General features: G+C 42.1%; 2 protein-coding genes and 2 long non-coding RNA genes across 17 annotated transcripts in view; 2 read left to right on the top strand and 2 right to left on the bottom strand.

The window, feature by feature from the left end:
- DLC1 (DLC1 Rho GTPase activating protein) overlaps positions 1-5,266 on the top strand; it is a 479,654-nt gene extending 474,388 nt beyond the window's left edge. For all 7 annotated transcript variants that reach the window (XM_070598490.1, XM_070598489.1, XM_070598488.1 and 4 more), the window contains 3 exons: positions 780-997; positions 1,767-1,940; positions 2,530-5,266. In XM_070598490.1, coding sequence (XP_070454591.1) covers positions 780-997; positions 1,767-1,940; positions 2,530-2,650 — 513 coding nt within the window. In that variant the 3' untranslated portion in view covers positions 2,651-5,266. The remainder of the gene's footprint in view (positions 1-779; positions 998-1,766; positions 1,941-2,529) is intronic.
- Positions 5,267-14,138: 8,872 nt separating this feature from the next.
- On the bottom strand, positions 14,139-20,974 carry LOC139080059 (uncharacterized). Its single transcript, XR_011534187.1, has 4 exons — positions 20,874-20,974; positions 20,594-20,736; positions 15,688-15,717; positions 14,139-14,372 (listed from the first exon to the last, which is right to left on the bottom strand). It is a non-coding gene; the product is annotated as an uncharacterized lncRNA (long non-coding RNA).
- A 30,027-nt stretch (positions 20,975-51,001) lies between these two features.
- Positions 51,002-106,035, bottom strand: TRMT9B (tRNA methyltransferase 9B (putative)). 8 transcript variants are annotated; one of them, XM_070599089.1, is made up of 7 exons: positions 105,541-105,679; positions 76,471-76,665; positions 74,615-74,714; positions 74,000-74,051; positions 70,136-70,290; positions 63,901-64,074; positions 51,002-58,438 (listed from the first exon to the last, which is right to left on the bottom strand). In XM_070599089.1, the coding sequence occupies exons 5-7, from the start codon at positions 70,287-70,289 to the stop codon at positions 57,408-57,410; spliced, it is 1,359 nt and encodes a 452-aa protein (XP_070455190.1). In that variant the 5' UTR covers position 70,290; positions 74,000-74,051; positions 74,615-74,714; positions 76,471-76,665; positions 105,541-105,679; the 3' UTR covers positions 51,002-57,407. The 8 variants fall into 8 exon arrangements, with proteins under 8 accessions (XP_070455190.1, XP_070455191.1, XP_070455189.1 ...); XM_070599090.1 differs by having other exon boundaries at positions 74,000-74,046; XM_070599088.1 differs by lacking the exons at positions 74,000-74,051; positions 74,615-74,714; positions 105,541-105,679 and adding exons at positions 105,364-105,509; positions 105,847-106,035.
- On the top strand, positions 105,603-121,090 carry LOC139080150 (uncharacterized). Its single transcript, XR_011534414.1, has 3 exons — positions 105,603-105,725; positions 114,558-114,735; positions 117,145-121,090. It is a non-coding gene; the product is annotated as an uncharacterized lncRNA (long non-coding RNA).
- Positions 121,091-144,179: the final 23,089 nt, after the last annotated feature.

Raw genomic sequence — 144,179 nt, 5'->3', positions numbered from 1 at the left:
GGTTCATCAGAGACGAGAGCCTTTTGCCAGCGCAGCTCTCCATGGGGATCTGTCATCCATGTCCTTCCTTGCAGAGCTGGGCAGCCAGGTGATTCGTCCCCCAGCTAAGAGTGGAAACCAGTCCAGCGAGGAATAACACTCATCTAACACTTGTCAGAGGACTCACACCGTCTAAGGAAATCCTTTGGTTCCACAGAGTCACACTGGAGTTCCCTGGAATGTAGTGGTCTTGGGCTTTAGGGCATTTTATGACAGGCTTAGATTTTTCCATACTTTGGTCAGGATCCCCTTGCACTCTCCTCTGTTCTCAGTCACTCTACTCCTGGCCCTGTAATGAGCAGGGAGCCCTTCTGAAGAAATTAACTTCTTAGGACCAAAAGCCCCTGGAGGGCAGAGTCATCTTTAATGGCTTTCTTAGCATGACAGGCTCGTGGGAAGTATTTGTTGATACTGTCTCTACCACCTTGAAAAGAAATGAACAATGAGAGCAGTCTGGATGGCCATGCAGGCTTTGGGGTGCAAATAAATAATCTTGCTTTGTTGCTTTGACCCTAGAATGGGTCCCAGGAAAACAGATCTAATGGTTTTAACCAGAGGTGACATCACTGGTTCTGTTTGCTTTCTGGCCTGCTCTTGAATCCACTCGGGACAACAGCCTGTGAAAGCCATAGATAATTATTAGCCTCTAAACAGATGATCATGCACCCAGCTAGCAATTTGCCTTCCAAGTCTAGGTGTGTGTGAATTGTCTTAGTGCTGAAAACGCGTCCTTTCTGCAGGTGAGTGAAGGACCCCCTCTGAGGCTTTGGAGGGCCACCATTGAAGTCCCTGCCGTGCCTGAGGACATCTTAAAGCGCCTCCTTAAAGAGCAGCACCTTTGGGATGTGGACATGTTGGATTCAAAAGTGATTGAAATCCTGGACAGCCAAACTGAAATCTACCAGTATGTCCAAAACAGCATGGCCCCCCATCCCGCTCGGGACTACGTGGTTTTGAGGTGAGAGCCGCCAAATTGATGACTGTGGCAAGGATGAGCCTGTATGTCACTGGATGTTACCGGGTGGTAAAATTATTTAAAATAGAACGTTTACCTCCAGAAAAGGGTCGAACCCTTTCGAATATGGAAAATATATCTGCACTTATTCCAACAGTGTTTGCATTCCCGAGAATAGTTTGAACTCTTCTGGAATGGAGCTCAGAAAGAGGGGCACATTCATTTGGATCTGCTCGTTGGTAGCAGACTCTTGTCCCTTTTAGGATAGATTTGCTTGTTCGAAATAGCTAGTGAGTTCATAAGCCAGGAAATAACATTTGGGTCCCCAGTGAGCTGTGGTTAAAGCTGACTTATGTGTAATTCGTAAATTCTCTGGAGACATTATTCAAAGAGGAATTCCAAAAATCCTTGAGGAAATGTCACATCGTTAGTCCAGAACTTCTCCAGCAAAGCAGCGTTCATTCGGATGCTCATGTTCTGATACATTTGTGAAATACAGAAGTGGTTGTCAGTCACACTTCAGATTGGTTTTCTTTCGAAGAAGTGACTGTGTGAGCATCTGTAGTCACTGTAGAAGTGGCACTGTACAGAGTTACTCATTTACGAGTCCTCGCACAGTCGTTCAGAGGATGGCGTCCACCCAGGGCTGGGTCACACACAGCGTGACCACCAATCCTGCCCTCAACTGTCTCCTCTAAGAATGAGGCTCCGTTTTCAACTTGGCTTCCAGGAGAGTCCATTTTTTTTTTTCCCTCTGGTTTTGTCTCTCTAGGACATGGAGGACCAATTTACCCAAGGGAGCGTGTGCCCTTTTACTCACGTCTGTGGATCATGACCGGGCGCCTGTGGTGGGAGTGAGGGTCAATGTGCTCCTGTCCAGGTATCTGATCGAACCCTGCGGGTCCGGGAAATCCAAACTTACCTACATGTGCAGAGCTGACTTAAGGTACATTCTGATTATGATTTTTTGACATGGCGAGGGTTGTAAAAAAGATTGAGACATTTTGTCTGATGTAAAGTATGACTTAAATAAATACAGTGTTGTATCTTGCATAGTCCATGAGGAGCGGAGTTTATAAAGAAACACCTTCCTATTTCTCAGTGGTTTGGGTACCACTTCCTAATTTCAATCCTTTAGAAAGTGTGGTACTAAAAGCAACGTGGATATGGTGGTTCCGCCATGAATTTAAAGCCACAGGAAATGAGAGTTAGAACTAGCAAGCAGATGTTTCTCATTTTATATTCAAAGGTGTTTCAATAATGTGACATGCCCTTTTAGTAACTAATCTGATCTCTTTTTGTTATATATGCCAAAGCTTTCCCTGAATAGCTTCACTCAATATCTGTACTCGATGTCTTGTTCCTTGAGAAAGTTCTGGTTCCAAGTGTGCCAGGAGCTTACCTTGGAATAATAAGAGTGTTCTTTACTTACACATTTTGCTGATCAAGAAATGGAAGTGTGTTCAGAACTCTCTTCAGCTTATTTCAGGGCTTTCCAATTTGAATAATTCACTTTCTTTTCCTTCCTGTGGTAGGGGCCACATGCCAGAGTGGTATACGAAATCTTTTGGACATTTGTGTGCAGCTGAAGTTGTGAAGATCCGAGACTCTTTCTGTAATCAGAACACTGAAACCAAAGACACCAAATCCAGGTGATTACTGAGACAAAGCAACCGTGTCCATCATCTGGGCGTTTGGTTCCAGAACCCTCGCCAATCCTTGGAAGATTGGGTTTCGCGTCTAATCCTGAAAACTACAAGTTGGAGTGTAGACATGGACTGTAGCGATATGATACATTTTAAAAGCTGCTTCCTGTTTGTTTAAGGTCTATATTATAGACCTTGACTGGAATATATAAGACTGTGCAAAAAAAATGTATTCTTATTCCAATTGCTTCTGAGAAGCAAAACTCTCTATATATACTTACGGAAGATAATGAAGATACTTCATTCTCTTGTGATTTTGGTGTATGTGTACCTGCATCGTTTTATCTGCAGTGTGATGAGGGACTGGTGTACCCACTGGAATAGTTGGTTCTCTTTGATATGTTTTCTCACTGAGATGAGCAAAGAAAGGTTTGCACAGAGGAGTGTGTGTATGTGTGTTTGTTGCTGGTTGAATGGCACAGATGTATAAGTTGGAAAGCAGTGTCTGGCACACTGAGATGCCTCCAGAAGGTAATTGATGCATCGAGTTCAGTTTAACCTGGAATATCTAACTTCCCATGGATCCATCCAGAAAGGGAACCCAACCCCCTTGTCCATTTATTTTTTTTTTTCTGAGTTAGGAGACACATTCTCCACCAACCTCTTCTTTACCTTATAAGTAACTGTAAATTTACTCTGATATCCCATTTCAAACACAGCTGGTCTCTCAACCTGATCGCAAATGGTGATATAATTTTTAACCAGCAGAGGTTAGTTCAGGGATGAAAACCCACCCTGACCAGCTCCAAAGCACTGTTTCGTTTTGTGCAGTTTTTTATTTTATTTTATTTTATTTGCTGAGGAAGATTCACCCTGAGCTAACATCTGTGCCGGTCTTCCTCTGTTTTGTATGTGGGTCACCGCCACAGCATGGCTGCCAACAAGTGATGTAGGGCCATGCCCAGGATCTGAACCCAGGCCACCAAAGCAGGGTGCACTGAATTTAACCACTAGGCCAGGGGGTCAGCCCCTTATTTTTTCTTTAAAGTTGAGATGTAAAAAATGAACACTAACATTTACCCCTGAATCAAGCATCAAAACTTTGACCTGTCCAAATTCTTTGCATTTTCATGTTTATAACAGATACTCTTTAAGACACTATGTACAGGAACGTAGGAAGCTATGTATGTCCAAGGAAATCCATGTCAATTTAACCCAGCCACAGAAGTTGTTGTTATTGTTATTAACAGCATTTCTGAAAGCTGCACATGTTTATGAATTGGGTTTGTCCTTATCAGCAAATAGGTTTTCTGGTTTATTTTTTTTTTGCTTCTTTTTTCCTCCATTTTTCTTTTTTTTTTTTTTATGATGCCCTTGGGATATATTTTAGTGGCAATGGAAAACAGTAATCATAGTAAAAGAAAAAAAGGAAAACACCAGTGCAGATTTTTGGAAGGGGGTGGTCTTTTTATACAGGTTTTACTGTGATGGTGAAGATTGACTTAAGAGACAGTATTAGTGAATTGTATGGATCAAAAGTGAATAATGTATGAATGAAAGCTGTAAGAAGGATTTTTATTTTGTTATAATTTAGTTACCATTGTCAGTGTTATTTCAAAGGTTCTTTGAAGAATTGGGGGGGGCAGATTAGAGTTTTAAAATTTGAGTATTTTGGATATCAGTGTTCCTCATGAAGATATACTTGTATATTCAATTTTAATGGCTTTCAGATTTGTAAGATTGTATGTTGTATATACCATTCTATTAAGAAAAAGAAACATGTACACATGTCCAGTGTGCTTTCAAACATAGATAAAGCATGATAAAGATTATTATTTAAAATATACTTGTATTTATACCTCAGATATTCTTTTGGGTTTTGTACCTCAAGACTTTTGTTTTTTTCCTAAATGTAAATACACTTTACATGAATACAGTCTAAGTGAAAAGAAAATAAAAGAAGAGGTTTATAACTTGCTCTATATCTGTACAGAATATAATCAATAAGTGCACTATTAAATGTTTAAAGTGAGGGAAAAGTCTGGCCTGCTTTTCTTTGTATTGCATCTTACTCCCACTCTTAAAACCCCGGATGGCAAGGCATATCATTCTAGCATCAACGACAATGAAAAGATGGATTTGCTGAAGGAAAAATTGGACTGGAAGTCATTCCAAGGCCAAACTGCATCTGAGCCACTCACTGACAAACAGGAAACGCTGGTGAAGGTTCAGGAAGCATGGAGATTCCCTCCAGACAAAGGTCGTTAGGAAACGACGCTGAGAAAATTACAAGAATAAGCAACAGCAACAGCAAGATGCTCGTAAGCAAAGCCAAGGTCACTGATTAATGCCACCGAAGGTCTCTTTCCCACTGTTTGGCTTTCCTGTTGAAAGGATTCCTTACATATTTGACAAGAGGAGAATTCAAAGGATGTGAACATTTTCAAGAACTCTGTAAGTCACCTACAGTGATATTGCTGCAACTTACTCATTATGACTCATTGCCTAGATTGTAAGCTCTTCGAGGGCAGGGCTCTTCTCCTCCATATCTTTATAATCCCCTACAGCAGCTTTCAATGTTTTGTACTTGTAGGCACCTAATAAATTTATTATTTGCTACGTGGAATTGATCGAGTTAGCTTCTGTTATTTGAAAAGAAGAGCATCTGGGATGCTGTCTGTCTTAAGCCCTCCCTTTGGGGCATCACCGCCCATTCTGAGATTGCAGAGGCTGGAAATCGTTCGACTGGGTGGAATCTTAAAGTTTAAACTGGCAGAGATGCATAGATATTCCATATAGATGCTATGGATACTGATTCTAAAGTAAAGAGTTCCTTGTGATGGAATTGTACCAATCTCATTTCTCGGGTACAATATGATACGGCCCGTAGAAGAGGTTTTATTTATTTTGACAAATATTCACTCCAGGCATGGAAAAACCCAACCTCATTATAATTTTTAAAAAGACACACACAGACCAAAGGCTTTTTTTATTTGCTCTGTCTCCAGACCTGGTCTCCTCAGAGCTGTATAAAATAAAGATAAAAATGTCTTAGGCCTGAAATACCTCCTACTTTTGTTGTTTGAACCGTTTCCATGTCATGAGTTACTAACGGGCTACATGGGTCACCAGGATGGAGGAGACACTCTCACAGACACTCCTGGAGATTCAGATCACTTTTGTCACACCACCCACTTATTCAGCTCATTTAGTCAGTTATTCAACACCTGCTACTTACATCACACCGTGCTCAGTGCTGAAGACACAGCCGCGAGCCAGGCTGACATACTCTGCCCTCACAGAATTAAAATCTGCTCTCACAGATATTAAAACAGAAATGACAATGCCGTGTCGTGACTATTAGGAGAGGTGCCTATGCAGTCAGGAACGGGTAGCTAAGATCTTCACAAAATTCAAGGTAATTGTTAAACTCAAAGCATCCTGCCTACCAATTTGTAGGTGGAATAGCTTGGAAAATGCTAACAAAAGGAAATGGTTCCTTAAGAGATTTTCTCTTCTGGGTTAATGGAGACGAGTGAGATTTTTGAAAAGTAAAATCTAAAGAAAAACTAAGGAAGATAATCCAGATTGGTACTTTCCAACATCACTAGTCAGGGGTGTTTGTGTGTGTGTGTGTGTGTGTGTGTGTGTGTGTGTGTGTGTAGACAAAGACTATAGAGGCGTGTAGAATTTTATAGCTGCATTCGTGGGTCTTTATTCTACTTTTGTCACTTTTCACACACTTATTGAAGCCTCATACACGCCCCACAAAGCACAGGTATTCTCATCATTCTAAGGTGGGGATATAGCTTAGGGAGGAGGTGGCAAATGAATCTACCCAGCACCCAAAGAACAAGCTGAGGTTTTCTTTGCTGATTTTTCCCCATCTTCCATTTACTGATCTTTCCCTGGAGGCAAAGTTCTCATAGTAAGAGCCAATCCACACGGCCTCAGCATCCGAACTGGGAAGAACTCCAGGAAAATGAAGGCCTATAGCAAAGTAACCACATTAGTCAAAGTCTCAAAAAAAATTAGATTATCCTCTCACCCCATTACTGAGGTGCTTATGGAGAAATTAAGTAGGTCAAGATAAATATGAGGCGAAAGTTTTGTTTCAGGTTAACAATGGAAAGAATTTATAGTTCTGTTTGCAAACTGAATATGTGATGTGAAATGTACAAAGACTCCACTGATGCCTCCCTGTGAAAATAGAAGGACGTGATTTTCCTCTTTTGCAAGCACAGAACAATTACACGTGTGGTCTGATTGCCACCTGCCCAATCCTTCTGATCTTGCATTGCTTCATGGTAGAAGGGGAACATCGGCTTACAGACTTCCTAACTTGCAGCCCGGGACCAGAACCCCGGGCCTGTGTCTTCCTGTAATACATTATGCCCTTCCCTCCACACAAGAATATCATGACAGTGCAAGTGAGATATTCATGAAGGTGCTTTGAAAAGCAGTGGCTACTGAAAGGTAGAGGAGCATTCATGAAAGCAGAGTGGGATTCAGCCCGAACGCTTTCCCTCACCTGCCTGTTGAAGCAGACATTAATGATTATAAAGCAGAAATCCTAAACGATGAGATCATGGCATGCGTGTCATCTAGGTGTTCCATCAGGATGAAATTTGCCTAAGGAATTTAAATTCCATTTGCCCAAGGAATGCAAATTACAAAAGACCTCAAAGAGCTCGTGGCAGGGGAAGCTCAGGTAGGTCTGTGCCGTTGTAATGACTCTGGGCCCATTCTCCGGGGATGTATCAGTCCTCTGCAGGCAGGGAGTTTGCTAAATCATGTCTGCAGCTGCAGCCCAAAGTAATTACCCTCGCTGTGTATACACAGCTCCCATTAGAGCAGCCCATTTGCCTGTCTGGGCCGAGGGCTGTGTTGACACCTATAGTATAAACACCTCTTTGCAGAGATTTTTCATCTCGTTGGACTTCTAAAAAAAAAAATGAGTTCAAGGCTAGAAATGTTCCTCATAGGGGATTTTCATGTCTTTCTTTCTCTTTCCTATTTAGATACAAAGCATTGTGGAAAGCCAAAGACTTCTCCCCCTTATGACTCTGAGCATGGCTCTCGAATCAACCACGATGAGTGACTTGTTCCCGTAAAAATAGTCTGATCCTCAAAGAAATTGTTTCAAAAAGCTTTGTAGGTTACAGGTGCTTTTAAAATACAAACGAGTTTGGGGCCTGGCCCCGTGGCCGAGTGGTTAAGTTCATGCGCTCCACTGCAGGTTGCCCAGTATTTTGTTGGTTCGAATCCTGGGCGCGGACATGGCACTGCTCATCAAACCACGCTGAGGTAGCGTCCCACATGCCACAACTAGAAGGACCCACAACGAAGAATATACAACTATGTACCGGGGGGCTTTGGGGAGAAAAAGGAAAAAATAAAATCTTTAAAAAAAATACAAATGTGTTTGGCTCAAGTCTGCATGGACTCATTGAGCTACCATTTATTAAGCATTACAATGTGCTAGGTACTGGGATGTATGCTTTACATTAATTAATATCACATTTAAATTTCATAGCAGTCCTTTGAAGGAAACCTTATTATCCTCACTTTATAAATGAAGAAGTTTGAAGAGGTAAGGAGGCTTAAAGAAATAAAGTAGCTGTATAATATTTGCAAAGGGGCCCAAGAAATTCTAGAGAACTGTACACAGAAAATTCTGCCAGGATGGAAATGTCCCATCTCTGCACTAACAGAATAGCCACTAGCATGTGTAGCTGCTGAGCACTTGAAATGTGGCTAAGGTACTGAGGAGCTGACTGCTTAATTTTATTTAACTTTTATTAGGTTAAATTTAAATACCTTCAGGTAGCTGGTGGCTACTGGATCGAACGGGACACATTTATTTTTTTTTTTGAGGAAGATTAGCCCTGAGCTAATTACTGCCAATCCTCCTCTTTTTGCTGAGGAAGACTGGCCCTGAGCTAACATCTATGCCCATCTTCCTCTACTTTATACTTGGGACGCCTACCACAGCATGTCATGTTGCGCATGTTTGGCATGTTTGCCAAGCGGTGTCATGTCCACACCCAGGATCCGACCCGGCGAACCCCAGGCCGCCAAGAAGCCGAACGTGTGAACTTAACCGCTGCACCACAGGGCCGGCCCCCGAACAGGACACGTTTTATTTCAAAGATCCAAGAATATTTCCAAGCAACCCAATTCCTCTCTCTCTTCCTCCTATAATAATCCTTTAAAGAAAAAAGGAAGAAAAGGAATATTGTAAATATTTGTAAAAATCTAACTGGTCCCATTTCAGGTTAGATAACACCCACTCAACATTCCGCCAGCCACAAGACCAAGACGGCATCTTGTTGGCCTGTGGCCTGCTTCTGCGTTTCTCAAGCTTAAGATGGATAACGTCTTTTCTTTGCTGCTAGAGTAATTGTACATCTCCAAACCAGAGATAAAACTGTAGCTGATCTGAAAGGATGCTTCCTAATTCAGGGTATTCCTGGCTTGATCCAAGCAATGGGATCCTCACAGATGTTGCTGTTCCAACCATCACAGATGTCCCTTCGTGGTCTGTGCCTGTCTCTTCAGTTTCCTTGTCTCTGGTGTCAAGGTTTCCTTTCCTGTTGGTAGACTGGCCACTCGGCAGCAGCTGTCAGAGCCCAGGGTACCTTCCATCATAGGACTTCTTGATCTAGCTTTGATAACAGTGAGATCTCTGAACCCAAAAGTCAGTGGTAACAACCCAAAGACAAATATTTATCTTCAACAGTGGGTCCTAGTTTCCTGCCTCTGAAGGACTCTTTCTTATATTTCTTAACAGGCTCCACTCTTTCTCAAGGTTGTCAAAGATTAATCGTATTAAACAGTATAACTTACTAAGAAGTCATGCCTTTCTTTTCTCATTTTCAGTATAGATACATATCATTTATAACCGCTAATCAAGGGTAGAAGCCTCATAGAAAGAAGTGTGAAAGAACTTTTACTGGCACATGATTTGAGAGTGTTCTCAGTGAAAAGCAGCTTACAAAGGCCTTCCACGTCTCCTGTGGAAGTTCAGGAAGACTCTCCAGGCAGGAGCTCAGCGAGGGTTCCCCACCCGCTCGAGCACTGAGCACAGGAGATAATCAAGTAACCAGGCGGTTTAATGTCATGCTCCAGAGAAACCAGTTTTCCTGACTTCTAGGGCTGGTGGACAAGATGTATTTTTTCCAGTAACGAAGATAAGCCAAGCTCTATTTTGTTGCAATATTTCAAAATGTTAAAATATGAGCAGATCACTAAACTCATTCCAAGAAAGCAGGAAATTAAAAGTTCACACAGTCTGTAAAGATTATTAGAAGAAGAGATTTGAACCCCTGGGGACCATGCGAAATGTTGTAATATCTCAAAGAGTGAGAGGATCTTTCACCCCAAGACCCAGAATACTGAAAATGGAGGATGTTTTCTGCTGCCCTATAGAAAGGAAAGAAGCAGCTAAATTTCCAGAAGCAAAGCAACCTGGCTGGTAAGGCAAAATAAGAGTATAGCTGTTTGTTTGTTTTTAACCAACCTAATGTCACACACGCTCTGGGGTCAGGTTAATCTTTGCCACAGTGTCACCTGTGGACATCTCCAGGTGGCCTTCTACCCAGAGAGATCCAAGAGGACTCTCCATGAACTCCCCTTTTCAAGGACTTCAGTACATAGTTCAGCCTGACATCAAAGCACCAGTGGCCATTTAAATTTCAGGATTGCATTTTTGCTGATTTTTGCCATTTCATGACAAAGCAGACCTAACAGAAGCAGAAAGCAGTTTCAAAGACTGGTAACTCCATTTATTTGCTTTGAACAACTTTCTAGTTTTCTCTGATCCTAAACCCATTTAATCCCAAGATAAGTACAAACAGAGAGGAAGTCAAGAAATATAAGGGATGATGCCTCCAAATAAAATAATACTCTCATTTCAGCAAAAGAAGAAAGAAGCAGAACAGGAAAACAAAAGAAGGACCACGGCACAGTTTCTAATTATTAGACTATACTCCACTAAATTCTCAAGTCTGTCACCCCTCCTGCAAACACCTCTGTGTTTGGAGACACCCAAAGAGCCAGACGTGCTTTCTGATGTTGCCCTATGAAATGCTATTTCTTATTTCAATTTTCACACTAATTCTTGGCCTCTTGCTCTTCTCATCCTCTTGACATCTTGATATCCAGGTTCTCCTCACTCTGGCCACTGTTCCTGCACACACATGCCTCCCGTCTCCTGTGACTTTTCTCTCCTGACTTCTTCAAACCAGCGTTATTCCAGGCCCTCCCCTGGCTTCCCCTGTTGACTGCTCCCTCTGTCTTCCCCCAGTCCCTTCCTTCTTCATCTCTTTTCATTTCTCACACCTCTTTATATCTCCTCTTCCCACCGCACATCCTTCCAAAAAAAAAACCAACATAAAAACAAAAGATTTTTAAAATAGTTGCTTGGGTTCCCTTTAATTGGCAAAGCAGAAAGATCACTTTGTGTCTTTCTCGCTTCTGTTATTGACAGGTGTTCAGCCTATCTCTGCTAGATAGGCTAAGGCAGTCTTTAACCTTTGTACCCTTTGGGCCAGGAGAGCTATCTAAAGTTGTTCCAGAGGGACTATTATAGGAGGTGGTAAGGCACTGAGGACAGAGCTAATGGTCACTCAGTAAGCTCAGACAGGTAAAGGACACAGCCAGAGAAAGTAGATTTGGGCAAAATTTTCTGCGGTTCAAGGGCGTGTATGCATAGGTTTGAAGTAACTAAGGGACATGAATACATTGGTTTAATGACAAAGGAAATTTGCCAACAGAGAGGGAGGGGATACATGGAGCATCAAAATTCCTCCACGATGAGGAAAGAATGGGTTCACAGGAGAAAGAGTGGCTTTAAATAAGGAGGAAATGTGCCTCCCTCTGTGACAGCAAGGAAGGACAGTATCTTGGACAGGCTAATAAAGCTAGTGCCTCAGGGTGGGGGAGTCAGAGAATGATGAACTGGATGGGGCTTTCAAGGTGGCCGATCCAAGCATCTAATTTTCCAGAAGAGGAAGCAGGGGCAGAGAGGCTGTGACTGCTCTGAGGTTTTAAACAACAGCAACAAATGGGCTAGAACCCACATCTGGATGACAGCCGTCACCCTGGGGAGGCTTCAGTTTTTCTCCCAGTAAAACAGTAGAGAAGCATTTTGGTGTTAGCCATTCTCTCTGAGTTCACCTCCATCAAGGGGTTCTGGTGTGACTTTCATTCACACCTCTGACTCTCCTAGGGCTGGAGCCCTTGTCACTGCCAGCCAGTGGCATCCTTTCCACTTTCCCCGTCATCATTCCCAAAACTGAGAGTGGCACTGGTTTGCATGGGTGCTTGTTCACTTAAGCAGTAGGCCTGCACAATTCTAGTTTTTCCATGTATTATCTTATTTGATCCTCACTGCAAATATATGAGTTTGGAGGCATTATTACCCTATTAACCTAGCATTGCTAGGTTAAGTTGTCAGGGTTCCCACCAGATAAATCACAGAAAGCATTTAGACCAGGACCTGGCACATGGTAGCCCTCAGAGTCTGTTAGCTCTTGTTATTTTTGTTATTACAGTAGACGTCATATTACATGACAGCCTCTGGACAGATTCTCAGAGGTCCAGCCACCATTTACACTAACAGTGTGATCTCAGGGAAATTGTTAACCTCAGTTTTCATATCTGTAAAATACAGAATAATAATAAAGAAATTAGAACCACACCTGACACATACTAAGCACTATGTAAGTATTATTACTTCTAATGTTTGTTTCTTATTCTTTCCTAATTTAAACATGTGCCTTAAATAAACTATATACACGCATAAGATTAATATTAATTAATATGAGTACCATCCAAGCTTGGGTGGCCAGACCCCATGAGCAAGGTGGCAAAGGCCCGACAACTTCATCTCCTTATGGAGTCTCTAGAATTTAGGAGCATTGGCCCTAGCTTTTTCCTTGGTTAATCATTCAAAACACATTTGTTGAGTACTCACTATGTACCAATACGAAAGGCACAGAAGTAGAACCCACACCTCTTGACTTAGAGGTATATATAGTCTTTGCAAAGAGACAAATAGAGAAATAATTGCAATAAAAGGTGCTGCAGTGGAGGCTCCACCCAGAGGCCCAGAGAGGGAGATGACGTCTGAGCTGGGTGTGAAGGATGATAGACAGGAGAGGGTGGAAATGCATTCCAGGCAGAGGCAACCTTGGGCAGCCTGGAGGAGTCTGGCTTGGGGACAAAGCAGGGAGGACTCTGCATGGCTGGAGGAGGGTGTTCTGGAAGGTGTGGCAGGAGAAGGGGCAGGAGAAGCAGGCACCTGCAGATTGAGAAGGGCCTTGCATACCATTCTAAGGCATTTGAATATTGCCCTACAGGCAATGGGAATGGAAAGCTTCTGAGGAGGGGAGCAATACAATCAGATCTGGCTTTTTTAAAGAAAAGTCTACAGCTGGTGTGGAGGGTGGATTCAGTAGGAAACCTTGAGGAGGGAAAGCAGTGCTCAGTCCATCTCAGTAATACCCACAAGAGATCACGAGCACCAGAACCAAGAGAGTGCCATGGGGACTAAGGGGGAGGAGGCACTGGAAACAGAGGGAATTAGGATGTAGAATCAACAGGACTTGGTGAGTCTTTGTGGAATGAGAAAGATTGGAGATAAGGACTCCACTCCAAATCATAGCTCCATAGCCTGGATGGAGGGCGATGCTGCTGAGAGCAGCAGTTCAGGAGCAGAAACAGATTTGAGAAGAAGATGGGAAAGTACGGGGAGTTAAATTGCGAGTGCACTGAGGCTTCTGCAGGGTGTGTAAGTGGAGCTGTCCCACAGGCGACGGAAATGTGGGACAAAATGGTAGCTGAAACCATGAAGATGTACTGGCCAGGGGAAGACCAGAGGCAGCCCCGCCCATGCCGTCCCAGCCCCAGAGTGTCGACCACGTGCCTGGAGGATACCTTATAAATGATTCCAGGGCCATGGAATAAGGAGATGTGGTCTTTGATAATTATCAGGAACCTAAGGGTTGTTTTTCTTAACTTGACGTTTTAGGTTCCTGAATTCCCCAGCTTATTGGAGACGATGAATTTTGCTTATGAACCCCTTCCATAAGTGGCTGGAGGCTTCACAGAGAAGTGGAATGGAAAACAGAGTGACTGGTGCCAACCACATACTTAATTAAATGAAATGTGTGCACATCAATAAAAAAGTCAGAAATTGCCCTAACTATCTAATCTTCAGACACAGCCCCTGATTCACAAAGTGAGTGTTTACCAGAGTAAAGAACTGGTTGCTACTTCAATATCTTTAAAAAAGAAAAAGAAGAAAAGGAGAATGCAAATCATATCTTAGCACAGTAAATCTGTACAAACTAATTAAGACACTTCGTTGATTTGATAAAGAATTACATCCTCCCCAGTGTAGTGGCATTTGCTGTCCTGTTAAATCAGAAGATTCAATTGATGGTTATCTGTTTTGATTAATTACAACGAGAAAACTAATTAGGTTTGCTTAATCAATGTACTTTAATTGACAGATACCAGTTTTCAAAACGTGAAGTCTCTGAGGACTGAAAAACAAACAGAACAAAATAAAATGATATCCTGGGTGGTGAAGAGTTTGGGAAGCCACAGTGAGTGCTCTGCTCTTAGTCACTGTCCTTGTTAGTGAGTTGGGTGTCCCCCAGCAGTGCCACAGGCATCTCCTGAGGTGACCCCAAGGTCCTGGCCGGTCATATTTCCCAACACTCCTGTGAAAGGGATGAGTGGAACATTGTCAATCCTGCCCAGGGAACTCCAAGTCATCCTTGGAGAGACTCTAAGAAGCACCCCAGGGTGGGCGAAGTGTTCTTCCTCTGGGTTCTATTTGGTCACACTATTTTGTCGTTGTCTGGGTTGCTAGTAGACAGTAACCCCTTTAGGGGAAAACATTACCGTCCTCCCTCTCTGTCCTCAAGGCAGTGCCTGGCCCATTTCCAGAGCTCAAAAAAATATGGAGCAGAACACAGACAATCTGCTTTACAACAAGGCTTGCCTTTGAAGACAGAGGAGGAAGAACATGCATTTCCTACCACGAGAGCTCCAGCTCCAGCTCCAGCTCCGGGCTCAGGAAATGGGGAGAAGGAGGGCCACCCCGTGGTCTGGGTCTGCTGGATAAAGGAACCTCTCCCTCCAGACCATGCCTGCAGCACCTCAGCAAACATTTCCAAACACCTACCCTAAGCGAGGCTCTCGGGTGACACAAAGAATACCAGATGTGGTTCTTGCTGACTCAGAGCCTCCATCTCATCCGGGAAACAGAAATCTAACAATCCATGAGAGCGTATATATATTGAGGGCCCTATGAATGCCCCCTCAGCAAGAGATGCAGGCAGTGGAAAGGGAACTAACTGGACTGCAGATATCTTTCTTGTCCTCATTAGCCCTTTGGACTCTGTGAGACAATCAATCTAAATAAGCATTTATCCTCAGTCAGGGCTGGTGGAGCCTGGAGGAAATTTTAATTAGGCCCAGGATGGACAAAAGCATTTGCATCGGACACTAGCTCTCCCCTTTTTTTCTTTCTAGCAAATGGCAAGAGTAAAGATTCAACTCCAAATAGTCACAAGGTACCTCTCCACCTTTGTAATTAGGATCTCAGTTGTCTAAGGCTTTACCGGAGCTGAATGTAATTGCATTCCTGGTCTTCACTTCAAATTACTCTGATAATTTTCTCAGGGACTCTGTTCTATGTGTGTCCTGGTTGGTTGGAGTGTATGTTAACTGACTTCCTGAGTCATTTACCTTCCCACTTACCCAAACACCTCTTCTTTAAAACATAACAAGTGACAAAGTCTTAAGACATTTATTTCACTCAGCACAAACAGTTCACAAATAGAAATCTAGGCTTAAAAAGTTTTGGGGAAAGCTACCTTTAAAATCTTTGAACTGTCAGACATCAGTCTGTAATGGACAGGAAACATATTGTATGTAATTTAATCACCACCCTCTGTTTTCCATCCTACATTTCTCTTCCCAGATAAAGCGCCTCTCCTCGCACCCCCTTATCTTTGTCGAATGCCTCACCTCTGGGAGAAGCAATTTGGTCGCAAGAACCTGGGGAGAAAAAAATAAAAATATGTAAATGAGGGTGAAGGGCTGAGGTTTTACTTTAGACTTGAGTTGCTACTCACACTTCCCCAGCGCCTTTTAAGTGCTTCCAAATGTAAACTGCCGGGACCATGGGAGGGGGTTGCATCCTGGTTCAAAGATGTGGTTTCAGACTGGGGTTCTCCAGCCTCATCCACAAGGGGTGTCTGTGATTCCAACAAGCCAGGAGGAGACCTCTGGACTTGACAAATCCCTTCAAATTAATCCTCAACATGAAAAGGGCTTACAACCTACTCGTCTGCTCATTTTTTCAGCATTATCTTTAGCACCTGGTTGGTCTCAGGTATACAGAGCTGCTTAGAAACCTGCAGAGGCTCCAGATAGAGTATAGGAGTGGGGGAGGGAACGGGGAGGAGTGGATTTCAATAAAGAGATGCCTGGTTCAATGACTCACCGTATGATACTCCTCAAGTGAAACCCACTTCAGCAGATCAAATGCTAAGGTGGATTGCTAGCTCTTCCGGTGGCTAGGATGAATTCTGACCTCCTGCCAGGATGTTCAAGCCCACACCGCAGTGCTTAAGAACTCTATCAGTTTGTGTCCAGGCTGAGCTGCCAGTGCAGCTGCCAGTGTGTGTGGGGGGTGGAGGGCGAGCAAGATTCCACTGCTGTTATCCACCACATGGCCTGTTCCTTAATATTCTACACATGGCTCTACTTTTGATATCACTAAGTTCTGGTGCCTGGGAGTAATAGGACATGATTAATGGAAAAATTAAGCGGGATCAGAAGTCTAGCCTCTAGTTCTTAATCTGTCTGAGCCTCTGTCTCCATGTCAAGAAATAGAAAGAAGAAATATGTCACCTAGACTTAAGGATCAGGGTTAGCACAGAGGGACTTCAGGTACACCAGTCCCCACGAGGGGCTTAGGAGAAACACGAGTTTTCTGTCCCTACAAATGTAAGCATTGCTGGGATTTTTTCATGGGGTGGTGGACTCTGAAAATCTTCCAGGATGAAATCACCTGCAGCCTTCCCTGGAGAAGAAAGCTGCGACTTGCACATGGCGAGGGTGGACCCCCATCTGTTTCCTGAAAGAAGTTTCTGCCTTTGCCTGCCCATCCTTCACTTGCCAAAGCAGTCTAATATTTCAAGAGTCTATGGATTGCCCCGCACTTAATAATACAAAATATCGTCTCTCTGAGCGCTTGAACTGATGATTTCCAACTCATCCGAAGGCAGAGTGAGAAAGGGTTCTGTGTGAAAGGCTATTTCAAAATTCTTCAGTCCATCACTCTTCTTGGTGCTTTAGGTTCTTTCTTTGGGTACAGCCAGACATCAGAAAAGTAAATACTTTGACATTTATTATTTAGGGTCCAAAGAAAATACAGAGTTGCATTTTCACCAGTGAAGCCCCAACAGCCAGGGCAGGAAGCTGCTGAGCCTTTGGTCTGGATCTGTTTCTGCTGTGGAGCTGGGGCCTCTCCCCCTCCTGGGTCCGCTCTAAGAAACCTCTCATCAGAAAACTCTTCACCCCCTAAAGGCAGCAGAAAGCCTTTTCTCCTGAGTTTGCTCTCAGGACAAACTTTATTTCCCCTGCTCCTAGTTTTTTGAGATGGGAACCTCAGAATCCAATCTGAAACGCAACATAACAATCCCATGGCCCCCACAGGCTGCCAGCTAGCATGGCGTTCCTTCTCAGACGTCCTCCCCTAGCCTGCTCTTCTCCTTCCTCCTGAGTTTACCATGTGCTTTAGTTTTGCACTGTCTCAAATGCTTTCTGGAAATTGGAGAGTCATAACAAGCAAACAAAGTGTTTAATCTGTTTCAGAGACTGGTTATCCAAGCTATAAATTGGCCAGACCTTTTGTTTCAAGTCTTCCCTCCTTCTAAGTATCCTTCACTACTTCTGTTCTCAATACACCGACCAAAGAAGGGTGTTAGTAATTAAACTAGTAACTCTGAATGGCTCACAACACTCAGCATAGACCCAGGCAAATTAGAAGGTACTGGATAAGTACCTTCTTATGAATGAATGAAAACCAGAAGCTCTGCGACGGGAAGACATTACAGCTTTGATCTAGAGTTTGGAAATTCTCTCCACGTTCGATTACAGGAGCTCCCAGTTTCCTGACCTCATAATTGACGTAGTTTTGCTCTCCTGTACGAGCTGCCTCCAGCCTGGACACTGGTATGGAGGAGTCAGTCTCTTTGTGCCTGTTTGAAGCTCCTTGGGGGCAGGCAGAGAATACTACTTAGCAACAGTAAATATCTTAGATTTTTGCTGCCTAAATGGTCTCTGTTGCAAGCACTGTCGATCTTCATTACTCTTGGGTTCTGTTTTTATGACTTCACCTACTCACTAAAATTTGCAACCCCCAAGTCAATACTTGTGTTGCCTGTATGGTCATCCATGGGCAGGTGCAGAGCAGGGAAAAACGTGAGTCGTCTGACGCCTGTGTTCCCAGCTGTGAGGTTGAGCGAGGCGACATTCTGCCTTCTTGTCTCTGCTCTCATACTGTCCGGGTGTCTTTTTTGAGAACTATTTAGTATCATGATTTTTGCCTTTTGAGTGATTTTGCTGTTTAAAATGACCCCCAGGCATAGTGCTGAAGTGCTGTCTAGTGTTCCAATATGCAAGAAGGCTGTGATGGGCCTTAAAAGGGGAAAATTCGTGTGTTAGCTAAGTTTTGTCCAAGTATGAGTTATTGTGCAATCACCAATGTGTTCAATGTTAATGAATAAGCAATACACATTAAAATAAAGTTTCTTTAAACAGAAACACACATAAAATAAGGTTATGAATTGATCTGTGGACAGAGGCTTGCAGGAATGTAACCTGTATTTCTCTTAGGAGCAATGGTTCAGTATTTGCTAATTCAGTATTCCCAGTGACTTTATAGGACATAATTACCGCGAGTAACAGTAAGTGTATTCAACTCTGCATTCGAATGTGAAAGCAGCCAGAGACAGTATACAAACAATGAACATGGCTGTGTGCCAGTGAAACTTTAGTTATAGATACGGAAACTTGAATTACATAAATTCTTACGTCATAAATCTTTTTTTGGTTTTTTTTCCCCCAACCATTAAAAAATATAAAAACCAGTCTTAACTGGCTGGTCTTACACAGGCTGGATTTGGCTCATGGGCAATAGTTTGCCAACTCTTGTTGTGTGGCCTTGTCTCCAATAATCCCACTGCTCTGGAGCCAGATGATGGTAGATTAGAGACACCCATAATCTCATTCCCCTGGAAGTCTCTGCCAGCCCAGGAGCATCCCTCTGATAGGGCCTGAGAACATTCGCGATGTCTGGATCTTTGGAATAGAAGGAGACAGTGCTGACGCTAGAGTTCAGATGGCTGGGTTTGAAAACTAGAGGTATCACTTGCCAGCTGTGTTAACTGAGCTAGATTTTCGGAGCCTTACACGGTATAGAAGACAGAATCACGGCATCTCCCAGCTGAAGTCCAGGTTAAACTGCACAGTAAGAAGGGGCTCTGCAGATGGGCTTCCTGTGCCACCCTCACCACTTGCCCCCCCACCCCCACCAGCAACTTGACCTCTAGCCCTGGGGCTCCTTGGACACCACCCAAGCCTCAAAGAGGGGCAAGCAGAGGCCACCCAATCTCATTTCTTTCTACCCTCCTCACCATTTTCAGGGGTTACCATGTAACACAACCAATAAATGAGCAGGAAGATATTTCCCTAAACACTGTAGCCCCCATTTACTTCTGTCACCTCACAACACACTGTTTAGCGCACAGGAGGTGCCCCCAGATCGCCCACACCCTTCTTTAGGCTCCAGTCAGTCAGGTAATGTTCAGGCACCGGCAGAAACCTGCTTTTGAGAAACCTCTCAAATGTCACTGCTTACAAAAGAAGGGAAAAAATAGAAAATTGTTTATTTTCCTGACCTAAAAGATAACATCACTTTGCCCTTTCCTTTTGTGTAAGGTCGGATCAGGAGCATTCCTCAAAAATGGCTCCAGCAGGGGTTTCTCAGATATCTATATAGATACAGATGTAGATGCAGATGAAGACATAGATATAGACACACAGATAGATTAGCAATCTATGTTTTTCATTAAAAATGTACTACTTTCAGTAATAATGATTAATATTATAAGAAACAATGTTAATTTCCTCATCCGTAAAATTGAAGTAATGATTCGGATCCCACCCTGACGTTTAAAGTGATTAGTAAGCCCTACAGAAATGTTGTTATGGTTATTACATCTAAATGAACATTGATTTTAAAATGCCATTTTAGTAGATTTTGTAAGCAACAGGTGACAAAATTCAGTCCGCACTTTTATCCCAAGGAACTCATGGCGCTTTCCAGACACGGTCTTATCAACTTTTGCAGAACAGAAAAGCAACGTTCGCGAAACCACAGCCTCAGACCTTAGAGCTGGAAGAAGGACCCTCCGCGGGCCTCACCAAGTCCTCAGTCTAAGAATGAGGAAGCCCAGGCTCCCAGGGCGCGGAGACCTTGCACGTCTGGGATGGAGAAAGGAGGCGGAATTCTGCACCGGGACGTGCTGCGCTCTGCGCGCGGCGCTTCCCTTTGGCGCGGGGAGGGCGCCTGCGGCGGGAGGAGGGAGGGGGAGGAGAGGGAGGTTAAGGGGAGGAGGAGAGGGCGGAGGGAGAGGGGGAGGGGGAGAGAGGAGAGGGGTGACCCGCCCTGCCCAGGTGGCCAGGCAGCCGAGCCAGGGGCGGGGGCCCACCAGGCCCGCGAGGGGCGCGGCGAGCGCGCAGTCACGTAGCCGGGAGCCGGGCCGGCTCGCTCTGCGCCACCTGAGGCCCGCGCGGAGTCCTGAAGGTCAGCACGTTAAGATGTAGGTATGATACAGTGAAGCAAAGATCCTCCTTTCCTTACCTTAGTCACATCCTCCTAGAAATTGACAGAAAATGGGGATCTGGCACATTTGTACATGTTATACTTTTCGAAAACAAGTGGTCCAGAAGGAGAGGTAGCAGGGGCTCAGAGCACGAGTTTCTCTTCTTTTGCAGATAAGGAACCTGATTTGGCCAAAATCCAGGGAGCATGGATCCTCCCCGCCCCCGCCCCTCCTCCCCCTCCCTGGCCGCCTTCTCCCCTCTACCCCGCTCCTTTCTTGCTTCTACCCGCACCCCTCCGCCCGGTTCTGTGCCCGTACCTCACACAGTCCTGCCCTTCCACTGTTTTTATCTGCTGGTTTAGGACTTTAAAGAATGCACTGAAATCGCCAGAGTCGGGAGAGCTAACCCCACGTCTGCCGCTAAGTGAGGGCGTGTCCTGAGCGACTTGCTTTATCTCTTGGGAAGGAGGGATTGCAACAGGAGCTAATCACAGGTGTGCCACGAGGAAGCGTGCCTTGCTATCTCGGTGCAGCGCAGGCCTGCTGTACCGCTGTCCTTTGCTGGGCCTTGATAAGGTTTGAGCCCTACCCAAAGCCCAGCGTTGGTTTCTGCCCCTCATTGCTCCTGAAGCTGAGCCAGAAAACCTGCACGTTTTTGCAGTTGGCTCCCAGGGCCTCGCCTGCCTTCGTGTGTAGTGAGAGGAAATCATTGGTTCTATGTGGACTTGGGGATTCTTCAAGGCCACAGCTTCCGTTGGCAACAGAGATGGTTTTCAAAATTCTGGCCATGGAACAGCCTTCAAAAGAAGGACTAATCAGAGCACAGTGTATAAAATAGCTAAGGCTGGCCTGCTGTGTTTGAAACGGGGATGTGGGAGGGTAGAGACTGGAACAGACTTTGCTCCATCGCCAAGTGGCCTGGCAGGAGTGAAGCCCTTAGGGTCTTCAGAGGACAGTTTGAAAATCGCTGCCCTACTTGTTGCAGTTAAGGCTGTTTAGTATGCTCTCCTCAAAACTTTTTTCAGTCTGGCTGCAGCCATTCCTCCCTCCACCTGTATCTCCCCGTCCAGACGCGTCAGGACATGATGTCCCTGTCACTTGTCCGCTTTTCCTGCTCCTGGGTTCTCTGCTCAAGTGCACCTCCTCTGTCATTCCTTCCTTGGTGCTTTCTCTAACGTTTTGTGCACACCTCAGATGTCGCACCTGTCACACTGTCGTTGGAGGTCAGTTTCCTACACTGACACGTGGGTCCCTTGAAAACAGGAGTGTGTCTTGTTTTTGCAATGCTTAACTGATATTTTAGGAACACTTGAATGCTAGGTTCTGGGGATAGAGTTGAGAGAAGAAGCACTACCCTCATGAAGCTGACATTGTAGAGAAGGGGAGACAGACAATAAGCAAGATAAGCAAGGAAAAGATGTGGCCTATCGAGTGATCAACACTAGGGAGAAGGACAGCGCAGAGAAGGCGCTAGAGAGTATGTGTTGGGTGAGGGTGGGAGCATTCCAACTGGAGGATGGTGAGGGAAGGCCACGCAGAAGACGACATGGGCATCAGCCTGAAGATGGTGAAAGAGGGAACAGTGTGGACCTTTGTTGGGACACTGGTCCAAGCACAGAGAAGCAAGATGGCAAAGACACGTGAGGTGACAGCAAGGAAGAGGCCACTGTGGCTAAAGGAAGTTTAGCTAAAGGACTCTTTAGGAAGTGGGAGGGGAGAAGGAGGCGAGATTAGAGAGGATATGGAGTGTTAGAAGGCTGGGGGCCTGGTGGGCCGCTGTAAGGACTCTGGGTATTATAAAGTGAGAGGTTCTCCCATAATCTTTTGAAGTTCCCACAATTTCAACAAAGCTGCTTCCACAAAGGACACAAGTGGCTGCCACCATGACAACTCTCGTGCCCAGTTCTCAGGCCTTGCTTGATTTCTTGGTTGCCTTTGACGCCATTGGCCACTTCCTCTTTTGTGAAACTCTTCCTTTAGCTTTTGTAATCGCACTTTCTCCTTTTTCTTCCCACTTGAGTGGCTACTCTTTCTTGGGCTTCTGTGATTTTCTTCCTCTGCTCACCCTTTGAGGGTTTTCTCCTAGCCAAGGCTTTCCCCTCAGCCTGCTCCTCTTCTTAAGATGCACGTCCTCCCTGTGTGACCTCATCCAAATGGCCACCTCAGACGTGAACAAGATTGGTCCCCTTGGCAAGGAAGAAGGTGAGAGGGGCGGTGTGTACCACGGCTGCGTGTTATCTGGGCCCTGCTTTCCTCTCCAGCCCCAGCGCCTGCTGTTCCCCTACCTGTAACCTTCTCTGGGGTCTCTCCAAATATCTCCCACTTTTAGAAATTTTCAACGATACAGTCACACATGCTTAAGATGTAGTGTGTTACATTAACTAGAACTGAGAAACAAATCACCCCAAACTTGTTAGTGGCTTTTAAAAATTGCAATCACATGTATTGTGTCTCTGGGTTCTGGGTTGGGTTCCCTCATGAGACCGCAGTGAAGATGTTGGCCAGGGCTGCAGTCACTCACTGGGGCTGGAGGGTTCACTTTGAAGATGGCTTGTTCACATGGCTGGTGAGTCAGTGCTGGCTCTCAGTTCCTCTTCATGTGGGCCTCTTCACAGGGCTGCTGGAGTGTCCTCATGGCCCAGCAACTGGCATCCTCCAGAGCAAGCAATCTAAGAGAGCAAGAAGGAAGCTGCAATGGTTTTTATAGTCTAGCCTTGGAGTTCACACACTGTTACCTCTGCCGTTCTCTCTAGGTCCCTCAGAACAGCCGTCCTCCAATGCGGAAGGAGACTATGCAAAGGTGTGAGTACCAGGAGGTGAGCATTATTGGGGCTATCTTGGGGATGGGCTACCCCATGTAGTTATCCACTTTCGAAGTCTAAATAACTCTGACTTGTCCCTCAAAACTCAAAAACTCAGCTCACTGACACACAGCCATGTCCTTTAGGAAGTCTGCCCTGATTGGTGAACTTCTGCTCCCATCAGCCCTCGGGCATTCCTCCATTCCCTCCTGTACTAAGCTGCACTGAAGTTCATTTACTTGCTTTCCTTTTCCCTAGTCTTTAAGCTCCTTGAGGGATGAGAGAATGTCTAATAAGACAGTTGGATATCACAGTGTCTAAGACAATGGTGCATAGCAGAGTCGTGGTACAATTTATGTAAGGAATCAATGAATGGATAAATAACATTCCCTTTCACTAACCAGAAATATTTTGTAGAGCACTTAATTTATATCATACCCCACTTCAGTTCTCTGCTGATTGTTTTTTTTTTCTTTTTCTTTTTTTTGGAGGAAGATTAACCCTAAGCTAACATCTGCCACCAATCCTCCTCTTTTTGCTGAGGAAGACTGGCCCGGAGTTAACATCCACGCCCATCTTCCTCCACTTTATATGTGGGATGCCTGCCACAGCATGGTTTGATAAGTGGTACGTAGGTCCGCACCCAGAATCTGAACCAGCGAACCCCAGGCTGCCAAAGCAGAGTGCATGAACTTAACCACTGTGCCACCAGGCTGGCCCCTGCTGATTTGTTTTTATATTTCAGCTTTCATTTTGCATTTCCCACCCTACCTCACTCCTGACACAGCTCCCCACTCCTTTGACCCAGCAATTCCATTCTAGGAATTTATTCTAAGGAAATAATTGTACACTTGGCCAAGATGTAGCTACAATGATGTTTATTGCAGTTTGTTTATGATGTTTAGCTTTATAGAAAACCTAAATTTCCAAAAATAGTGATTTGGTTAAATAATTTATGTGATAATAAAATACTCTTGTGTAACCCCTAAAATAATAATAATACAAAGAAAGTTCATTGATATGAAAAGATGTTCACTTGATATTATTAAATGAAATAAAACAAATTATAAAACATTTTAATTCTTTGTGTGTGTATGAGGAGGAATGGCCCTGAGCTAACATCTGTGCCAGTCTCCCTCTATTTTTACATGGGGCACGACCACAGCACGGCTTGATGAGTGATGCTAGGTCCGTGCCCAGGATCTGAACCTGCAAACCCCTGGCTGCCAAAGCAGAACACGCAAACTTAGCCATTGTGCCACTTGGCTGGCCCCTAATTTTTAATTTTAGTTTTTAATTATAGTAAAATACATGTAATATAAAATTTGTGATCTTAACCATTTTTTAAGTGTGCAGTTCAGTAGCATTAAATATGTTTACATGGTTGTGTGACCAATCTCCAGAACTCTTCATCTTGCAAAACTAGAACTCTATACTGTGAAGCAACATCCCTCCCTCCGTTCCTTCCTCCCCTCAACCTCTGGCAACAACCGTTCTACTGTCTCTATGAATTGACTATTCTAGGTACCTCATATAAGTGGAATCATACAGTATTTGTATTTTTGTGACTACTTATTGCACTTAGCATAATAACCTCAAGGTTCATCCATGTTATAGCATGTATTAGAATTTCCTTCCTTTTTAAGGCTAAATAATATTCCATTGTATGTATATATCACATTTTGTTTATCCATTTATCCATTGATGGGCACTTGGGTTGCTGCTACCTTTTGGCTATTGTGAATAATGCTGCTATGAAGATAGGCATACAAATATCTCTTCAAGACCCTGTGTTCAATTCTTTTAGATGTATACCCGGAAATAGAATTGTTGGGTTATACGGTAGTTCTGTTTTTAATTTTTTTTTTTTAAAGATTGACACCTGAGCTAACATCTGTTGCCAATCTTCTTTTTCTTTTTTTTTCCCTTCTTCTTCTCCCCAAAGCCCCCCCCCCCCCCAGAACATAGTTGTATATTCTAGTTGTAGGTCCTTCTGGTTGTGCTGTATGGGATGCCACCTCAGTATGGCTTGATGAGTGGTTCCATGTCTGCGCCCAGGATCTGAACCAGGGAAACCCCAGGTCACCGAAGCAGGAGTGCACAAACTTAACTACTTGGCCGTGGGGCTGGCCCCCTGTTTTTAATTTTTGAGGAACTGTCAAACTGTTCTCCATAGAGGCTGCACCATTTTACATTCCCGTCAACAGTGCACAAGGGTTCCAATTTCTCCACATCCTTGCCAATACTTTTTCTTTTCTGGTTTTTTGATGGTAGCCGTCCTAATGAGTGTGAGGTGGCAACTCACTGTGGTTTTGATTTGCACTTCACTAATGATTAGTGATCTTTTCAAGTGCTTGTTGGCCATTTGTAAATCTCTTTGGAGAAATGTCTATTCAAGTCCTTTGCCCATTTTTTAATTGGATCCCTTTTTTTGGTGGTTGTTGTTGAGCAGTTGTAGAAGTTCTTTATATATTCTGGATATTAACCTGTTATCAGATAAATGATTTGTGAATATTTTATCCTGTTCTGAGGTTTTCATTCTGTTGACTGTGTATAAAACATTTTTTAAAGAGAAATGTTTATACAAACAGGCATGCACTCAGGGAAAAACTGGAAAAACACACTGGAAAGTTAGGGGTGTGGATTATGTGTGATTTTAATTTTCTTCTCTATCTTATATTTATTGTTAAGAATTTCTGGCATTAATATATCACTTTCACAGAAAAATTTTAAATAAATAACGCTTTCATTCTAATAAAGCATAGGTTGTAGGTTTATCCTCTGAAGGTCTGATCAAGAAGTCCTGAAATCAGAGTATTCAGATTGTCAGTATCCTTCCAATGGGGTACTGAGTCAAGGAGTGCCAAGTTGTTTTACTTTTCTGAGTTTCATTTTCTTCTTCTTTAAAGTGCCAGATTTTTCCAGTACTAGCCCTCCTTATTCTGAAGAATTTATACACCATGTATAGAATTGATTGTTCTTAGGAAACTTCTCCCAGGACCGTCTCTGCTCTCAAAAGGCACTTGTTCCTATTTCTATCAGAGCAGTCATCCCACAACATGGGATCCAGTTCCCTGTCTAGATTGGGAGGTCCTCAAAATCAAGGGCTTACTCATCTTTGCAACCCGCAAGCACAGTGCTTGGCATACTTGTTGAATAAGCTTGCCAAATTCGAAAGGCACGTTTCTGTTACTTAACTTCTCAGGAGCATTTGACTCAAGAGTATCAAATAACCACTTCTTCCTGTTGAAACCATGTCTTATTTTTGATTTTGTGACACCACGCTATCTTGTTTTTTCTCCTACGTGTCTGTCTACTCCTTTTCAATCTCCTTTGTAAAGTGCTCTCTGTTCTCTAGCTAAGCTCTAATGTTGGAGTTTAGTGCTCAGTCCCTTCTCCTCATTCTCCCTCCCTCCATGACCTCATCTATTTCCAAAGCTTTAGTTCCCACCTATATACCAATCATTTCCAACATCTCTCAACACCTCTCGAGCTCCAGACTTGTACATCCAACTGCCTTCTGCTGTGTATTTTCTGTTTGTCCTTCTGGATCGACTCTCAACTCCTGTCGACCCTCCTCTCTGCCCTGATACTTTGACCTTTGTGGGCTACATCAGAAGACTCTCTGACTTCCAGCTGGGTTTGGCCAATAGAAGCTTCCAGCAGAAGACTGAAAAGCACGAGGAGAGTGAGGTCAGTAAAGTTATTATCCCAGCTCCCTCTTCTTGGCTCATCTCAGGTTGGCTGTGTCTCTACTGAAGGCCACAGGTCCTGTCAGAAGGCCCTCTCCATCTAACTCCGACTTGAACTCTGACTCTCTCTCTCTCTCTCTCTCTCTCATCTAGTCACTGCCTCTTTCCCTTGCTCCTCTGGCCTAGGCATGAGAATGCCTCTCCACTGTCACCAGCTTCAGGGTACTGCACCATCTCTGTTCTTCCTAAACTCTGCTCATACCTTTGTAAATAGTCCTCTTATTAACCTCCGCTCACATTACGCTGGTTTGCTGCTGGGACCCTGACTCATACCTACCTATTTCACATCTCTCCTTGGAATTCTCATAGTCATCACAAACATGACATGTCCAAAACATGACTTCTGATTTTCCTGCATACCTCTCCTTCTCCCCACTTTCTGCTGACTCTGTGAATGTAAGCATCACCAGGCCAAGTGCACAAGGCAGACGCTTGGGAGTCCCACAAGATTTCTCCATCTCCCTCATCCCACTCTCCTTCGCCTTATTTATCGCTAAGTGTAAATTCAGCTTCACAAAGCTGACTTCTTCTTAGTCTTTAGATCCCAGCTTAAGTGTTACTGTCTTCAAAAATCTTCCTCTATGCAACTGAGAAAGGGCCTTCCGTCCCTTTATTCTTTTTCCTCATACCAGTTTGTTTACTTCTTAGGAAGCAATATCACTTAGGAAGTGATTATCTATTTTACTTGAGAGTTATGTCCCTTTGGTAGAGAAGGATGACTCTGAACTATGAAGGACAATGAATATGACTCTTAAGGTCACCCAGCTTGGAGGCCAGTTTTTCCTGGGCTTCATCCAACATGACAGAGTTAATCTTTGAAGTTCTAGGTCTGTATCCGCATAAACCTCTTCACGGTACAGTACCCCTCCGAGCCTCATGGGAAACAAGCTACTGGCTTTATGCGTCTACTGTACATTGGTAGAAATAAATTACATGACACCTAGGATTTCATAAGAACTCAATTCTATTCACTGCAAGTCTAAAGATTTGTCTTTGGCTGGACCTTTGTTTCAAATACACTCCACATATAAAGGCAACTTTAAAAAGATACATTCTAGATGTTTAAAATGCCAGATTCATGATTTAATTATTTGGCTCAGCCAGTGAACTACAAGTTCAGAAAGCAAAAGAAACAAACAAAAACTTAAGTGAAAGAAAACATTTCTAAGACAAATTGCCTTCCTTGTGTTGAAAGTCCTCATATACAGGGAGTCAGACAGAAAACAGAAATAGATCTGCGTGTTATCAGAACTGAACTAAAACATTTACCCTTTTCCTCCCTGTGGAACATTGCCTGAAAGAAACACCCATCATATTGGATGTATGGATTCAGGGCTGAGGAATCATCATGGTCTTTAGTGTCTCACATGTATTGATTTTATCTCCTTGAAGCCTTGGGATTGAACCAAGCAAAGGGAATCAATACTTTGTATGCATTCCTCTGGATGTTCAGGGAAATATACAGAGAGGGGAAAAGGATAAAATGAGAGAATAACTAGTCCATTCCGTGAACATTTATCAAGTGTTATGGTTAAGGCACTGCTCTAGGGTCTGACTATCCAAAGATAAATAAGATGGAGTCCATTCTATCCAAGAAATTGTCATCTGGATCTGAAACTTCCTTCAAAATATAAAGCACTATAGAAATGCCAGTTTTCTATAATATTGGTTTATTGCATATGCGGTGAAGGAAAAATAACAGCCATATATGCAGAGAATAAGTATGATGCGTTGAACTGTGTCTCCTAAATTCGTATGTTGAGGTCCTAACCCCAGTACCTCAGAATGTGACTGTATTTGGAAATAGGATCTTTACAGAGGTAATGAAGCTACAATGCAGTCATTAGGGTCGGCCCCTAATCCAATAGGACTGTCCTTCTGTCCTTATAAGAAGAGGAAATTTGAGACAGACATCCATTAAGGGAAGACCATGTGGATGTGAAGATGGCCGTCTTCAGGCCCAGGGGAGAGACCTGGAATAGATCAACCCTCCCAGCATCTTGATTTCCGACTTCCAGCCTCTAGAACTGTGAAACAGTAGATTTCTGTTGTTTATGACACCCAGTTTGTGGTAGTTTGTCCAAGCAAAGTAATACAACAAACCAGGGTAAAAAGAATCCAGTAGCAAATTGGGGCACCAAGTTTAGGGAAAGATGTGAATGTGGTTTGACTCTCATTCCTCCTCAATGACCCTCTTCTGATACTCTGCCGAAGACGCTGGACATCATTTCCTTCCTGGACCAGTTCTTAAAAAACAACAAAGAACAGGGGCTGGCCCCGTGGCCAAGTGGTTAAGTTCGCGCGCTCCACTGCAGGCGGCCCAGTGTTTCATTGGTTCGAATCCTGGGCGTGGACATGGCACTGCTCATCAAACCACGCTGAGGCAGCATCCCACATGCCACAACTAGAAGGACCCACAACGAAGAATATACAACTATGTACCGGGGGGCTTTGGGGATAAAAAGGAAAAATAAATTTAAAAATCTTTGAAAAAACAACAACAACAGAACAAAGAGTGAAGGATGGCACTAGAGCCTATTTTTCTGGAAGCCTCTCTGTGAGCTCCCAGCAATTTCAGAAGCGTTTCCTTTACTCCTTGGTTCTAAATTCCTAAGCAGCCCGTTCACTGTTAGAGCAGGAGCCCTTCTCTGTGGAAATGTGCTGATTTGGATACCATAAGCTACTTGAGGCCTGTCTCTCCATGTGACTAGGCTAGAGGTAATCAGAACATCAGGGAGATGGCTCATACAGCTGATTGCTTCTCTTTCTCAGGAGAACCCTGACAAATACCCTATGCACCGGCACAGTGGGGATGGACAGTTGATTAACACTGAGTTTCAGGTACCTTGACTCTGGTTTGGTGCCCGCTTTCCAGACTATAAACCAGAGCAGTTGTTCTGTTCACTGCCACGTTATTCATAACATTTTGGGGGAGTAAGTTCTTTTCCTTACACATTCAACTTTTCGAGTGACAGTTTTAAAGTGCCATGAGCCAAGAGCAAAGTTCAGTCTATCAAAATACCTTTGAATGTACTGTTCTTTCCACTGTGCTGCTCTGTTCCTCTTATATAGGAAATATCCTCATCCAACCTAGGAAGTTTACTGCTGAAGCCATGTATCTGTTGTCCCCCCAGTGTGAATGTCATGTGTTTATCAAGTCCACTTGATTCCTCCCACGCACTCAAATTCTATATTCTGGGAATTAAGCTGAGGACAGTTTCCTCTTCCTTAAACCCCCAGAGTGTGCGTGCTGGCTTCAGTAAACAATTTAAATGCAAACTGGTCTTCTCAGGGAAGCTGTGTGAATGCTTCATGCTTTGGCTATACAGAGCCAAAGAAAAATACCCACAATGTGACATCTCAGCTTTTCCCTATCTGACATTATGAATGCTTACTACCTTCCATGGAGGCCCTGGGTGGAAGGTTACAAAACAGGATAAATTTTCATCTACAAAGAAATGAGCTGCTATTACAGAATAGAAATTATACATTGGTTAGGATTTCAGCTCCTTTTATTTCTCTTTGTGAGCTTAATTATACTAAAAAAACTGAATGGAAAACTTAAAGGAAAGTATTTGAGAAATTAAGATTTGGGCTACAAAGACAACTTTCAGTGTATTCACTTAATATTGATTTTAAGCAACAACATGGTTTTGATCAGATCTTTCTTTTTTTTGAGGAGGAGGATTAGCCCTGAGCTAACTGCTGCCAGTCCTCCTCTTTTTTTTTGCTGAGGAAGACTGGCCCTGAGCTAACATCCATGCCCATCTTCCTCTACTTTATATATGGGATGCCTACCACAGCATGGCTTTTGCCAAGCGGTGTCATGTCTGCACCCGGGATCCGAACCGGCAAACCTGGGACCACCGAGAAGTGGAACGTGCAAACCTAACGGCTGTGCCACCGAGCCAGCCCCTGACAAGATCTTTCTGATTGCAGTCTTCGCTCCTTCTCCCATGCCCACCACTGGCTACTGGTTCAGCAAGGAGTGACAGAGCCACTGTTTAATGGGGTTCTCAAAGGATAAAGAAACACTCAAAGCAAGGGATCAAGCAGACCCAGCAAGACAGAAAGCAAGCCCCATTTCAAGAAACCAAAGATCTGGAGGTAAGGATTGAAGCTGATATAATGCTAAGAATCTGTGAAGAATAGAAATAAAGTGACCAGCAAGAATGCACCCTGGTCTTCCTAGCTTCACTTTGCAGTGTGTGAATTTACTCTAAGTATAAGGCTTTCAGAGAATGGCAAAGGAAACCTGGACAGCTCTTCTTCAGCTTTCCTGATCTTCTCTATGATTTCCTGTTAGCTTTCCCACCCTTGGCTGCCACCCACCCCCATACTATTCCAGGCAGTAGGCAGCCAAGGCTGGTTACTCACACATTGCTTAGAGCATGCTGGTGGTGTAAAACTGAGTCAGGCAGCTGTGAAAACCTACTGCTCCCTGTGACTCTGACTTGCCTTTTCCTTATTAAAATGTGTTGTTCCCCCTCAAGTGTTCCCCACAGCCCCAGGCTTGCTATGATTCACGCGATTTTCGAATGTGAAAAATGTCCCTGTGATAGAAATGCAGGACCAACTTGTTAAAGTTTATATGGGGGTCTATTTTCAGGAGACAAAATGTAGCCAAGACACCAGGTGAGAGTTCAGAAAGGAAGATGGCACAACAATGATGGAGATGTGGTAGTCAGGCCAAAAAGATGTGGAAGCCGGGAAATGTAAGATGAAGCTTCGTGTATCTAATGCTTAAGATGCTTGAGATGAGATCCTGGAGAGTTGCTAAATGTGACATATACATTTGGCTTTAAACATTTTAGAGCCAACCCAAAAGGGAACCATATAATAAGTTACATGACTGGGGAAGGGGTGCTTCCAGAGGGGCTGTTGCTCTTGGAATAGAGATTAGAGAAAAACCCATCCTCCCACCACCCTTATCGCCCCCCACCCCCCGACTGCCTCTGAGAACACACAAAGAAGGCTGTGTAGTAGAGGGACCATATTTTCTAACGTCCTGACAGTAACAGCATCAGCAGTCAGCAAGGGCTGGGACCACAGGGATATACTAATAATCAATGGTATCTGCCCTCAGAATTTTTATGATTTAATAAGAAGGGGGAATAGCATATGATTTAGTGGGTAGAGGGAATTAAATGGATGGCCTTGGATGAGCATTTCTAGAGCAGGGGGATTTTTTTAGATTTAAAGTTTGAATATTTACCATCTATATAAAGTGAAGTGTTCTGCATCGTGACCTGCGGCCTCTCCAGTAGGTTCCTTCTGAAAAACATCAAGTGGCTAAAAGAGAAATGACCTGAGAAAGAGAGAAAATGTATCTTTGCTGGGATTACAATAATTCATACTTTCGGGAAAAGCATGAAACCCATGAGACAGAATCGTGCCTCTTCAGTGAAGCATGTAGGAAGGAGCATGAACTCAAAGGAAACAGATCACAGGGGGAGAAGTGAAAGGCTGAACTCGAGGCGAGGAAGACCATTCCCAGCACTGAGCAGAGCAGCTCATCAGAGGAAAACACCGGAAACTTGCCTGGGCGATGCAGCCCCCACTGCAGAGGACACATTCCTTCCACATGAACAACAGCAACATCGTGCTAGGGTAAAGGGGAGGAGAAAACAAGGCCAGAATTCATTCCAGAGAAACTTTCTCCAGTGAGTGGCATATTTCCTCCACAGCAAGGTGATTTTCTCAGTGGGTCCTCCAAGCCGTTCTTTCAAGTTATGTATGATTTCTTTGTGTTTTATTTTTACTTGTGGGTTTTTTTTTTTCCCCTAGCTACCTGTTTTAGGTGAATACTGATATAGATGAAAAATGTTAGTGTGCTCTAGAGGTGGGTCTGGAATACTCCAAAGCAGAAGCGACAGCCAGCTTCTGGATGTCGATGTAAATTGGGTATTGCAGCCAGGGTAATAGAAGTGTCAGATTACAGATAACCTCAGTTCCATCCTTGCCCCCTTCTCCCACCAGCCTCTAGGCAGAACAAGCAGCAGCTAGTAACATCAGCTCTCCCACGTTGGCCCTCATGGGGCAGAGTGGCTTCCTCTCTCCTCCCTAGCTGCTCTTAGGTCATTTCCCCCAGTGCCTTGCTATTCCTCTTGGAAGACTAGTGAGGTACCATCCTCCCTGGAAAGGGTAAGGTAGCAGTCCTTTCAGATACAAAGAACCGTGCCTTCTCCTCTCTTCTCTTCCCAGCTTTCCAGAGGTATTCCAATTCTACCTTAGCCAGATTCTCACTGGAAACTTCAACCATCCCCATTTCTCCCCATGAATTACCAATACTCGCATTGGGTGTACAAACTTGACATCTCCCAATTTGGGGTCATCTCACTACTGGCTCACTTCATCACTCTTGCTCACATCAGTCTGTTTTTTATGGTTACCACAGGGCTTAAAATTGTTCGAAATTATCTTGTACCTTAATTAAAAGTTGATTATCTATTCTTCACCCTCTAGAATATAAGGGCCAGGAGGGCAAGGACTTTGCTTGTCTTGTTAACTACTGTGTTTTCAGTGTTTAGAATGGTGTTAGGCATATAATTGGTACACAATTTTTTTTTTAATAGTTGAAATTAGAGGGTAGAGTTGATTGTCAATCAGAGAACTTGGGAAAATAGGACATTCTATTGAGTGCTTCCAGAGAGGAAGTTAGAGTAGCCAGAGGTCACCAGGGGGCTGGAGAGCTGAGGAAAGTGGAACATTAAGGTGTGGAAAGGAGCCCAGAGTAGAGGTTCTCAAAGTGTGGTCTAGGGGGAGGTGGGGGGTTGTCCCCGAGACCCTTTCAGGGGGTCTGTAAGGTTAAAACTATTTTCATAATAATATTAAGATGTTGACTTTTTCACTGTGTTGACATTTCCACTGATGGTGCAAAAGCAATGGAGGGTAAAACTGCTGTCTCCTTGGCATGTACCAAGGCAGTGCCACCCAATTGTCACCACACACTCCCAGTAAAACAGATTCCAGTTTCATTTAAGAATGTCCTTGATAAATCAGTAAAACTTATTAGTAAATTTTATTAAATCTCGACCTTTGAGTACATGTCACTGTGTGGTGAAATGGGAAATACACAGAAAGCATTTCTACTGAATAGTAAAATTGGTTTTCATGAGAAAAAGCACTTGGCAATTGAATTGTGAGCTGAACTATCCTTTTTTTTTTTCCCATAGAGCACATTTTTATTTTAAAGAATGAAAGACAAACTATAGTTGTTTAGACTTGGATATTTGACAGATATTTTCTCGAAAAGAATAAAGTGAGCTTGTTACCTCAAGTAGAACAAAACAACTGACAGTGGCCATTGCCAATGACAACATTTTAACTTTCAAGAGAAAATGAGGATGGCAAACTTGTGTCCATCACAGTAAGCTTGACAGCTTCCTTATAGAGACTACTCTGATGAGATTGGTGTGCCATATTAATAATGTGATTTTTTGATGTTGTGTAGTAGAATATGTCAACATTTGGAACATCTATATAACTCAGTGAACCAAAATTTTCCAAATGTTACAAAATCATGCCTGGGTAAATGATCCGTTCAAAGTACAAAATAGATCCATAGATTTCATATAAGAGAGTTTAAAAAGTTCATTGATAATGTTGCAGATTACACATTGAAATTACCTTTTAAGAAGCTAGTACTTAATTGAGTTTGGGTGTGGTATCAAAGAATATGCAAAATGATCTTAAGCAACTGTTAAAATACTCCTCCCCCACACAGAGGCTGATTTTTCTTCATAAACTTCAAGCAAAACAAGATATTACAACAGACTGAAGGTAGAAGCAGAGTAGATATGAAAATCCAGCCCTTTTTCATTGACCTCGACATTAAAAAGATTTGTAGAACGTAAATGACATCGCTCTCCTCACGAAACTATTTTTGTTTTGGAAAATACTTATTTGTCATAATTTATGTTAACATGTAGTGCATCATTATTGTGACTTTTAAATAAGTCAATATTTAAAAATTTTTTCACTGTTAATTTCTAAGACGATAAACATTGATAACCCATATTAAAAAAAAAAAAAGGCTATGCGGACGCTTCAATTTTTAAGAGTGTGAGTGGGTTCTGAGACCAAATGTTTGGAGAACCTCTGACCTAGATTAGGCTTAAGAGAACTCAGCAGTGGCTCCCAAGAAAATGAAGCATTTTCTTTCCACTTTTTTCTTTCTTTGAGGCCAGGTCCACACCAATGAAGTGAATTAGAAAAACTCAAGGAAGAGCATCAACCTTTCCAGAGGCTCCTTTGTGCGATTGGACCTCTACTCTCACTTTTTCCTCAGAACCACCCTGTGAGATAGTAGTTATTCAACCCCATTTTGCCAGAAGAAGAAAGAGGCTCAGAAGAGTCACGTATCTAGCCCAAGATCACACAGCTAATAAGTGGGTGGCATAACCACAGATCTGCCCAGCACTTCCCATCCAACCAAAATACATCTCATAGTTATTGGAAATGTTCGGGTCCAAAATACTTTCACCTAAAATATCAGTTTAACCGAGGTAAACTGTGGCTTTGATGTATTTGAATAATCCCAATGACTGCCTTGGCATGCACTTCCCTGGGCTGGCAAAAACAATGGTGTCACAGAATAGTCACCAAATTTCCTGCAAAACTCTATACACTAGCTGGGCCTCTCTTTAAACTTCTTGGAATAATTCTTCTTCCTAAGGAAAAAGGGTGTGGGTGTGTGTGTGTTCTCCCTTCTGTTTTTGTTCTGGCATTCTTTTGTGAGCATGGAACTGATTACTAAATAGGGTCAAACAGCTTGAGTTGGGCTTCCTGTGGCCATGTGAACAGCGCCGATTTCCAGGCTTTCGTTTGATATGTTATCTATGGCGGCGGTGCCCGCCGCTGAAGTTTCAGATGGCTTCCTTCAATTTCCTGCATTGTTAGACTGGTGGATGTGTGTGCACATGTGCACGTGGAGAGAAAAAGAAGGATGTTTCTCGGTGGATTTCCTTGGGTTTTTTGCAGCTTTTCAGTCAGACATTAAGAGGGCCACATGTTTTTGTGGAAAGAGCACTGGTTAGCACCAATGTGGGTTTAGTGCTCTGTCTGCCGCTAATTATCTACATAGTTTGCAGCAAATCATTTGCTTCTCAGGCCCAGTTCTGCCTCCCTATAAGGCTCCTTCCAGCTCTGAAATTTTGTAACTCTGAGTTCTCCTCACTGTCTCATTTCCAGACTCACAACATTTCGTTGTTCTGAAACATTTGTTTTTCTTTCTGATTTTACTTTCCATGTGTTCTTCGTCCTCTTCCATTTCCCTTTTTATCCCTCATTATAGCCTCTTATATTTAAGTTCTAGAAATGGTCATCTTTGACCAGCTCATCCTATTCAGCGCCTGTTATCTCTAAATAATATTACGAATGGTCGACTTTTTCTTAGAAAGAAGATCCAGAATATGTTCACTTCCTGTTCTGATAGGGGGGCGTCTAGAGTCGGGAGACTGGATTCTGTCAGGATCCTCCCTCAGTCCATAATAGAGCCCCAAGATGCTGGGCTGGCGGCCACTTCTCCAGCTGCTCTGCTTTTATTAAATTCAGTTAGATTTAAGGTCGCGGGATAATGGCATATTTAATTCAGCTGCTTTGATGTACCAGTATGAACATTTAAAATGGAAGCAGAACGTCAAACTTCTGTGTTCCACAACCTTCTGTTGTCCCACACGCTGCCGGCTTCCCAGATCCTCCACCAATGGGTTTAGCGCCACCTAGTGATGTGACGGGCTGATGCTTTGCTGCCCGCTTCCTTCGATGCTTGACCAAGAAAACCTGTTGACTGTGAAATTCGCGCAAACAAGGATTTAAACAAAATACTGGGAACATTTGCAGAGATTTTACATAGTCTATCAGAAGCTCAAATTTATTAACCACGCAAATGTGTGTAAGTTACAGCATCCCTGAGACCATGCAAAGCGAAGATTTATGGATGTGTTCACTTTAGAAAGGAGTCACGTTCAGTTTTTAACTTTTCAGCGCGTTCTTAGTGTGGGATCCAAATGTTGTATGCTGGTAATTTATGCTCTTGTGGAAAACATGAGCAAGTTGCGTAATTTTTCTCCGCCTCAGTTTCTCTTTTTCTCATCTGTAGAAGACAATTTGTAAGAACTCTTCCAGCCCTTTAAAAACTTTCAACTAACCACAAACACTGCAAGGCTGTGATTTACTCTAGTGATTGTCAGTCTTAGGATTCACGAGTCTCTCCATCCTCCAAGAGTTTAATGTTAACCAGAGGTGCAGAAATAATGTCAAAAGTTGTCATTTATTAGATACTGCTACATCTCACATATTGTTTTAGGAATGGTACACACCTTCCCTTTTTTATTTAATCTTTAAAAAATTCTGGCTGAGGAAACTCTGCAAGAGAAATACTATTAGGCTCATTTTCCAGATAAGGGATCGAAGGCTACCACACCCTACTCTCCCTGTTTGCAAACTAGTAAGAAAAATAAGAGAGAAGCAAGTGAAAAATATGCTCTTCTCATTATAACTCATCATAGCGCATTTACAGAGTAGAGCGCAGTGCAATTTGCTGTATTCCAACAATGCCAAATGTAAAGGATTCAAGCCACGTTAGGAGAGATATTTCTCTATCTTTCACAGACTCCTAAAGCTGCTGTCATAAGGCAACTGTTAGAGAAGTAGTTAAAAAATATATGTTTTCCAAGGATTCAGGGAGAAACTCACATTTTTAAAGCTCTAGCATGTTGCCCGGACCTCAGGCAGATGACAGAGTTCCATCAGTACCATTACAGGAACACCTCTGGGGTACCCAAGGCATGGCATCATAACAGAATTCTATTTATTTTTGTTGATTGGTTTGTTTGGGCCTTCCTTTTATCTTTTTTTTTTTTTTTTTGAGGAAGATTAGCCCTAAGTTAACATCTGCTGCGAATCCTCCTCTTTTTGCTGAGGAAGACTGAGGAAGTAACATCCATGCCCATCTTCCTCTACTTTTTTATATGTGAGATGCCTACCACAGCATGGTGTGCCAAGCCGTGCCATGTCCACACCTGGGATCCGAACCAGCCAACCCCAGGCTGCTGAAGCAGAACGTGAGAACTCAACCGCTGTGCCACCAGGCCGGCCCCTGGGTCTTCCCTTTTAAAAGCTGGGCAGCCTTTCCCAAAGTGTGTTCTGTAGAATACATTTTATGTGGAAAACAAAGCTTCCAGATCTAATGGGATGGGAACCACCGGGTTGAGTAAAATTAAATGGGTTTCTTGGCTCCAGTGTAGGACTTCTTGAAACAATTTGAATGTCAATGTGTACTTTTTATTTAATTTATAAATTAACCATATTTTAAGATTTACATCAAATAACTTCCCAGTAGCTGGGGATAAAGCAGAAAGTCTAACTCTGCTCCCTATCACAGGGCTAGGAGCCCTGTGAGCGAACCACTGTTGATTTTCGTGTGTGTCAATGTCCAAAAACATCCTAGTAGCATCACCTTACTTGTGTGGGATAGCGCATTAATTCTGAGGATTGTTGAAAAAATTCTCTCTGGCTATCATCTGGCAACCCTGGTCTACACTTTCGCAGAGCAACCCCGAGTCCAGTAGCTGCCGCCCCCTGGAGGTGGGGTTGCGCTCTCCAGGTTGCATGCGCCTCCCTGCAGCCTGTCCTTAGGTTCCCCACTTCATTCCTGTAGGCATTGGGGTTTGTTACCAATGGTTTGGATGAATGATCAACCCACGCTGAGCTGATGTCCAAATGGACTTTCCTATATTACAGAAATTAGTTATGAAATTTTAGGGCATAAATTGTATGTTTAAGAAGTCCGTTAAGAATTCTTCTAGGCTGCTAAATACTTTTTGGGACATCCTACATGCTGACTCATTGACTCTTACCGTTGTAGTAATAACATCTTTACTATGTGCTGGGCACTTTACATATACTAATTTGACTAATTGTCCCAGCAACCCTATAAAGGTAGGTGCATGTAACATCTATGATTTATAGAAGAGAAATTGAGCCAAAGATTGGTTAAGAACCTTTTATGCCTAGACCACAACTTCCAGGATCTCTTAACCCCCACTGCTGTCTCCCCTCATTGGCCTTTGGTACTCTCCAGGACCTCAGCTTCTCAGAACTTCAGCTGATGCTGACACAGCCTTGCTGCTCATTCACTGACCAGTGGTACCTCCCCTCCCTCCCCCAGCTCCCACCTCCCACTCCCACCCTCAGCTCACTGGCCTGAGCATGACACACTTTGAACAAGCTTCAGCTCAAACTCTATAAGAAGTTTCTATATTAAGATACAAAGTGAAAGAAACAAAAAGCAAACTTTTCTCTACCCTCTGACTTCAGTTATGGGAGAAGTGCATGGAAAGAGGACTGGAAGGAGAGATGGTGATGAGATTGTGTTAGAGTTGTAGGGTAATGGATGATTTTTTTCTTTTTTATTGATTTTCTGAAATATGGCTATATGAGTTATTATATGGCAGAGATTCACCTTTTTTATGAATTTAAAAATTTCTTTCTAAAAACTGAAAGACATCAACTCAGATGGTGACCATACAATATCATGAAATATGAAGTAATCTTTACAATAGTTACAATTTGTCAATTGATCAATAGTTGCTATTTACCTTACATATATAATCTTGAATCCCATAAAAACTCACTAAAGTAGCTCTCACGTGCTCTTTTTGAAGTTGAAGAAACCAAGGCATAGACAAAGCCAATGATTTTTCCAAGACCACATAGCTGGAAGTGGGATTTACAATCGCCAGGTTCACGTGACTTCAAAGTGCCCTCTCAGGTAAGCACATGCCCACAGTGCCTGGATTTCTATGGGTTGTTTTCACACAGATCTTCTCAGTCGCTCATCATCATTCAATCATGATCATTAATCTGGTAGAAACAGTTATTATGATCCCCATTTTCCTGTCACCCACAAATTTTGTTACTGTATCAAGATGCTATGAAGAGTGGCAGAAACGTTACAAGAATCTACAGCCTCTGACAGTGCTCCTGGGTCCAGCTTCTAACATTAATTCATTAGCAGGTGTGCTGACCTGTCCGAGATGGCCCCCAATCAACCCTGCCTCCTGGATTCATGCTCTTGTGTAGTTTTCTTCCATATCTTACCAAGGTGGTTCTGTTCAACCTACGGACAGGTCCACATGGTGAGGAACTGGGGCCACCAGCCAACAACCATGTCGTTGAGTCATCTTAGAAGTAGTTCCTCCATCCTCATCAAGCCATCCAAGTGACACAGTGCCAGCTGATATCTTGACTACAGCCCCATGAGAGACACTGAGTCATACCCATCCACCCACTTCTGAATTCCTGACCCACAGAAACTGAGATGATAAATTGCTTTCAACCAATAAGTTTTGGAGTAATTTGTTACATAGCAATGAATAACATAAACATTTCAGATAATGTCTTTAGTTCACAGGACTTCAGACAGAGAGGAACTCTACTTGGAGATCTGCGCTTAAAGACTACACCTAAGGAGATTCGCCTGCACTGGGACCTGATTTAAAGGATGACGTCCTGGACTCCAGAGCTGATGCTGTATAGGCTTGAGACTTTTGGGAGGTATTGAGAAGGATGACAGTATTTTGCAAGTGGGAGGAATATGATGGTTAAAGTATGTCCACAAAGTATTTAACATTATTTTCAAAAAGTAGAGTGTAATTCCCCTCCCCTTGAGAGTGGGCTGGACTTAGTGACTCACTTCTAATGGATAGAATTGAGGAGAAGTGACAGTGTGTGACTTCAGAGGCCAGGTCATAAAAGTCACTGTGTCTTTCTGCTTGCTCTTCCTTGTGGATGCTGAACTCTGGGGGGACGTTGTGAGCAGTCTTATGGAGAGGCCCACATGAAACCCAGGCCTTCTGCCAACAACCATTTGAGTGAATCCTTTGGCAAGTGGATCCTCCAGCCCCAGTCAAGCCTTCAGATGACTCCAGGCCCAGTCAGCATCTTAACTGCAACCTCATGAGAGAACCAGAAACCCAGTTCAGAACTACCCACCCAAGTCACTGCCAGATTCCTAATCCTCAGAAACTGACTGAGAAAATAAATGTTCGTTGTCTTAAGTTACTAAATTTCAGGGTAATCTGTTTGGTAGAGACAGATAATTAACACATCGGTGGTGAAAAATTACCTGATAATATTTTTATGTTTGGATTAGAAAGAAAGTTTTAGATAAATCCAAGAAAATTCTTTTCATACTACAGTCATGGAAACTTCGAGTCATTTGCCATGATTCTTGCTCCTGTCCTTTCAGTATGAGCCCAAAAGTTCCTGTTGTCTTTATTATTTAATTTTCCCCCTACATTTTCTCTGTTTGGTAGCTGTCAAGGAGCTACACACATACAGAGAGAGAGAGAGCACAGAAACATTGGAGAGATAGAAACAATATTACACAAAGGTAGCCACACTGGTATGTATATACCATATTAACATTATATATTTATTGATATATATCTGTATATACCTATATTTTTATATATACATATGTATCTATATATCTGTGTGCATGTATATATACACAAATATATATACAATTGAGTGATCAAGTACAAAAAATAAATCTCTAAGAATGTACACACGATACAAAAGAGTCTTTAATTTTGGGTTCAGGTTGAATATTCCATCCACAAAGTTCCATGAGGCCATCTGGGTTTGGAACTGGCTCCTCTACCCTATTCGATTCCATTGTCCTCAGCTCCTCCAGGGGGCGGGGCCCGGAGGAGGGGCCTGAGGAGCATGAGGGATGAGTAGGAGTCTGGCCTTCAGCAAGGACTGTTTCTCTCCTGACTGATGGGAAACTTCTCCTCTTGGGCCCCTCCTCTCTTTCTCCCACTCCCTGCCCCTTCCACCCCTTCCTTTCTATTTCTCTCTTTTCTGGCCTCCAGTTCAGGGTTTCAGTCATTTTGATTCTCTGTGTGTGAGTGTACGGCGTGTGTGTGTGTGTGTGTGTGTGTGTTTGGAGGGGGTCATTGGGCAGTGTTGAGCGCTGCAGGAGGAGGCGGTATGAAAAGAGGCCCCTTCTTGGTTTGGCCTTAGGGTGGAGTAGCTCCAACAATTAGACTTTTCTTCCTGCCAATATTTATTGCTCCTTTGTGATACCAGGCTAAAAGATGTCTCTTTCTTCGTTTAGATTGCTTCCCAAGGCTCTCTTTTGTTACCCTTACTTTGATTTAGGCAAGGCCCCCCAGGGTGGGTGCAGGGTGTGTGTGTGTATGTGTATATGTGTGTGTGTGTGTGTATCCAGGAAGGGGGGCAGTGGCCTGGTAGTGGGGAGCTATTTGCCATGCAAATAAATAACTGCAATGTTCTGTGATAGGGGTGTTGCCTGTCCACTGTCTGAAAGGCCACCAGAAAAACTTGTTGATTCCACAAAGCTGTTTGTTAGATCTACTGCCGTGGTGGAGAACATCACCTTGACAGTCTTAGTAGTGGCTCAGAAAAGGAAATTAGGGCAGGGTACTTATTTCAGGGCCTGGGCTGGGTGATTTTAAGGTGAGTCTTGCAAGGTGGGATCAACACTGGGCAGAGGTTTGCCTTCCTAGCTTTCTCTGGATTGGTGGGCACAGTGACGTAAGGGCCTCGAGGCCACTCTTGATGCTCAAGCTGTGAGTCTGGCTAAGTAAATTATTTACTTGGTTCACAGTCTTTTCTTCTAGGAACATGTATTTCCTAAAGTGAGCAGCTGGCTCATTTCTGTGTGGTCTTTGTCGTATTTAATGAGGCACAGGGAATGACGTTGGTTTCAGTTCCTGGGTTCTACAAAAGTGGTGGCATAAAGGAAGGAGGAATCAGTTCCGGGGAGGAGAGGGTCAGGGGTGAAGAGGGTGGGGCCGGGAAAGACTTCACAGAAGAGGAGGCACCTGAGCTGGGGACGGAAGCGTGAATGTGAATTCTCCAGAGATGCAAGCTGGGAAAGCATCTAGAGCGTTTCTCAAACTTGAATGTTCATACAGATCAGGCGGGGATGTTGCTGAAATGCAGATTCCGATTCTGCAGCTCTGGGTTCCCTGGGGAGGGCGATGCTACTGGTCTGTGGACCACACTTTGAGTAGTTAGATTCTAGATCAACAGAGAGATGTACAAAGCCATGGGGGCGTGAACCAATCAGGTGTCTTCAGGGAACACCATCAGTGTGCCATGCAGGTAGTATTGAGAAAGTGCAGTGAGGGATGAGATGGGAAGGGTGCGCCCCGACTGAGGAAGCCTTGTATGCCGCTTGAGGAGTCGGGGCTCCGTCAGCCGGAGTTCCCAACCACCGCTGCACATTAGAGTCGGCTCAGAAGCCGAAAATCTGAACTGGTGGGTTCTGCATGGATCCCGTTCACTGGTATGTACTAAAATCTCCAGGGCTGTTTCTCATCTGCGGTGAGGCTGAGGACCACTTCTGGAAGTGAAGGAGAGCCCTGGAAAGGTTTGTAAAGCTGGTTTGCGTTTTAAGTGACTGACAGCCACGTGGAGCTGCGGTGGATGAAACGGCACGGGAGGAGGCCTGAGTCAACTGAGGGGGAGCTCTGGGGAATTCGTTTAGCTGTTGAATTAACTTGGATTAGAAAACTGGGCCTGAGGGAATGAGAGCGCCTGGTTCAGGGAGGAGAGAGCCAAGTTCTGGAAATTTACTGCTCTGGGCTTGAGATGTTTCCCAAGGATGTGTGGCCTGTAGCACACTTCGTCCCTGGGCTTCCGGTAATGGCATGGCACCATCATCACCTGATGAGGACACCAGAACCACAGTGGGCACAGTATCCGGGTCGAGGGGGTGAGGACATGAAAATCAGTGGAGACACGTCCCAAGTTTGCCTCGGCCTGGCCCTGACCTGACCTAAAACCTTTGGGCAATTCTCAGTTGGATATGTTATTGGAAAAATGTCTTCATATAAATTAGAAATTCAGAATTTGACCTGCTGATGCTATAAATGCTAGCTTCCTATATTTCTTTCAATTTTAAGTGTTTTTTTTTTTTTCCTAGCCAATATGGAACTCTGATGGTTTTACAGTTAGAAAGGAAAAGAACAAATGTCTTAACTTCATTACTCACCAGTTGTTCTTGTTGTCCTGTGTGTCCTTTAAAACAGGATGTCTGCGGGCCGGCCTCATGGCCTAGTGGTTAAGTTCAGCACACTCTGCTTTGGTAGCTCGGGTTCAGCTCCCAGACACGGACCTACACCACTCATCAGTGGCCATGCTGTGGTGGCGCCCCACATACAAAATAGAAGAAGACTGGCACAGATGTTAGCTCAGGGCATATCTTCCTCAGAAAAAAACAAGCAAACAAACAAACAAACAGAAAACCCCCCAAGATGTCTGTGCTACACGTTTGGATAGTATATTACATTTTACCCTGTGCTAGGGGCCCTCCTGGACAGCTGTTTCCTTTCCTGATGCTTGAAATTCAAATACAGGCTATATCTTATTTGAATCGCCTGGAACTGTTATCATTAAGAGGCAAGTAATTTGCTTAAGCCAGTAACTCTTAGCAGCAAGAGGTGGAACATAGGAGTGGGAGGGATAACACTCAAAGAAAGGAAGCCTTTGCTCTCTTGATCTCCTCCTGGTCCAAGCTCGCCAGGCCCTCTCTAGTTTTCCTTTGGGCCCTGAGGGCTTTCTCATTGGGCAGACAGCAAAGGGGAATCCCCCTCAGCTGTTGAAGGAGGGGGTCCGTTCAAAACCTGAAGACCAAGGCAGTCAATTCTTGGTTTTCCAACTCTAAAACTCCTGTGTAGGTGAAAGGGAAAGTGTATTCTCTTAAAATTATTTTATTGAGGTTATGTTGGCTTTTAACACTGTGTAATTTCAGCTGTACATTATTATTTATTAGTTTCAGTAGAGACTGCATCATGTTCATCACCCACAGACTAGTTTTTATCCGTCACCATACATATATGCCCCTTTACCCCTTTCGCCTTTCCCCCACCCCCTTTCCCTCTGGTAACCACCAATCTGTTCTCTGTTTCTATGTGTTTGTTTGTTTATCTTCCACATATGAGTGAAATCATATGGTATTTGTCTTTCTCTGTCTGACTTATTTTGCTTAACATAATACCGTCAAGGTCCATCCATATTGTCGAAAATGGCACGATTTTATCTTTTTTATGGCTGACTAGTATGCCATTGTGTATATACATACCATATCCTCTTTACATTCATTGATGGGCACTTGGGTTGCTTCCATGTCTTGGCTATTGTGAATAATGCTGTGATGAACACAGGGGTGTGTAAGTCTCTTTGAATTGTTGATTTCATGTACTTTGGATAAAAGTGTATTTTTTTCTCACCCCCATACTAGACCCCCCCAGGCTGGGAGGAAAGCAAGACCTATCAGGTGTAGGCAATTAAAGGCTGCAGGGCCCCCCCACCCTGGGCTCACCTCCCAGCCCCATGAGCCCAAGGCTGACTGCATTGTCTCTGTGCTGGTGAACACTGGGTACTGCAGAGCCAAGAACCAACTGTAGCCCATCAAATATTTATTGAGTGATTGTCGTATGCCAAATGCTGTTCTTTGTGTGGGAGATAAAGCAGTGGACCAAAAAACAAAATGACAAAACAAAATCCCTGTGCTCTGGGAGCCCTACATCTTGAGGAAGGGAAGCAGATAACACTAACAAGTGAAATGTCATATTTAAAGATGATAAGGGCTATGGAGTAAAACAAGGCACCGAGGGGAAATAGGGAGTGTGTGTGTGTGTCTGTGTGTGTGGTGGGGAGGATGTGGTGTGCACTTTTAAATGGGTTGATCTCGGGAGACTACTTTGAGACCATGATATCTCAGCCAAGGCTGGAAGGAAGTGAGGGGACATTGCTTATACTTCAGGGAACGGCATCCCAGTTGAAGGAACAGCAAATGCAAAGTCCCTGAGTCCTGAAATGTCTGAGGAATAGCAAGGAGGCAGTAAGGCTGGAGCTGAGGAACCAGAGAAGCTGAGTGAGAGATGAGATTAGAGGGTATTGAGGCCAGTGCTGAAGGTTCTGGAAGACCACTGTCAGTTTTCTTCTCATAACTCTCCAGCCAGAGCAGCCGTGCTGTCCAGCATACTGAGGCTATTGGGCCACCATTTGGCTCGTCCCATGTGGACAGCCCCTTTCAATGGCCCAGGACTGTACATGCTACCAGAACGGATGTTCAAATTAGGGGTTGGGTGAGGAAGTGGACACCAAGCTGGGTGGTGGGACATAGGTAGCAAGGAAAGCTCTGGAGACCTCCCACTGCCTCCCATGGTTCAGAGCAGTTTTCTTGTCCTACTGTTATCTAGCCAAATTGCACCTGTAATATCTTTCAGTTGCTCGAACCCTCCACATGTCGACAGCTGATAGCCTTAGGTATTCCAGTGTAGCATTAGCAGCTGAAGATCACGATTCAGTCCTTTACCACCTCCAAACATATTTAATAGTCCCAAAAGATCTGCCTTCATTTTTTCCACCACAGATTATATGATCTACGTTCACTCAAGTAGAATTCCCTTTTGTTATCACTAAACTACTTCTCAATCTGAAATGGTATGCGTTAGAACATGTAACCACTTGCTTTGACAGCCTCTTGTTTCTGCACAACCAGATTGGTCTGAATTACTACCTGGTTACCAGCTTGTTAGTTGCCAGGTGTTTCAAAGACCGTTCAGTATCCAGTCGGCATCAGTAGGTTCTGTGAGGACGTGGAAGTGGACTTGGGCTGGCGCTGCCGTCACGGTTCAGCTGCTGGCTTTTATTCTCCAGAAGGGGGCGACCTCGTTCCACTTCACTGTGTGCGCCTCCGTGGCACAGGTCCTCTGCCGGTCTGGCTTGCTGTGTGGGTTAAAGGCTTCACAGCCTCCCAGGCAGCCGAGGGGTGGGGGGAACGTGGGAGCCTTTTTTTTTTTTTCTTTTTTACTCCCTGGCTCTCTGATTGTATTCTAGTTCATTCTATCTTAGCTCTGCATGCATCTTATTTGCACTTGGGAACCTGTTCTGGCTCCTCACTGTGTCTCCCGGCCCCTGCTGTAGACCCCTTCATATCTCAGTCCGCCTCCCCACCCACACCTTCACTGGCTCCAGAGTAATCTTTCTGAAGCATCTCCTCCAAAATCTTCGAAGGCTCGCTAGCATTATACGTGAAAGTTTAAATTCCTTAGGGTGGTATTCAAGGCCCCTGAGAGTCAAACTGCAACCTGTTTCTCCAGTTTCCTCTGCCTTTTTTTTTTTTTCCAAAGATTTTATTTTTTCCTTTTTCTCCCCAAAGCCCCCCCCGGTACATAGTTGTGTATTCTTCGCCCCTTGTGGGTTCTTCGTTGTGGGTTCTTCTAGTTGTGGCATGTGGGACGCTGCCTCAGCATGGTCTGATGAGCAGTGCCATGTCCGCGCCCAGGATTCGAACTAACGAAACACTGGGCTGCCTGCAGCGGAGCGCGCAAACTTAACCACTCGGCCACGGGGCCAGCCCCCAGTTTCCTCTGCCTTTTACTCCCTCACAAAGCTACCTTCCCACCGAGGGGTAGAACAACGAGGTTTGCATGGACAAACCTGGGCGCAAAGCCCAGCGCCTTCACTGTCCAGCTGTGTGACTTTGGCAAGTAGCCTGACCTCTCTAGGCCCAGTTCCCACATCTGTAAATTGGGCTCAGTTCTTCGTGCCCCTCAGGTTGGTGTAACAGACAAATGAGACTGTGAACGTGCAGGTTCCTTGCACCGCAGTGCTCACATGGTAAGTGGCACCATCATTGTTATCATCATCGTCAGTTCCCTCTGAGCTTCTCTCCCTCTTTCCCATTATCCCAATTCCCTGCTCTCCTCACCTGTCGACATTCTACCCTCTAAGATCGAGCCTTGTGTCACCTGCTTTAGGATAACCCTCCTCTCCCTCTGGGGCCCCATGGCTCTCTGTAACTTCCTCTGTGTGCACCTCATGCTCTGAGCCAGGCAACAGTGAACTATTTTCCTGAGCACTCCAGACTGGGCCAGTGCACTGCTAGGCACTGTAGGGTTCTGCAAAGAAAGGGGCAGATGAGGTCCCTGCCCCTAGGACATGTATGCTCTGGTAGAGAAAGGATATGCTAAGAAAATACGTACGTGCGGTAGATTTCAAAAGGAAGACTGTAGCCGGCTCTGGGACGGTAGAGAAGGAACGTAACTTAGTATCTGGTCTGGGTTAGGGTGGGGGCACCAAAGCCCTATCTGAGAGAGGTACATTTAAGCTGAGACGGAAGCACGATGAAGTCAGGCCAAGCAGGGAAAGGAAGAATATTCCAGAAAGAGAGAACTATGCACATCTTTTCTCTCTTGCTAGTTTTTAATTCTCCAGGACCAAAGACTAGTTTCTTGCCATGAAATCTCCAACATTGCCTAGAAAGCCCCTTGCCCAGAGGAATTGTTCAACACAAAATACCAAGATATTTACTTTTAAAATTGCCATCTTTACAATGATAGAGAAACAAGCTCTTTCATTTCTTGGGGTGGTTACTTTACAAATTTTGAATCAATTACCAACATATCGTTGTAGTGAAAAAGAGACCAATTCTTCAGAGACCATGCCCCTTTGAGGCCTGAGGCCTCACAAGATGGTACTTCAGGAGGGCTGTGCGTTACCCCCTGGAGCACGAGGGCTCTACCTGTGTGGGAATGTGCAAGTCACTTCAACCCGCACACTGAAGATCGCCCCGTGATAAAACAGAGGAGTGTGGGATTGTATTAGGATGCCCTGACAATCTTCTTGTTTCCTGGAACTTTGGGGGTCCAACTGCATTTCTTTTGATGAGAAACTTCCAGTTGCCCCTGACGAGGATGACCACAGGCAGCCTACCGCCTTGCTCGTGTCCGGATGGGCACAGTGGCCTGGCATTACAGCACAGGAACTAAGCCTGTCAAAGTGGCCCCGCTGTGCTGTTGAAGGTGGCAGCTCCACCCACCTCATGCCAAGCTTGGCCACAGGAAGCTTTGCTGAGTTTCCCAAGTGTGGGGCTAGTGCTCAGGCCTGTGGGACACATGGGGTCATCCCCAGTCAGGATCCTTCCACTCCTGGGGCAGTGTCAGGGGCCAGCTCAGTGCCCCAACTGGCTCCCTGCTAGTGGGGCTGCTCCAGCCTTCCTCTCCATACAGCATCTCCATTGATAACCCGTTGGGGGCCCTGGCCTCTTTAGGGCGTGCATGGGGTTAGCTTCATGGTCTTGTTCTCCTCCAGAGCAAAAGAGCTCTGAACATGGAGGCCTGGCTGCCCTGATTTTTGAGGGGTGGTATGTGGGAAGGATGGAATTTCTCTTTGTATCTCAAACTATCATGCCCTTTGTTTTATACTTAGCCAAATACCATGGCCTCCTTCTTTGAAAGAGAAAGAAAAAGCTGGTAACTGATGGTTAGTTATTGGTCACTGGTAGTTTTCATTTTTACCCTTGATCAGTGAATGTCCAAGGACCAGGCACACAGCATCAGTTTCATCAGTACTCAAATCAAAATCTCCCAAACAGATGAACACTTGTTCTTCACGCCTGGGAGTCATGGAGAAAGACGAGAGAGGAGACAGACCTATGAGATCTAAGAGGAGAGCTTATCTTGGGAGGAGACTCAAGACACAGGAAGTCAATGAAGCTGAGACATGGTCCTCTGTGGCCAGCTGATCCCCAGAACTGAATTCCATCAGCAGAGCTGGGACTCTCCCCCAGGAAGGCAGAAGGCGGGCTGGGAGTCAGTGGCTGGGAGAGCTCCTTTATCGCCGTTACAGTGAGTAATTACATTAGGCCCTTAAAAATGGCAAATACAGGTTTATTCTTGGAGGGCAGGGCAGAGGGTGAAATGAAGGAGAAAGATACTAGGGAGAGAAGTGACTGGAACTGGAAAGGCTTTAGTCAACTCTCTCTTTTTTATTTTAATTGGAGAGATAGAAGGGAAAAATTGTGGATGATGCAGGAAGGTTTCTAATTGCCAAAGGTGAATATGGCAGGTCGTGCTGTAAAATAGCCTAAATGCAAAGGGCTGCAGGATGGCGAAGAAGAAAATCAACGTGGAGCAGTGGGATTGGGGCGATTTCCCTGAAGATGAGACCTGAGCTGGGGGCTGCAGTGTGACAGAGCTGGATGGATGCGAAAGGTCGCAGTTTCCCGAAGGAAGACAAACAACGTGCTGCGGGGAAACGCAGGTCTGCTTCTCAGCTTGGGCAAGTCCCTCCTTCATGGAGTCAGCGGCAGCTGACGTCTCTGGCAGCTCAAGCCTCTGATGGTTTTCCGCCCACTGGGGCTGCTCACGGGCGCACCTTTGTGGGGACTGTCTTCTGTGCCTGGCCCCCAGGGACAGGGTGGAGAGTGATGTGTACAGGAAAAAGCAGGTACTGAAGTTGACGGTTTCCTTCTGATTTCAACTATCAAGAAAACTCTGAAAACTTCTAAAAACATCTGTTAAGCATATAGTTTTAAGCTGAACTTATGGCTTAGATATTTCAAAAATGGAAGATGAACACAAAGATGGAAGAAGCGATGGTTTCTAAAGACAAGAAGTAGCAATGGTCTTACCGAGAGATTTATGCCACATGGTGCACAGCGCACGACTGAGGTTTCATTGATTCTTGGCAAAAGATTGGCATAGAGTGTTTTTCATTTGTTATCAATACTTTTCATTTTTGTCCCCCAGGCAGCCACTGTAAGGGGCAAACTGATGCTCAGGGAGAGGCTGGAGCTTCTTTCATCACAGGGAACGGAGTGGGAGGTGGGCAAGGTTGCGCCAGGCCAGGGCACCATCTGCTGTTAGAAGGCATCCCTCGGAGCTGCGTTAGGGCCACAGCAGGAACGGGCACAGCTCCCCTTCCTTTGAACACCCTGCTCCGATAATGAGCTGACAGCCTGCAGATGGAGCAGGTCAGTAAAAACCAATGGGATTGCATTCCACAAACATAAAAAATGATGTCCTTTCGATATTAGTACCATATTTTCACACATACCCACTTTCAGATAGTCTAATAAATCTTTATTCATCTTAAGAGATGTCTTTTTTTAGCCAATAATATTCTTTTATTAACCCATGAAAGACAATCTATTATGAAATGGTTAGCTTAGTTTCCTTTAGACAAAGATAATAGAATTCAAATAGGAATTTGCCTGGTTCTTTTGAAATATAAGGAGAGCTGGCTGGCTGAATTGATAAAGGAAAAGAACAATATGAGTCCTGTCACATTCACAGTGGAGGTGAAAGGCAAACTTTTGTTCATCAGGTAACATTTGTAAAATGTACACTTAACTTAAATCAACTAACATTTCACAAGCATACAAATTATACCATTTTAAATAATACTTATTATAAAAAGATCCTACACATCATTGGTTAATGCAAATAAAATATCTTCAAATTATTACAGCAGTCAAGACATTTTACATCCATTTGTGCTTTTAAAACTATTGCTAGCTGCTTCTGGAAAAAGCTACAGTAACTGTATATTGTGGAAAAAAAGTGTTTTGGGATACAAATGCACACGTCAACACCAGAAGAGGCACAACAACATTGAACAATTCTCTCTCAATTTCCCTGAAACAAAAGATCTATTCAATGAAGTACATTTCCATGCTAATTGCTAAGTTAATGTTTTGACAAGCACAGAAGAGGGCCACTTTTTCTTGGTCACTAATGACAGCGAACACCAGACGTCTAGGAAAATATATATTTACATAATATATATTTAAGAGAATATCTAAGGAAAATGGGACAGTTTTCACATACATATTCAAAGAGTCTCAGAAATTCCACTGAGGTCCACAGTGGGACGCCTTAAGTGTCCCCAGTGTTCTCTGGAACCAAACAGAGAAGGGCAGACCTTTACTAATGGAGTCCGTCCACCTATGTTAATAGACAATCTAATGGAAGTGGAATGATGCACTCATTAGAGAAATGCCTGTCACTTACCCAAACTCCCAGTGGGTGGGCATAAACGTAAGTAACGTTTTCAGGGAATTCAACATTCAGGTGCACTGGCTACAGGTTAATGACCTTTACTATGTGGAGGTAACATACAGAGAAAAAGATGTTCCATATGGAGAAAATGTATTGTCTCATGTGGATTAATGAAAAATTAATTGGGTTGAGGTAAACGTTCTTTTTCCCAGCTCTCGTCAAAGAAAAGACAAAATAGATATTTATTTGTCAAACGGGGCGTCCAATTTGACAACCAGCTCTCACAAGCGGTCCACGATATTGGTCACATAGATTATATTGTAGCTCTATAACTCCCAGATACAGTGTTACTTGTGTGTAATCAATTGGGGGAGACCCACATCTGGAGGGAGGCAGAGTGGGTGTTACAACTGAAATGATGTCCATTCCTACGACTGCGTCCCATCCCACGGGGCCCGTGGAAAATCAGAAATAGGACAATTCACAGTCAGTGTTTTCTCTTTGATGAGCTCTCTTAGGTTTCTGTGTTTGTGTTTCCCATGCCCTGCCGAAGGCTATTTGCATTATAATGTCAACCCTTGGTTGATGAGAGTTCTTTTGAAATATTCCCACTCCGGTTTTGTAGATAATTGAGGTTGCAAATATCGAGTCTATAACGTCAAGCCAATAATCATAATTCTGAGTTAAGATTGGGATGAGCGGAGTGGAGCATTCTGGTTTGGAGTCTGTCAATGCGTCTGTACTTCCTTTCCACTCCCATGGCTTTTCCATCTGTTGGATGGGTGTGTGATAACACTTATCTCATTTGCCCTTTGAATTGACGGCATGAAGCCCGTTTCACGCATTTTTCTCTGGAAAAGGATTACAATGATGGCATTTGGAATCCAAGTTTATATCTAGGGGATGTGATAATTACTTGTCATTATGTAATTTCTAATGAAGGCATTGTGTAACAGAGCAGATTGCAGAACAGAAAAACTTGGGTGTGGTGGCAGGAGATGAGCAGGCTGAAAAATACTTGAGAGTGAATTTATGAAGGTCTGAAGGCCCTGAAGAAGTCTGCATTTTATTCTCTGGGCCACATTATTTTCTGAAATGTGTGCCACAGACTGCTCGTGCTAGGGGAAGTTAATATGTCCGGCGCAGCTCAGTTAAATTAAGCCCAACTTTACTTTAGGGTCGGCCTTAAATATGCTAATACGCATGTGGGTCTCTGAGGGTTTTGTATATTGCTTTTCTCACGCTAAACAATATAACTTGGTAGCAGTACACAAACGAATATGAAAAATGTGCCAGCTAGGCACTTTCGAGTCAGTTGATTCTAATATTCTGTGTACACTCAACACACCTTATATTCATAGGTACCTGGCACATAGCAGGGCTGAATAAACGAATGAAATGAATGAAGTATCTGAATAGCCCTCAACTTTCTCACCTATAAAATGGGAAACCGGTAATACAATTTTTAAAGAGTTGAAAAGTTGGAGAAAAGTGATCACAGAGCATTTTGTGACCACAGCGTCTTTTAATTAAAATCAAATTGAAACAGACTTACAAATGAAAAAAGTAAATATAAAAGAATGGGGAAAATATCTAAGGGATTACTCTCCAATTATTGTCTGACTGTGAAATCTTTGCTTAACCTTCCTAAAGTTTATTTGTAAAGGGGACGATCATACTTTGCAAGGCTCTTAGGCTCTGCCTAGCACCGTTACTGGGTGGGGTGTATATGGTATTGTGGATGACAGCACAGGCTGGGAACAAAACTGCCTGCGTTTGAATCTCAGCCCTGCCCTTTTCTAGATGTGTGATACTTACTACGTGTGTGACGTTGGCAGTTTAATTAATTTCTTTCTGCCTCAGTTTTCCTCATCTGCAAAATGGGAACAATAAGTATACTTATCTCAGAGGGCTGCAGTGAGGAATACAGATAAAATAATCAATGTTAGATATTAAGAAAAGTTAACTTCTCTTACTATTATTATTCCCAATTTCCTAGATAATAGGAGAGAAAAGCTCAGGCCTGCCCTAATTTGTTCTTCCTAGACTGGAGCTGCTCAGCCAGTGGCTGGACCCCATTTCCCCCTCTCTCCCAAACTCAGTGCTCACAGCTCATTTTTAAGGAATACTCTCCCCCACCAACTTCAACAACTATTGGGTTAGACCCTCTGTCCTCCTCCAAACCCATTTATATTAATAAAAAATCCACCAGTGCTTATTCTTTTTGTGGCCATGAATATATAATTACATTCACGTCCCTGGCTGATTTATATTTGGATTATTTTCTCTCTGGATTACCTCCAGTTTTGGCCCATTCAATTGATGCTCAGTTAAAATACAGAGGAATTCTTGATATCTAGAATTTGGAAGGACATACAAAGGCAAACAAGAATTATACACCATCTTGCCTAGGGATGTGTGATGAGAAGGGACCAACGTGATACTGCAAGATTTGTTAGATGGTTTGTTCGTTACCAGGACATGCTGGTGTCATTTCATCGCTATGGCGACAATTTAAAGAATAATAATGTAAATAGGCCACTTGCATGGTTCCCACTATAATATTATTTTGATTGCACCCTTTCTCTATGTTACTGCATTTTCCCCTAGATCATTTGACTGTTTATCTGGAATTCCCCAAATAGGCCAGCGAGGCATCAATAAGCCAGCGAAGGTTTTGAAGGACCTTCCAGCAATCCCCAAAATGCCCCCTCTACTTCGGAGAGTGGGCTCTGCAGTACCGCCAGCACGTAAAGGAGAAGGAACAGGACGGACACGGTGTGACCGAGTATCAATAATGGAGGCTAAGTTTTCCAATTCCTTCCATAGATCAGTAAAGTCTATCATCGAGCAAGTTAAGGCAGACCACACTCACGAGTAACCTGTTTACATTTAAACTCACTTATGACTTGTATTTCCTTTTGAGGACAACCTTAAGGGTGAACAAGAGTTTTAAATGATCAAGATATTTACATTAGTTTTGACTCTTCAATGGCTTATATATATGTATTGGAGATATATCTATATATAGGATATTATACATATCTAAAGTTCGCTTTAAGAGTGCTTTTCACATGAATATACCCAAGAAAGATTATCAACAAGGGAGTTAAATATTTGCATACAAAATAATGTCTGGCTGCATAGAATTCTTGCGCTCAATAGATGAAGAGCAACAGATTGCTATTATTAGTGGTTTTTTATTTATAGCTCTGTCAAAAGTATGTGAAAATATTTCTCTCTCACGAACCACTCTAGAGAATCATTTTATACAAAGTGGGGTTTGTGTGTGTGTGTGTGTGTCTTGGAGGTTGCTCATACAGGTTAGCTCAAAGCTTTTCTGGCACAGTCTAATAAACTGAGTTCCATGTAAGTGGCCGGCCACCACCAGAAAGAGATGACTTCAAATAGATTTCCAGCAGCAAGGCCGGGACTAAAGATACACGTGACAACAGGCTTCAAGGAGAGGAAAAATCCAGTCATAATAAAAGGCCAACGAGCTTTAATTGTAAGAACTTCTCCGACTCTGAGAATCTTTTATTTCCACCAATGAAACCACTTATACTCCTGGTTTGATGTTCTAATTTAAGAAATGGAAGACACTGAATTAATTTTTAATTTCTATTCCACTGCTATGTCTGTTTTCATTGTCCCTCTAATGCAAACTGCACTGAACAATACAGATCGTATGTCTCATTGCCACCAGACAACCTCATCAGCCAAAAAGGTGATGGGCAATCTTATTTTGAAGCCAAAAGAGAGTTAAAAACATCAATAATTTTCAGATAAACATTAAAAATAATCCTTCAGATTTCTTTGAAAATAACATCATTTTAAGTTGGAGCACAATCACTGAAGGGAAAAAGAACCCAAAACAAGTGAAATCTTTTATTATTTTAGTGGAAAATAAAATAAGAATTGGATTTTCATCTAGGATTATAATGGTTCATGAAGTAAAAAGGCTTTCGTCAAATGTCTGTTCTCTCCTCATTAAGGAACTATCTGAGGCCATGTTCCTGAGTCAACTTATATCTGCTTTTCTAAGCTCTCTAGTCCTGTCCTAATTATGTCTACATCTCAAGATCCATGACATGGATTCAAACAGACCCATGGCTAAATGTAAACAGCTATAGTGACCATACAACACCCAATCTATTCGTTTGTCTATAACGTGGCAGAAGTTCAACCTTTAATGAATAGGACTTGATTCTGCCTAAATCCCTAATATAACTAATAAAATGTGGTCACTTTCAATAAGATAAATGCTTAGATATTATTTTATTTTTTTGGTGAGGAAGATTGACCCTGAGCTAACATCTGTTGCCAACCTTCCTCTTATTGTTTGAGGAAGACTGTCACTGAGCTAACATCTGTGCCAATCTTCCTCTGTCTTGTAGGTGGGACCCCGCCACAGTATGGCTTGATGAGCGGTGTGTAGCTCCACACCTGGGATCCGAACCTGCGAACCCTGGGCCGCTGAAGTGGAGTGTTTGAACTTAACCACTACACCACCGGGCTGGTCCCCCAGGATATTATTTTTAAAAATCCAACAACAAATCCTTTGCCAAGGCTAAATATCTTGCACCTTAACAATCTATTTGTCCTCAGACCCAAAATAAAACAGTGCTTCAGCCAGATTCTCATTTCCTAAATATCCCTTCAATTCATAAGAAAAGCATCCTTCTAGAGGAAAACTCCCCATTAGTCAATCTTGGTCTTATCATAACTGATATTTCTGCTTCTAATAAGGTTAGAAAAATACCTGGGTACTTGCAGTAACTTCTAGAACCCACATCTACATGCTAACAGCGCCTCTAAAAACCTTCTGAGCAACACTGAAACCTTATTATTTACTTATCTTGAAGCAAGTTTTCTTATCATTTAGAAAAGTCTGTGTAACATTTCTTGTCTCTCTCCACTGTCTCTCACTTTCTGCAGCTTTTAAGTAACAGCAAGGCCTTGGCAACAAAATAATGTATCATATGGTTCAATTTACATCTATGCATTGAAACAGGCTTACCTGTCATCTTGCACACAGATCTAAATTATAACCCAAGAAGCAGAAATTGCCCCTTTACTGTATAAAAATTCTGTTTTTAGAAGGAATACTTAAAATCAGAATCTTTTAAAATCAATGTATAATACTGAAAAACAATCTACATCTATTTTTATAATAATTTCACCTTTCAGGGGAAAAAATTCCAAACTATATTGAAGTTTGTTTTATATTGCTTCTTCAGGTCTCTTATATTGACATTTAACCACAAATACCCTTTGGCAATTGCTTTAGATGCCATGGTCTGTGTGTACCCAAACATTAAAAAGATGATCAATTCATAGTCTCTACAGACCAAAGCATAAATGGATTAAGAAATAATAAAATTGGATGCAAATTCGGGTAACTATACCAAACCTGGTGAAAAGAACGTGGTTCACCTTTTAGAAGAGTTGTCTAAAATGTTCCGGTCAATCACAATTTTCCTTTTTCTCTGCAATGATACACCAGTTGCCATGGTCGTTCCCAGAGCTCAGAATGTGGAGCTCTGACACATTCTCCTTCAGCAGGGCATAGAGCTCACCTTCTCGAAACACGTGGTAGTAACGCATAAAGGCTCTGGAATCCAAAACGTCGGGCTGTTCTTCGACAGAAATTGCGTCATCTGGGTTGGAATCTGTGGAACCGACTGCAGAAATCCTTCTCAATATCTTCCTAGCAGAAGGGTTACCTTCTTCTAAGTTACCTGCACACACCCAATTCTCATTTGTATTGGTGCTCTCCGGAAAATTCCCCTCTCCGTTTCTCCTCATTTCACCGTGATGGTCTCCATTTAGGTGTTTCCTGGCGGCTGGTGCTTTCAGCCCTTCCGAACGTTTCTGAGAACTTTCCACAAACACTTCTTCATCTAAATTTTGCTCTGTTGTTGAAAATGGCTCTTGGTGATCTAAGTCTAAGCTAGAGCGTCTGGAGGGCTGGACCAACACAGTGCTGTTGGTCCATCCTTCTGTGCTTTTCAAGGGTCTCACTCTTTCAATTTGCTTCCTCAGAGTTGATTCATCCAAAGATCTGGAGAAAAACCAGGAACGAAAAGATTTTCCTAACGTGTTATAGAATCCATTTTCTTCCTCTCCTTCCCTAGAAACCTTTGCACAACAGGTTCCAGCCGTCACTGGTTCATAGTCTATGCTGTGGGACCGTCTTGAACCACACTGCTCTTTAAAACAACCAGAACAGCTACACACAGAGCAAGGAGGACGACAGGGATGGCTTCTTTCCGGATGTCCACACTGCTTCTTTCTCCCAGGCTGGCTGGGTTCTGAGAAGAGCTGGGAGCATAAAGCCCTGTTCCAGGGAACAAGCACATCTTGCTTCTCAAAGCGCCTGTTCTTTTGTTCCATAGCCCAGACATAAATCATCAGCTGGCCTCCAGGAACTAAGACCCTGGCCATTTCTTTTATTGCTCTGATTCTTCTTTGTTTTGTAGAAAAATGGTGGATGACTGGAAAAGAAGAAACTAGGTCTCAATGTGTATGCGCATACATAAACCGACATATTTATACACTACTATTTTCCATATAACAATGATGCCATTTTGACATGTAGGAAAACCTTATTTCCTACAGGGTAGGGCAGGTGGTAGAAACAGCCCCAGACCTGACTTTAGGGGAGACATCATTCTTAGCTTCGGCTCATGTACTTATTGGACAACAGATCCAGGGCAATTATTTAACTTCTATGGATTTTCAGTTTCTTCATCTACAATAAGATGTCCACAATCTGTAAGGTCTCTTCCAGTTCCAAAATCTTGTAAATTTTATTAACCAGAAGGATGACCATTGTGAATAAGTAAAATTTGCAAAGGAGCATGAGGTTAGGTAAGTGTTCTCTAATAGGATTCTATGAAATAACTCATTGTTTTAATGAGTGATTGGTGCTTCTAAAGCACCAAAAGATGAACACCACTAATCAGGGTTAATACAATTAATAAAGCCAACAGAAGTGGAGAAAAATGTTAAAGGTTGTTTTTCTGTTTAGATAATGCAAAGATAAGCCAGCCAAGCACAGGTCCAAATGATTGCTTAGAATTTTTAAAATATGAATATAATATAAAATGGTTGTGTATGTTTTTTAAAAAAATCAACTTAGAGGTCATCATTTTACTTCCAACCCCTGCAAAATTAACGTGAGATTCAAGCAGAACTGCCTTTTTCTGGTCTTCAATTCGTTATTAGGCATAGTTTTCATCAAACCACATGTAGAAAGTGCTAGTCTGTTAGCTCCTAGGGGAGTATAATCACAGCACTGTGTCAAGAGAAAACATCAGATTATTTTTCCACCCTCAGGCCTACCACATACATGTGTCAGGCAGGAAGTCAACCCCAAGGGAAGTCTGGACATTACTGCTCAGATATGGGCAGTGGGGGAAGAGAGCAGGGGGAACAGCTCCTGTAACCCTCACCGTAATCCAGCTGTTAGTAGTGGTTTCAGGCAGATAAATCTCTGTAGTTTACCTGCCGCAGAGAGACAGTAAATGTCTAAATGAGATTACTATATATAGAGAAAGCTATCAAAGGACGCTCATTCAGCAGGCACTCTGTGTTGTTTCCAGTGAGGTTTTCCTTGTTGTCAGCAGCACACAAAGCCTGGGTCTCTTTCTCTACAGTGCAGCGGTGTAAGAAGCTGGAGGTATGAGGTCAAAATGGGGTTGAAGAACAGGACTTGAGTGTATTTTGTCCTACATCTATCAATAACCAGCCCTATGATCTTTGACCAATCACCTTACTTCACTAAGCATCAGACTGACCCCCTTACCCTGTCCCCAAAGAGAGAGCCCTTTATAATGTCAATTTGAAAGCATACGCTTCCAGAAGTAGTGTCTTGGTCGTTGGGCTAAAAGGAGGCATAGGGGTCAGGAATGAGTAAGACAGGACAACGCTAATGTTCCTATCTATGACTACTCATGGCCATTAATATCTCCCATAACTTGCACCCAATTCACTTGAATTTCTATAAGTGTATTTTCTAAATATGGTCGATCTTTGCTATCTTTGGATTCTGTATTTGCTTATTTGCCTACTCGCTAAAATTTACTTGCAACCCCCCGAATCAGCACTCTCAGCGTGTTCGTGGTCATTCACTGACATGCACAGAGTGGTAAAAACACTTGAGCCTCCAAGATGCATGTTACCAGCTGGCATCGGACAAGGCTACCCTCCACCTTCTTGTTTCAGCTCTCATACTGTCAACAAATGTCCTTTTCTTGGTCTATTTAGTGCCACATTCTTTGCATTTTTGTGCTTTTTGTTGGTGATGTCGCTATTCAAAATGGCCCGCAAGCATAGGGCTGAAGTCCTGTCTAGGATTCCAGAGCACAACAAGGCTGTGACGTGTCTTCCAGAGAAAATACACATGTTATGTAAGCTTCGTTCAAGCACGAGTTATAGTGCTGTTGGCATGAGTTCAAAATTAAATAAGGCGTCTTTAAACAGAAACAAACATCAAACAAGGGAGTGTATTGATCAGATCACAAAAATGTTATGAGCAGAGGCTCACAGGAACCTAATCCTGGTTTTCCCCTGAAAGCAGTGTTTCAGTACTGGATACGTCAGCATTTACAGAGACTTAATCGGACACGATTACTGTGAATAAAGACAGTTGACCGAATTCCTTTTGGGGGGCCATAAGAGGAAAAAACCCCCAGCATTAAAACAGGACTATTTTAATACAGTAACCTCTTTTTAGAAGACTCATAGGTCTTCAACATTTCAGGATTCTGGGTTTCAAAAGAAGTTTTCTTTTTTATGGAAGAAAAGTCTGTATTTTTTCATTTCTTAAATATTTGCTATGTGATAATTCATTTTAATACTATAATTTCACCCAGGAAATATCTAAATCTTTTATATTATGTTTTGTATTTATATTTAACATGTAATACTAAGTAACTTTTAATCCAGATGTTTTTGAAAAAGAAAAAGTTTACAAATGAAGATTTTTTTCATTACATCTAAAATGTATTATGCATATACATACATGCTCTATTAAGAAACACTGTAAATGTAATCCAAATGGGACATAAAGATATATTTATATGAATTATTAATTTCAGGAAACTATGTTGAATTTTTAAAGGATAAAAAAATCCTCTTTTGTTTAAAAATCATAATCACAACTTAAAGGCAAAAATAGTACTCAATATATGTATCCTAAAGCATTGTGTTCCTGCTGAGAGCCCAGAAAATAGGTAGGCGGAATTCAGTTACTGGATTCGAGAATCACATGAGAAGTTACACAAGATCATCTTTAAAGTCCTATAATATTTTGCTGTTTTATGATGTAACATTACTTAACTTTTCAAGTGTGCATGTCTTGTCTCTAACTATAAGCATTCAGAATCCACAGGTTTAGCATAAAACAGGATTTTTCAACCTCAGCACTATTGACATTTGTGGCTAGATAATTCTTTGTTGTGGGGGGCCCACTCATTAGATGACAGTAGGGAGCACAAGCACACACCAAGTTGTGATAACCAAAAATGTCTCCAGACATTGACAAATGTCCCCTGAGGGTGGGAGGGGGTGCAACATAACCCCAAGTTGAGGACACTGGTGTAAAGTAAATCGTTGATTAATGCTATTTTGATATATTGCCAAATTTTCATAGAATTTTTGTCAGACTATTCTCAAACTAAGTAGAAAGTGTTTCTTTATCCAATCTGTCAGTAAAACATAAGGAATATATAATTAGGTATGATGCTTACGTCTCACATTATTATTAAGAGACACGGAAAAGCAAAAATGTATTTCTTCATGATATGATAAGCAAGAAGTGCCAACATTCAGAATTCTAAATAGGGAAGTAAATATACATGGACATAGGAGAGACGGTCTGTTGAAATTTCTCATTATACGGCTCTAAATGTGAAACCTAACTGGAAAATGATGACGTCACCTTAATTTACAGTTACAGTTCATAAAAACACAAGCTGTTTCCACTTAAAGAAGCATTTGTTTTTTAAAGATTGGCACCTGCGCTAACATCTGTTGACAATCTTCTTCTTCTTCTTTTTTTTTCTTCTTCTCCCCAAAGCCCCCAGTACATAGTTGTATATTCTAGTTGTGAGTGCCTCTGGTTGTGCTATGTGGGACGCCGCCTCAGCATGGCTTGATGAGTGGTGCCCCATTCGCGCCCAGGATCTGAACTGGCAAAACCCTGGGCCGAAGAAGCAGAGTCCGAGAACTTAACCACTTGGCCACGGGCCGGCTCATAAAGAAGCATTTTTAGAGGCTGGCTCACTGGCGCAGTGGTTAAGTGCACACGTTCCACTTCTCAACGGCCAGGGGTTTGCTGGTTCGGATCCCAGGTGTGGACATGGCACTGCTTGGCAAAAGCCATGCTGTGGCAGGCGTCCCACATATAAAGTAGAGGAGGATGGGCAGCAGATGTTAGCTCAGGGCTAATCTTCCAAAAAAAAAAAAAAAGAAGCATTTTTAATGAGAAGATGGCAACAAGGGTGCTCCATTTCCTCTGCAGGTAAGGTCTGAGATTTAAATGGGAAACAGAGAAGGACTTAACCGTGGACACGTGCAGCATTTCCTAAAGGTAGGAGAGCTGGTCAGTACCCTAATGCCTATGACAGTGGCTCCACAGCACAGCCTGGATGAGGTAGCCTTGTGGACCCTAAAACTAATGGAAACAAAGGAAGAGCAAAGAATACACTCCTCTGAGCCCTCTCTGATGTCTAGCTCTTTCAGTGGAATGACTAAACCAAAAATTTTCTCTCCACTAAAGATTCAAAGCATTGTATGGTGCTGCTTGGCTCAAGAAGAATCCTTTCTCTTAATGTTTACGACCAAAATGGACTTAGTTTCAACTGCAAAGAAGTAGGGCCGTCATAGAGCAGGTTTCCATGGCAACCATCTCCTGCCAGTCCTAACTAGTTCCAAGGTTATGGCATCCAGGCCTGTGTCCCCTCACTATGCAAAGATATCGTCCCCATCTAATGTTGAATAAATCAAATTTCTCATCTATTTCAAGAGGGCAAACAGTCTTATTCTGAATTTTTATCTAGCAATCAGTTTTTATCTGCTCAGTCTTATATAGGTTTACCTTGCTTTGATAAAGCTCATTATATTCAAATAGATTAATTTTTTAAAAAGTGTACTGGGAAAAATAATTTGCTTTGCGAAAGAACTTGCTGTAAGATTCCCTTAAATAGCAAGTTTTCCTGGCATATTAAAATATGAGTAACATACCAGGTTTCAGGAATACATATATTGAGTAAAATGAGCCTTATCTGTATATGTTTCAGGCATGGATTTTGTGGTTTCTTTTCATTTTTGCTACGTGTATTTTATGGGCACACCTGTTGGGGAAATATGAGGAACAGATTCCCTAACTTAGGAACAGTCTCTGGCAGTAAGAGAGAAGAGTGGCATTATGAAAACAATGCAATCTGGGACCAGGTGGGACCATCTTCCCCAGTGACCTGAGTACCAGTGAGTGGCAGATTGGATGACACATCTTTCCAGGTGACATTCAGTGCTTTAGTCCTACAATATTCTGCTAATTAAGGGCACACTTGTGGCCTAAAAAAGGTGGTATGACTTCTAAAGATCTCCTTTACATTGGAAGAATCTGGCTTCATTTCAGGATCACGAAGTACTGTTTCCAAGAGGCAAAACTCCTCTAATACTCTCTTACTCATAAGTAAAAGAAATTGAGATGAGTCATCAAAAAGAATGCAATTAACCCTTTGAAGGTTAACCAGTTAAACAATCATATGTACCCTCCTAAGTATATTTGAAATTAGTCAAATCAATCAGTTGAAGTATTTTTAAAGATTAGATAAACTGAATTACATAGCCCTTTCTACAAAGAATGGATGTTGGGTTGTGAGAGTGGCCTCAACCGCGTGACATTATTCTCACGGCGAAGAGTGAACGTGTGACCGGGCTGCCTTACCTCCTATGGAGATGATGGCATCGAAGCCCTGGTCCCTAAAGGGGAGATTAAGGTTGTCACATACCATGACTTCACATCCTCTACTCCGGGCAATCTCGACCAATGGCCCACAGTAGTCACAGCCCAGGGTATGTACCTGGCTGTTCACTTTAAGATACTTTCCAGTCCCACAACCTATAAGAGAAAAACCTGTGTTACAAGCTATCCTTAAGGGAAAGTGGAAAATTGTCAGTTTGTCTCATCACAAGGCATAGAAATGACTTTACATTAACTCACCGAGACAGACTACAACGTGGCATGAAGGTATTCACAAAAGCAAAAGAAAAGCCTGCACTGCAGGGAACGCTTACATATTTTCCTTTAGAATAGAAGAGGGAAAGGGAATGAGGAAAAAGAAAGAGTATTTGTTGAATATTTAATGAGGTAATGTCCAGAGGGCTTAGCATGCTGGCGCAACCGAAAAATGTTGGCTGGCCCACGGCAGGGAATGACAGTTTCCCAGGGACAGTGTCCAGGCTCTTTACAAAAGTTACCTTCACGTACGTATTTCATTATCTACAGCTCTACAGGCGATGGGCTTTTATTCTCCTGTTCTGTCTCCAGTCTTACCACTTGCTGGCTGTGTAAAACAAACGACTGCCAACCACTTTTCAATGGATATAAATAAAATAATTCGTACAATAAAACATGCTTTTCAAAAATTTTTAATTTGAATGAAAAAAGGATTTCAACATCTTTTTATCCAATCTATTGTCAGAGCTAGGTTTTAAATGATTTCTGCTGACTCAGCATACAACTCTGACACAGAACTATTTTTTTTTTTTCCTTAAAAAGACCGTTTTTGACTTTACTTTCTGGTGGCAGAGACCCAAATAATTCAAGATTTACACAACCCGAAGATTTGGATCAATCAGAGCTCACTGATACTACAGTGAAGAAAGTGGTAACATGAATGAATGACCATTTTGAACCTACAACCTAGTACCTAGTTTTATGTTCTAACACAGACATATCATCTAATTCCTTTTCCGAAATGTTTAAAGATACCGTTAGAGCTGATATCTGTACCTACTTGGCATTAACTCTAGATTTTTCTGCCTGAAAAAATATCTACTGCTATCCAAAGATCTGAAACACATCACAACACTCTTTAATAATTCCTCCTTAATAGGTGCTATTCAAAATTATATGAGACACTAAAAGCATAATTAAGGTTCATTGATGCCAGCTGAGACAGTGGAGAGCCTATGAATAAAAAAACAAGATTTCCAATGTTATTGTCCCAATGGAAATGATTGGGGTCTTAGAATTATTTTAGATTTCACAGCCACTGTTCCTGAGAATTCTTATGAGAAAAAGTATCCAATATTTAAGGGCAATCATGGGGAAAATATAATTCACAAAATTTTAAAATTGAAATCCTGAATATTTCAAAGATGATGGTCATATTTTAGGAAAAATACTCTTGAAAATTTGTTTGCTCATTCTTTTATTGGCTCAGAGCATACATTTAGAGAACTGAGGGAGAATTACTTCAAAGATACTAATAAAAATAAATTCAGGCCAGCCCACTGGCATAGTGGTTAAGTACGTGAAGATTGGCAACAGATGTTAGCTCAGGGCCAATCTTCCTCACCAAAAAGCATACTTTAAAAACAAAAACAGATTCAAGGGCCAGTCTGCTGGTGTAGTGGTTAAGTTCACATGCTCCGCTTTGGCAACCTGGAGTTTGCTGGTTCAGGTCCTGGGCGTGGACCTACACACCGCTCATTAGGCCACACTGTGGCCACATCCCATGTAGAAGAATTAGAAGGACTTACAACTAGGATATACAACTATGTATATGCTTTGGGGAGGGAAAAAAAGAGGAAGATTGGCAACAGATGTTAGCTCAGGGCCAATCTTCCTCACCAAAAGAAAGCATTAAAAAAACCAGGTTCATAGACCATTAGAGCTACAGGGAAGTATTCAGAGAGCATATGGTAATGAGGAAACTGAGGTCTTTTCAAACGTCAGCATCTCCTGAAACGTTTCCAGTGCCCCAGCCCCTTTGATTTAGCCCATATTTTCCAATGGCATTCATTTTTAAGAATAGTAGGGGAACCCCCAAATATGATGCATTATCCATTTCTAAGTGCATACACTGAGATGCTAGATGGGAAGATTTTATCCTAATAAGGAAATCAAGAATATCTGCCAAGCCTAGTCACCCTATTGTCTTAAATGTGCAAGAAATAAATCAGAACACTTTGGATACTGCGGCAAGCTCCAGAACACGACAATCCTCATGCTCCTTTACGAAATCTCATTAAATGATAACCTTTCACAGTACTGAGGAGAGATTACAGGAAGTGTCTGCATGCTTCCCCTCCCCTCTGTTCTGTATTCTGCACCACACTATAACGAAAGAAGAAAGGAGATAATTGCCTCACTTCAACAAAAATATTTTGGCCCATGGTGGGCAAGTCTTTGCTGGAAATAACTAAATTAATCTGAATGTTCCCTCTGAAGTTTGCAGAAACAACCGCATTTTCGAAACTAAGAGCTTTTTGCTAAGACCTTATCTGAAAGAGAACTCTCTTTTCCTATGGGAAAAAGAAGAACATGGCCTATTTATTTCCCATTTGATATACATTTCTGGGGGCCAGAGATGAGGAAATATGTTTTATTGTGCAGGCATGGTGCCTGCCACATAGTAGGAGCTTTAAATTTTTATTGACTCAATGAAGGGATGATAATTGGAGAATGACTCAGCAAATTAAATATGACCACAGAGACTGGGAATAAATACACTGAGAATTAAGAGGCAAAGGGAATCTGAATTATTGAAAAGTTAATTTTTATTATGTGCACAAAAATAAAAATTTCAATATTATTAGGGCAATTGGCTCTGATGTCAGGTTAAAAGGTGACTTTGCTCAAAAAGACTCTAGCTCTGGTGTTTCTCCTGCTTTCTAAACTAGTCCAAGATCTCGAACCACCGACCACCCTCCATGCACCATCTAATGGACTTGTTGCTAGCCCATTTCAGGTAACAGTAGTACCGTAAGTGCAGAGGTCACAGTATTTCCTCAGAGTACTTCGCATTTCTGCTGTCTTTGAATCACTCAGGTTCTTTTCATTTAGGCTCTAGTTCCTGCTCACTTAATTCCTGACATTTGCCCTGAAGACTTAGTTTCCATCAGGAGCCATTATCAACACACCTCAGCAAATCAGCTTGACTGGGGAATGGGGTGAGGTGGGTAGTCAAATTTTAGTCAACTCAAAGTTGCACCCCCAAAATAGTGAAGCAGCCTAGAGAATTTCTGCCTGGGCAACTGGAACCTGATTGCCTCTGGATGTTTATTACCTATGCAAAGTTTTATTACTAATTAATTATAAATTGCTAATCTAATAACCAGACATTCGCCAATATAAACAGTTGATGATTTTAGCTAAGTGGAAAACACATACAGAAAAAATTTTTCCTTTTGGAGATAGTCATCTTATTCTGCCTTCTCTTCTTCTGCTAATCCCTTTGGGATTCTTTTTTTCCTTTTCATTTATTTCTTCTTTAATTTCAATTTTATTTTAAAACATATCTTTCATTGTGTAATCAAAATATTACTATTCATTTTTTGAATAGTAAAAAAATGTAAATAGTACAAAATTCAAAAGATACAAATGGGTCAAAAAATCTGCTATAGATATAATTATTGATTTGCACAGAGGTATCTGAAGAATATTATTAGTACCATAATTTGTAGTAGCAAAATATAACAAACATATATCTGTTAATATAGTGCTATTAGCATTGAATGTTATGCAGCTTTTAATAAAGGCAGCTCTGTAAGAACAGACATGGAATGATCTCCACAATATATTAAAAGAAACAAAAGCTAAGGGTGTAATTGTTTGTGTAACATACTACCATCTGTGTAACTGAAAAAGGGAAATCCACCCATATACACATCCATGGGCATAAATATGCTTACATAAACGTGAAATATCTCAAAGATTATACAGGCCGCTAAGAGCACTGGTTGCCTCTGGTGTGGGTTAGGTGGTGCTGGGGGACTCAGGTGGGATGATATTTTTCACGGTACATCCTTCTGTACCTTTGTTACTGAACCATTTAAGTGGATTACTTAGTTTTTGGTTTTTTGACTTCATTTATATATTTATCGAGATTTTGGCCTTGTAGAAGTTTTAAAATCTTATGTGGTCTAAGATATCAATACAGTGAATCCTTCGTTACTCACAGATTCTGTATTTGCATGTTCACGTACTTGCTAAACTTTATTTGTAACCCCAAAGTCAATACTGCAGCCCTGTACGCTTGTTCCCTGACACGCACACCCATAGAGTAGTCAAGAATATGAGTGGCCTGGGGCACCTGTTCCCCACCTTTTTTTTTGGGTAAGGAAGATAGGCCCTGAGCTAACATCAGTTGCCAATCCTCCTCCATTTTACGGGATGCTGCCACAGCATGGCTTGATGCGCAGTGTGTAGGTCCATGCCTGGGATCTGAACCTGTGAACTCTGGGCCACTGAAGCAGAGCACGCAAAACTTAACCACTATGCCACCGGGCTGGCCCTGTTCCCCACCTTCTTGATTCAGCTCTCAGGCTGTCAACAAGTGTCCTTTACATGGTCTATGTAATGCCACGTTTTGTGCATGTCTGTGCTTTTTTCTTGGTGATTTCACTGTTTAAAATGGCCCCCAAGCACAGTGCTGATGTGCTGTCTAGGGCTCCTCAGGGCAAAAAGGCTGTGGTGAGGCTTGTGGTCAAAATAGACGTTAAATAAACTTTGTTCAGGCATCAGTTATAATGTGTTGCCCATGAGTTCAAAGTTAATAAATCAACAGTATATACTTAATCAGTGTATTTACACAGAAACACACATGAAACAAGGTTAGGAATTGATCAGTTAACAAAAATGTTGTGATCAGAGGCTCACGGAACCTAATCCTATATTTCCCCCGGGGGCAATAATTCAGTATTCACTAATTCAGTGTTCACAGCAACTTTACAGAACATAAGCGGTGTGCGTAATGACAATCAACTGTATTTTCTTTTGATTTCTGACTTTTTTTGGTGTCATATATAGAGAGGTCTTTTGCCTCTGAGAGTATTTTTTAAAATAATCTAGTTGTCATCTAGTCCTTTAATGATTTCATTTTCTTATATTTAAATCTCGGCTTCAGCGGAATTTTTGGTGTAAGGTATGAGAAAGCAGCATATATATATATATATACACATACATACACATATATATAAATACTGTTGTCCCAAAGCCACTTATTGAACAGTTCCTTTTCCTCCCAATTAATTTTGAGATCCTGGTACTTTGCTTACGTTATGGGCGGTAAAAGTTCCAAACTCACTGAATCTTCTGAAATCAGATTTATTTTTAAAAAGTTGACATGATAGAGATATTTTTCAAAGACTCTCCATTTCTACATAACATGACCCTTCCCCAAATTCCACACTGCTTGCAGCATCTTTAACAAGCCAAAAGCCTTGGGCACATGTCTGTTTCTCTTACCAACATTTAGAGTAAACGTGAAATTAGACAGTTTGTAACTACAGACCTATGACCCTTATGGGCACAGTCTGCATGCATTCGCTGGGAACCAGTTTTAGGTGGGCGTGCCTCGAGTGGGAATCCTACCATGTCTTAAACCTCAGTCTTAGATCTGCTGGGCTGTGGTTTACCACTTCTCGATTCAGAAAGATTCTGAGCCAAAGTCCTCCAGGCAAATCAGTGATTATGAAGATATGATCTAATTAAAGATGTGCTCTAAATAATAAAACACCCAAGGAAAAGGATCCATGAGATTAATAAGAGGTTATAGGACCTCTTCTGTAATCCCCCAATTCTGGCTCTTCTGTGGTGGGCATGAGAGCGGCTCAAGGGGAGCCCCCCAAACACTGTATTTACCAGTGTGAATGTCTCTAAATTTAAAGAGGTCAGTTTCACAAGCAGTCATTTCAGTCCTGTTTTATTCAATCAATATCAGGTCGATTTTGTATGAGGATGTACACAAAGGCTCTGAGAAGATTGCCACTATCTAAATGTAGATCTGAGGAAGTTTTCTACTTTCTGACTTGATCGTATGAATTTCTGCTATAAAGTGAATAGTCTAGGACAAAATTTCAGACTTCTGGTTAGAAGAAAAATGTAAAGTGAATCTGAAAAGGAAAGGCCTGATGGACCGTATTTCAGACTACGTGGCAGAACTCTGGGTTACCTATGTCGGCGATGAGGCTGCCCGGCTTCTGCTCCTGGAGGAACTGGCGGACACGAGGCCAGGCTTTGCTCTGCAGGTCACTGAAGTAAGGGGCGGTGCTCTCATACACATCGTGCACATGCTGCTTCTCCAGCCGGGCGGCCTCATAATCCATCCTGGGAAAACAGGGCCACGCCAAGAAAGGCAGGTCAGAGTATGCACCGGAGACGGCCAAAGGAGAATGCGGATTCCTAAAGTTGGAAACCTACAACTGCCAAAGCTTGTGTTGTTCTTACACTTTTTATAAGCTGCAAAGAACAAAACCTTCACTGTAACCGCCCCATTGTTGTCAAAAGACTAGCAAATGCATAGTTTTTACCTGCCGATCTTCAGAGAATTATGGTTTGGGAATGAGTTAGCCACTGTAAATTGTTGTGCAAGATCGATTCTTGATTCTGGAAGCATACACAAGAATCTTATCAGTGGTTCACTTTGAGTAAAATCATTCTATTTGATGCTAAATAGATTTAAAAATTTTCTAACACATAGCTCACCACTCCAACCCAACCCTGAAGCCTTACGGACTCTACCTTTTTCGTGTCTTTGGATTCCAACCATTTCTCTATACTCCTACTGATTCTGTCTTCGAAAAGGTGCTCATTTCTTGCCTGAATTTCTTTAACAGCCTGTAAACAAATGTTTTTTTGACCCTTCAGTCTCTTTCCTGCAATTATGCCATGACTATTTCTCTAAAACATAAATCAAATTGTGTTGCTGCCTATCTTAGACTTCTTCAAAGGCATTTTATAGCTTGTCCGATCAAGTTTAGGTGTCTTGGGAGGGCGTACAAGGCTCTTTCTGATCTGGCCTCAACTTACCTCTTGAAGCCATTTCTCAGCATCCTTCCCCAGTGTCAGATGAGCCTGTAATACTCAATGATCCGTGGTTTCTCAGATACGACACATTCTCTCTCATCCAAGGGCCTGAACAGATGCTGTGCTTTACCTGACTAACTTCTGTTGATTCTTGGCACAGGCATCACCTCTTCCAGAATGCCTTCTCTGACTTCCCATGCAGGATAAGGACAGTCAGAAAGGAGTGGAAAAGTACAAGAGTGGGTCAATATTTTCATTATTCTCTTGTGACATGTGAGTGAGGGGTCTCCCAGGGAAGTGGCCCGGGGCTCTGACTGTGGCTTCTTACCAATCAATAGAAACTATTTTCAATCATTTAAGAGCCCATTTGGCCCTACAGGTGCACATCAGCTAGTTCAGTCTTGCCTCATGAACTCCTGTTGCATCCCACGCATCCCTCTCTGGATCAGAAAGGGCTGTAATCGTCTATTAGATATTTTTCTCTAGCGCTGGCTAGAAGATTCTAGAGAACAAGAGCTTGTCTTATTTAATCCTGAATCCCCAGTAGTTAGCATACAACAGACTCTCAATAATGAACAAACAAACATTACCAGAATGCAATCTACCTCAGCATGAGGGTGGCATTGGCTTCGGTAGAAGACAGAGTAACCCTGGGGAGTGTGGGAAGAGAGGGGATCCTACACCCACAAGCTTGCAGATGGGAGTGTGAGACAGAAGGTATTGTCTCTGGACAGCTTCCCTGTCCCCTCCCCCCAACTACCCCCACCCTGGGAAGTAGGAAGCACTGGGTAAGATGGCGTCTGATTAGTTACTCAACCATAAAGTGCCTCCTCCCCTTCCTTTGTATTTAAGAACTATCTTGAGAGTGACTTTGAGACTATGAAAATACCCTGTTTTTCATACTCTCACTCACCAATTTTAGCATCCAATCCATTGATGACTCTTGCTTAAAACAATTATTGCTACAATTATCACCAAACGATGATATTCTAATTCCATCCTTCCTTCTACTGCCAGGAAGAGCTTTTCAAGATTTAAATTAGCAGTAGGTTATCCTTAATTACTATAGACCTGCCCACAGTCCCTGCAAAAAATCTGGCAAACTCCTCACAGAGTACAAGTCTCATTTGTGAGGTCTGACAAAACTTCCACCCAAATTGAAACAGCTTATATTGCACCCTCAACTAGAATTTACAAAGTAAGCATATGGCTGGCTAGAACTGCCTACACATGAGAAAAACCCAAACACTGCGTGCTTTTCTTTTTAATCAAAATCTCAGTAGACTTAAGTCTATTTAAAATGTTTCCCCCTCAAGGAATCAATCAGGCAATACAATTTCGAGAACCCTAGAACAAATAAATTTTACTTTACTGCACTTGAAAATGTTAAGTGGCAATCAACATACACTCGTTTCCCTTCAAGCTGGCTCCAGCTCCAAGCTCAGAATTTGTAGTATCTGGACAATACCCCTTGGAGAACTTTCTCTAATTCTCCCCCATAATGCCTGGTTTCTACCATAAACAGCTAAATTCAAAGAGCGATTTTAAAGTTTATGAACCATATAAATCCATTTTGTTTTTATTGTATTTTACAGTTAAGATTGTACACTATGGAATAAAGAGCTGACTGTGAAATTGATCTGTAGAGTTGAGGCTATCCAAAATGACATTTTTTACACTCCCTGGATTTAAATTTCCTGCAGTATTTTCCATATGAGTTATATATATAAGCACATTCCTTGTGAATTCAGTAATGTGATTAAGCTAGTAAGACTGGGACTAAAATAAGAGTGCAAGGTTCAAGGTGAAGTGAAGGAGGTAGGGTTTCGTTTAGCCAGACTTCCTAACCTGTGCGCTGTCCAATTCTAGGTCCTTGGAACTCATGCCTTGTTGGTGAGTCATGAAAGAAGGGAAAATAATTTGAAAGGTAAGGAGAAGTCATATAAAGTAATGCAGTGATATTTAGAAGAAATCATTTGTATGTTAAGTGCAATGGAAAGTGGTTTTAAGTTGGTGGGTGGGTCAGAGGACAACATAATTGGATTTATAATTTTAAAAGCTCATTCTAGGTCTCTCATTCTAGGTATATTCTAGGTATATCTAACTCTAAGCAGACTAGAGTAGCTATTGTTTTTAGTTGTCCAACCAAGTTCACCATCCAACTTCTTCTGATAATATGTATCTTGTCCTCCATGGATGGGTATGTGACCCAGGCCTGGTCAATCATGGTACCCCACATGCGTGGACACAATCATTGGTTCAATGGTGGGCAGGTAATATAAGGTCAGCCAATCAGAGTCTTTCCTTAAGATACATTAGTGTGGAGCTAAGGAAGTGGTGTCCTTCCCTCTGGCATCACAGAGTTAGAAAGATGTAAAAGTCAGACTGCCAGTGGCCAGCTTTTCTACCACCAGGAAAAGACCTGTTTTCAGGTAGAAGACAATAAAGTCAGGCAAAGCAAACAGAGATGAGAGACAAATGGAGAGGGAAAAAGATCCATGGCAGCATTGAGTCCTGGTTCCGGTCCTAAGATTGCTTCTTGCAGTTCTTTGGGCTCTTCCTTATCCTTCCCAACTCAGAGAGGCAATAAATTCCCCTTTTGACTTAAGCTGGTTGGGTCTCTGACCTTACCACCATGTCTTAATCCCCTCTAAGTCATCAGTACTTCTTGCACTAGCGTTTGCTTTTTGTTTTGTTTTATATCTAGCCTTTATTCCTTGGAGAATGGCAAAGAGGAGAGAATGTGATAGGAAACTAACAGGAGAGGTCAGTGGTTTGGTATGTTTCCCATGGAGAAAGGAACAAAGAGAAGGACATCAGCAATTCCTGCTTCTACAAAGAGTCCTCACTGAGTGGTCACAGATGTTTGGTTTTCCTGTTTTGTGTATGTGATTGGAATGACACTTCTTCACCCAACTTGATTCAGGCAAAGCCATGTGACCATGAAATGTGATCAACAAAAATGTGGATTCTCTTGGGCAGAAGCTTTATGAGCCAGTGGGGGGCTCACCGAGTTCCTCTGCAATCACAGAAGCATCAGTCCAGGTCCCTGAGTGACTGTTCTTGAAGGACAGGCAGCATGAGCATTTTAAGCCAAAAAGAAAAAAAAGGAAAGAAACAGCTCATCACAAGAAATGTTGAATATCTAGGTAATGAAAAAGTCAAAATTATCAATCATATTCTATTAGAAGATAACTTGTTACTATGTGAATTTGTGTTGTTTTTGTTTATAAATATTAATACTGGGGCCAGCCCCGTGGCCAAGTGGTTAAGTTCGTGTGTTCCACTTCAGTGTCCCAGGGTTTCATCAGTTCAGATCCTGGGCACAGACCTAGCACTGCTCATTAAACCATGCTGAGGCGGCATCTCACACAGCAGAGCCAGAAGGATCTACAACTAGAATATACAAGTATGTACTGCGGGGCTTTGGGGAGAAGAAGAAGAAAAAAGAAGATTGGCAACAGATGTTAGCTCAGGTGCCAATCTTAAAAAAACATTTTTTTAAATTAATACTCTTTTCTTTCCTGTAAATATATTATCACAAAACTGGGAGAAAACTGAATACAGTTCTGTATTCTGCTTTTTAAATTTAATGCAATATTGTGAGCCAAGGAACAACTTTTACCTGTAGTCTTCTCCATTCTTTTTAAATAAGGCCTCTTGTTGGAACCCTCTGGCAATAGAACATACTGGAATGGCAATGTCTTGTTGGAACCACTGCTAGCCTAAGAGGATATCAGAGCTGTTGTAATAGTGCTGCCATATTCGGCACCTCTCCCTCTTTCTTTTTTCACTGCTACGACCTAGTATCTGAGCTGTTATTATAACTTTCTGGTTGGTCTCTCTGTCCCCCGTCCCACCTCGAATATATCCGTAATGCTGGGAGTTTGCAACACTCTTTCTCCATTAATATTCACTATACACTCCTATAGGAAAAGGCAACTGCAGAGACCACATAGCATATGTGCTCTTTCTGGCTTGGTGGCTGTAACTTGTAATTTTCCCTCCATGAGCCCAAGAAAAGCAGTTTAGGATCCCTATTTCATGCCAGTGCTGGATAATTTTCCTATAGTGTCCATTTGATAATATCCCCTCTCTGTTGAAAACCCTTCAGGGTACCTCTACGCTCTACAGGATAAAGCTTGCACTCCTCAGACTGGCATTCAAAACCCTCCATGACCTGGTGCGAGTCTACCTTTCCAGGCTTAGATCCTGTAACTACCATAACTCGAATTCCTCCACCAAAGGACTCAACTCACCCTTCCCTGAGTGGGCCTTGTGTATGGCTCCTCATTCAGGTCTTTGCTGAAGCCGTTTTCTCTCATCTGAAATGCTCTAAAGTCACCTCACCCTTCCAAAATCTTACCTGGCCTTCAAAGTCTAGCTTTTGCCTCCTCCATAAAGACTTCAGGGACAGCTCTGGATAAGACTAATCTCTCCTAGTATTTCTGTATACTGCATATGTATTATCTCTCTCCTAGTATTTCTGTATACTGCATATGTATTATCTCTATCACTCTTAGGGCATGTCTCCTGTTACCATCTTGAACTCTCTACTCTGTATACGTTCCCAATTAGATTAGAAGCTCCTGGAGGGCAGAAACTGAAATCTGACCTTTCTTTATATATATCATAGTGCTTAGGATCATGTTGAACAAAGAGCAGTCACTCCATAATTAACTGTAGAACCAACGAATCAATGAGCTGTTTCCTTAGCTCCCTCTGCAAGACAACGATACCTCACTCCAGACAAACTGGTCCTCGAGTCTTGGGTCATAAATCACAGAGACCCTGCTGGGGGCCAAAAGGCCTCCGAGGAAAGCAGGACTAAGGTCGAGCTCTTCCAGTGGTGTTTTGTATTTCGGATTTCCTGCCTTAGCAGAGGCCTGTTTTAGAGATATACCTGAAGTATGCAACAGTCACATTTTTATAACTAAAAACAAATATAAATATTGTAAATTGTTCTCCTATTATAAATGCCACAGACGACACAGTATTAAAAAGGAAAGCATCAAACTCTGCTTTAAATTTCAAAGACATACTCAAACTGTAATTCTAGAGTGAAAATACAGGTGAGTCAGGAGAGTTCAAAAACTTTACTTACACTTAATTATAAAACACATAGTTCTTTTTAACCTTTTAATATCAGATACTTCAAACTTATCTACATATTATTTTCAAGTACAGATTATACTACAAACTTTTGTATGATAAAAATTATCATTTAACAATGCTCTTTAAGTCCTAGAGAAGCAATTTTACTCTCTAAAAAATACTAAATATATTCTTGTAATTTTAAGTTACCCTGTACAACTATTTCCAGATTCTTTTTTCCACGTGGTGCAAAAATAAACTCCAGCTTACTTTATATCACATTGTCATAAATTTAAAATTATAGGAATTGGGGCTCATTAGGGAACATGCACAGTGCCCCCAAACCTCAGATTATGTGAATTGCAGCAATAGTTGAAAGGTACTAACCTGAGTCATCTTGTGATTACAGGAAAATTACTTCTTGTCTTTGTGAACCATGGCAGTTTTCCCCTCCGAGACTGACAGCTTCTTCTCACGACTTTCTCAATGTGTAATATAAATGAAAAGTAGCAGGACTGAAGTCAAATAGTGAGGTCTTTCACATGCTGAACCACTTTGCATGAGTCTTTGGGAATATAGGCCCTATTAGGAAAAAAATAGTAAATGTCATTTTACATAATAAAAATATTGAACCAGCTACAGCCCAGGCTGACCTCTTGACCTATGCATAAATTACCCAGAGAAGAAAGAACTATTAATATAGAATGTGCCAGAAGTATAAGAGCAGTGTCTGAATTAATTCCTAAGCTTTCTGTAAAATACACAGTACTTTCTCCCCAAATTAAATTGAATGATTTCCACTTATTCCTGGAAAAATTGCAAGCATTGAGAGTCAATTGTGAATCCAGTGTCTTAATTAAATGTATACCAAGTACGTAAGACAATAGCACTGAATTGTCTTAAATCATGCCAGCACAACTTAACTGCTCAATATTTGTTTCATGTTGTCAGCTACTTCCATGTCACTTTGACAAGCACTCCTAGTTATTCTTCATTGTTCATATTTATTTTTTCTTTTTTCATAATAAAGCGGGTCTGTCATGAAACTCATCAAAAGACTCTTAGTTACTAAAAAAGAAAAATGGACCATTCATGCCAAAAAGCACTTTGTAATGTGGAGGTCTTGGGGTATAAAATGAGGTCTGGAGAGATGCCTGGCGTGGCAGGAAAAGCCAGTTCTATAATAGCTCGGGGCCCGATTCCTTATCTGTGAAGATGAAGCAAATGGACCTTAATCTAGACCAGTTCTCAACCATTTTCCCTAGTCTTCACATTCTTTGTGTGTACACCTCACCACCACAAACTGTACCTCTTACTACATACAGTGATTCTCAGGATGGAGGCCTGTAGTTTCCCCCAACTTCTCCCTGCTCCCCACCCCACCCCAGTCTTGGTCCCTGTTTAAGAATCACTGCTCCGGGTGTGCTTTGGAAAGCTTCGCTCTGGTCTTCAGAATATGCATGTACGTTTTAACCCCAGTCATCTCTCCATCATAGCAGGTATAGGATCGGCACCACTGAGAGCTGCAAAGCTTGACTTTTTAGGGAAAACATTTAAGAAGGGTCTTGAAAGAGCCTTTAGTCAAAGGGTTTCATCTTTCTCATGCAATTGTGGAGCCTGCCTTAATCATAAAGGAGATGATATTGGTTTACTGAGCCCCCGTGCTTGTCCTGAAACTAAATGCTCTCCAGTGGGATTCACTCTTCCATGCCCTGACCTAGGCGCTCCACTGTCACCAGCCAACTTAACTGTCTCTGCACCTTTCCTTCAGGCATTTGTGCCTAAATGAATTAGTCCTCTCAGATACGCTACCAAAGACAAAGTCTTCAATGCCTTAGTCAGTAAGAGGAGTTAATGAAAAGATGATGATGAGATCTGTTATCCAACAGTGCTCCTCCAGAGGCGATGACTAGGCCATATTCACTGTAACTCTATTGCAGTTCACTTTGATTTTGTAGATTAGAGAATGCCAGAAAAGAACAAGAAAATCAAAGATGAGATTTAAAAAAAATGAAAATATAATACCCAGCTTCCCCCAGGCATTGGCTGCTGGCATCAATTTGACAAAACCAGCTCTCAGTCTATGTTAAGATAAAGGCAATAGGATCCCCAGTAGGGCAGCCTGGAAGAAGACTGTTCTGATGTTTCAAAAGGCAACACCTGAGGAGAAGCAGAGCATTACCAGTTCTCTTTTCTCTTAGGAAAGAAGGTTTCGGCAGGTCGGGTGACAGAGAATCCCAGTCATTTTACTGTCAAATGATTGATCACAAAGGAGCTTTTCAATGAAGCTGGCTGTAGTCAACTATAAAACTATAAATCCTGTAATGATTTTCTAAGAATAGAATTAAGAGGAGAAATGTGAGGATGAATTATGTGTTAGCATATTTTATAAAATACGTTTATAATACAATTGACCCAAAAGAGGCATTCATGGGGTTATAACCAAAAAAAAAAAAAAATCTGATTGTATGTTTGAGGTTCAGGAAGAGAGTTCACGTACATACAAAGTATAGTAACACCTGGACGGTCAAGTTTGCTTTTTTTTGATTCTTTTTTTTTGCTTGAGAAAGCTTAGCCCTGAGCTAACAATCTTCCTTCACTTTATACGTGGGTCGCCACCACAGCACAGCTGATGAGTGGTGTAGGTCCACACCCAGGATCCAAACCTGGGCCATCAAGCAGAGCGTGCCAAACTTAACCACTATACCACAGGCTGGCCCCTGGACTGTCAAGTATTTTATCCCATGTATTCCACCTCCATCTCATTCCTCTTATGTGTCTCTCCAAGTCCTTCTCCACTGTCCCAGCCTGAGCCTAGGCCCACACCTAGCTGTCTAGGAGTTCCCACTCTCATGGATTTCACAGACGCGAAAAATCTCAGAGGGACCAGTTGATTCTTTACTTGAAGGCCAGGACACACACACTTACTTTTTTTGTTGTTTGTTTGTTTGTTTGTTTTTTGTTTTGTTTTTTTGGAGGAAGATTAGCCTTCAGCTAACTACTGCCAGTCCTCCTCTTTTTGCTGAGGAAGCCTGGCTCTGAGCTAACATCCGTGCCCATCTTCCTCTAGTTTATACGTGGGACGCCTACCACAGCATGGCTGCCAAGCAGTGCCATGTCCGCACCCAGGATCCGAACCAGCGAACCCCGGGCCGCCGAGAAGCGGAACGTGCGAACTTAACCGCTGCGCCACCGGGCCGGCCCCCCCACACACATATTTTTAAAGCCTGTTATTTACTGTCACCATCTAACTGCATAAATGAATGGACAGTTTACCCCCACAAAAGTTGGGAGGCCATAATTTTGAACCAAAGAAGTCCTTTAAAATTGAATAAAATTTAGCTCTATGAAAAACTGACTAAACCTTCTTTGATTTTCTCATTCCACTACAGATGGATAAAATCATTGTTACAAACCAACACTGGTATAAAGAACTGAGTTTTGGGGCCCAGATTAATATATTCGTTTGCAAACCCACGAGTCCTCCTGCCTTCACAACTCTGTGCCCTGAAATTGGTCCTCTGCAGCATCATGATAGTGATCTCTTGCTCCTCCTCTGCAGACTTAGACAGTCCAAATACCTTAGTATGTCACATAAAGCCATAAAGCTGGCCCTGATCTGACCCCACCCCACCCTCCAGCATTTTCCCCCATGATGTCCCACCCCACTCCATGCCATATACCCTACCAGAGCAACTCAAAGTAGCCAGGCAGGGAACTGCTTGTTACAATGGGATAAGGGCTTTGCACCAGAATGTAAATCAACAACTGATTCTTTCTTTGAGAAACTCTTGCTGTGATAAAGGAGAAAGGCGTCAGCTTAGTGACTTAGCTGATTTACATTCAGGCACAGCTCCTTATCTAGGGCCATGACGTGAGATTCTCTGAATTCATTAGACATTTGAGGTCTTCATGCATTTCCTCATCGGTTCCCTCTGCCTGGGTTGTCCTTTAGACCACCTGACAGAACAGTTAATCTTTGCAGGTCCAGCTTGGGCTGTATTCTCTAGGAAGCCTCTCCTGTCCCCCAGCTAGGATACCACCATGTGCTTCTTCGTGCCTCCCCTGTGGGTCATGGATACCCTTCGGCACTAGCACTGTGGTGGCCACTGTCTGGTTTATTCGGGCTGCCTCACATCCAGCTGTGTTTTTTATTAGGGATGACCCCATGGTGTGAAGTAAGAATGAGATGCAGGCCTTGCCTCTCACCAGAGACGCTGAAGCAGGGAAATTTTCTTGCCCCCCTTCCCCTGGTGGGATGGTGTATTAGTTTCCTAGGGCTGGCATAACAAGGTCCCCCACACTGGGTGGATTATATAGCAGAAATCTACTTTCTCTCAGGTCTGTAGTCTAGAAGTCTGGATCAAAGGGGCAGCTGGGTTGGTTCCTTCTGAAGGCCGTGAGGGAAGGCTCTGTTCCAGGCCTCTCTCTCGGCTTATAGTTGGCTGTCTTCTTCTTGTATCTCCACATCATCTTCCTTCGACATGTCTATGTCCAAATTTCCATCAGTTCTATTGGATTAGGGCCGCCCTAATGACCTCATTTTAACTTAATTATCTCTTTAAAGACTCTGTCTCCAAATACAGTCACATTCTGAAGTACTGAGGGTTAAGACTCCAACATATGATCTTTTGGAGGAACACAAACCAGTACACAACAGATGGTACAGTGGGTTGAATGGTGGCCCCTCGAAAGATACGTCCAGATCCTAAGCTCTGGAACCTATGAATGTGACCTTATTTGGAAAAAGTCTTTTGCAGTTAAAGATCTCAAGACGAGATCACCCTGGATTACCCAGGAGGACCCTAAATCCAATAACAAGTACTCTTCTAAGAGACAGAGTGGCAAAGACAGAGAGAAGGCCATTGAACACGAGGCAGAGATCGACGCTATGCTGCCAGAAGCCAAAGAACGCCTGGACCCACCAGAAGCTGGAAGAGGAGAGAAAGGATCCTCCCCTAGAGCCTTCAGTGGGAGCGCAGCCCTGCTGACAACTTGATTTAGGACAACTGGCCTCCAGAACTGTGAGAAAATAAGCTTCTGTCGGTTTAAGCCACCACGTTTATGTAATTTGTCACAGCAGCCCTAGGAAACTAGTAGAGACGGCCGGGTCATTTGACCTAGATTCAGTCAATCAGCAACTCTCATCCTGGACTGTGAATCCAAAGCAAGTCATTCAAAAGTAAAGGAACTGTGAGGGTGTCCAGCTGTGACTGCTCCTGGTAATGGCAGCTGTGTCCCGGCCAGGTGATTCCTGCTAAAAGGGAGCCCTGAGAATAGGAGAATTTATGGATATAGCACTTCCTCGCCTGCCTGATAAGGACAAATCAGGACTTCCTTGTAGGCCCTACGATTCCCCCACCAGAGGGGTTTCCTGTAAGAGGAAAATAATTCAGCCCACTCCACCCTACCGCATTCCCTGCACCTCTCACTGTCCCCAGATCTGTACCTAGTCACTTCCCTGCAATGGCCCGGGGAGACAATTACAAAGTCAAACCCAGAAGGCTTACACACCAGGAGGATTACAGACAGTTGAATTCAGAAGGCAAAGATCTGGGGTCAATGTCCACATGGATGGATTCGGAGGGAGCTTGCCAAAGAGAGAGAAATATAATTTTAGATTGTACTGAGTTTATGCATATGGGCGCATTACCAGAGGTTCTGAATTCACTGTGCCAACTTGAGCAAATGGAGGCGGTTCTAGGAGCTTGCTTCTCTGGTCCATCAAATCTGGACTCAGTGGGGGCCTAACCAGAATCAAGATGCCATACATGGCTGTGTCAAAGATCAGCTAAGGAATGGCAATATGGCCTGCTTCATGCCATGTAGTGGCTACTGGATTCCATACCCAAGGGAGAACTATGGCAGTGATGTCTAGTGTGGTGGCAGGACTCTTCATCAGTGGCACTGGGTCCTGGTTAGACGGACTGTTGTACCTCAGCATCTTGGCATTTTGGAGCTGCCATTGGGCATACTTATTTTCCAAATCTTGTTCCCTGGCTTCCTATGCTGTCCATATCCTTTCAATAAATTCCTAGTCAGCTGACAGATCCCTAGAGTCTGTTTCTGTTGCTTACAATCAGGAGCCACGGATCGCATAGAACAGAAAAAACATTGTAATCCTTTGTTTATGCTTATTTCCCCCTACTTGACTTTCAGCTCTTTATGAACAATGACCACACCTGACTCATCTCGTTATCTGTAACGCCTCTCACTGTATCTGGCAAATATGGTGGTGGTGGAGAATTGTCAAGAGAATGAATGAATGATCAGTTAAAAAGCATTTTTTTGGTCCATGACTTTTAGAGGAAAGAGGCAAATGATAAGTTGTAAATTAAAGGAAAAAATTTTTATTTTTAGTTGTGGTAAAAAACCCATAACATAAAATTTACCATCTTAACCACTTTTAACTATACAGATCAGGAGTATTAAGTATATTCACATATCCAGAATGTTTTCATACTGCAAAATTGAAACTCTATATACCCAGTAAATACTAACTCCTCATGTTTTCCTCTCCCTGGTCCCTGGCAAACACCATTCTTTCTAAGGGTCTGACTACTTTAGACACCTCATATAAGTGAAATCAAACAATATCTGTCTTGTTGACTGGCTTATTTCACTTAGCATTATGTCCTCGAGGTTCAACCATGTTGTAGCATGTGACAGGATTTCCTAATGGGTGTAAGGTGAAATTTCATTGGGGCTTTTATTTGCATTTCTTTAATGATAGGGATGTTGTTTAGCATCTTTACAAATACTTGTTGGCCATTTTTATATCATCTTTGGAGAAATGTCTACTCAAGGCCTTTGCTCATTTTTAAAATCAGTATTTTTTTTCTCTTTCTTCCTTGTTGTTGTTAAGTTATAGGAGTTTTTAAATATATTCTAGATATTAACTTCTTATCAGATGTGTCATTTGCAAATATTTTCTTCCATTCTGTAGGTTGCCTTTTCCCTCTGTTGATTGTGTCCTTTGATGCACAGAAGTTCTTAAGTTTGATGTAGTCCCAGATAAGTTCTAAATTTCATCCTGGGCATCTACATATGTTCAACAAAATATTCGGTATCTTTATCAAAGGTGGATGGTTCAGGGAGGTGGAATATTCCGATTCCCGCAGGCTCATACTAGTAAATCCACTAAGCTGTTTGCATTTGTTCCCATGTGCTCCTTCCCCATAGAAGAGGGACAAGGGATGAGCTATCCTTACTCTCCTACAAAGCAAACCCACCAGCTCTACACTGCTCCTGAGCTCTCCTGACAGCTCAACAGCCTCCCTCCGGCCACTCTCTCCCCTCTCTTCTCAGGCATTAGTTTTCCCCTAGCAATTGGATTTTCCCATTAGTATAAAAACATGCTTCAATATCTCTTAGCTTAAAAAAAAAAAGAAACCCTCCCAGGCCTGATCACAGATCACCATCCAGTTTACACCCTAATTTCCCTGCTTCCTTTTATAGCAAAGTTCTTCAAAAACACTGTCTCTCCTTGTTGGCTTTCTTGATTCCAGAAGTTTCCCCCATAATGCCGATCATAAACGCCTGTCGGCCCCAGGACCACAATACTGCACTCAGCAGAGTAGTCAGGGAGCTACTTTCAAAAAGGAAAAAAAGGCTTTACTGCTGTTGTCCTGCTTCATGTCCCCTTTTATGCAAGAAAGAAGTAAAATGTGGGGCTGACCCAGGGGCATAGTGGTTAGGTTCATGCACTCCACTTTGGCAGCCCAGGGTTCTCAGGTTCGGATCCCTCAATGGACCTACACACTGCTTGTCGAGCCATGCTGTGGCAGGATCTTACATACAAAATAGAGGAAGATGGGTACAGATGTTAGCTCAGGGCCAATCTTCCTCACCAAAGAAGAAGAAGAAGAAGAAGAAGAGGTAAAACGCTTTTGTTTTACTAATAGTGCAGTGGCATCCATAGTTTCAATTTCCACCAACCCCAGATCATTATTTGCAGAGGGGGCAGTGCTGCAGATGGCAACACTCTGCTGTGTTTTGCCCACAGACTTCATCACTGCTTGAAATGTTTACTTGTGAAACTGCTGTATCGAACAAGTGGGATTTGTAGGTGACTTGATGTCTCTGGAAACCCATTCTGTGGCGCTCATTCATCTGCTGCCCTTAAATGAAACTTGGGCAGAGTCACAGATTTTTCAGTAACTTATAGATATGAAAATGTTCTCCCAATCACTTTACTCACACTTTTTTTTTTTTTGAGGAAGATTAGCCCTGAGCTAACATCTACCAGCAATCCACCTCTTTTTGCTGAGGAAGACTGGCCCTGAGCTACCATCTGTGCCCATCTTCCTCTACTTTATATGTGGGATACCTGCCACAGCATGGCTTGATAAATGCAGTGTGTAGGTTCACACCCGGGATACAAACTGGCGAACCCCAGGCCGCCAAGACAGAACGTGCAAACTTAACCACTGCACCACCGGGCTGGCCCCTTCACAAACACTCTTACTTCTAAAACTAATATTCCCTGTCCAGTACAAAATCCAAGCTCCAAATTTCATTCCAACTGGAAACTTCTCATCTCCAGCTTGTGCCTGCAGCCACGGGGAAGCCCGAGGTGGAACGCGGTGGGACGACTGGCAAGGAGAAGTCATGGAACCAGGAAGGTCCTTTTTGGCTGGTACTAGTGTGAGCTGACGTCAGTGATCTCCGGGTGTGGTGGGAAGGGAAGGCTTTTTATTTATGGAGCGTTTTTATGGCCCCCATGGGACGCATTTATTGGTTTCCTGTGGACCCTCAATGTTGCATGTCCCTCACCTGTAGTTTCCTGACATGGGTGGCCCACTGTCCTGCTTGCTGCCTATGACAGTCCTCTCAGCAGCTGGTCACCCTGCTCTGCGCCTCCAGTATTTTTCACCTGCATCTATCCACTCCTCCAGATGAGATTGTATGCAGCATCTAGGCGAATGCCATGTATCTCGTGTGGTCCACATGTGGTCCAAGGAAAACACTCACCTTTGATCCATCCTTGATGAGAGTGCTACCTCCCAAACAATATCTCTTTGTCTGCTGCCATAGGCTGCTTCTACCAGCCTTTAGATTTCTCAGGCATATGCTTGACCCCAGACCAGTCTGTCTTCTAAACTGCAGGTGGCCCAGAGCAAGCTTTCTGTGCGGTCCCTTGAAACCCTGCCACCTGACTCAAGGATGGGAGAAACAGCTCCCTCTCTTCTCCCAAGATGCTGTGCACGTGTTAGCAGGGAAAGGGGACATCCACAGCATGCCTCCCAAAATCTAAATACATCCCCTCCCTAATGTCCAAATCCTTCTACGTGGGTGTTGGGCTAAGGGTCATAGAACCAAATTTCATATTATTCAGCCTTAAAAAGGAAGGAAATTCTGACACCTGCTACGATATGGGTGAACCTTGAAGACATTATGCTGAGTGAACTAAGCCAGACACAAAAGGACAAATATTGTACGATTCACTTCTCTGAGGTTCCTAGAGTGGTCACATTCATAAAGACAGAGAGTGGAATGGTGGCTGCCAGGGGCTGGAGGTGGAGGGAATGGGGAGTTCTTGTTGAATGGGGACGAAGATGGCAAGATGAAAATAATTATGGAGATCGGTTGCACAGCAACGTGAATGTACTTAATGCCAGTGAACTGTACGCTTAAAAATGGTTAAAATTGTGAATTTCATGTTATGTACATTTTAATGCAAGTTAAAAAAAAACCAAAACAACAGATTTCAGCCACTTCTTCTGCAAGTCCTGCTTAGGTATTTCAGCAAGTAGTTTCAGAACATGAGAGTAACTGCCACCTAACATTTGGGGACCGTGCCTGTTGTTAAGTTATAGTCCCCCCACTGCCTCCTCCACTCTGCTTTGTGTCCTGGGGGTGGGGGCTCCACGAACAACACTTCTTCTTTGCCAAGGGGCCCTGAAAACAGAGCACAGCAAAGGGAGGCTGGAAGGCCGGAGAGGGAGGAGGGACCAGCCCCTTTCTGGTTGCTTCCTGTTCCTGCCAGAGTTACCCGGCAACAGCCCTTCACCCTGGCAGCAGCATTTGTTTCTGGCAACAGTTGGTTAGCTCCTAGGTTTTTTCCCCTCTCCTAGAGCCAGCCCTTTGCGCACTCCTACAAGACACTCGCACACGCCAAGCAGCCCCCCAGCCAAGAGATCTGTGTCCCACCTCCTCAGGGCCCCTCGTCTGAGCCCTCGAGGTATCAGCACTAGCTGGTCACAATCTCCTCAAAGGTCTTGGTCCCAGCTGCAGGGCCCTCCTCCCAGCTTCTAGGTCTCATAAGTCCTCTTCTCTTTGTTCTCCCAGCACAGATAGCAGCTGCTTCCCACACTAGCCCAGCGCTGTCCTGCCTCATTTGACCCCTCTTTGCATTTTCAGCCCTCTGATATCTGTTTCACCAACCCCTTATATGAAATTCCCTCTGTCAACATAACTAGTGCGGTTTCCATTTTCCTGACCGGACACTGATGAATACAACCGTATTTTGGCACTACTTTGCAAAAAATGAAAATAAGAAAGAATTCCATTTCAACATCCTACTATAGTTTATTGTCTGTCTCACCCAACCAGTTTGTAAACACCATGAAATCAGATGTTTTCGGCTTACTGATGTACACACCCAGCACTTTGAACAGAGCCTGGCACATAGCAGATGCCCTACCTTCTTTGTTGGATAAATGAATACAAAATATTTAATTTAAACATAAAACACAAAACAAATTAATTTGGGTCATGAAAATATGCTTATAATATATAAAAGTTAAAACCATATGCAAATATGTCCGGGGGAAAACAAGTAGCTGAACTATGCAAAGCTCTCTTTCTGAAATTGTCAGCAATATCCATTTTCTGTTTTTTCCCATTTTCTTGCTTAATAATTTTTGTCACTGGGGGTTTCTCCATATTTTTCTTGTACATTAGGGCATATTATCCATGAGATAGTCATTCAATGTGATATTGTGATTTATAATTAGAAATATATATTTAGTCTTTCCACTGTTCCTGGCACACAGCTTCTAAAACCCTAATAATTTCCTACATAAGAGTGATAGGAGGGGCCAGCCCAGTAACGCAGTGGTTAAGTTTGCACGTTCTGCTTTGGCAGCCCAGGGTGTGCCGGTTTGGATCCCAGGTGCAGACATGGCACTGCTTGGCAAGCCACGCTGTGGCAGGCGTCCCACATATAAAGTAGAGGAAGATGGGCATGGATGTTAGCTCAGGGATAGTCTTCCTCAGCAAAAAGAGGAGGATTGGCAGCAGATGTTAGCTCAGAGCTAATCTTCCTCAAAAAAAAAAACCAAAACAGCCATAGGAGCTTCTTTTACTATAATATTTAGTTTTTTTCCCAGTTCCTGGAATAGCTCCAGAGCATAAAGGTAAAATGGGTGTCTTTTGTTATTAATAAATAACAAGCCTCTTTCAACCATACCTGAGTTTATGTGAATGAAGTGACCTCTGGAAAGCCCCTAAGGATGGGGCTGGTTGCCAAGGGAACCAACCACGTAATTAGAAGTTTGGACCTCTAGGCCCATTCCCCAGACCTACAGAGAGGCGAGAAGGGCTGGAGGTTACGTTCAAACACCAACAGCTAATGATTTAATCAATGATGCCTCCAGAAAACCCCAAAAGGATGGGGCTTGGAGAGCTTCCATGTTGGTGGACAAGAATGCATCCACATGTTAGGAGGGTGGCAGACCTCAAACTCCAGGGGGACAGAAGCTTGGGGACTTGGAGAGGTCCAGACCTTGCCCTACACATCTCTTCCATTTGGCTGTTCCTGAGTTCCATCTTTTTTTTTTTTTTTTTTTTTGCTGAGGAAGATTCATCCTGAGCTAACATCTGCCGCCAATCTTCACTTTTTTGCTTGAGGAAGATTTGCCCTGAGCTAACATCTGTGCCAATCTTCCTCTACTTTAGATGTGGATCACCACCACAGCATGGCTGCCGATGAGTAGTGTAGGTCTGTGCATGGGAACTGAACCCAGGCCACTGAAGTGGAGCACACTGAACTTAACCAGTAGGCCACAGGGCTGGCCTATGAGTTATATCTTTTAAAAATAAACCAGTAATCTCATAAGTAAAATGTTTTTCTGCTTTCCATGAGCCACTCTAGGAAATCAGTCTAAGCCAAGGAGGGGGCTATGGGAGCCCCTGATTTACAAGCAGTCAGTCAGAAGCACAAGTGACATCTTGGACTTGCAACTGGCATCTGAAGTCAGGGGGCGGGTCATCCTGTGGGACTGAACCTTTAACCTGTGGGATCTGAGGCTATCTCTGGTGAGACAGTCTCAGATTCTAGTTAAACTGCAGACACCCCGCTGGTGCTGCAGACCTGCCCGATGTGTGGGAACCCTCCACACGTCTGGTGACCAGAGTGCAGCAGTAACGCAGGAGAGGACTGAGAGCAGAGAAGACACAAGGTGTGTTTTTCCTTTATATTCATTCAGTCAATCAAATACACAATCTGAAAACTGAAACACCCATACATTAACCCTAACAAATAAACCATCAAAAGTAGAACTCAGCATTTTGGTGTCATGGTATAAACACTGTACAGGGAGAATGCCTAGCACTGTGATCCTGGGCAAGTCATTAGCTTCTCTGGGTATCTGTTACTTACTCTGAGATACAAAGAAAGTGCCCTTCCTCTGTTAAGACTCTGATTTTCATATAGAAATGTACTTTAACATCCCCAAAGCACAACATAACTGTCAAGCATTGATAGCCTGTGCCAGACTTGAATTTCTCCTTATCACAGTCCCCAAACACGTGACTCTGTGCAGAGCCTGGAAAAGTGTGAAGTGACTGACAGTAAGCAGTCTAGCAAAAAGCTTTGGTGCCAATTCCTATTTCCAGTTCCAAATGAAATTAGAATTTTTTGTAGCTAATACTTTTTAAACTTGGCTGGATATTTTTCAGACCCTAATCTCTGGAACAGCATTAATACTGACAGCTGCATTAAACATCGACCACATTGGAGTACATTGCAAAGTTCAAAAAAGACCAGGTTGGGGCAGTCAACTCTTCTAAAGACATCTAAAGGTATAAGACAGCCCAGAAGGTACCATCGTGAGATCTGAACAATGGAGCACGTGCGCCCGGGAAGGGGTCCTGCACCCAAAGCGGGACCCTGAGAACAAACTGGAATAATGGCAACTAGCAGGTGGAGTGCAACTGCCATACACGTTCTCTCTTTACTGATATGTGTGATGGACAACACGGCACAATATAAAAGTCGGTCAGATGCTACTTTAGAAATAAAGAGTGAGAACAGAGGAAAAACAGGCTTGCATAAAAAACAGAGCTCCCAACCAAAAGTTCAAGGACAGTGAAAGAACAGATTGGTCTGTTTAATAACAACAGATGTCTGCAAAAGAGAGAAAATTTGTTTGTTGTTTTCAAACAATTTTGTGCACAGAAGTAAAATATAGTTTATACATATATGTATATAAACAAGATAAAAGTATTGTAACCTCTACATACATACATATGTATATACATAGGTAAGAAAATATAGTTTTCTTACCTAGAAGAAAACTAAGTAGCATTGGAGTTATCACCAGGAAAGAGCTGAAGGGAAGGGATGCTCAACATTAACGAGGGAGCCTAGGATCTCAAATAATTCTCTCTTTATATATATATTTGTGTATGTGTATTTATTTATATATAGATAACACAACACAGGAAGGTCGACTTAGAAGCCGATGTGAGCACAAAAGTAGGCAGCACTGTCTCCGAGCCAGGACGGAAGTCTGGGTGTGATGCAGAGAGGGAGGGACTGCGGTTTGACAGAAGTCTGTAAGTAGGAGCATGCTTCTCTGATGACTTCGCAAGCCCTGCACATCTGTTGCTTCTCTCTGCGATGCTGGTCAGGCCAGGCCAGTGTAGTCAGTAAATGGCATGTTGCATACCCATCACGCCTCAGCAATTCTCATAATTAACCGACATCGTTAAATAGGAAAATACCTACTGGGAGAGATGGAGATGCACTTCTGGTGCCCGCCATGAGCACCGAGGTTAAGCCTTCTGGGCTGCCTGTCCTTGCCGTCCTGAGGATGGGTCCCTCCCCCAGGGTGGGCAGCCGAACATCAAGTCAACGCGGGCACTAGCTCACACCTGGAAACATTACCAAGATTCGTCTTAACCTGACTGTATTCCAGGAAAATTCAGACCTCAGAGTAGAGAACGTGAAAAGATTTTGGTAATTAATTCAAAGTTATGGTAGCTTTTTACGACAAATAAATCCGAAATTAGCACAGGATCAATGTTTGTTTAGGAAAGGAAAATTCTTCTTTTACAGCAATTTCGAAGAGCAAGCCCATGGCTTTCTAGATTAAAGGAACAGAAGCCAGAAAGGTCTAACTCACCTTGTTCCCCTTCCTGACCTCATCCTCATCAAACAGGCCCCATCCCAGGAAAGTCGTATATTTCTGTAGACCCCTATAGTCCCTTAGTGTGTATGTCTTTTGTGATCTGGGTAGCATCTCATTTAAAATAGAAATTCGTGTATATCGTTGCCTTTTTTTAGAAGCTGTATTCCAAGGTCCTTCAGCCTGTGCAATGACATTGGCAAAATTAAACGTATAACAATGCTTTGAAACAAATTCAAAATTTGTTAATATCTTAGTCCCATTTATTATTTTCATATTGACAATCACTCTATGGTATAAAGACAAGGTTCTGAAAACATATGGAATACTCTGGCATTCTAAGTGGAGTCGTGATTGTAATTCTACTGTGGGAGTGACAGCTTCCATACTTACTTAACAAGAAAGATGGAAAAATCAAGAGGCTTTGCCTTCCCTAGAAATTACCAATGTTAAAGAGCCATTTTATCAGAAAGGATACACCTAAGTATAGTGCATCAGTGGAGAAAATTTAAAATAATCTAAATGGAGAGGGTCCGAGTTGGTCAAATGCTAACAGGAAAAAGTCATTTCAATGTCAACTCTATCAGAAGAAGAACCTGCGGGGTGAGCACGTCATCGTTGTCATTGTCCCTCTGACTTCACGGTGGTCTGCTGAGGTTGTCTTTGTGTGGAAGTGGGAAGGTGGAGCAGGAGTTAAGAACATGACCTTGAAGTGCTAAGGTCCTGAGGTCAAGACCTACCTCTGCCCATGTCTAATCCTATTATGGTTCACATTTGTTCCTAAATGATTTTTTTACTTATGCTTTTGCCCAACACACTAGTATTTAATTCAACTGATCAAAGGTTTCAGGGCACTGTGTGTATCTTTAGACGATGACTTCAGAGAGAAAACAAATACAAGAAATGATTTACCCAGGACCCTGGAGCTAAGCAGTGTTTGAACATGAAACCTACAGAACATTTCTCCTCTCCACCCAATTTTCTGTGTGCTGCAAAAAAGTTTATTTTCACGCTACCTAAAATTTTATTACCTATACCTCCCATACCTCTAGAGTATTGACCATTAGTGTTTGCATTGATGATGAACAACACTTGATCCTAAAATGGGTTTCAATTATAATCTCATAATGTAAAAATTGAAAGGGTCACTGTAAAATGTAAACAAGATAATCAAAGCATTGTAACCTCTGGTTTTTGCTCCTCTGATCTGGGGAATGAGGCCTTTAGGCTTCCGCCACGCACCTCCCTGCTGTGCCCAACTCCAGAAGAAACAGGCTCAGCCCTTCTCCAAGGGGATAATTCCCCTGATCACATCCCCAGAAACCAGAGAGCGTTCTGAGCTCCCATCGCATCTTGCTCCTACTCCAGGATGGTGGATGGTATTAGCGTGTGCCATCCCTCTTCTGTATTAGTCTGAGAAGCCCTATGCTAAATAAATAAGTACTGAACTTAAAATGTAGACCAATTTGAGTAAAAATCTGTGTCACATAATTTAACATCAGAAATAGCTGAGGTCCATCCTTTTCAGTACCAAGGAATTACTTATATTAATCACTTTTATGGAAATTTTCCTAACATATACCATATACTTTTTATGTCTTTCTACACAGCCTATAAATAACACAATTTTTCATTGATGGCATAGGGGCCAATTATGACAACGTATTACAGAACAGCGATGCTCTCCACCGCTTAACCGAGTGTCTGTGTCTATACTAGTAGCACTAGGCTTTGGGTACTTCCTAGCTGTTTCTCTGCTCTACCCTGCTGTTGGTACTTTCCACTCAGTCTCCAGGAAGCTTTTCTACTTTCTAATGTGCTGCTTGTAGTTGGCTTTGGGCTTAAAAGAAATCAGACAACTAAATTTGTTGGAACCCTACTGAAAATATGAAGAAAAAGACTTTCAGGTCATCAGGGGGGTCAGCTTTGGATACACCAGTTTGGTGACATCTCTACTGACAACTCTTAGGCCTTGTGGGTTCTGAGTCCTGGTCTGGATGCTGGAAAAGGCTGGCTGCCCCGTGACCTCCTGCTAAGGCCTTGGGTACTGGCCCTCTGATGGCGCTTTTTAAGCAGAGCTCCCTGACACCACCTCCTTGCTGTGTGATTGCCTCAGTGCTATTTTGGTTTCATTTACACTGAGTTCCTAGTAGCTTGGATCTTACAGTTCCCTCTGTTGTCTGCAGAAACTCACACCTGCTTTGTACCTATGAAAACCAGTGTAGTGGGAGGGTTTGGATGTTTACATTATGCACAGAAGCTTTTGATTCTAAGCGCCATGATCATGAAAGGTGCACAGAAGTGGGAAATACGCCAGTTGAAAGAATGGTCTAATTTGCAGGCAGCTTGCATTGTATTTTATGAGAATATGCTTGACATTTTAAGCTTTCCTGTGGCAGTAAATTGTACTTCTCCTAGCAGCAGGAATTATTAAGTCTGTGCCCAGAATAAACCAGACTGTTTTGGAAAGTTTAATTTTTTCAGTTTTCATATTCCATTTTATGACAGTTTGTTTCTTCAGACATAAGCCTATAAGGAAACATAGTCTATTATTTCTATTTTGAAACTATAAATACTATTTTTTAAACTTCAAAGGGTTTCATCATAATCTATTTAAAAAAAACAAATTAAATAGAATACAGAGTTGTGATTCTAAATTAAAAATGAAAAAATAAATAAGACAAAAGATTTAACCTGAAGTTCCTAAGGCAGATGTAAATATTTCTCAGTAATGGCTCTACAATACTTAATGGAATCCAGGATGCCATCTTCATGGACTGAATGGTTGCATGCCCCCAAAAGTTGTATGTTGAAGCCCTAGGCTGCAGCATGGCTGTATTTGGAGGTAATATAATGAGGTAATTAAGGTTAAATGAAATTATAAGGGTGGGGCCCTGATCAGATAGGATCAATGTCCTTATGGGAAGAGACACCAGAGAGCTCTCTCTCTTGGAACATAGAGGAAAGGTCATATAAGGACCCAGCGAAAAGGTGGCCATCTGCAAGCCAGGAAAAGGGCTCTAACCAGAAACTGGATTGGCTGGCACCTTGATCTGGGCCTTCTAGCTTCCAAAACTGTGAGAAAATAAATTTTGACTGTTTGAGTCACCAGGCCGTGGTATTTTGTTATGGCAACCCATGCTGAATAAGACACCATCTATTTGGTAATATGCAAAAGATTTTACCGAGAAAGTCGAGGATAGGCAGTTAACTGTAAGAGGCATCCCAATTCCAATGACGTTGAAATGTGAAATGTTAAAAAAAAAGAAGAATTACGTATTCTTGAAAAATAGTTTTTAAATAATGAAAATAATGACTTGAGTTATTTCTAAAGTAGCTTTTTCCTTAGAAAGGCTAATAGTCTACTTCCATCATCAGATCTTTGTTTTATGGCCTCCTAAATTCCTAGAAAATGAGAAGTTGCACAGCTCATGCAGGAGAAAACTAGAGTCAAAAATGGGCAGAGATATAAAACCAAAGCTTAAACTTTTATGGTTTACATTGAGAACTGAACTCAATTTCCCCAGGGAGCCTAAGATATTGACAAGTAGTGCCTTATCAGACTACCTCTGCTCCTACTTCACTAAGAAAATGTAAATTTCCTCAATTTTCCTCCTTCTACCCCAAAATCTCGTACATCCTTTTGTTTCAGAATTTTCAGACTCCTTTCAAACGCTAGCGCCTCTCCTCTGCTGGTCACATCTTTCCTGGGGCATTAGCTTATGCTCTCTCTTCCCATCTTTAGTCTCTCTCCCACTGGCCTCCTCTCCTCAGCCAGCATAGATACAGAGTTCCTTCTCCTTAAATAGAAACAAAAAACCATACACAAATACAAGCCATTGCCAGTCCCTACTTCTGTCCTCAAGCTTGAGAATCCCCTTTCTTCTTTCCTTTCCAAGAGGGGTCCATAGCTTTGCCTACTTCTTCATCCTTCATTCTCCCTTCAACTCACTGCAACCTGGCTGATATATAATGCCACTGTACCCGACAAGTCTCTCAGGCTTTCCTGTCACATGCTTCTATCATGAGGTTTTATAATAACACCACCCTTGGGAAAAACTACGGTTGAATTCCACAAGATGGTCATATTGCTGGCACTTCCGGGATTGACCATTAGTGTGTGGACCAGAATGAAGTCATTGGTCATCCAGCAAGCAAGAAGCTTCAAATAGTTAACATGGCGCTCAAGTGAAGGCTTCATGATGCTGAGGAAGGCATGAAAGGAGGTGGTTGCAGGATATAAGGGCCAACAGGGAACAGCATCATGCTGAGGCAGTGGGGCCAAGGAAAATATCAGCTGTGTTTGGAATGAGGCTTAAGCTCTAGGTCACTGTAGGTGAAAACCAATGCCCTTGGTGTCATTTATAAATACCTGAGAGCCAACCAGTAAAGAAATGAAAACTATATAATTAGTTTCTTAAAGATAATGGACTAGAATCTACAAGGCCAGAAGTCCACCACGCCACACTGCAGTCTAGTTTAAATAAACAGATCCAGGAAAACAGGAGTTACTCAGTCATAGCTTTATCTAAAGCAGTTGTGGCACAAAGCATTCAATAACCTGTATAAGTGCTTTAGAGATTACTATTTACACATAATGAAAAGTTCCATGTCAAAATATAACATAGTTTTTCCTCCATGTTTTTATTATTCAATTATTCTTCAATTTCCCAGTTTAATGGATGAATCATAATACAAAGAGTACTGGGAATAATTCAAAATGCCAAACTATGTGGTTAAAAGTTTATAACCTGACAATTGAGTCAACAGGGCACATCCTGCCACAGCACAGAGGACCACAGCGTTAAGTTGATCTGCTTCTAGCTGTACAAGTGGTGGGATTTCCCAGTAGCTTCTGCTTTTCAAGGATTCACTATCACTCTAAAGTGACATGTTATACATAAAACCATCAATTTTATCCCGGAATATATCATCTTTACGAGAATAAAAAGCTGCTGTCTGCACATACTGCCAATACATTTCAAAAGGACCAAATTTTAATAAGTAAAATAAACAAATTATCAGACAAAAAAATCATAAATTACTCTGGCTAGGAAAGAATTTTTAAAAACATCTGGCTCTACATTCTGCTTGCAGGTTTCTACATGTACTGCATATATCTGGGCACGCATGTGTGTCTAGATAGCTTTTTTAAGGGAATGGCATATGGCCTAGTACATTTTTCCATGGTCAGGTAGGAACTACAACATTCTCTGCTAGCAAAACAGGAAGAGCTAGGTATGCATGTCTGCCAATTCAGTGCAAACCTCAAGAGCTTCCTGCGTGCAGAATCCAGTCACTGTCTGTAGTAGGAAAAATTAATAGCTGAAGGTTGGAGGCAGTTAATGACGGACGGCCTTGCAGCTTCAGGACTGGCATTTTCTCGGTTTCAGGCCTGTTGATGGCTTCTGTGGGCTCTGACCCAAGTCTTCAACCAATACGGGACTGGACGGCAAGGACATAGTTTGCTCAGAAGTCTGATTGAGTGCATCTTCCTCACATGCTAAGAGCTTGGGTGAAATTTCTTACCTAAGGTACAGTGCAGCTGATTGGATGTTTCAGCTGGGATTAAAATGACAGAACTGCTCTCATTTATTAATTTCCTTGACTTGGAGCTCTGTTTCCTACCACTTGATGTGCCATCACTTACACCCCTGAAGTTAACATTTTTGACTTCTTCTATGCTAGCATCAGGTGAAGTGCTTGTTAATTTCAAATATACATATATACTATATGCAATTGTTTAATTAAAATCTTACATGAGTGTGGAACATTGGTTATAATTAATGAGCCAATATTGGTACATCATTATTAACAAATGTCCATAGTTTATATTATGGTCCACTCTTTGTATTGTACAATTCTATGGGTTTTGCCAAATGCATAAAGTCATGTATTCACAATTACAGTATCACAGAAGTTTCACTGCCCTAAAAATCCCCTGTGCTGTACTTACTCATCTCCTCTCCCCACCCAAAAAAACCCCTGGCAACCACTGATCTTTTACTGTCTTCATAGTTTTGCCTTTCCAGAATGTCATATAGTTGGAATCATACAGTATGTAGCCTTTCAGACTGGTTTCTTTCATTTAGCAATATGCCTTTAAGTTTCCTCCATGTCTTTTCGCGGGTTGATAGATACTTCATCACTGAATAATATTCTATTGCATGGCTATACCACAGTTTGTCTATCCATTCACTCACTGAAGGATATCTTGGTTATTTCCAATTTTTGGCAATTATGAATAAAGCTGCTATAAAAATCCATGTGCAGGTTTTCATATGCACCTGCCTGTTAATTTTTCAGTCCTTATCAATACAGGTGCAGTCTGATGACAGCCAACTTGTGGACACTGTTCATTCTGGGCAGCCACAAGATCTTCCCTTTGGGTCCATTTTTTCTTAGAGCTCCTTAACACTTGCTCGGCTCTCAGTTACCATTGCTGATTGGCAGGTAACTTCCGCAGACGTATTTTCTGAAGCTCTAATGACCAAAAGTTTATCAAGTTCCTTCAAGGCGGCTGTTCTAGATGAATGAGTTTCTACTGCGGACTCCACAGAGGGCTGCCATCTGCCAAAGAGACTTAAAGAGAAGGAGCAATTCCCATCCATAAATGTGGCAATCCTCATGTGTTAACAGACACGTCAACATTACCTTCCAAGACCATCGATTCCCAGTGGAAATAAAGTTACTTAAAATTTCAGATGAAGAGTTGTATTTTGATGCTTCTATTTCCGGAAAGGGATTACCGAAATTGAGATCAGATGCACCAGTGTTCTTGACATTGGCATTCTGATATCTACTTCCCCAGCCAAAGGAAGAATATCTTCCTCTGTGTCTGGAAGGTCCCCCTGGTGTGCTGTAGCCTGTCTCCTTTCATCTCAGCTTCCCAATCAACAGATGGTTGTTGTTTCTGTTGCCTGTTTCCAGGAAGTTCACGGTCCCTTGTGTTACAAGATGTTCTTGGTCACTTGGAGCATTCTGATGCTCGGTCTCATGCTGTGGATCTCCCGCTTCCTTGAGCTGCTGAAGGCCATTCACCTGACTCTGATTCTGACTTTCTGACGTCAGCTCTTTTCACTTAGAAACATCTGTGGTCAGCGTATCACGGTACATGTGACAGAAAAACTAGCTTCCGTTCTTGTGTGGGGATAGCATTTGAGACCCTGGGTGCTTTTTTCAGCTCCAGTTTCTTTAGATTATCTGCAACAACTGCTCTTGCTGATGAATACTGCAGAGGCAGAGATGGACTCCAGTCTGACAAAGTACTATGCTAAACAAGTATGACCAGAAAGATCTGCAGAGGACAAGAAGGTTCTTTTTTCCCTCCATTTTTAATTTCTTCATTTAAAAAATCAATATTGCCAATATATACCCCAAAGAATTGAAAGCAAGCGCTCACAGAGATATTCACACACCCATGTTCATAGCAGCATTACTTGCAACAGCCAAAGGTGGAAGCAACTTAAGTGTCCATCTAGGAATGAATGATAAACAAAATGTCGGCAAAATATGGCATATATACATATACATATATATACATATATGTATATATATATATATATATACACACACACACACACACAGTGGAATAATTCATCCTTAAAAAGAAAGAAAACTGACACATGCTTAACATGGATGAACCTATGAACCTTGAGGACACTATGCTAAGTGAAATAGCCAATCACAAAAGGGAAAATACTAAATTCTACCAATAAAAGGTACCTAGAGTAGGCAAAATCATAGAGACAGGAAGTAAAATGGTGGTTGCCAAAAGCTGGGGGGAGAGGTGAATGGGGAGCTATTGTTTAATAGGTATAGTTCCAGCTTTGCAAGATGATAAAAGTTCTGGAGATGAATGATGAAGATGGTTGCACAACAATGTGAAACTGTACACTTAAATGTCACTAAACAACACTTAAAAATGGTTAAAGTGGAAAGTTTTATGTTATGTATATTTTACCACAATTTAAAAAAAATCAACACTGCAGTTAATGCAATAATGCTACACAACTAGCACCTTAACCTTGGGTGACCATATATCGTGGTTTGCTGGGACAGTCCCTGTTTGTGCTTCTTTCCTCAAGGCAATCATTAATAGTGCCTCCTCACTCTCAAAAGTGTCCCAGATTGAACAATAAGTCATATGGTCATTGTAGATCTATTTCATAATTGCATAAATCTTTGCATTGCCATCTTAATTTGCAAATGTCTTAACATCTGGAATGTGTTTGCATTTTCTTGAATTACCCTAACTATAAGCTTGATGTCCTGTAGAACATTATGGGCTCTGATCTTATTTTTTTTAACTTAAAACAATGCCCATTTATTAGCTCAAAATTCTATAGGTCAGCAGTTTGGCACAACATGGCTCAATTTTCTGCTCAGGATGCGACAAGACTGAAACCAAGATATTGGCCAGGCTAAGCGCTTATCTAGAAGCTTTGGGGGGAAATCTGCATCCAAGCCCATTCTTGGAATCGAATTCTATTTCTCGTGGTTGTAGGACTGAAGTCCTGATAGGACTGAGGTCCCCTTTCCTTGCCCCCACCCTTGACATTTTTTAAAGATTACTGATTACTTTCTAAGCATTGACTGAAGTACCAAAGACAGTCCTCTTTTCTTACAAGCTCATTCTTTCTTTAAACACTTAAAAACCTCTAGCTTTTGACAAGCTCACTTACTTCAATTGCTGTGAGTTAAAGGGAGCAGATAAAAGATATGGTCCTGGACAGCTGCCATTTTTGCCTCTCTTGGCTGCCTTTTTCTTGTTTTGTTATCGTTAAAATTATCAGTAGACATTCCTTGAAGTCAAAAATATGTTTATGTTTCAATTAATTCCACCTTCCACCTCACCATGAGAGAAGACACTATTGTCTCTTTGGGAAACCCACTGTTCTCCATACCTATGACAAGAGTGCCATATTACCATAAACCTTTATCGCTGTCTTCCCCTGACCATCAGCCTCTCAAGGGCAGAGCCATGTATCTTTAGCATCTAGCACCAATCTCAGTACAAGAGGATCTTAATATCCACCTCTTGAGCCAGTGAATAAACAAATCATTCAATGATGTTCAAATACTAGTCTTGCTTGGTTCTTCTCCACATTTTGCTTTAAAAAATATACAAAAAAACGCATGCTTTCACTACTCACATCCCTGCTTCAATGTGGCCCATCAATGATCTTACTAGAAAGTGATTTCCAATTTGGACGTTCTTCTAATTTATAATACACTTGGCAAATCAAAGGATCATTTTGATTTTCGATCCATAAAAGGAGTTGTGTCCTATGACTTAATCTTCAACTAAGCTCCATATAGCTGAAGACAAGAACTCATCCCCCTTATAAGCCAGAGGGAGGAAAATCCTGGTTTTTCTCTTGAATGTTTACTCAAATATGAATGAAAGACAAAGATTGGGGGCAGGGAGAAGCTGGAATTAGAGAGGTCATTAATGTGTTACTATAACATAGAAAGATGAATACTACTCCCTTTCCCTTAGAATTAATCAAATAATAATATAACGTTAGATGCAAACAGTTCCCTCCTGAGAAGACACAGTAAATGGGGTTTAGGTGGGGGCTCAGTATAGAAGACAGTGATTTTGTCTAAAGCTGCATTTACAGAGCAAGAGTACTCTTTTTATTTTGATGTGTCTATTTTTGGTGCCTTGGAGTGGAGTGGCTGAACTCTTGCTGTCACCACTGGACTCAAAAGAATATACTATATTAGAGTGTGGCTTACCCCAGGCGACATTTGTAATTCTGCACTTAAATGCTTTCATCACCTACCAGAGAAGATATCTGAATGGAGTCTTATTTTGAGACGAGAAAATCAATTTAAAATATATATGTAATAGACTGACATATTCACTAAGTAACTCCATTTGTCTCAGCTACTCTTCTCTCGTTTTCTAGTTCCAAATATCAAAGGCAAATATAAAATGATTTCATTCAATAATCAAGACAAATTCCTAGACATGCTAATGTAATTTCTGAGTACAAATAAATGATAATTTATTACTTAGCAACAGTGGAAATCCAATCATACCTACTTTAGTTCGCATAAAAAGGAATGTGACAAGCACCAGGGTATGACATAAGTTATTAGAATGAATTCAAGCATATTCTTATTTTAAACTCCAATTAACAGGTTATTTCTATCTTTGTAATCCTTAAAAAAGCACCATTAAAGTTACAGAGCAAAGAAAGATTCAGTAGAAACACAGATACACAGATAATTCATCTCACGAAAGAACCAGCTGGCAGGAGCTATTATTTCTTTGATCGGACACTACATTCTTTTTATTGCTTTTCATAACCGGGGGGCTATCCAGGACTTCAGTGGGTAGGACCCTTTTCAAAATCATTTTCCTGATATATTACTTTGACTGCTAAACTGAAACAAAAGAATATTATTTCGCATTCAAATAGAACCACAAGCAGAGGCACGCGCTTGGTAATTTTTAGTTATTTATTTGCTTGATGCTTTTTCCAGCAATTTCAACTGTAATGACTATCATATCCATCTGTTTGAAATGGAAATTGGCTAGCAACTAGATCTTTTTCTGATTCTTGCAATATATCATCTACCTGCTTTGAATGAAATATTTTAGCTAAGTCTCTGATGAAATCTGTTTTCCATAAGTGTGAGACATGATGGAATGTCACTCAGCGTTCATTCCAGTCTCCTTCAAGTGTGCATCCTCCATCTCTGAGGCTGGAAAGCTATAAACTACATTTCCCAGAGTCCCTTGCAGCTAGGGCTCTGGGCACAGATGAGGTTCTACTGGGGAGATGAGGGGGATTAGAAGGGAGGTGGAGGGTAGCTAAGGAAGAGGTTTGCTAGCTTGTTTTTGTTGTTGTTAGCCATGCTCAGTCACTAGCTTCCTGGATGGAGTGGCACTTTGCCGCAGCTTCTCTGATCTCTGGAACACAGCTCAAACACTGTGTTCTGGATGTCAGCAGGTCCCACGGTGGCTCCGATTCCCAGCCTCCAGACTGTGGCAATGATGGTAGCAACCCTGAGGGCCGGTTCAGCCATGCTGTCTGGGAGTCATCCCTCAACCTCAGCCTGGATCCTCTCTCCTTTAAGTTGCAACTTTCCCTTGCAACCTCCTCGTGAGCACCTAATTCCCCTATTAAACCCCTTCTACTTAAAGTGGCTTGGATAGTTTCTGTTATCTGCAACCTGATGTAAAAAAATGAGAAAGGAGAGCTGAGACCAACCAATGCACAGGACCGCAGGTAACGCCTGGGGATGACCACGAAAAGGGAAAAGGTTGTGCCCATTGGACATGAACAATTATGCATTAAGGAACAGGAAGAAGGTCACAGGCAGTACCATCCAGAATGACCCAAATCAGGGCCAACACTCTTTAAGGCCCGAGGTTGAGGCCAAAGCATAATTACAAAGGCTGAGAAATAGTCATGGGGACCTCTGGAGAGAGAGAGAAAAAACATTAAAGGAAAAAAAGACAAACAGGAGAGAGAAGAAGGAAAAAGAAGAGAAGAGAGAAGGGAACAGGGAAACCAAAGAGAATAAAACCATATATATGGTGAAGAGGATCATATGCCAAATGCTCACGTGACCTTGCCTGGACGGCGCCGGGGAGCAGTCCACCCCACGGAGGGTGAACACTGCTTCCTGCCGCGGCCCCGCAGGCTTATGTCACAGCTTCGCAGAGTCTGCTCAGGGAGCCTTCCCAGAGGAGAAATACAAGTGAGTCAGTCCCTACAGCTCTTGAATAGATACATAGATTCAAACTGGATAACAGATTTTTTGTTTAAAATACAAAATACGTATTTTAAACAAAAATTTGTATATTAAAAAAAGAAAATTAAGCTAAATGCTTTAACGTCAGACAATTAATAACGCAAAGAGCTGACAAACTAGTCAATTACGTTGAATATTAATTTAGGTTTTGATTAGCTAAAAAAAGTGATTGTAAATATCCTTTTTATAATTCAATCGAGTAGTCTGAAAAACGCCTAGGGTAAAATGTTGACACAAAACAAGTAAGAGTTCTACCGAGACTGTAACCCTTAACACAAAACAAAACGTGTCTACAGCCCAGGCCTAGGGTTCCAGCCTCATTCACTCAACATCTCCCCTTTCGTCGGATACCTGTCCTCGCCACGGTCCTCCCCCACAGTGCGCATGCGTCCACAGACCCCGCAGTGATGTTCACTGGGCGTTAATGCTCTTTCTTCCCCAAGGACCTTCCTTCACAACCCCAATATCACTTCCTCAAGCAAGCATTCCTGACCTGCTGCCCTCCACGGATCCAGTTCCCTATTTCTTCCCTTTATGTGTTTCCTGCATAGCGCTTAGCGCAGTCACATTACAGGTTTACCTATGTATTCTCCGCAGACCTGCCGTCCAGGAGGGGCCAGGTCTGTTTTTCTTGCTATTGCATCCTGAAGGCTTGGCGCAGTGCCTTAGGTGCCCTAGAAATGCCGACCAAGTGAAAATCTGAATGAATGTTAGTGCTGCTTCATCCCCAGTCCAAATCCTCCGTTTCTAAATAATGGCGGATGTTCTCTACGTTTCTAACTGACCATGGGAAAATGAGGAATTGTCATCATTTTATGAGGGCCATAGTTCTAATGGCATTAACAGAAACTAGTTAATTTAGTGTTTAAATTCGATTTTAGAATTTCAATTGGTCATCTCCTCCCTCCCTCACTATCTCATCATTATGTCCAAAAACCACCACAGGTAACTTCTTCAACCTAGGTAAGCAGAAGGCCTATCTAAGGTAGAGGAGATGCAAGTTTGATAGTGTGAGCCCCCCAAAGGACGCTCATTACTGAGTCTAGCATATGGTACAGTGTATACTCTAAGAGTACACTAAGTGTACCAGGACAGGGGATTGACCCATTTACCCAAATATTCAATTCTACCCCCAATTATGCAACAACCCCTCTGCAACCCCCAGGAGATGATATTTAAGTCAACAACCTTCTCCTTCTTGTAAAATTGCTCACTGTGTGCCGATACCGCACTGCCATTTTACACCAATTATCCCATTCGCTCCTCACCACCACTATAAGAAGTATCATTATCCCCATTTCACAGACGAGGAAATGGCTCAAAGCTGGGATTCCCTCCAGTGATGGAGTTCAAACTCTAAATTCCGTCTCTTGGGTGGTTAGAAGTTTCTCTGGATGTGAAGTAAGTACCCAAGGTGTAGGATGTCAGCTCCTTTTGGATACCTCTTAGCTAGAGGTCTATGCTATGTACTCTCTTAGGATATCAAGAGAGAGAATAACAAAGCTGAAGGACATCCACTGGCCATTTAGCACCACTATACTTTCAGTCTTCCCAGGGACCAAACTACGTCAGGATCAGGCTCAATATTTAGTTCCTTCAGTCTGTCCTTAAATAAATCCCTAGTTATCTTAATACTTTCATGCCATTCTTCTCAGAACACTTCCTAAGTTCTCTACCAGTAAAAACATTCAGATTGCACAGACAAGTGCTGACAGCCTAATCTCAACAATGCATTATACCAAGGGCTAAATTACAATGAGAACGTGACTCAATTGCTACTTAAAATGCGAATCAGAACATCAACATGCAGTAAACACAAGGATTTCGTTGCATTTTTTTCTCAACATTAAGATCCTGTATATTGCCAAGCTTGTCTGGTCCTTTGTGCCTTCTTCAAAGCAATGATGGGGTCCTCATTACAATGGGTTTCAAATTTTGGACACCAGTTTTCTAAAGGTGCATGTGAATTATTTACAAGTGAAGTGCATGTAAGTATTCGCATATCCACCTATCAGCAATATGTGACCATCAATACCTTCTTTACAGTTCTCTTAATCTGGCTTTAGAAGACACACATAAACAGAGATTTAAGATTTATTGGGAGAGCCCTCCTGCCTCTCCATTTTAAGGCAGTTAACCATGCAGACATAGCATTTTCAATTTCACACCCCTCCGGTAAGTAAAATTTGATGAAAACCTTTGAACTACCTTGGTGCTTCAGCCATATTAAGACACACACAAAAGGAAAAATTATTTCCAAAGATCATCATTACAGTAATTGAAGCTTTCTAGAAATAGGATTTGAATTAAGAGAAGAGTCTATAGAGAGCTCCCTGCTCAAATCAGACCAAATGCATTAACAAAGTTCTCTGGAGTGGTTTCCCCAGGGAGGAGACACTTTCCAGCTCCTTGGGGTCTCCTGTGAAAGAAGTTCTGTGCAATCAGTGGCCATCAGGGAGTTGCTTCATTCTTCTCAAATGATCCTCCCCTCTGAGCTCCCCCAAAGCATCCTTTACCAACACTGGGGAGTCTTTTACACCGCATTTTCAGCCAGAAAACCTACCATTCTCTCTTCACTAAACTTCAAAACAAATTAACCGTTCCTTAGCCGGTAACGTCAAAGACTCCATAGGCTAATGAGTCTCGTGCATAAAAGCACTTTAGCAGCTGAAATGAGGGGTTAAATGCCAATCGTTACCTATAATATTGTTAACAACCTTAACCTCAAAGCGATATAGATATATTCCAGCTCTTTGCCAGCATGAAATGTTCAATATACATTTAAATTCATGCACCAACCGATATAAAGCTTTGCACCTAGATGCTTACAACCTTATCCTCCCTTTGCATAAGCATTGCATGCTTACATTTTCACAAAGAACCCAGGTACTACCAAAAGGCATACATATAGCAAATATTATACAAATCCTGCCATCTCACTTTGATATTCCTTCTTAAACTGCATTTTTGTCATCAGCTTTGAATATTTCAATACGCTCTTTCAGATCAACGAAAAATTATTCTGACAAACTTTCTGGCTTCAAGTTATCTTAGTTCATCGCCTCCTGCTAGTTAAAAATCAATTCCTAAGTGATAGCTTCTAAAGGGAAAGATACACGTGCGCTCCATGAAAACACAAATCCATTTTCACCTTTAAAACAAAACATGTCCCCTGCAGCTCTGAGTTCTGATTTATCCGGTGTAATATCTGAAGCACATCCTGCAATCTCTTACTGCATACCGTGATACGTTTTGATCACGTCTAAGTTTTCAAGGTAAACAGGTCACCCTCAGCAACTGGAATGACAGAAGAAGAGCAGGAACTCACCTAGGCGGTCAGACCCCGGACCCGGGCGCACCAGCGCGCGCGCGGCGACCTGTCGCACCCCCTCCTCCCTGTCCCTGGAGGGAGGGCAGGCGCAGAGCCGGCCGAACTAGGGTGGAAAAGAGCCTTCTCGCCGCTCTCCTCTGCAGACCATTGTCAGCGCCACGGTCGCCAGCGCTTTCTGCACGGTATGGGGGCGGTAAGCTAGACCGAACCGCACAGTTGCAATGCTTTCCCGAAGCCGGGGTGAAAAAGCTGCTTTTGCATCAGAGCCGGGGGCTGTACCAGGTGTAACTTCCACCCGCTGACCTAATTTAGAGTGTGAGGACGAATGCAATAGGAAGAAACAAACGGAGGGCGCGCGGGCTCGCGGAGGAGCGGGGCGCCAGCAGCGCGCGTGCCCGAGTGGGAGCGCGCGTGCGCGCCGGGCGCGCGTCGGGGCTTCCACAGAGAAGTTGCCGCGATGCCACCGGGGCCGCGACTCGGCGGGCAGGGCTTAGGGGTGGCTCCGCAAGCTCCTCCTCCCGCCTCAGCCGGGGTCCTGGCTTGGCCCGCCTTCTCCGGGCGCGCCCCGCGCGGGAAGCGCTGCTCACTGGGCTCGGGCGCGTTCGGGCGGCCGCCGCGACCCTGGCAGCGCGGTCCCCGCCCCCATCGCCATCCCCGCCTCCCCGACCAGCCTTCACCTTTCCGGAGGCGGCGCTCGCGCACGGGCTGGCCAGGGACCGAGGCCCGCGGCGCCTCCGGGAGGGGAGGGCGGGCAGCCTGGGAGGCGCGCAGAGCCGACCTGGGGGAGGGTGGCCTCCCTGGCCAGTCCCCTGGGAACGCCCCGGCCAAACGTGCCCAGGAAGTGAGGCTCTGCCGCCCCGCTCAGTCTGGGGACGAGGGGTGACCTCCTTGCCTCCTCCCCGCGCCCTTCTCGTCTGTCCCTCCCGCCTTGGGAGAGGACGCCGAGGCGAGCACACCTGGCCCGCACGGAGTGCAGCCACGCAGTACCTGGAGTGACAACAACGTGCGGCTTAGCGCGTCTTTGCTCATTTGATCCTTGCAACCACCTACTTCAACGGAAGTGTCCCCGTTGTAGATGGATAACTGAGGATCAAAGGGCCACTGCTTAGACTCCAGATCTGTTCATTAAACGGCGTGCTTAATCCGTTAAGAGTTTTGCAAAACTAGCCCCATACAAGCAGCCTCTACTCGAAGGAGGGATGGAACTTGGGTTAGAAGGTTCTACATAAAATTGGACACAGATCACCCCCACCCCCCACTTCTGTAACAATAGGGTTAACTACTTTCTGCCAAGTCTTTAGCATAATAATCTTCAACCTCTGTTAGTAAACAACTCAGTAATCATCGGGAGGTCTACGTACTTTAAAAGATGCACGTGCCCAATATTGAAAAATTAGCATGTTTAGTAACTACCCTGCTGCCCTTTGTGTGCCAGGTTGATGCTCCTGACTCCATGGTGGGGGGAACTTCCTGTTGAGTATTTCCAGGCATGTTTTTTAGTGGAGACCCAACTATCCATCTCACATAGACCCCCGTGTCTTGAAGGGGCTGCTAAAAGGATGGGTGGAGATCAGCATATACAGTTTGCAATGCTGGAATAGTTTTCTAGTGCCACAGTATATTGGGGTAGCGGAGGGACCCCTTGCCTGGGCATCTTTAACACCATGCCCGGCATAATCAAATTATTTCCTCATTCTATAAAAGTTTCGTTTTTTCATTTAAAAGAAAAAAAAATCACGAGCCCAATTTAACTGTTCTTGAGCTGAATGCCAAATGCTCATTTTTGTTTCCATTCAACGGAGCTACAACTACAATCTGTCCTTGGACGCAGCGTATGTACTGGATGCTGTGATGTTCTCTGCCTTCTTCTAACAGTGCAATGGGAGACAAAGCACGCCTCAGTAAGTGCAGGACAGTGACTGGCACATGGTAGGTGGCTAATGAATGCTTGTCCAGTGAACAGGATCTCAGTAGAATGTGATAAATACGAAAGTGGCCTGGTTTAAATTCTGCAGGGAAACATGAGGGAAATCAGTGCAGGTGAGATGATCAGGGAAGGCATCTTGGAGGTGGTGACAGGCGTAAGGTCTTGATATAGAGAATTGGCTAGGGAGTGTGTTTGCTATACGTAGTTTCAAGATCTGGCAGAGGCAGAGGTTCTTAACCTTTTGTAGGTAGTAAGCCTCTCTGAGAATCTGATAGAAGCTTTGGAACTCCCGAATGTAATAAATACATGTAAAAATATTTGCCTTCATTTTCTGGGATTTCACAGACTGGCTGAAGCAGATCTGTGGGATCCCTAGAGGTCTGTGGACTTGAGTTACCATCTCCTTGTTCGGAGGCAGGGAGCAAAATACAGAGATTATTCTGAGGCCATGCTAAGAGGCATCTCCATGGCCACCAGCGGAATTTGGGTAATGGCTGAGGAAATGGGAAGAAAAATATGCTGTAAAGAAAACCTGTGTGCCAGAGAAGCCTAGCCCTCCCTCTTTGAACATGGCCCTTTAACACTGATGTTCTCCTTGTCCATGAGAATTTCACTTTCATCTCTCAGCAAGCAAGGGGGAGGCATAGATGAAACATGCCTGTCAAACGCCGGCAGGTGCTGATGCTGTGCGGATATGCATGGTTATCATATTATTATCTCCTTACTTGTGCTGTTTGACATTTTTCATGAAAAAAAATTTTAATGAATTTTTGCTCTCGGGTAGATATAACCAATCCTATGAGATTTCTGAACCTGGCTTGTTAGAATGGAAATTTTGTATAGATAAAAAAAGATAGGAAACAATACAAGTATGCCAGTGATGCCCCATGTAAGATTGTTATTAATAACTAGAGTCTATGTAGAAATAGATTTTCTCTTATGGTGGTTTATGAGGTGTGCTGGTGATGGTCTCAACAGAAATTAGACCACTGTGGAACGTCGAACAAGTGTTCTCCTGTTTCTTTCTAAACTTGCGTTTAACCTCATTTCATATTGCTTAGTTAACTAAGTTCTAGTATTCTTATTCTATTTATTTACATACATAATACATATACATATATGCATATATACATATATGCATACACAATACATATATGCATATATAATATTGTAAGTATTATATAGTATATTGTAATATAATAATACTATATAATACTATATTATATAATATTATGGAATCCTATATTATAAATTATTAGAATTTTACAATATATTCTGTATGATTCTCTCTATATAGGATTTGGTATATATTCTATATATGTTATATTGTGTTATTATTATATTGCTTAGTTAACTCAGTTTCTTTATTAGTTACCTTTCTGGGTGTGGCATGCACCTCTTGAGGAGCAGATGGCACGCCATGGTTCTCTGAGTACCAGCTCTGCCCCCTTCTGAGAAAGGCAGCGACAGTGGTTCCTTATGCACTGGGGACCATACTTTCCATCATGTGACTAATTCAACCAAGCCTTCATGCCCACCTGAAGGAGTTGTCTGGTTTGTCCTGTGGCCCACAAGGCAGTGGCTGGAAGAATGCTGCGGGATGGGTATGTGCTGTGTTTCTTAGAGATGATAAGACCCAATCAGATCGTTTCCCAAGTGTCTTGGAGGCAAAGCCTGGATCTAGACCCAGGCGGGCAGTGCTCCAGGGCCTGTGTTCTTGACCACTCCGTTCACTGCGTCAGGAGAAGCAAAGACAAAGTTGAACCGAGCCACCTGCATGACCGAGTCACACTGGAGAGCGATGGATACCTTGACGACTGAGGAGCTCGCCCTGCTACGGTAGCTGGGGCTGCTGTGTTTCCTTGTTGACCTTCCGAGTTGCTTATGACTGTGGACGCTATTGCTTGTTCTTCCTTACTTCCTTGTGTAGCTTCATAGGGAAGTAATGTCAATGTACATACCTGTTTCTCTTCTTTATAACCTGAATGAGCACAACCATATGATAGCATACTGATTGCCTGTGACACCGCCATGACAGGAAGGAGAGCTGTAACTGTCCTGTCCACGGCTCTGTCCTGTCTGTGGTCTTCTTTCCTCCTAATAAAAACACAACAGATACCTTCTTAGAGATATTATCCGAAAGCAAATTTCTACAAATCAAATCATATTTTCGGACTTTTTTTTTCTAGTAAAATAAATATTTTTCCACAAAAACCATTTTTCCTTTGAACTATTATGAAAATTATATCCAGAATTTAGCAGCTATTATATATAACCATTTATTAATGGGAATATGGAAGAAAAATATAATCAATAAATGCTAAAATCAAATTATTTCGTGTTCCTTCTGCTTGAGTCTATTACCAGCTCTCCATCGCTTATTAAATATCACAAATCCCGTGAAATAGGATACAATATTCCTCACAGCTGGCCCCAACCTACCTCTCTGGGGCCAAGGAAAATCCTGAGATTTCTGCAGCTCATACTGCCCTCCGGCTTCTTAATTTGTGACCTTTGTGTGAGCAACTCATGGAAGTTACTTTCCTGGAGCTTTTGACCATTCACTTATTTATTTTGTCCTCATTGTCTGTCCCAGTTCTTGGCATTTAGTTAAAGCCCAGTGCATATATTTGGATTAATTTGCATTTATTGCCATAAGCTTCAAAATGTACTGCATGATGCTTCCATCACTATTTCATTCATTTCAACTCTGACCATCTACTACCAACCAAGCCCTGGTCAGTGCTGGCTATTAACCACTTTGGGTGCTTATCTATTCTTACTATAAAGGAGACCAAAAAAATTGCTGTTTTTACGCACCTTTCTCCTCTTTTCAGTCATTACATATTTTCGAGTGATTTTAGCTAGTAGTTTAGCATAACAATACCTTGGGTGCGTAAGGACATGAGACCTCTCAACAGGTGGAGTGGTAAACGGGGGTGAGATTAGCTACAGCTTAGGGGAAGAAATTGTGAGGTGCTCCAGTCTCCCCAAAGTGATCACTGTAGGAGACTGGAGACAAAACAGTTTGACAACAGGGATAGACAAGCCTCAAGCTGTGTGACCTCATTGCTTTCAAAGGATGCCCCACAACCAACCAGTCAGACTGGGCTGCCCATCAAAGAGCTCACAGCTGTTGATAATATAAATCAGCACATCTTAGAAATAGGAGTGCTAACCAAGAGCTGTCCTTGGCATTTGGGAGCCTGCATGGGCTGGGGTCCAGTGTGCCATCCACCTAGGTCCTAAACTCTAACACTTCTCCAGCCATTTTGGTGCCAGAGAGTCTGGGCTGCTGCCTTTATACAATGCACTGGTGTTGTCCGACCTGTGAAGCCTGGAAGGCCTCCTTGGGGTAAACTGACTTTCCCAGCACGGAGTAGGATGGTTTCTTATCTGATAGGGTTTTATGGGCCTGGAAGAGAAACAGCCCTCTCCTCTCTGTCTTCCTAAACTACATACAAATAACCCTGCCAAACTTCTACACTTCTCAAGCACCAGTCTTTGGTCCTCTGCTTCTCTTTCTCTATAATATTTCCCTGGACAGCCTCATCCACCTTTATAACTGCCAGCAGAATCTCTGTGCAGATGTCTCAAAAGTCTGTGTCTCTGAGGAGATCTTCTGATAAACCTCCTGATCCACACTGCTAAGGACTTGCTTGACGTCTCCTTCAGGATGACCTTGATACATCTGAATCTGAAGTCCTATGCCCTCCATGGCCCTATCTAGCCACTTTTTTTCTTCTTCTGTGAATCCCTATCCTCCCAGTCACCTGGCACATCCTTAAACCCTTTGCTTCTCCTTGCCCTTCATATCCCATTAGCAACCACTGTCTGCCAATTTTATCTTTGTAATACTGTTATTTATCTGCTTCTCTCCCTTCTTATTATCTGTACCCTACTTGTTTATGCCCTCACCTATAATTGTCTCACCTAGATGGTTATAATAATTGTTTAATCTGGTCTCTTGAGTGTCACAGCTATCCCTTCCTTAAAACTTTTTAGCTTTTATCTGGAATTAATCTCTCTGTCCTGGGAATTAAGCAGTCTTTATCTATATACCTCTCATGACACTTATCACTAACTTTTATAACAAGTATTTTTTCATTTAGTGTTTTTTCAACAAGTATTCGTTGCACATTTATTATGTCCTAAACACTGTGCCTGGAAAACAGTGGTGAGCAAGACACATCAATGGAACTTATGGTCTGGTGGAATGACAGCCATTTATCGAATAATCACAAGTGTCACAAATACAATGTGCGATTCCAAACTGAAACAAGTATCTGGAAGGAAAGTTACAGAATGTCAGGAGAGCTCACGCATCCTGTCTGTCCTAGAGGAAAGACAGGTGTAGGATTCATCTCTGTGTCCTCAAAGTCTAGCCCAGAGCCATGAGTATGGAGGTGTTCGGTGTTTGTTGAAGGAACATATGAATTGACATCTAACACATAAGTGCGTGACACTTTCTGTATTGCACAGTGTTGGGTGAAATACACAGCAGGTATTGCCTCAAATACTGATCTCAACACATTGCTGCTTAAGCTGCTTGCTTTTGTTTCCATTTCCACAAATCCATGGGTCATCTGTTTCCAAATGCATCTTGTTTTCATTGCCAGTGCGACAACATGTAACTTCTTATTATCCTAGTAGCGTTATCAAGAACATTATTTATAGCAAACGTTGTTATACACACCAATAACTTGCTGTTCTCACCAGCACAGGCCCATTATCCCTCTGCCTTATAGTTCATAACGTTTGCTGAAGATGTAAAACAACATTGGTTTTTTTTGGCCCCGGGGGAAGCTGTGTCAGCCTCCAGCTATCCTTCATGTCCATTTCCTACTTCCTCCCCATCTCTGTGGCTATTTGGGTCTTGCTTCTGCATTCTTTTTCTCCTAACTTCGGCCATGTTGCTCTTTCATAGACTTCTATTTGTGAGCCTGTAATTTTTGGAGTCAGCTTTTTGCTGGAACAGTGAGCGACACTTGTCTCCTGGTTTATTTTATCTCTATTTTGTTTACAGTGCTATTACATAATTCTTTCTCAAGAATCACTCTCAGAAAAAGAATCTTAGATCTAATTCTTTTATATGTGGTGTTTGTTTTTAGCTTGAAATGGACAAGGGATGGGAAAGATGACCTTATTTGTCACAGTAGGGAAAGAAAGACTAAAAAATAAATTTGAACAACAGAAAATGTGTTGTATAAAAAATGGCATATCCAGCATGCAGAAAAATGCAGAGCTACGATCCTGAAGACAGTTTAGTGACCTGGAAATGCAACATAATGTTAAGTGAAAAAGCGTTTTGATCACTATTTTGTAAATATTACAGATTTACATATATGTATGGGAAAAATACTGGAGAAGTATACCAAAATGTTCATCGCACTTTACTCTAGGTGATGGAATTTTCGTCTTTATATTCTTCTATATATCTTTAAAGGAGGAAGAGACTATGTGTAGTTTTGGAGCAAAGCTCATCCCCAGTTGTAGGCACAGCTCTTTCCTAATGATTTTATTGATCTTCCATCCCTGCTGTTACCAAACGAGTATGTGAAAAGCAGTACGGACACGGGAAAGCCCTCTTGTTCTTGTCCTTTAATATTATTTCAAATTCTCAAGGGCAGCAGTATGAGTAAGCCCAATTGTATTGACATCCTGTTTGTTAGGTAATGTCAAATGTCAGCTCTCTGGCTAAGTATCTTGATTGCATCTCCCTACTGATAGTGGTAATCCTGAGTTTATATGAAAGTCAGCTGTGGGAAAGACAGAGACGTTTGTTCACTCTGTGCGTGTCTGAGTGTAAGTGCCCATGTGTGTGTTCGTCTGTATGTGTGTAGTTCCCAGAGATTTGATATTCTGGGGAAAACGGAGAGTGAATTTTGCTGTGGTTGTTTTTATTTGTCTCTGATGATATTTTTGGAACTTCTTTGTACAACTTTTGAAAAACTTTAGAATAAATTAGTATTTAAGATTAGGAACTAAAATATGTTACTAGAAGTTAACTTACTGTAAAACAGTTTCAGAAAGCTGTGCAATAAAACAATTTCGTTAGAAAACTATTTGCAATGGTCAAAGTACAGTTATTATCTTCTGAGAACAAGCAAGACAATCCTCTACTACACTCCTACTGGTAACCAGAGTTCTTTGACCCTGATCTCAACCAAGATGTCTGGATCTTAGATTACTTACCTAAAAAGTGAGGGAGTTGAGCTAGAGGATCACTGAGGTGCCCCCTCAGTTCTTAAAACAAAAAGCATTTTTTCTTGGGGGCTGGCACAGTGGCACAGTGGTTAAGTTCATGCACTCCACTTCTGTAGCCTGGGGTTCTCAGGTTCAGATCCCAGGCACAGACCTACACATGCTGTGGTGGCATCCCACATACAAAATAGAGGAAGATTGGCACAGATGTTAGCTCAGGGACAATCTTCCTCACCAAAAAAAAAAACAAAAACAACAACAACAACAAAAAAACCCAGCATTTTTGCTTAGATCTAGAAAATTATAAAATAAAGAAGGGATTTGATGCCTTCTTTATCTTATTCATTTATGATCTAAAGGAGTAGGAGAGTCCTATTTTCCTAGCTGGATTTCAAAGGATTGGATGTAGAGTTAATAGTTGGTAGTAGCTTCTATTTAATGAATGTGAAGAATTTAGGAAGAATTTGTGACATGGAAGAGTAAGAAGACTTATTCTGAGAGGCTCTGGAGGGCAGACGTGGACCAGCAAAAGCAAGTTCCTGCGGTGAGCATTTAGACTCAACAAGAGGAAGAGCTCTCTAAAGTTGGAACTGCCTCAAAGCAGGGCTCCTTCAAGAGATACAATCCTTTGTCTTTGAACAAGCAGATGAAGAGGCCAGCTCGCCTATTGCTGATGTTTGCAGAGGGAATACATACATCAGAGAGGAGGCCATGCCTCCAAAATACCTCCAAGTCTTTTCCTGGGCTGGGTTTCTTGATGTGGTATTGACAAAGAGTGTTGAGGAATGGCCCAACACAGTCTCTTCAGGTGTTGGGACAAAGAACGAGGCTGGTATTTTCACAACCCAGCCTCTGCAACTCTTCTTTCACTGTCCTTCTCCAGGTGGTTTCATCTTCTGTATTATGGGAGAGAAACTGGCTATGTTTGCAAATAGTAGTCAGGCCAAGAGATAAACTAACATGGAAAAGGGCGGCAAAGACTGTCTTCACCTTATTGGAGGAATTCGGTGGAGACCAGAGCAGGGAATATGCCTCGGAGACGGTGAGGAACGCACACACAGGTGAGCAGGGGGAACAGCATGCTTGGGTTGGCATACCCAAGCTCATACCCGCTGACCTGGGATTTGTACTTCTTTTTTCCCATTTAACATGGAAAGAAGGAAAAGACATAAAATAAGCAAATAAAGATAATTAGTAGGAAGGCGATTAAAAGCATAAAAAGTCCAACTGAGCAATCAAAACAACCACAAAAGGCCAGAAAAAGGTTTTTTTGTCTTTTTGTTTTGTTTTGTTTTTGTTTGGTCTAAAAGCAAAAATAATCAGCCATCACCCAACAAGAATAACAAAATGGGAGAAAATGCCTTCCTAAGGGGATGATTATAGGTGAGATGGCCTAGGGGTTGAAGCCACTGCCAAGAGGTAGACAGGGGGCAAAGTCCTTGGCTTGTGCATTTCCTGTTATAACAAGAGCAAACTCGTCCATCATTTTGAACAGTGGCTGTTCCATTCCCCAAGGCAAAAGCTTCTCTACACTTACTATTCCAGCCACATATAGGCAAGGGTAATGTAATATAATGTAAGTAGGTTTCCCTCATGAGCTCAATTCTATGTGCTCTGATTTCAAATTAGTATAACTTGAAGAGAACAATTTAAGAGAAATGTCAAGTACAATTTTCCTATATCCAAACTGAATACATGCTAAAAGAATTTTCTTTACACAAGGGTTCGCTTGACTCAAGAAACATCCATGCAAAAGAGAAAACCATCTCACACGGAAATAAAAATGATCATTTTTTTTCAAAAGTTCAATTTATACTTAAATCCATAAACTGCAATATACATATAAATTCAGTATATTTTAGCTCCAGCTTTAAAGAAAGTCTGAAATGGCTTGGAGTTCTAGAGTTCTACATCTCTGATTGGCGTGTTCCACTGTTAGTGAAATTTTATGTTAGAAGTTATTTGGAATTATTCCAACGTGAAGTTGATTCAGGATCCAGGTGCATGTTAGAGAAAGAAGGGGAAAAATAAGGATTTGAAGAGAGATTTTACTTCTTTACTATTGACTGAGAGAGAAAAAACCTAGGAGCGAGAAAAACTGTTTGCTTCTCAGCAGATTAATTTTTAATGTTGCTGGCCAATTATTCTAACACAGGAGCAAAGCAAAGAGTTTCCTCAGGGATGTCTTCTTATCTTTATGAGAAAATAACATAAATGAATCATATCGTGTTAATAAAGCACTACACGTGCGTATAAAGTTTAAGAGATGGAAGAGATTTTTGAGATAATAGAGTGCATATGAAAGAAATAAATATTTACTCTAAAAATATCTGAAAATTCAGACTTGTATAAAAAAAGAAAAAAAATCATAATTATACCACTTAAAGACACCATTGCTAACATTCTGGTGAATTTCCTTCCTGTCTGTATGTCTGTGTCAATCTATTCAATATTTTTTAAATCAAAATTTGGATGACATTATGTCCATTTTTACTTTAAATTGTATCTTTGTACAACCTATCATGTTGTTAAGTAATCTCCAAAAACACTGATTTTATCATCATCCTATTTCATTTATAAGATATTTATCATGCACCAGGTGGTAAAGTATAATGATGTATTCACTCATGCAGTCCTTAGGAGAGCCTGAGGCAGCATTATTATTATTATTATTATTGTTGTTGTTATTATCCCATTGTTACTGAACCAGGCTCGTTTTGCCCACCACACAGCATGCCAATCACTGAGATGACAAGTTTTGCAGCAGAGAAAGGATTTATTCGCAAGGCAGGCAAGCAATGAAATAGGAGAAAATTTTGGCTCCTGGAAAATGGGGATTAGGGCTATTTGTGTGATAAGGAGGCAGGGCGGTCTGAAGTGTGGGGATAGATGACTGGAGGTGAGGAGAAGCGAGGTAATTGATGATGTGCACAAGCGTGGTCAAGCTTCATGGCTCCTCATAGGACACATGTTCACAAAGTGGTGGCGTTGGCATGATCTGAGGGTGTTTTCAGCTCCTTGACATCAAAGGGTCACCTGTCGGTCATCGGCGCAGGCCCAGTTGATGGGTCGGTGGTCTCAACCAGCCTGAACTGCACAAGGAGTTCACTCTCATTCCTGAAAAACAACCTAAGCACCTGTTACCACGGTGACCCAGGTGTCAGAGGTGTTATGTATAAGGAACCTAGTGGGAGTCTGATAATATGCTGTTTATCTACATGACTTTTAAGAATAATCATTAATGGCTATTTGGCCACCAGTTTCACCCCATTTTTTTTTTTTTTACTAATGAGGAACCTGAGGGTAAGGGAGGTTGTTGCCCAAAGCCAATAGATGACGGGGCTGCGACTTGAAATGATGTGGGTCTGACTCTAACGCCAGTATTCCTAATGATTATGATACACCACCTCTACGTGAGAAATGTAAATGGTCCAAATAAAATGACAAAAACTTTTCTTTTTGCTTGTCAGGAGATCCAGTAACTTCCTTCAGGAGCCTTTACCGAATAAATCACCATGACATTTGTATGAGTTGCATCTTCCTTCAGAGAGCACATACTACTCCCTGTTCAAGGTCTTCCATTTTCTTCTTCACGGCTCTGCGTTTTAAAAGGGCAACACATTTGTCTCTGTGCTTGGGGAACACTGTAAGCCTATCTTAAAACGATGTAAGGAAATCCAGAGAACAGTATATCTGGTTCTTTTAATAGTAATATTATGTGAATCATAAAATAAAGCCGTATAAAGTGTTGCTCTGTATTTTGACACTTACCATATGTTACATTGTGTTATTTCTCTCTTTATATGTGAGTCCTGATCCCTGCCTAAATTGTAAACTCCTTCAGTATATTATCTTTCTTGCATTTTCAGAATCTAGTGCATCGTCTTGCAAAATAGTTACTCAACGTTTGCTTGAAGTATCAATAATTAAATACTAAATACTTAAATGTTAAATAATAGTCCTTTAAATGAATTAGCCTTTATAGATAAGGTTATCTCTGTGGCAGAGATAATGCTAAGTGATCAACAAACCAGGTGCACTTACCTCCTCAGCGCTCGGGGCGACTACATAGCCCAGTCTCCTTTGCTCAAGTTGGACCGTGTCCGTGTGACTTCGTTCAGCTGAATAGAATGTGGGCGAAAGTGATGTCTGTCCTTCCAGTCCTGGTCCTTACTCCCTACAACCTCCTCTGTGATGTGATCTCTCTCTCTCTCAAACACACACAATTCGTATGGAAGACAGAACAACTAGATTCATGGGTCCATGAATCTCCACCTACTGAATACTAAATTTGACGTGATGTGAGCAATTGGGATTTGGGGGTTGTTTGCCATAGCACCAAATGTCCTATTGTATTTATCTTGTATTGAGTTTCATTTATGCATTAGGCGCTATGCCAATATATCCTCTACTATCTCCATTTCTCTTCCCTTTGCTCCTACTGTTTCTTCAACCTGAAATTCCCTCCTTCCCTTTATTAAAACCTTACATATGACTCAGCTCAAGTGTCGCTTATCTGAAGCTTTCTTTCATATCACAGGTGGAATAACCTTGCTCCACTCTAAACTGTCACGGAAATTTATTCCCTTATTTCACTCTTGTAGCTGAGTATTTGCCACCATTTATCCCTAGTGCTTAACCTAGTGGTTGGCATTTATTAGCACTCAGTAATACTTGTCAACAAATGAATAAATGAATGAATTAATGGATGAGTGCATTTCATTTCTCCCACAGGTTTGATAAATTCTTTCTGTGTAAGATCCTCTCTCCTTTATCTTTATACTTCCCAGTGATGGGCACAGAACTTGGCACATGGGAGGCACTCAAAAAATATTTATGGAATGGCTCAACTGCTGTTGATGATGACAGAGGTCTGATTTTATTTTTTAGAGTACGTGTTCATCAGAGTTTTATAATTCTTCAAATATTTAGGGGCCGGCTCTGCGGCCGAGTGGTTAAGTTCGCGCGCTCGGATCCGGCGGCCCAGGGTTCGGATCCTGGGCGCGGACATGGCACCGCTTGTCAGGTCACGCACGTTGAGGCGGCGTCCCACATCCCACAACTGGAGGGACCTGCAACTAAGATATACAACTATGTACGGGGGCGGGGTTGGGGAGATAAAGCAGAAAAAAAAAAAAAAAAGATTGGCAACAGTTGTTAGCCCAGGTGCCAATCTTTAAAAGTGAAAAAAAAATTTCATTACTTTCACAGATGAGAAATTTATCATTAAATTCGACCTAAATTCCTTTCTGTTGCAATTGCAAGTCTTCCGTGATTCTTGGTTACCCTACATCATAGCGCTTTGGGGCAGGAAGAGGTTCAGTCCTCATAAGCTATTTCTGGCTAGTTGATGTATTTACAGAAGAGATGGGAATGATGCAACTGCTCTCAATCAATACTGCTGCATTATTTCAGGAAACACAGGGTTTTTGGAGTCCTCAATCATATATTCCTTTTCCCATGTGGCTTCTATAATTGGTCACAAATTCGTGCTTGTGTGGAGATGGGAAAATAGGGATATAATTATTTAGGGAGAAATTAGGGAGGTTGCAATCAGCGGTGCTGGCTTTATTGCTGAAGGTTCAGTAATTAGTATATAAATAGAAAAGCAAATGTAAAAAATCTGTTTTCCAATTGTAAAATCAAGAAATATGTATCACGTGAGTAAGTATGGTGGTAAAAACTACATGGAATTAATTATTAGAAATATGGCCATTATCCAAAGTATAAATGTAATCTGATTTCAGAAAACATAGCTAAGCATTGAAAATGCCTATCATGATTGTTACTGAGCTGAACAGCCCCAAATTATGCCTGAAATTTAAAAATATATATTTATTGAAAAATATTAACAACAGCAAAGTAACCTTTTACCTTTTAGTTGTACAACTCCCATTCAAATATATTTTGGTGAAAATTTAAACAATAAGGAAGAGGTACAGAAAAAAGGCCCTTTTCGCAACCTCCTTCCCACTCCAATTGCACTCTCCTCTTAAAAGTAAACTCTCTTGAGAGTGTGTATTATCGCTGCAGACTTCTTTGCAATTGTGAGCACTTATTTGCCTATACAAATATGATGGATATGATGGAGAGCGGTTTTTATGTATTATCCATACATATCAGTTTGCCTCATTCTTTTTAACTACTGCTTTGACATCCATCATGTAGACTTACTATATTGTATTTAATCATTTCTCTTTTGATAGAGATTTACATTATTTCTGAAGTTATCATTGTGAACTGCTATAATGAAATCACTGCATATGTCTGTTTATGCACATGTGTGAGCTATCCTGCAGGTTGGAAAGTGAAAAGTGGAATATCTGTATCAAAGGATATTTATTCTACTTTTAAAAATTTGATGGATATTCCTCAATGACCTTCCACCAGAACTCTGTCTAAGTATTGTCCCCACTACAGTGTATGAGAGTGCCCCTTGTCAGTTCTGGACATTAAAAATCTTTGTAATTTTTTTTTTTTTTTACCAATTTTCTAGATAAAAAGTCTCATTATTCGTTTAACTTGAATTTTCCTAATTACTAGGGAGGTTGAGCCCCTTTTGCCATTTATGGTTCTTTTGTGAGTTACCTATTTATTTCACTTTGTCTGATTTCATTGGGTTAGATATCCTTTTCTTACTGATTTGTAAGAGACTTTTTAAATTCTAGATAATTCTTTGCTATAAATGTTGCAAATATTATCTTCCAGTCCATTACAGGTCTTTTCAATTTTGTTTGTGCATCTTTTGTCCTATAACAGCTTTAACATTGTAGGTAGTCCAAACTAGCAGTCTTTCATACGGTGGCTTCTGGGGTTTGTACTTTGCTTATGAAGTGTTTCTCCTTCCTATGATTGTAAAAATACTCATCTGTATTTTCTTGTAATACCTTTGTAATTTGTTGCTGTTATGGTGAGAGATAAAGATCATGGTCAACACAATGGAATGTCTCATTCAATGGCCATTCCACCCTCCTTCCAGATTTCCATATAACTAGGTTTTTTGGATCTGAGTCTGGTTCTACCAATAGGAGGTACTTATAAAAGACTTGTATTTAAACTGAGTTATTTAGAGAGAAAGGATGGGTATTCATTTGGCAGGCTTGGATCGTGGCAGAGGTAGCAAGTTCTGGAATCAGCAACTATGGTGGCTGCTTCTAATTAGGCAGATGGATTCCTGTTTTGGCAGCTTCCAGAGATGGCAGAGGGGTGTGGTTCTGAAGCAACAGCTGTGGGAGCAGCTTCCTGATTCTGCAGCCTCCTCTTGTAGTGCGCGCATCAGTTCCCTTAGCTGTTGAATTCTGTGGTGTGGTTTTGGTAGTCATTTCTGGAAATTCAGCCTGAAATCTTTTTCTTCATTTATTCACTGAAACAATTTTGTGAACACCACACTCCCTCAATAAATTCCTTTTATCTCAAGCCAGTTGAGTGGATTTTATTGTCTGCAACTAAGAACTTTAACAAAACATTATGTTTTTCACCCAAATCTGTCCATAATCACATTTTAAGGGTCAGTTTCTGCACTTTTCTTTTCTGTCCTATAATCTAGTTGTCTACTTCTGTGCTCAATACTACACAGTTATAATTGCTGTAGTTTCATCTTATGTTTAAATATAAGTAAGGATGTCTCTTTTCATTAATCTACTTTTTCAAAATTTCCTTGGTTATTCATGCACATTTTCTTTTCCAAGTGAACTTCAGAATTAGTTGATTGAGTTTCAAAAAAAATACCATTATTATTATAATTTCATCTGAATTAAGTTTAAATATTAATTTGATAAAATGCTTTAAAGCAGCAGTTTTCAAGCTTTTTGATTCTGACCTTTATACTCTTAAAAATTAGAGGACTTAAGAAAGCTTTTATTTATATGGAATATATCTATCAATATTTGCCATGTTAGAAATTGAAACCAATAAAATTTACAAATATTTATTAATTCATTAAAAATAAACATGACTCATTATATTTTAATATATAACATTTATTATGAAAAATAGCTATATTTTCCATAATAAAAAAATAGTAGGAAGAGTGACATTATTTTACATTTTTGCAAACCTCTTTAATGTTTGGCTTACTAGGAGAGAATTGGATTCCTATATCTGCTTCTGCATTCAATCTGTTGTGATACGCTGCTTTGATTGAAGTATATGAAAAAAATTCAGCTTCACACAGATATATAGATGGAAAAGGAACAAGTGTCTTAATAACCCTTTCAGGTAAGTGTGGATGTTTTTCTTCGATACTGTGCCACCATCTGGCAAGTAGTCGTTTCATAGAGGTTAGTAAAAACGTGGAATCTGAAATCTTATCAGCGAAGTTTTTGTACTCTAATTCATTAAAATCCATTGATCTGTCTTGCACTTTAAATAGATCTTCTCCCCATGCGTTTTGTAACACGATATATTAGTCACTTGGCAAATATTGCTTTACTGAGTTAGGCTGACCTTCCAAATATTAGCACATTTCATTATACAAAATTTAAAATTCCACTCATTCATATCACCACTGATCTCATCAGAAAAGTTGCCCAATATTGGAAAGCTGACAAGCTCACTATGGTGAATACAAATTCTCAAAAGTTTTAATTTTCATTTAAAAGCTTAAATTTTGGCATTAACAGTAAAGACTGTCAGTCATTTTCTTTGATGCTACAGGCCCACTTCATCTTACTTTCAAAAAGTGTTTACCAAATACTCAGGCCTGAATAACAATAGTTTTTTGTCATTTGTTCTTCCAAGTAAAAATGGTGTTCCATGAACAAATAGACGGGTTACCAAAAAAAGTCTAATTTTGAGTTAATAGAGATTTTTGGAGTTCAGAAATGAGGATAAGGAATTGTGGACCTGACCTAGATTGACTTCATTACCGATAACACATTTCTTAGTTCACACTTTGGAGATCCTCTTGATGGATGAGACCGAATAAACAATTTATTTGACAGGTGTGTATTGAGCACCTGCCATGTGCCAGACACTGTTGTTCTTGGTCTGAAGTAGAACAAAACAAAGTTGTAAAGCTTACATTTCAATGAGGTGAGACAGATTACAAACATTTAAACAGATAAATATAATCCCAAATAGTATAGGATCTAGGAGGAAAAATGCAGCGTGATACAGACAGAGAAAATGACAAAGGTGTGATCACGGGGGTAGGGATGAGCTGGGAGAGGTGTGGATGGAGAATGAGGGGCAGCGCTATTTCAACAGAGTGGGTCAGTGCAGGCTACCCTGGCCTTTTGGCCAGAGATCTGAGTGAAGTAGGTAGCAAGCCATGTGAATATCTGAGGGAAAACCTGTCTGGGCAGAGTAAACGTCGAGTGGTCTAGGAAAAGGCATGTTCTAGCACGTTTGAGGAAGTGTAAGAAGGCCAGAGCCAGAAAGCAGCAGAAAGCAAGGACGAGAGTGGAAGGAGAGCCTACTTCCAGATCAAGTCTGATAAGGACGTGGACTCTTATTCCAAACATGACGGCACATCATTCGTAAGGGTGTTGAGCAAGCAGAGCAGTGGCACAATGAGGTTTATGTTTAACAGAATTACTCCAGCTGCTGAGTGGCGAAAAAGGGGAGTAGATTGGGTCCTGGGGTTTGGTGCTCAATATCCATTTCAACTGCTTTCTAGAGTGCCTTCCCATCCTACAGACACAAGAAAGCTAAAAACCACATCCCCCAGATTCCTGTCTAGCTGGGGTTCCGGAGGTGATGTAGGTTCCACCAATCACAAGAACTCACATGAAATTTAGTAAGGTAAAGGCCAGGGGCTGGCTGGTTCTTCTATTTTCTGCTGGCAAGTATCATTGCCAAGAGAAGTGGCATCTCCTGATCATGATGGCTTCCTGTTTGTGGCAAAGCAGTATAGTTTTGGATGCATCAGCTTACCAGTTGAGTGATTATAGAAGTGGCAGTAGCTTTCTTGGTGGTCTGGTTCTACAGTGTAGATCATCAGAGTTTTTACTGGGGGCTCAAATTGGCGTTTGTTTCTTCAGCCTTCCCACTGATTCTCTAAACCATTGAAAGGACTTCTAGTAAGTTTCTTTCTGCTAAACTGGCAAGATTAGATTCTGGTCTCTGCCTCAATAGGGAAAGCCAAGATGGAGACTGGGAGGCTAAGTAGGAGGCTACTGCAGAACCTTGCAAGATAGGTGGCGGTGGGATATCAGAGGTGGGGATGGTAAGAAGTGTTTGGATTCAAGATATATTTTAAAGGATTTTGATGGATTGGATGTTCAGTGTGAGATTGACAATTGTCAAGGATGATTCCAAGGCTTTTTGCTCTGGGAAACTAAAGTAATGATGGTGGTACCATTTTCTAAGAGGGCAAACTTTGAGAGTGGAGCAGGTTTGAGAGAAAAAATCCAGAGTTTAATTCTGCAAAGTATGAGATGCCTATTAGATATTTACATGGATATATAATATAGGCAGGTGAATACAAGAGACCAAAGTTCATGGGAAAGGTCAAAGTTGGAATATATGTCTTTTAGAGTCACTGGTATAAAAATGCTGTGGATAAGATTGTCTGTAGAAGAAGTGTAGAGAGAAGAGAAGGGGAAAGGAGGAGAGAGGAGAGAAGGAGAGAGGAAGGAAGGGGAGAGGAGGGAAGGGGAGGGGAGGAGAGGATGTGGCAAAACCAAGCTGTAGATATTTGGAAGAGGAAGATGATTCAACAAAAGAGAGAGAGAAAAGCAGCAGTGAGGTAGGCAATTGTTGATGCTCTCCAGCCAGAGATGCCAGGGACACACCTGTAATTGAACAAAGCTGAGTTTAGTACCCATTGCAGCAGGAGAGAGAACAGACCATGGGGAGCCACGGAGTCTCAATCAGAGGGTGCTGGAATGACTGTTATAAGATTTGGGCTTGTGTCAGGTGATTTTGGGGAGGGTGAAGTGGGACTTTGGTCTGGATTGGATGCTGTCAGGAAGAGAGGATGATTCTAGGATTGGATTTCCGAATAAATCAGTGGAGAAGAAGAGTAAAGACAAGAGCATGGGTAAAGCCGTGATTGATAAAGGAGCAGCAGGCCCTTGGATTAGCCAGGAGAGGGGGACGTTTGTTATTTTGTTGGTTTGGACAACATTCACGTGTAGGATTGTGTTATGACGGCATTGTGAAGCAGTCCTGGGGTTTTTTTCTTTGTTTTAATGCCTACGTCACAGAGTGGCCTTTTCTGAGGTTGATGTTCTGTGAAACTGTTTACGTTCAAACGGAGAACACTGGGCCCAGCTGTGAGTACAGGGCCAGCTCCCAGCAACCCCAAGGCCTGACTGTGTGCATCAGGTCAGCTCCCAGATGCCAGGGGCTGCTTTTCGCTTTCTCAGAAGAAAACTAGGAGACTGGTGTCACCAAAGCCAGGACATCAAAATGATTCGAGAAGGGAAGAGTGATCAACTCTTTAAAACACTGCCGAGAGGTGTGATTAAATGGAACTGAGAAGTCCCTACTGGATTTGTCAATATATAGTTTTTGGAGACCTTGACAAGAATGTCGAAAGTCAATTGGATTAAAACTTGTAAAAAAATCTAAGTTCTAGTTTCGGCCGTGTTTTAAAAACTAGTTATTCAACCTTGGAAAAGTCAATTCACTTTTCTGAATCTCAGCTTTCTGTTTGTAGGATGAAGGAGTTCACCTTTATGGTTCCTAAATCGCTGGGGTGACAGCATGGTACAGAGTCTATAATATAGAGCAGAGGTTCTCAAACCCGAGCATGAACCGGCGTCACCTGGAGGGCTTGTTAAAATACAGCTTGCTGGGTCCTACCCCGTCCGAGTTTTGATTCAGTAGAATTTGCATTTCTAACCAGTTCCCACATGAGGCTGCTGCTGCTGCTGGTCCATGGACTATGTTAGTGAATTACTGGTATTGACAAAAAAGAAATGGAGTCTGTGATGATACAGACCTGGTATCAAATCCTGGCCCCACTTTCTTGCTAGGATATCTCGAGGAAGTCACTAAAAGTCTTGGAGTGTCAGCTGCCCCAATGCTATGAAGTTCAAAAGTTGCTGCTCCCCACCCCTCTGGCCTTGGCCACCTCTGTTCCCAGTCCATGTCCTTTTTGAAGCAAGACTTAGCATTTATCAACAAAGCAATCCAATGTCTATTTTATTAAAACAGGATTTTTTTTTGGTGGGGGGAGCAATGGGAGAGTAAGAATGGAGGAAATGGTTTACACTGCATACATTTAACAAGTAAATTATTGTTTTTTTTAAGTCCTATAAACATTAATTTTCCCTTTTGATGTCTCTCCTCAGTGACCAGCCTCCTGGCTTCCTTCCATTCATCCTTGGACAGTCTCTCACACAGACTTTTCCTTCCCTTCTTTTCCTCTACTCTTATCCTTTCTATTTTTATCTTCTTTTCTTTTCTTTCTCTTTTTCTTTCTGTCTTTTTTTTTTTTTTTTTGGTGAGGAAGATTGGCCCTGAGCTAACATCTGTACCAGTCTTCCTCCATTTTGTATGTGGGGTGCCACCACAGCATGGCTTGATTAGCGGTGTGTAGGTCCACATCCAGGATCTGAACCTGCAAACCCTGGGCCACAGAGGTGGAGTGTGCAAAATTAACCACTACGCCACTGGGTCAGATGCTCTCTGCTTTTCTTAAGCAGAATATTTTTGCTCCAGTGTCTCCAATAGATACTATACTTCCTCCCAATTTCAAGATCAGCAAACAGTGGACTTTCAGGTGACCAGAATTTATACTCTCTAAGTAACGCTTGAGGGGATTTAAAGGATAAAGACATTTAGCTTGCATCATATAACAAGTTAGTAAGACTATATACCTTTATAGGTGTTTGGAGGACTAAATGAAATGTGAAATGTGACGTGCCTAGCTTCATACCTGACACATAGTATGGGATCGATAAAAATAAGTTCTTATTTCTCCCAACTGCCAGATCTCAATTTTTGTGATTTATGATTTTATCTTTTTATGTTTTAAGAACAGTCATGGAGAAGCCAGCCCAGTGGCACAGCAGTTAAGTTCGCATGTTCCACTTTGGTGGCCCAGGGTTCACCAGTTTGGATCCCAGGTGTGGACCTACACACCATTTGTCAAGCCATGCAGTGGCAGGCGTCCCATTTATAAAGTAGAGGAAGATGGGCACGGATGTTAGCTCAGGGCCAGTCTTCCTCAGCAAAAAGTGGAGGATTGGTAACAGATGTTAGCTCAGGGCTAATCTTCCTCCAAAAAAAAGGAGCAGTCATGGAAAATATCTAACTCACTATTGGAGAGCATTCCCAAATAAGCAATCTTACTCATCTTGGGCTTCCTTGTCTTCTCCACATGATTGATAAGGACCCACAAGTGGGTTCTGATGACTTATATTGGTTTCCTTGAGAGCCAACCATCAGGGAATAAGCTGATGGATTAAAGTACCGTACAGACAATTTAAAAGGCTCTCCACGCCCAGGAACCGAACTCGGGCCACTGAAGCGGAGGGCACCAAACTTAACCACTAGGCCACGGGGCCAGCCCTTAATGGCTCTTTTGGTATATTGTCATTTCCATCTCACTGTCCTTATCGGTCAGTTCCCACCAGTAGCTAAAAGATTGGAAGGCTTAAACTTAGTGTTCTAGCTTAAATTCAATGTTCCAAGAGCCTTCCAACCTGACAGCTGTAATGTCTGTAAGTCTATTAGTCTACGGTTCCAGGAATTTCACAGAGATGCTTTGGTCAGACGATTTCCAGCAAGGACGTATTAAAATGCATTTGTCTCATCTGTCTGTGAAGACCTTGAAGTGGAAACAGTTCGTTGGAGGGATTCAGCCTTGGGTCGGCTCCTCACTCAGCTCTAAGTGTATGACATTTGAAGCACTTTCCTGCCAACAGAGGTGGAAGGTAACTGTTGATTCAAGATATTGACAGTACTTGGCAGGACTCCTTACATGTAACCCAGACACTGGAATGGATTTTTAAATTAAACTCCCTACTCAATCTTCTCTTCAGTCCCCAGATCTGGGAAAATATTTTATTAACAGTCAAATGCTGAGATAATATCTAAAAGCTGCACCTACCTATTAGGGTTCCATTCTGGACCTTTTGGCTTGTTAATCACTTTTTCCACCATTCTGCGCATCTCTGCCCACCACCAACCATCCCAAATGTTGCTCCCTTCCTTGGCTTCAGAGCTGTCTCCCACAGTCTCCTTGAAGCTGAAGGGCTCTGCCTTCCTCGTTTTCCTTAGCCCTGGAAGGCAGACCATAGAGCCTTACACAAGGTAAAAAGAAATCCACAAATATTTAAGCATAAAGAGGAAACCAAATACTTATGAGATCCAAACTTTGGAGTCCACTGAAGTCATTTACAATCTTGGAATAAGATTCTTGCATTTAGGTGTTAACATCTGGAAGCAAACTGAATCTCTTTATGTAGGAATACTCAGACTACCCTCCTCTGAAAGCTTCTGTTTTCTTACAGGAAAGCAGAGTGTTCTCTGAGACTGCCTCACTACCTTCAAAACGTTTCCCCATGTTCAGGGCTACGTTTCCCAGTTCCTAAACATCACCTTTCCAAGTTTAAAATGCTCCTCTCTGAGTCCAGGTCCTAAGGTTTTGGACCAAGAGCCGTAGTCTGTTGGCATTTTCTTAGTGAAGAAACTCTCAGTCCAGTCAACATGTCCTTGGGCTGTCAATCAAACTCCACATGTATAAACAGGTCCACCAGGATGCATCTGTGTGCAAGCCAAGGAATCAGGACAGTCAAGGGGCATGATACTTCTAGGATATTACACTGCAGTCCACGTTCATAAAGGGCGGAATTAAGTGAGGCATAATTTTAGCCGCATAATAGTTGTGATGGTTAGGAAATTCTCTTCATTGAGTTTCTTTTCTTTTATTTCCTTCATTTCTTCCTTCCTTCCTTCTTTCTCTCCTCCCTTCCTTCCTCCCTTCCCTCCTTCCTAAATCTGTAGAAAGGAACAGGTAAGACTGAATTACTAAGCTGTGCTGGGAGTTGTGTACATTCAGTTGGGTCACAAGTTTCTTGTTATTTTGAGGCAATTTGCCTCATTAGCAAATGACATAGTATTCCTGGTTGATTCCTCTGACTAAGATTTCTATTAAGTTAATAGAAGAGATTAAATTAAGGTAACTGAAAAGATTTGTAATCCCTTTAATGTAATCATTCATTTCTAAATCAAGTTACAATGACAAGCTTAGGGCCTGACTCATCTTCCTCCTCTGATGGGGAAGTTTTGTACCAGGCAGGACCCTCCTCTGGGGACTGAGGGAATATCAGTAGTGCTTTCAGCTTTGACTTCAGTGAAATAGACTCGGTGAAAGTGATTCGCTTCCTACAGGTGACAGAAGCAGTGACAATGAAAGAGATAACGGGGGACATTGTGGGGAGTCTCTCCTTCACTTTCCTCATACTCTCTGTAAATGGATAGGCAGATGTACCTGGGTAAAGAGAGTCCCCAGCTGATAAATGAAAAACTTCACACTAATGACCAGCCCATCCGGGCAAGAAGGAGCATCTCAGAAAGGACGGCCTTGTGTTTGAGGGGATGATGTTGGAGGAAGCAGGGAAGGGCTGTCCCTCTGGGAAGGGATGAGGAGCAGCCCCAGGCAGGGGAGCCTCCCCCTTGGATTTCCTCCTGCCTAAAAATTCTGTTTGATTTTTTTATCTTCCTATCTGTTGGAAGTCAGTTTGCATAGGGACGCAGACGGCCATAGGAGGCTATACTCATTCGTACATCAGTGGGTCTTACTCTAATCATTTTAATTCCTCAATATAATGAGGCATTGGAGGGCAGGAGAGGATGTGGAAGGTGGTATAAATTCATTATATTTCTAATCTTCATGTAGATACTAAATTTTAGTCCAAGAAATCAATAAGTTATGAAATTATGTTCTTATGAAATGAACCACCAGAAGCAGCGTGAGATAGAAGCTGGTAAAAGTGGTTACTTCAGGGGACTGTGACTAGGTTATGGGACTCTAACGTCCCATTTTAGGAGCTTCTAGATGGTTTGACTTTTTTTCTTCTACAGGTATCAATTTAACAAAAACAAAAGAGCTAGTTTAACAGGTCACTCTCGTCAGTAATAGTTTAAATAAATTGCAGTCCGTCTACACCATGAAATATCGTGCAGCCAGTGGAAAGGGTAAGGGAAAGAAGGCCTATCTGTTCTGATAAGAAGGATTCCAAGTCCTTTCTTGTGGTGAAGCTGATGACAAAAGTAGTTCCAGTACAACGTGGACAATACGATCTCATTTATTTAGAAAACAAGTGCACGTGTTTATGCGGGGTGACCTTCCTTCCAGGTTTGCCAGAATAGTCTTGGTGTGTGCCTTTTGTTCAAGAGTAATTACTACTAGTTCCCCCTTCCACTTTTGAAAGTGTCCCAGGGTGGATGACGAATTCTGGGGTGACCTGACCCTGTCTGTGTGCGTCTCTGTTTGTATAAACACAGACAGCAGTCTGTGAGGGTCTGCCCCAAGCTGTGCCTTGGATGAAGGCAGAAGGGAGGACATTCCTTCTCTCCTGTCTGTATTTCTGAGTTAAATTTTACAGTGAGCAAGGGTTATTTTGTCTTGATTTGGTTTGGGAATTTTTAGAGAGGGATTCACAAATAATTTAGGAATATATTCTCCTCATAAAAACTCAAATAATACACATAAAACAAAATTCCCTTGATCATCTCTCCTATCTCAGCTTCCACTCCAGGGATGGATTCTATAATCTTATAAATGAATTTAAAAGTAAGTGGGATTGGAGAGGGCCCCGTGGCCGAGTGGTTAAGTTCACGCGCTCCACTTCGGCGGCCCAGAGTTTCGCGGGTTCGGATCCTAGGCGCAGACATGGCACCACTCGTCAGGCCATGCTGAGGCGGTGTCCACATAGCACAACCAGAGGCACTCGCAACTAGAGTATACAACTATGCACTCGGGGGCTTTGGGGAGAAGAAAAAGAAAAAAAAAGTAAATAGGGTCAATTTGCATTTTAAACTTAACTTACGTCTTAGAGAACTATGTCTGTCCATATAGCCTCTTTCTTTTTAACTGTTTCATGGTGTTCCATAGTGCTGTGAGCTGAATTGTGTCCTCCCAAATTCATATGCTGATGTCCTAACCCTTAATACTTGAGAAGGTGACTGTATTTGGAGAGAGGGCCTTTAAAGAGGTAATTAAGGTTAAATGAGGTCATTAGGGTGGTTTCTAACCCAATACGACTGGTGTCCTTAAAAGAAAAGATTAGGATACAGACAGACACAGGAGAAAGACAGATGGAGAGGATAGATGTCTGCAAACCAAGGAGAGAGACCTCAGAAGAACTCCGCTGACACCTTGATCTTGGACTTCCAGCCTCCAGAACTACAAGAAGATAAATTTTTGTTGGTTAAGCCACCCAGTCTGGGGCACTTAGTTATGGCAGCCCCAGCAATGTTACTATGTGTTACTACACACACAGTAACAACAGACCATAATTTATCTAACCGTTGCCCTGTTGATGCACATTTAGGTTGTTTCTCTTTTTCCTTTTTTTTTCTGCTATTATAAAGAATGCTGCAATGAGACTTCATATACTTTGTGTGGAGATGTAAGAATTTCTCTTTGTGCAGATGTGTGAAAATTTCTCTTTAACAGATCCCAAGAGGTGGAATTTCTGGGGTAAAAGAACATGCATCTTTAAAATATTTTAAAATCCTACTAAATGGCCCACAAAAAATGTCTGTAATAATTTTACTCCCACCAACACTGTAAGAAAGAACTTATTTCTCCATATTCCCATTCATGTATGATATTATTCATTTTTTAAAATTGCCAACTTTGGGGGCAAAAAAAGTTAAATTTGGCATATATTTTACGTTTGATGTTTATTGGGTTTTTTTTTTACTTAGTTAGTGAGTTTTGTATTTTGTAAAAAAAATCATAGGGGCTGGCCCGGTGGCCTAGCGGTTAGGTTCACACATTCTGCTTTGGTGGCGGAGGTTTGCTGGTTCGGATCCCAGGCGTGGACATGGCACTGCCTATCAAGCCATGCTGTGGCAGGAGTCCCACATATAAAATATAGGAAGATGGGCACGGATGGTAGCTCAGGGCCAGTCTTCCTCAAAAATAAAAAAATCATAACCTGTCCACAAGGATTGTCAGGGAGGGATGGGAGGTGCTGCTGGTCCTGAACACAGTAGTTGGAATTCTGGACTCAAGGACAGAGGATTCTGGACTCCGTCATTGTTTGGTGCAAGTGGGAAACAGGAAGGGGCTGAGTGGCCTGGATGCTCCATTTGTTGTTCCCCAACCGTTACCTTGATATTTACCCCAGGGTCCCCTCAGCTCTCCAATCACCCACCGCAAGGTACGTTTCAATCCATCCTCCTTGGCAGTTCTCTCTTACCTGTGTTTCAGACTGCCACCCTTCAATCAAACATGCCATGTCTTGATTTCAGGAATTTTTCATAATTTCTGTTCAATTGAGAGCATACTGTCTTGTTTTCTGGCACATTACAAAGTATATATACACTTGGAGCTGGCCCCATGGCCTAGTGGTTAAGTTCGCTCGCTCTGCTTGGGCGGCCCAGGGTTTCGCCGGTTCGGATTCTGGGTGCGGACACTGAAGTGCTCGTCAGGCCATGCTGAGGCGGCATCCCATGTGCCACAACTAGGAGGATCTACAACTAAGATATACAACTATGTGCTGGGGGGATTTGGGGAGAAGAAGAAGGGAAAAAAAAAAAAGATTGGCAACAGTTGTTAGCTCAGGTGCCAATCTTTTAAAAAAAAAAAAATATATATATATATATACACTTAATTAGAAACAGAAGGATAGCTTCCTCAATCTGTCATCTTTCTCTAATCTCTTGGCTGTATGGTACAATCTCATTACGAGTATATTTGAGATGGAGAGATGATAGATAGATGTAGATATTGTTTTATTTTTTCAGTCACATTTTACTCAATTAATATCCGATTAAGAATGAGGATGAGATAGAAATTGAAAACCAAGTGTCCTACAGAATGAGCCTCTGTCTGTGCTCAGCGTGAGTCGCGTGTTTTAAGGTGTCTATTTTTTGGTACAATATGGCCCCTGAATGCAAGCCAACCACTTTATCTGATGCTTAACTGGGGAAACGACAATCTGTTCCAATGATGGTGGAGGGTCTGTGCTGGGCTAACTAAAGAACAGTAGGCTGGTCTTCAATATAGATCTTCCCACAGAATTGTCAACAGTCATTTTGACTATAGAATAGTTGATCTCTACATGTTGGCTTCAGAACCCACCTCCCACCCCGGCAGAAAGGTGTCACTCTATTGTGTTAAGAAGATCATTTAAAAATTTAAAAAAGAATAAAGAACAGCACCTAGTTGAGATCATTTGCAGACCATTTGTTGCACAGCTCAGGAACTAACCAAACAGGAGTTTAGGGCTTTGTCTGAAAACCATATTATCATCTTTGATATTATACTTATTGGGAAGTATATTCTAAGTTTCATCAACAATCTTTATTTAGTCAAAGTACTGGCTAATTATTTGTGTTTTTGTTTCCAGATTCCTGCCAACAATTTAATATTGATTTTTGGCCATCTGTCACTTAGCCGTGTCTCTCAGATTTGTTTCAACTACATAATTGCTAAAAATGTACTTATCCAAATCATAAATGAAAATGTTAAATGGCAGAACAGAGACAAGAACTGTGTGGTGCCTTGCAAGAGGGCACTTCACCCCCTGCAGGTTATAATCCTTAGAATTTGGGAGATAGAAGTGTTTTTCAGAATGGCTAAGGCAGCATTCATATTGATGAGATACAGAGACCTGGAAAGTGGCTTGAATGGTTCAAGGACATACAACTAGTTTTTCATTTATTCAAGAGATGTGTGCGTGTTGTTTAATCTGTCATGTGAACTCACATTTAGTGGAAGAGCCCGGATCCTCCCCTGACTCCAAGACCAGTGCTCTTTCCACCGATTCCTTTGACAAAGAGTCATGAATCCTCACTGCTTGAAATCACATCTTTATGTGACTCTCAAACGCCTATGTACCTTTCATCTGTCTGCAAACATTTCATGGGATAGCCAACCAAATACTTTGTTAATATTAAGATAAATTTGACTGTAGCCTTCCCCTGCCCTAATAAGTAAATTGTTTTTTGGATTGAACTTGGCATTGATTGTATTTTAGCAAACTCACTTGTTCACTCCAACCCCAGTCCTAGTCCATTCTCCTTCTATTCACCCAACTTAGGAAATCTTATCCACTGTGATGGTTCCCAAATATATATCATCAGTCCCTATATTTCCCCCAAAGTTTCAAACTTTTCTCTTCCCATCTATACCACAGGGCTCAAACTCAAGATATGGAAAACCAAACTCATTACTTCTTCCTTGTCAGACCCATTTCTTGTTCTGAATTCCTACTATGCTCGATACCATCACAATTCACTTAATATTTTGGGCTAAAACCCTGAAAGGTTTCAATTTCCTACTTTACCTATTTGCTCAGCAAGTTATATTGATTCTATCTCCAAATACTTTCATTTAGATGCTCATTTTATCTTGTTTTGATAACTACAATAGTCTCTTAACTGATTTCCATGTTTCCACACCTCTGATTTCCAGTGTTCTAGCCAGAGTGTTCTTAATCCAGTTCTTACCAAACTGGGCAGCTGTGGAGCATTATGTTGCAGTATCCTACAAGATTTTTCATGAAAAATAAAGTTGTTTATTGTGGTAGGCAGAATTCTAAGATGGATCCTCAAGATTCCTGGCCCCTAATTATTCAGTCAAACACCAATCTACTTACTGCAGTGAAGAGATTTTGCAGATGTAATTAAAGTCCCAAATCAGTTGACCTTAAAATAGGCAGATTATCCTGGTGGGCTTGACCTAATCACATGAGCCCGCTGGTCAGAGAACGGAAGACAGAAAGAAAGATGTGCTCCTGCTGGCCTAGGAGAAAGCAAATCTCCATACTGTGAATTATCTGGGGTGCCATGTAGAAGGAACCTCTAGGAGCTGAGAGCAACCCCCAATTGACAGCCAGCAAGGAAATGCGGACATCGGTTCTGCCACAGCGAAGAACTGAATTCTGCCAACAATAAGAACGAGCTTGGAGGTAGATTTCCCCCCAGAGCCTCCAGGTGAGAGAGAACACAGCTTGGGCAACAGCTTGACTTTAACCCTGTGAAAGACTGAGCAGAAAAACCCATCATGCCACGCTGGACTTCTGACCTGCACATCTGTGAGCTAGTAGATAGGCTTTTTTTAAGTTGCTAAGCTTCTGGTAATTTGTTACACAGTAATGGAAAACTAATATACATACCTAATTGTATTTTGGAAACACTGAGCTAAAGAAAGTTAACAAGTTTCTTTATTTCAGGAATTCTCAAGTGTATGTCATGCTCATTACTGTTCTTGTGAGTTTCCAAGAAGGAGATACATTATGACATGTTTCCTGAACCCTGTTGACCGCAGACATGGGTGAGGGACTTTGTTCTACAAAAACCAGGTTGGGAAGCTTCTCATATAACCATTCTATTTTTTTATTTTAAAACCTGTGATGTCTTGCTATCATTTTCCCAATAACGTTCAAACATCTTCATTTGGCTTTTGAGGACTTGCAGCCTATATTTCCAGCATTGCCCCCGTTATTTTCCTACATCCAACGTGGCTCTCTCTTGCAGACCAAGTCATGCTAGTTCAGGCTTCTTTGACTTTGTTTGTGTCTCGTTTTTTGAGACACTCTCAAGTATCCCTTCTGTGATAAGTCTCTGCATTCTCAGGCAGATATACTTGCTGTGTTCTTTAAACGCCCGTTGTACTTTGTATGTAGATCCCTTATGTCCCATGTCACATTATACCATAGTCACAGTTCACCTCCTCCTACCCGACTGTGAGCTGCTTGAGGGAGGAGACTATATTTATTCATCCTGGTATCCTTCATGACAGAAATTACCTCAGGCTTAGTTTTCTGAGGTCTCTGGATGTATTGCTATTTCTTTTATAAAAATTGGGGCAACATTAGCCTGTCTCTAATCTTCTACCTTTTTCTCTTCTTGGATTAAATTTTCAGGTGTTTTTTAGTGACGAAGACTCGCTTTGAGCTAACATCTGTTGCCAATTGTCCTCTTTTTCGCTTGAGGAAGATTAGCTCTGAACTAACATCGGTGCCAATCTTTCTCTATTTTGTATGTGGGTTGCTGCCACAGTATGGCTTGATGAGTGCTGTAGGTCCGCACCCAGAATCTGAACCTCAGAACTCGGGTGGCTGAAGCAGAGCCCACCGTACTTAACCATTACGCCACTGGCTGGCCCCGTAATTTATTTTTTATTTTTATTATTGTGACCCACTAGAAGAAGTAGGGAATATAGAGAAATGGAAAGAGGGATAGGAGGCAATCCTAGGGAATAAGAATGAGGGAATGTTCAATGTGTGAAGGAAAGTTTCCGAAACTGAAAATCTAGCTACTCCTACCCCTTCCAGAAATACCTTGAATATTATTCTCTTTTTCATACCCCAACCCAGCTGCCTGTTTTCCTTTGTTCTCTCCCTTCGTAAGGACCACTGACAACTTTCACTTCATTCTAAACTGACCCCATCCTCACTGCCTGCTCCACACGTAGCCACCCAATTATGAGCGTTTCACGTGTTCTGAACAAGAATCAGAACCCTGGGTATCCTTAGTGGATTCCAATTACAGTCCTGTGTTTCTTAAGGATGGGGATACGTTCTGAGAATCGTTAGGCGATTTTCGCTTGGTATGCACATCGTAGAGTGTATTTACACAAACCTGGATGGTATAGCCTGCTACACACCTGGGCTCTATGGTACTAATCTTATGGGACCACCTTCCTATATGTGTGGATTGTCATTGACTGAAACGCCGTTATGCGGTGCATGACCGTACAATGTTAAAGCAATGGTAAACCAACAGAAAAGGCACATTGTTAAAATAGTTCTTTGCCTTCTCTCTTTTGCTACTTTGTGGAGTTATTTTAAACCCTTCTATGCAATGTAGAAAATGATGATACTTAACAGATATCCCTCTTTACCCTCCATTCTCTGCTCCTCCTTTGCGTTAATCCTTTGGACTAACAAATAGCCATCTATTCTTCCATACACTGCAGCTTCCCTTGCAGTTAAGTTGGGCCAAAGTTCTGCCCATTAGAATCTGGGGGAAAGTGAAGTAAGTCACTTTAAGTGTTGGTCCATAAAACACCCTATACACTCCTTTCGCCCTCTCTTCTCCCGTCACGGTGACCTTGGAGTCCCCGTGCACCAGAGGGCAGTCATTTCAAATCAGAGAAGGGACGACTGACCAGCCTCACTTCGTGTGAAGCTGTTATATCAACACTACTCAAGTTTCAGGGTTTAGTCGTTCATGCGGCAGAGCAGAGCCATTTCCTGTCTTAGTGTGTTAAACATTTAAAACTTGAAAATAGTTCATAAAAATTTACTGGCTGCAAATATGTAACTGAACATAAAAGATGAATTTGAAAGAAGTCATTCAAGAATCCGCATTTTTTTAAGTGAAGCTTTGTTAAAATTTAAATGCGGCACAAATGCTATAGAGGTTCAAGATTATAATTAAAGGAATCGGAAGGAAATCAAATTCCCACGCACATATTTAATTTTATCCAAGAACTAGGTTGTACCCTTTCCAGCATTCTTTCGGAACTCTTAATTATAGAGAATACTAGCTCAAGGAACAGGAGGGTAAACATCTGCTTCCTAACACGAAGCCAAAAGCTCGAGACAAATAGGCTGAATCAGACTAAAAGTAAAGAATGAGAGGCTAAAATTAAACTTCTTCACCAGGCGCTCATGCTTCTTCTAGTGACATAGTCTTGTCTCAAGTGCTTAATGGAAGGATCGTGGTTAGGTAGGGAGGGCACCTTTGAGAGAAGCCTTCAGGATGCTTCCTTAGCCACTCCCATTTTATAACACTTCTTCCCCCCTCCTCACACACAGAGGGGTGGTGTGCTTTGTCCTCAGATCCTTCTTTCACTGGCCTCCCTCTCTCTCATGCCTGAAATGTCAGTATTTATCACTTTGGTAATGGATAATAAAAGTCTTTCAATTTTGGAAAGCCGTTGTTAAAATGCGTAGATCCCCAAGGATGTGTTACACCTCATAGGAGATTTCTGCCCATTTTGACTGTTAGCTGAGATAGAAGATGAAAGAAGAACGGAAGGAGCAAGGGATGGAGGGCAAAGAGAAGAGGAGGATGACCAAGGCAAATTCGTGCCTGTCACAGTCTGCCCTGGAATTGGGAATGAGGCGGTGATGTACTCCCTGTCCGAAGAGGGGTCCACGGAGCAGTTGCATCCACCTTCAGTCACACTTTCCTTTTGACATAGCGAGGGCTTGGGTTCTTACCATGGGATCTCAGAAAGGCCCCAGATGTAAGAGGGCCACTGGTGGCTACTCAAACACAGTCGTCTCTCTTTCTAGACTTTCTCCATCTGTGCAGAAGGATATATATAAATGGACCTAATAAAACTTTAATTTCAGCTCTAACGTTATTCATTTTGTTTTTCTTCTTTTTCTAATTTCAGAATAACATATGAAGAAGGTAACATTAAAAATTTTCATCCAAAATTACTACCAGGATTCAATTTGGCTTTTGTTTGTAGATTTATCTTTGTTTATGAAAAACACGGTAGGTTGGTAAAAGTTTTTTTTTAAAGGTTATATATTCTTCTTTTTTTTTTGAGTAAGATTGGCCACGAACTAACATCTATTGCCAATCTTCCCCTTTATTCTTTCTTCCCAAAGCCCCAGTACATAGCTGTATATCCTAGTTGTTAGCCCTTCCAGTTCTTCTATGTGGGATGCCGCCACAGCATGGCCAGATGAGTGGTTGTAGGTCCATGCCCAGGATCCAAACTGGTGAAGCCTGGGCCACCAAAGTAGAGCACCTGAACTTAACCACTCAGGCATGGGGCTGGCCCGAAAAGACCATATAGTCTATAATTTCACTTAGCAAGACAGTTGAAACTTCTACATATTAAATGTTATTTTTATTACTTTTTATTATTACTAAATAATAAACTCAGAAACTTTTTTCTTTCTTTCTTGCTTTGATTTTTTTAAGGATTCGCACCTTAGCTAACAATTGTTGCCAATCTTCTTCTTTTTTTTTTCTTCTCCCCAAATCTCTCTAGTTGTGGGTCCTTCTAGTTGTGCTATGTGGGACACCACCTCAGCATGGCTTGATGAGCAGTGCAGTGTCCGTGCCCAGGATCCGAACCAGTGAAATGCTGGGCCGCCGAAGCCGAGCGTGCAAAGTTAACCACTCAGCCACAGGGCCGGCCCCAGAAACCCTTTTCTTATAAGTGACTATTAGAAAATTATTCCAGAGAATGTTAAAAGGGGCTGCTAATTCATAAATAAAGAGAGAGATGAGCAAACACGTCTGTGTCTGGCCCTCAAGCAGCCACCATTCCTCACCAGCTTCATGAGGACAATATATTCACATAGACAAAGCAAAGCAAAGGAATCTTTTATTTCCACCCCACAGTAGCGTTCTAGAGAAAAAGGCTGGACCTGAGGCATTTCCTTTTGCTTTTTGCTTAGAATCAAAACAGGTCAAAAGGCTTCCTCCTCCCATCTCCTTCACCCCAAGCCCAAACCCCAATGTCCCATCTTACTGTTCTAATAAGAAGAAAGAACATTCACCGACAAGATGAAACAGAATATGGAGGCTAGGCAGGTGTTTACCTCAGGTTCTTCTCAGCAGCTTCCGTGCTAGGTGCTGGGCGTTTGGGGAGGGGCGGACAGCCAGAGAGAGCCATGCCCACCACGGCAGCTCTGGGGGAGGGTCAGTCTGAAGGCCTGCACCCACACGCAAGTGCCCTGTTCCCCCTGTCCAGTGAAAGCTCCTCCCAGTGGCACAATAAAATGTCCTAGGACGCGACCAACCCTAGGCTTCCTTCTTAGGGAGTGGTGATGGGAGGGCCTCTTATTCATCCCCAGAAGTTCGCCAATTTTCCTCCTCTTATTTCTGAAATGGGAAGTTCTTTGTGAATACACCCACTTCGCGGGGAGAAAAAGAAGATTATTAAATGGTTTATGGAGGGCCAGTGCAAGGATTAGCATTATTCAGAGTTTCATAAGGAGCTGAGCACCCAGATGGAGGACTATCCAAACCAGAGACAAGATTGATAATTTCATGAGTCTTCAGAAAGAACCTGGAGCGCTGGTTTAAACCAGTAATCTGAACTGGGAAGGACACGTGTCTTCACTGGATCAGAAATTCTCAGCTGAAGTGTAAACGTGTCATAGAAACTTGTTTTAGAAACCCAGTCCACCAGGGAGCACGGCTTAGAGAGAACAAGAAGGAAGTTTCCTGGAAACTGTAGAATTCAACAATGACAGTGCTTTCATTGTAGTCACACAATAGTTGGTAAAACTGCCTTAGAGTAAAAGCTGGCTATGCTGAGCTTTGCTGAATATTTGTCAGGCAAACCAAAGGGGAACAGAGGGGACCTGGATAGGAATTCCAGGGACTAGAGCCAAAGGACCTCCAAGAGGGGTGAATGAGGCAGGGACCTAGAGGATTAGAGCCACAAAGACAGGTCGTCTCATCTAGCTGTTGTTTTGGTTGAGAAGACTGAGAGCCAGAGAGGTGAACCGGACCAATTTAAACACCCCTAGCTAGTAAGTTTTCACCGTTCCCAGCAGAACAGAGGTCAGCGGGATTTGGGGGGACCAGGAGAGAGACAGGACGGAGCTGTGCCGTAACCCTGGGACAGAGAGGAGAGCAGAGGGATGAGAATCCATCAGGCCTCATGGTGGCGTCCATCCACCTAATCCTGTGTCATAAACACAGAGGACTCTGCGACTCATTCTTCAGGTGGAACTAAGTCTCCACCTGCCTTTTTAATTGTCTATTAAATCTACATGTTAGATTTTTACTTTAGAATGTATTTTATGGAAATTTTAGATGTTTTTAAATGACAGACATTTTACCTGGTTGTCTAACAGGTCTGTTCTCTGTTCTTTTGTGTGATGGTCAGTCAATCATGGCTGCAAGCTGAGACACAGGAGAGGCTCAGGGAAACAGTTCATTACTCTCACAGGTCCTAGAAACAGGAAGCACGCCTGCAGGGCCACAGGGGGAAGGCTCAGGGTGGGCAGAGGCAGAAAGGGGGAGCACAGGGAAATAAGGCCAGAGCCGGTGTTGGGGTCTCCCCAGAAAAGGCAAGGCAGGGAGGGCAAACAGTTTAGGATTCACTGGTTTGAATAATTCCTGTGGGCCCTCAGCTATAAGGGTGGTCCCTAGATGCCTGGTACTGGCTCCTGGGGTGACTGAGGCAGAGGACTATGGCCTCTTGGGTGCGCTGGCCAGAGAGAGGAGGTGTGGCTCTGCCTCGGGCAGTTTGCAAATCAAAGTCAGTTCAGGATGAGCCCTTTGCTCTCTCTCAAGATTGGCTAGTCCAGGGAGGGGCAGTCTCTCCCCAGCCAGGAGGGTTTTTAGGGCATTAAAACATCATAATATATGGGAAAGCAACCTGGGGCAGCCATTACCCAAAACAGTATGGAGATTTCTCAAAAAACTAAAAATAGAAATACTATATGACCCAGCCATCCCGCTACTCGGGATCTATCCAAAGAACTTGAAATCAACAATTCAAAGAGACTTATGCAGCCCTATGTTCATTGCAGCATTACTCACAATAGCCAAGATGTGGAAGCAACCCAAGTGGCCATCAACCGAGGATTGGATAAAGATGTGGTATATATATATACATATACACACAATGGAATACTACTAAGCCATAAAAAAGACAAAATAGTCCCATTCGCAACAGCATGGTTGGAACTTGAGGGTATTATGTTAAGTGAAATAAGCCAGAGAAAGACAAAGACCATATGACTTCACTCATACATAGAAGATAAACAAACACACAGGCAAAGAGAGAATGGTTCAGTGGTTACCAGGGAGAAGAGTGCTGGGGGAATGGCCACAGGGCTGCACTTACATGATGATGGACAAATAATAATGTACACCAGAAATTTCACAATGTTATAAACGATTATGAACTCAATAAAAAACACTATAAAAATCATAATATATAGAAAATAAAAAATACAAAAATACAAAGGCAAACTACACAGAATCATACAAATGAAACATTAATGGTCTCACACACACCCTCCCCCCACCCCTTATGCACTTCCATCTCATCGAAGTCAGATTAGCTCTTTGGTGTGGGTTCATGCACACCTGTGCAAACATATGTAAGCAAACATGTTGACTCAAAGATAGGATTTTTTTTAATAAACATAGTTTCACACTGTTCTATGCATCTCTCTGCTACTGTGCTTTCACTTGCCTGTATTTCACGAACAGTGCCCCACATTAATACAAGTAGATACAACTCACTACTTTTAATAGCTGCTTTATATCGTATAGGATATAAAGCATATCTTTATTCATAGAATATCATTCTATGATATTCATAGAATATCTTTATTCAACCATTCTCTCTTTATAGACACATAGGTTATTTTCAGTTTCTTTTTTTTAATAACTACACACATCCTTTCATAAATATCCAGATACACAAATCCTCATGTTCCAGCGATTTTATTTCCCAGTGGGATGGTTGGGTCAATGAGTGCATTGTAAGTGTGAATAAATATAATCAATAGTGACAGGTTTTTTTTCCAAAATGTTCTAGCAGTGGAAACTGATATCAGCAGCGTGTGACGTTTTGTCACATTATGACCAGCACTGGATATTGTAAATGTTTTAATTTTTATAAATCTTATAGGAGATAATGGCTTCCTCGTTTTTCTAATTTGTATTTCTCTTGACTACTAATAACAGCTAGCATCTCAGACAAAAAGAATCTTTATTGGATTTTATAAGACCTCTATTTTTCTCTTGGTCTCTTACGAGGTTCGTTCCCCCTGAGGAGGCTGGTTGAGTCACGGCAGCCCACACCGAGATGCAGATCCTTGCTCTTTTTGCTACATGTCTGCGTTATCCATCTTCTGTCTCCCTGGAATGAGATGAAATAAGACTCCAACAATTTCCAAATTCATTTGACTCAGGCTGCTTGTAGGATATTTAAAAAATTCTGTTTGTTATTATCTCATCTTGGGAGATAATGAAAAGAGAACAGCTGTCAGCTACTTCCTTCTGAATGTTGTTGTAATTTATTTTCTTTGAGGAATTATCACTACATTGAATGCATTTAGCTATTGAATATTCTTTGGTCTAAAATGTACCATCATTTCGTCCTGTCACGGAGACCTAGTGACACCAATGTTGTGTGGTTTTGGTCTTCTCAAACCTTGTCTTGCTAAGCAGGATGAATTGGGGAACAATCATAATTAAGCCCTGGTTTCTCTGAGGGAGCCTAAAGTAAATAAACCCTTACTTCTGATATACTGGCCTCAGGGGGAGATCAGCAAGGTGGCAGTGGCCTTATGTTAACAGCCAGGAGCAGCGTCCAAGATCAGTGTAAAGGGCCAAAGTGGTTGTATTAGTCAGGGTTCTCCAGAGAAACAGAACCAATAGGATCTCTCTCTCTCTCTTTCTCTCTCTCTCTCTCTCTCTCTCTCTCTCTCTCTCGATTAGCTTTAAGGAATTGGCTCATGTGATTGCAAGACTGACTAGTCTCACATTTGTACGGCAAGCCAGCAGGCTGGAAATTCAGGTAAGGGTCAACTTGCAGTATTGAGTCCAAAGACTGAAGACTCAGGCAGAATTTCTATGTTGCAGTCATGAGGGAGAATTCCTTCTTCTCTGGGAAAACTCAGTCTTAGCTCTTAAGACCTTCAATGGATGGGATTAGGCACACCCACATTACAGAGGGTAATCTGCTTTATTTAAAGTCAACTGATTGCAAGTGTTAACCACATCTAAAAAATACTTTTACAGTAACATCTAGACTAGTGCTTGACCAAACAACTGGGCACCATATTCTTGCCAAGTTGACACACAAAATTAATCATCACAGTGGTGTTTGTTTTATTTGCTTGGGATGAATTCAAATGACACAACTACTATTTGTTTCTCTGTGGAACAAGCAATTTTATGTGAAGCCTGGGTATAGTCAAGCTATAATCAAAGAAAGATCTCTAATATTCCACTCATTTTCAGCATATCTACTTTCATGAAAAACAAATGCCAAGACCATGAGCATATTCTGCTTTAGGAAAGGGGTAGAAAAATAAGTGGAGAATGTATGGTTCTCCTATTCTCAAGCCTTCCGTCTCTTCTTCCTTTGTCCACTTAACCCAATAGATTGACCTCTTTTCCTTTTTAAAATAGCTGGTATTAAGAGTGTTCAATTGAAATAGAATAAACCATTTTTTCTTGGCACAGTTTTTCTAGCTAATGGGAAAAAACATTCTGGAACATATGGATACATTTTAGGTGAAATTTGCACCTGAATTGCTGGCTTTAGCATCAGTGTTGATCAGATACTTTGGAGAATTTTTAAATGTCTACTTCTCCTTCACTTATATAATTAAAAAAATAAATGTATTGAGGTGAAATTAATCGTTTTAAAGTGAACAATTCATTGGCATTTAGTGCATTCACAATGTTGTGAACA

Source organism: Equus przewalskii, chromosome 28 (assembly GCF_037783145.1).
Source record: "Equus przewalskii isolate Varuska chromosome 28, EquPr2, whole genome shotgun sequence".
Lineage (NCBI taxonomy): Eukaryota > Metazoa > Chordata > Mammalia > Perissodactyla > Equidae > Equus > Equus przewalskii.
The sequence above is the reverse complement of the archived record's forward strand: the minus strand, read 5'-3'. Positions and strand labels throughout refer to the sequence as shown.

Excerpts from the sequence above, each read along its gene's own strand:
- TRMT9B (XM_070599088.1), bottom strand. The coding sequence starts at position 70,289 with ATGGATTATGAGGCCGCCCGGCTGGAGAAGCAGCATGTGCACGATGTG. Across the intron at positions 64,075-70,135 it reads CAGCCTCATCGCCGACATAG|GTTGTGGGACTGGAAAGTAT; the intron begins GTAACCCAGAGT and ends TTTCTCTTATAG. Across the intron at positions 58,439-63,900 it reads TGCCATCATCTCCATAGGAG|TCATCCACCATTTTTCTACA; the intron begins GTAAGGCAGCCC and ends CTTCTTTTCCAG.